This window comes from Panicum virgatum, chromosome 1N (genome assembly GCF_016808335.1).
Source record: "Panicum virgatum strain AP13 chromosome 1N, P.virgatum_v5, whole genome shotgun sequence".
NCBI classification, from domain to species: domain Eukaryota; kingdom Viridiplantae; phylum Streptophyta; class Magnoliopsida; order Poales; family Poaceae; genus Panicum; species Panicum virgatum.
In genome coordinates, this window is record NC_053145.1 from 5,630,567 (window position 1) to 5,763,712 (window position 133,146).

At 47.5% G+C, this 133,146-nt stretch overlaps 8 protein-coding genes and 1 long non-coding RNA gene across 14 annotated transcripts; 1 reads left to right on the forward strand and 8 right to left on the reverse strand.

The window, feature by feature from the left end:
• Positions 1–13,905: 13,905 nt before the first annotated feature.
• LOC120654805 (B-box zinc finger protein 32-like) lies at positions 13,906–15,202 on the reverse strand. The gene has a single exon (XM_039932468.1). The coding sequence runs from the start codon at positions 14,888–14,890 to the stop codon at positions 14,228–14,230; it is 663 nt and encodes a 220-aa protein (XP_039788402.1). The 5' UTR covers positions 14,891–15,202; the 3' UTR covers positions 13,906–14,227.
• Positions 15,203–28,340: 13,138 nt separating this feature from the next.
• On the reverse strand, positions 28,341–36,855 carry LOC120654794 (protein STRUBBELIG-RECEPTOR FAMILY 3-like). Its single transcript, XM_039932448.1, has 17 exons — positions 36,356–36,855; positions 33,998–34,127; positions 33,850–33,918; positions 33,627–33,692; positions 33,478–33,549; positions 33,312–33,383; positions 33,163–33,234; positions 33,020–33,085; positions 32,338–32,403; positions 31,529–31,944; positions 31,380–31,436; positions 30,897–31,273; positions 30,548–30,816; positions 30,296–30,434; positions 29,754–29,893; positions 29,493–29,649; positions 28,341–28,819 (listed from the first exon to the last, which is right to left on the reverse strand). Exons 1-17 carry the CDS (start codon positions 36,471–36,473, stop codon positions 28,733–28,735), a joined length of 2,373 nt encoding a protein of 790 aa, XP_039788382.1. The 5' UTR covers positions 36,474–36,855; the 3' UTR covers positions 28,341–28,732.
• A 5,466-nt stretch (positions 36,856–42,321) lies between these two features.
• Positions 42,322–45,135, reverse strand: LOC120654325 (transmembrane protein 230-like). Its single transcript, XM_039931823.1, has 2 exons — positions 44,879–45,135; positions 42,322–42,443 (listed from the first exon to the last, which is right to left on the reverse strand). The coding sequence occupies exons 1-2, from the start codon at positions 45,066–45,068 to the stop codon at positions 42,322–42,324; spliced, it is 312 nt and encodes a 103-aa protein (XP_039787757.1). The 5' UTR covers positions 45,069–45,135.
• A 4,171-nt stretch (positions 45,136–49,306) lies between these two features.
• On the reverse strand, positions 49,307–50,196 carry LOC120654813 (cyclin-dependent protein kinase inhibitor SMR1-like). Its single transcript, XM_039932473.1, has one exon. The coding sequence runs from the start codon at positions 49,883–49,885 to the stop codon at positions 49,508–49,510; it is 378 nt and encodes a 125-aa protein (XP_039788407.1). The 5' UTR covers positions 49,886–50,196; the 3' UTR covers positions 49,307–49,507.
• Positions 50,197–54,986: 4,790 nt separating this feature from the next.
• LOC120654811 (calcium-transporting ATPase 5, plasma membrane-type-like) lies at positions 54,987–78,649 on the reverse strand. Of its 2 annotated transcripts, XM_039932472.1 has the most exons (35): positions 78,239–78,642; positions 77,916–78,124; positions 76,037–76,153; positions 75,885–75,942; positions 75,579–75,670; positions 75,360–75,491; positions 75,160–75,249; positions 74,884–74,953; positions 74,148–74,218; positions 68,549–68,632; positions 68,385–68,462; positions 68,233–68,304; positions 67,450–67,533; positions 67,256–67,338; positions 66,695–66,803; positions 66,564–66,619; positions 66,445–66,487; positions 66,288–66,371; positions 66,049–66,186; positions 65,206–65,268; positions 65,013–65,111; positions 62,885–62,995; positions 62,386–62,553; positions 62,231–62,290; positions 61,653–61,814; positions 60,776–60,892; positions 60,519–60,617; positions 60,288–60,425; positions 59,620–59,720; positions 56,880–56,925; positions 56,659–56,793; positions 56,357–56,464; positions 56,173–56,264; positions 55,646–55,728; positions 54,987–55,506 (listed from the first exon to the last, which is right to left on the reverse strand). In XM_039932472.1, the coding sequence occupies exons 2-35, from the start codon at positions 78,075–78,077 to the stop codon at positions 55,463–55,465; spliced, it is 3,249 nt and encodes a 1,082-aa protein (XP_039788406.1). In that variant the 5' UTR covers positions 78,078–78,124; positions 78,239–78,642; the 3' UTR covers positions 54,987–55,462. The 2 variants fall into 2 exon arrangements, 1 of the variants encoding a protein (XP_039788406.1); XR_005667182.1 differs by lacking the exons at positions 54,987–55,506; positions 55,646–55,728; positions 56,173–56,264 and having other exon boundaries at positions 56,355–56,464; positions 56,880–57,173; positions 78,239–78,649.
• A 27,856-nt stretch (positions 78,650–106,505) lies between these two features.
• LOC120654815 (ribosomal RNA small subunit methyltransferase-like) lies at positions 106,506–108,290 on the forward strand. Its single transcript, XM_039932476.1, has 2 exons — positions 106,506–107,011; positions 107,343–108,290. Exons 1-2 carry the CDS (start codon positions 106,700–106,702, stop codon positions 108,093–108,095), a joined length of 1,065 nt encoding a protein of 354 aa, XP_039788410.1. The 5' UTR covers positions 106,506–106,699; the 3' UTR covers positions 108,096–108,290.
• A 126-nt stretch (positions 108,291–108,416) lies between these two features.
• On the reverse strand, positions 108,417–112,359 carry LOC120654814 (SUN domain-containing protein 2-like). Its single transcript, XM_039932474.1, has 3 exons — positions 111,842–112,359; positions 110,312–111,428; positions 108,417–109,184 (listed from the first exon to the last, which is right to left on the reverse strand). The coding sequence occupies exons 2-3, from the start codon at positions 111,380–111,382 to the stop codon at positions 108,888–108,890; spliced, it is 1,368 nt and encodes a 455-aa protein (XP_039788408.1). The 5' UTR covers positions 111,383–111,428; positions 111,842–112,359; the 3' UTR covers positions 108,417–108,887.
• A 511-nt stretch (positions 112,360–112,870) lies between these two features.
• On the reverse strand, positions 112,871–118,411 carry LOC120654816 (putative glucose-6-phosphate 1-epimerase). Of its 3 annotated transcripts, XM_039932477.1 has the most exons (9): positions 118,088–118,364; positions 115,222–115,296; positions 114,866–114,922; positions 114,625–114,782; positions 114,376–114,516; positions 113,881–113,983; positions 113,699–113,798; positions 113,293–113,572; positions 112,871–113,197 (listed from the first exon to the last, which is right to left on the reverse strand). In XM_039932477.1, the coding sequence occupies exons 1-8, from the start codon at positions 118,181–118,183 to the stop codon at positions 113,352–113,354; spliced, it is 951 nt and encodes a 316-aa protein (XP_039788411.1). In that variant the 5' UTR covers positions 118,184–118,364; the 3' UTR covers positions 112,871–113,197; positions 113,293–113,351. The 3 variants fall into 3 exon arrangements, with proteins under 3 accessions (XP_039788411.1, XP_039788413.1, XP_039788412.1); XM_039932479.1 differs by lacking the exon at positions 112,871–113,197 and having other exon boundaries at positions 113,554–113,572; positions 113,699–113,802; positions 118,088–118,411; XM_039932478.1 differs by lacking the exons at positions 112,871–113,197; positions 113,293–113,572 and having other exon boundaries at positions 113,666–113,802; positions 118,088–118,411.
• Positions 118,412–125,344: 6,933 nt separating this feature from the next.
• Positions 125,345–128,343, reverse strand: LOC120654817. 3 transcript variants are annotated; one of them, XR_005667185.1, is made up of 5 exons: positions 128,263–128,343; positions 127,722–127,989; positions 126,281–126,365; positions 125,776–126,175; positions 125,345–125,586 (listed from the first exon to the last, which is right to left on the reverse strand). It is a non-coding gene; the product is annotated as an uncharacterized LOC120654817 (long non-coding RNA). The 3 variants fall into 3 exon arrangements; XR_005667184.1 differs by having other exon boundaries at positions 125,503–125,903; positions 126,089–126,175; positions 128,263–128,342; XR_005667183.1 differs by having other exon boundaries at positions 125,503–126,175; positions 128,263–128,342.
• Positions 128,344–133,146: the final 4,803 nt, after the last annotated feature.

Below are 133,146 nucleotides of genomic sequence, written 5' to 3' on the forward strand. Positions count from 1 at the left end.
GTTAGTATAGGTTTTATAGTTTTGTAGTGATCGCACTATTAAGAGGGGTTAAGGCTAAGTAACTTGAGCATGGACATGATCATTTGAAAATGGATGCACACTATGGTCACTCAGGTTTCTAGAAGTTCAAATAAGTGGTTCTCAAACTATATCTCAAGAATATTTGGATTTCATTCAAGACTCAAATCAGAAAAGACAAAATCAGAAAAAGTCTATACACCGGTTTAACCGACGCTCTCAATTTTCTATACGTCGGTTAAACGAAATCAGCAGAGTCTGGACAAATTCAATACACCGGTTAAACCGACGTGTTTGAAATTAACGTCGGTGCATTGGTCCAGAGTTGGTTTTTCCAGGGTATTTCAAGTTCTATACACCGGTTAAACCGACGCTGTTTAAATCAAGACGTCGGTGCAATTGACCAGTGAGATGGTTTTTCAGAGGAATTCAAAAGTTGTACTCACCGGTTAAACCGACGATAGGTTTGAGTTAACGTCGGTGCAGTTGTCCAGAGACTTGGTTTTTCAGTGGATTAGTGGACAACTACACTCACCGGTTAAACCGATGGTACGTCGGTCAATCTGCCCAAGTTGTAACGGCTAGTTTTCAGAAGAGGCAGTTTACATTCACCGGTTAAACCGACGATGACAAATGGAGGGACGTCGGATTAACCGGCGCTACGCAGTTTTCTGGCAGCTTTTCTCCAACGGCTCTATTTGTGTGAGCTGCCTATATATACCCCTCCAATGGGTCATTTCGCCCACTCTTGACACCAGGCAACATCCAAACACTCATACCATAGTCAAGAGCCACCTTGAGCTTCATCATTCACATACTTGTGCATTCAATCAATCAAGAAGCAAGATTAAGGACTTGAGTAGAGAGAAGCTAGTGTGCATCCGTTCTTGGTGATCGGTTCTTGCTCAAGTGAAGGCCTTAGCTTGTTACTCTTGGTGATTGGCATCACCTAGGCGATCTTGGTGATCGAGGTGTTTCTCGCGGAGCTTGCCAAGGATTGTGGGAGCCCGGAGAAGAAGATTGTACGTGGCTTGATCTCCACCACGCCGGGATGGTGAACGGAGACTCTTAGTGAGCGCCCTCGTCTCGGTGACTTGGGAGGTGACAATACTCTTTGTGAGTGTCACAACGTGGATTAGGGGTGTGTGCCAACACATCGATACCACGGGAAAAAATCCGGTCGTCTCTTGTCCACTCTCTTTATTCAAGCATTTTCTTTCATGCAATTTACTCATGTGCTTGACTTAGAGATCATAACTTAGCTCTACCTTGCTAGGCTTTACTTTGTTTTATCTCTCTTAGCTTGTGTTAGTAGCTTAGTTATCCGATTGGTGAATTGGTGCCCTACTAGCATTGCATAGGTTAAGGTTGCTATACTTTGTTTTAGAAATTGAAAAAGGCCCAATTCACCCCCCCCCTCTTGGTCCATCGATCCTTACAATTGGTATCAGAGCCTCGTTGCTCATTTGGATCATTAGGCTTCACCGCCTAGAGCTATGGCCAAGATGGGTGGTTCGCTGCCCCACTTCGAGGGCAAGAACTTTGCTTATTGGAAAGTTCGCATGGCCGCATATCTTGATGCGATTGCCCCCGAAGTGTGGTTGGCCACTAAGACCGGATTCACCGGAACTCCCACCGCCGAACAATTAAAATGGAATGCCAAGGCTAGAAATGCAATTTTCGAAGCTTCATCAAGTAAGTTGGATCATATTGCCAACATTGCCAAGTCACCGGGCACCACACTAGGGAGTGCACTTTACCATCACGTCCTCTTCCTAAATTACCCAAGAATTATTCTTCAATGTTTCAAAATAACCATTTTCTCTTGAGTAAAGTGAAGGGCAAGGTGAAGGCCAAATTCATTGGCAAACTCACTAAGGAGTCAAAGAAAAAGCTCCCCAAGCAACTTTGGGTCCCAAAAGCTCTTGTCACACATGTGCAAGGCCCAAAGCTTGTTTGGGTTCCTAAAACTCAAAAGTGAATTCTCATGTGTGTAGGTGAACTAAAAAGCCGGTGGAAAACATTGGGTACTAGATAGCGGTTGCTCTCAACATATGACCGGCAATGATAGCATGTTCACCTCCCTTGAAAACCCCGGCGATCATGAACATGTCACCTATGGTGATAACTCAAGGGGAAAAGTTTTAGGTTTGGGTAGAATAGCTATCTCTAAAGATTTATCCATTTCTAATGTCTTGTTTGTAGAAGCACTTAGTTTTAATCTTATTTCTATTGCTCAATTGTGTGATCTTGGACTAACGTGTACCTTTGATAAGAATGGTGTTGTAGTAACTCTTGAAGAAGACAAGTCAATGGTATTCACGGGGTTTAGGCATGGCAACATCTATTTAGTGGATTTCTCTTCAAAGCAAACAAGTATCATGACATGCCTCTTCACCAAGTTCTCTTGGGTGGCTTTGGCATAGAAGAATTGCTCATATTGGCATGAGCAACCTCAAGAAAGCCCACAAGAGAGGGATGATCACCGGCTTGAAGGATGTCACGTTTGACAAGAACAAGCTATGTAAAGCATGTCAAGCCGGGAAGCAAGTTGCAACACATCATCCCATCAAGACGATGTTGTCTACCTCCAAGCCGCTCGAGCTACTTCACATGGATCTCTTTGGTCCAACTACATACAAGAGCATTGGTGGTAACCTCTATTGCCTAGTAATTGTTGATGATTTTTCACGTTACACTTGGGTTATGTTTCTAGGCGATAAGGGTGAAACTCCGGAAATCTTCAAGACCTTTGCAAGAAGAGCTCAAAGGGAGTACAACTCCCCAATTGTGAAGATCCGGAGTGACAACGGCACCGAGTTCAAGAACATGAAGATTGAAGAATGGTGCGATGAAGAGGGCATCAAGCATGAGTTTTCAGCCACCTACACGCCTCAACAAAATGGAGTGGTGGAAAGAAAGAACAAGACTCTCATCACCCTAGCTAGAGCAATGTTGGATGATTATGGCACGTCCGAGAAGTTTTGGGCGGAAGCAATCAACACGGCGTGTCATGCATCCAACCGAGTATATCCTCACCGACTCCTCAAGAAAACTCCATATGAGCTCATCACCGGGAAGAAACCAAATATATCATACTTTCGAGTCTTTGGTTGCAAATGCTTCATCTACAAGAAGAAAAGGCTCGGTAAGTTTGAAAGTAGATGTGATGAAGGTTTCTTTCTTGGTTATGCATCAAACTCCAAAGCATATAGAGTATTCAATCAAACCTCCGGGTTAGTTGAAGAAACATGTGATGTGGAGTTTGATGAATCTAATGGCTCCCAAGAGGAGGTTGTTGGCTATGAAAATGTAGGTGATGAGGAGATTGATGAAGCTTTGAAAAATATGTCCATTGGGGATATCAAGCCGGAAGAAGTGCATGAAGGCAATGATCAAGGGGGAGGACCTTCCTCAACTACACCAAGCACCTCCACGGCACCCCAAGTGGATGAAAATCAAGAAAAAGATGATACACAACCTCAAGAAGGTGTGCCAACGCCAACACCCCAAGTTCAAGAACAAGAAGAGCAAAGTGTTCCACCACAAGCACAAGTCACCCATGATCCACCCCAACAAGCATCAACGCAAGTACCGCTAGTGAAGCATGGTCGCATCTCCAAGGATCATCCAATTGGTCAAATCATTGGTAGTCCATCTAAGAGAGTAAGAACTCGCTCTAAACATGCTTCATTTTGCGAATATCACTCGTTTGTTTCTTGTATTGAACCCACTAGCATAGAGGAAGCGCTTGAGGACTCGGATTGGGTGATGGCCATGCAAGATGAGTTGAACAACTTCACCCGCAATGAAGTTTGGGTCCTCGAAGCTCCTCCGAAAGACAAGAACATCATCGGCACCAAGTGGGTCTTTCGAAACAAGCAAGATGAACATGGGGTGGTGATACGCAACAAAGCAAGACTTGTGGCAAAAGAGTTTTCTCAAGTCGAAGGTTTGGATTTTGGTGAAACTTTTGCTCCGGTCGCAAGACTTGAAGCTATCCGTATCCTTCTTGCTTACTCTTCACATCATAACATTAAGTTGTATCAAATGGATGTGAAAAGTGCATTCTTAAATGGCGTTATTAACGAACTTGTTTATGTTGAGCAACCTCCCGGGTTTGAAGATCCGAGGAATCCTAACCATGTTTATAGGTTGCACAAGGCACTCTATGGGCTCAAACAAGCTCCAAGGGCTTGGTATGAGAGGCTTCGTGACTTCCTAATCATGCAAGGCTTCAAGATCGGGAGGGTGGACACCACGTTGTTCACAAAAGACGTCAACGGGGATCTTTTCATTTGTCAAATTTATGTTGACGATATTATCTTTGGCTCAACTAATGATTTACTAAGCCATGAGTTTGCTACCATGATGTCTAGGGAATTCGAGATGTCCATGATTGGCGAATTGACCTTCTTCCTTGGTTTTCAAGTCAAACAAATGAAGGAAGGGACATTCATCCATCAAGAAAAGTATACTAAAGATATCTTGAAGAAGTTCAAGATGGATGAGTGCAAGCCAATCAAGACACCCATGGCAACCAATGGGCATCTCGACTTGGATGTGGACGGTAAACCGGTTGATCAATCCCTCTATCGTTCTATGATAGGGTCTTTGCTTTACCTTACCGCATCTAGGCCCGATATAATGTTTAGTGTGTGCTTGTGTGCCCGCTTTCAAGCTAACCCAAAGGAGTCACACCTTTCGGCTGTGAATAGGATCCTTCGGTATCTCAAGCACACTCCTAGCATAGGCTTGTGGTACCCCAAAGGCGCTAGTTTAGATCTCTTGGGATACTCGGATTCGGATTTTGCCGGAAGCCGTGTGGATCGCAAGAGTACCTCCGGGGGTTGCCACTTGCTTGGGCGTTCTCTAGTTTCTTGGTCGAGTAAGAAGCAAAATTCCGTGGCTTTGTCCACCGCGGAAGCGGAATATATAGCTGCCGGTGCATGTTGTGCCCAAATCCTATATATGAAGCAAACCCTTTTGGACTTTGGTGTGAAACTAGATAGGATCCCACTCCTTTGTGACAATGAAAGTGCCGTAAAAATTGCCAAGAATCCGGTTCAACACTCTCGCACAAAGCACATTGATATTCGCCATCACTTCTTGCGTGATCACGAAGCCAAAGGAGACATATCTCTTCAAGGTGTGAGATCCGAGGAGCAATTGGCGGATATCTTCACAAAACCATTAGACGAGAGTACCTTTGTTAGGCTAAGGAATGAGCTTAATGTGTTAGATGCGGCAAACGTCATGTAAGTTGCCATGTCATATAGAAAAATGCATACATATAGGACACTTGTCTAACCATGGTAAGATAGTGATGAGCAAGGGTTTAGCTAGAGGTGGTGGTCCACTTGTTTTCCTCTAGGCTTGTAGAAAGGCTCATCATGAAGAAGCTTCCCGTGGGTTCAAACTTGACAAGTAGATCTTAATTTCTTGTTATGCATTTCTTGTCATATAGATGTGCACTTCATGTTTATTTTACTTTCGCATGTGGTTGTAGCTTGCATTATCATTGCATGCGTAAGGGTCACAAAGGAGATCACTTGATGAAAATGAGACTTGTTTTCATATACAAGATCTTAATTCATGAAAAGTGAAAAGAGCAAAGTGTTAGGTGCGTTATTGCCTAGTGAGCAATGTCATGATGAGTTTGAAGCTTTCTATCTTCAATATTCCTATGACATGGCTCATACATTTCATTTGGCGCTTTGTCTCTCTTGCGGCTTTTCCTTGTGTTTGAAAAGAAATTTATTTAAGCAAGTGTGCTATCCTATTTATTTTGAGGGGCAAAGTCGCCTATGCAAGTCCATTAACTTGAGTTTATTTGAATCTTATAAGTTTATTGGACTTAGCATAGATGAGTGAGCTGAGTGTGGGGTTTTTGGCTTCACCGGTTAAACCGACGTTCAAAGGATCTATACCCATCGGATTAACCGGCGTTACTAAAGTTTGTCTCAGCTCAGTCAAGTTTCAGGCGTTCAACCGGCGTATACAAAAGTCAGAGCATCGGATCAACCGGTGATAGTAAATGCAAATCAGACCTAGCAATCAACCGGTGTTTTGATCAATCAACCGACGAGTACACTCTTGACAGCATCGGTTCAACCGGCGTTCAGTTTCAGATCTGCAGAAGCCTCGGGTGAACTGCACCGACGCAATCAACCGGCGTTCAAACCCTACGCGTCGGATCGACCGGTGTTAAAGAAAATCGCGGGTCCCACCTGTCATATATGAGTCGTGCACGAGCCGCCGCCTCTCTTTCCTCTCCGTTTCGCCCGCATCCATCTCGAGCCGCCGCCGCCTTCCCTTCGCGCCGCCGCCGTCTCTCCACACCACCGCCGTGCGCCCGCGCTGCCACCACCGTTCCACCTTGCCGCCGCCGTGCGCCGTCACTCCAAGTCGCCGCCGCGCACCCTCGCGCTCACCTAGCGCCGCCTGCGCGCGTAGCCGCCTTCACCGCCGCACTACACCTCGCCGCCGCCTGCGCCTCACGCCGCCACCACCGCTTTCCTCACAGCCCACGCAGCCTCGCCGCCGCTCCCACACGCCTTGCCGCCCACGCAGCCGCGCCTCCTCACCATTCACACCACAGCTGCAGCCGATCAGTGCACGCCAAGTGTTCGATCGTTTGTCTGATTGAGATGGGTCGCGAGAAGAGGAAGGGTAAGGAAGTTGTGGTCGAGAAGCCCGCTCGCAAGCGGACTCGTGCAGAGAAGGAGGCCGAGAGGGCCGAGATGGTGGCCAAGGCCGCCGAGGAGCAGGCATCAGGCCGTGCTCGTCCGTTCCAGATCAGGGAGGACCCCAGAGGCAGAGGCAGAGGCAGGGGCATGGGTAGAGTGAGAGGTGCCAGGGCCACCAGAGCCGCGACGGCAGCAGCAGCAGAGTCAGATCAATCAGATACAGCTGCAGATTCTGACTAAGAGGCAGCGCAGTCAGAGGGGCAGAGTTCTCCACAGCAGTCGTTTGAGAGAGGTTCCCCGGCAGCGACAGAGCGTCGCATTGGACCGAGGACTCGGGGAGGACACCAGCCACAGGAGCCCCGTAGGTCAGCAGCAGCAGCAGCAGCAGCTCGCAGAGCCGAGGCCCTAGAGGCCGAGCGCGCAGTGTTCCGTATGGACACTGTTGTGCGTCTGGAGCCAGGTGTGATGCTCCAGAACTTGACCCGAGCCAATGCGGCCAAGGTCAAGAGGCTCAGGTGGAGCGTTGACGAGGAGGTCTGGTTCCCAGTGACCCGAGACAGCAGAGTCGACAGGAGGTTCTGGACTTTGCTACAGGCCAGCTTCTACGAGACTTTCCAGCGGAGGGGTCACCGGATCTTTCAGCACAGGGTTCTTGACTGGGTCTCACTGAGGACAGCCGCAGGGGGAGCAGATGTGAGAGCACACTTTGCTCACTTCAGAGGTCTGCCCAGACTGCTAGAGATGGAGCAGAACCGTTATATCGAGGACTGGGTCAGAGTGTTCTACGCTACAGCTTGGATAGCCCCCGAGCGCAGAGCCGTGCACTTCATGTTTGGAGGGCAGGACTTTGGTTTGTCGAGGGCGACCATTGCTGGTATTCTTGGAGTTGACCTGGTCGACGTCTCGCTGCACGAGAGGGTTTACGGGGACTCAGATCCACCCCGCAGGGCAATGGTTGGCGGGATTGCTCCTTCTCACGAGGCGATCACTCAGTGCTTCCGCCAGCCGTTCCCAGCCTCTTAGGCCAGAGTGCCGAGCTTGCTGACCCCAGAGGCTTACGCTGTTCACACGGCACTCCGGAGGACTCTGTTACCGAGGAGTGGCTACCCAGAGGGGTTCACAGGTTTGCAGCAGCTCTTGCTCCTACACATCCTCACTCACGAGCCATTTGATATAGTTGACTTTATTCTGGCTGAGATCGAGGATGTGATCACTGATGGGATGGGTGTGGTGCGACAGTTTCCCTATGCGCACTGGATCAGTTACATATGCTCTATGATAGTGCTAGCAGAGTCACCCATCAGTGCCCCTTACCGTCACGACGAGGCTCCCAGGTTCCCTGTCTACCGACCCACAGCTCCACAGGACAGGAGGAGGGGCAGACACGCAGATAGAGCAGCGATGGCTCGACTGTCACCGGAGGTTCAGGCACGAGTGGCAGAGGAGGATGAGGCACTCCTAGCAGCAGAGGCACAGCTTCCCGGGGGAGATGATGAGATTCACTGGTCTGAGCTTGAGTCAGACTCCTTCGACGACGTTGAGTACTTTCCTTCAGCTGCCCCAGCCAGTCACGATCACGAGGCAGGAGGTTCAGGAGAGCCAGCTCCTCCGACTTCAGCAGCTGCTACAGTCTCTGAGTCTCAGGTGACTCAGCCGTCCGAGCTCACTTCACTACTACAGCAGCTCGTGACTCAGCAGAGAGAGGACAGGCTTGCACAGGAGGAGGCCAGGAGAGCCCATGAGGCTCAGCTTGCTGCTATACAGAGAGAGGCCGCCCGAGAGCGGGCTGCGACCGAGGAGCGTTTTGTCGGGCTTATCGACAGAGTTTCACATAGGACAGACGCTCAGTTTCAGCAGATGCAGCAGGGGATGATGGCGATGTTCGGGATGATCTCACAGCTTTACTCTCACACCGGACTCGCCCCGCAGCAGCCAGGACAGCCAGGCCTTCAGGGTGTTGGAGCACCTCAGCTTGCCGTCACACCAGCTCCTCCTCCTCCAGCCCCTACTGCAGCCCCAGCTACTACAGCAACACCGGAGACCACGTTCTCGATGTCAGCACTCTTTGGGTCTGCCGGTCGTCCGCTCTTTTCACCACTGCCGGCGACCACACTCTTTCAGGACTCACCGTCAGCGGTTCAGTCGGTCGCCCTCCCTTCCTCACTTCAGGCAGCACCTTCAGGGGGAGGAGCAGTAGAGGAGTCCCTGCTTCCACAGTCGACGCAGCCGGCAGCCTCAGCAGTCACCTCTTCAGATATTGATACTTCTTCTGCTGACCCGGTTACGACTTCTACGGATCCTCTACCAGGCAGTGCCAGCACGAGAGCCTCCACGACAGTTACTCCCCCAGTGAGCTCAGACCCAGACCAGCAGCTTCCGTCTGTTACCGAGGGTGAGAGTTCTCCGTCCGACGACGACGACCCGGACCGCTTCGTCGCCGTACCACGACAGCACGACCCGTAGCTCGCCTTTTGGTGCTTTGATGCCAAAGGGGGAGAGGTGTTAGGGGGAGCACCAGAGTTAGGGGGAGGGTAGAGCTAGAGAGAGCTCGTAGTTATCAGGACTTTGATTCTTTGTATCACATTTGGTGTTAGTTCATGGATATGTACATTTGTCACTTGAGTATGCCGTGCTTTGAGACATATCTATGAATTTCGTTTGAGCCGTTGAGCTCTTTGGTCCTGCTTTCGAGTTTGCTTGTGTTTATCCTGCTTTATCTTTCTCGCTCTCTCGTTATTTATGTTTGTGTTGTCATCAATCACCAAAAAGGGGGAGATTGTAAGCATCTAGGCCCTCAAGGTATGTTTCGGTGATTAATGACAACCATTATTGTGACTAATGAGTTTGTGCAGCTTAATAGATCATTATCGCTCATTTGGTCATATGTCAAAAGAGGCCCCTCAATTTCATTATTCAAAAAGGCGATCTCGGTATTCAACTCAATTTTATGTCAAGACTAAGGATCTTTCTAGTCCTAAGTGTCATAAGGTTGAGAAGGACACTTAGGTTAGTATAGGTTTTATAGTTTTGTAGTGATCGCACTATTAAGAGGGGTTAAGGCTAAGTAACTTGAGCATGGACATGATCATTTGAAAATGGATGCACACTATGGTCACTCAGGTTTCTAGAAGTTCAAATAAGTGGTTCTCAAACTATATCTCAAGAATATTTGGATTTCATTCAAGACTCAAATCAGAAAAGACAAAATCAGAAAAAGTCTATACACCGGTTTAACCGACGCTCTCAATTTTCTATACGTCGGTTAAACGAAATCAGCAGAGTCTGGAAAAATTCAATACACCGGTTAAACCGACGTGTTTGAAATTAACGTCGGTGCATTGGTCCAGAGTTGGTTTTTCCAGGGTATTTCAAGTTCTATACACCGGTTAAACCGACGCTGTTTAAATCAAGACGTCGGTGCAATTGACCAGTGAGATGGTTTTTCAGAGGAATTCAAAAGTTGTACTCACCGGTTAAACCGACGATAGGTTTGAGTTAACGTCGGTGCAGTTGTCCAGAGACTTGGTTTTTCAGTGGATCAGTGGACAACTACACTCACCGGTTAAACCGATGGTACGTCGGTCAATCTGCCCAAGTTGTAACGGCTAGTTTTCAGAAGAGGCAGTTTACATTCACCGGTTAAACCGACGATGACAAATGGAGGGACGTCGGATTAACCGGCGCTACGCAGTTTTCTGGCAGCTTTTCTCCAACGGCTCTATTTGTGTGAGCTGCCTATATATACCCCTCCAATGGGTCATTTCGCCCACTCTTGACACCAGGCAACATCCAAACACTCATACCAAAGTCAAGAGCCACCTTGAGCTTCATCATTCACATACTTGTGCATTCAATCAATCAAGAAGCAAGATTAAGGACTTGAGTAGAGAGAAGCTAGTGTGCATCCGTTCTTGGTGATCGGTTCTTGCTCAAGTGAAGGCCTTAGCTTGTTACTCTTGGTGATTGGCATCACCTAGGCGATCTTGGTGATCGAGGTGTTTCTCGCGGAGCTTGCCAAGGATTGTGGGAGCCCGGAGAAGAAGATTGTACGTGGCTTGATCTCCACCACGCCGGGATGGTGAACGGAGACTCTTAGTGAGCGCCCTCGTCTCGGTGACTTGGGAGGTGACAATACTCTTTGTGAGTGTCACAACGTGGATTAGGGGTGTGTGCCAACACATCGATACCACGGGAAAAAATCCGGTCGTCTCTTGTCCACTCTCTTTATTCAAGCATTTTCTTTCATGCAATTTACTCATGTGCTTGACTTAGAGATCATAACTTAGCTCTACCTTGCTAGTCTTTACTTTGTTTTATCTCTCTTAGCTTGTGTTAGTAGCTTAGTTATCCGGTTGGTGAATTGGTGCCCTACTAGCATTGCATAGGTTAAGGTTGCTATACTTTGTTTTAGAAATTGAAAAAGGCCCAATTCACCCCCCCTCTTGGTCCATCGATCCTTACAACTAGCGTTGGGTTGTCTACGATGAGGCTCCATCACCGGCGGCAGCGGCAACTCGATCTCGATCACCGGCGGCAGTGGCGAGTGCCGATCACCAGCGGCAGCGGCGAGTTCCGATCGCCGGCGGCTGCGGCAAGTTCCGACGTGAAACTATATTTTTGTTGCCACAAACCCTACATGGGATCCCTTTGTTGCACGATGTCTATCAAGCCGGGCTGAGTCGTGCCGAGCCAATGTTTCCGCGAGCCAAGCTGATACCACCCTGCCACCTCATCATCCACTGCGGACAAATACGTGACGTGGCGGGATTTGGACTGTATGCGCACCAAAGTGTCAAGTTCTTGTATTGGATTGATCAGTTTACTAGTTCTTGGACTAATTTGCACGCACTTGCATAGTTGTTGTACTACATATTGTATTTCAGGTATATCACGTCTTATTAGTTTTATTATTATTATTTTTGGTTATATCTTTTGCATCCTCCCACTACTCCAAGACTATAATCGAAAGATAAATGATAAAGATGAATAATTAGTTGATTGATACATAGAAAATAAGAAAACGTAGTTCAACGAGGGAACTTGGGAACAAGAGAAATATAAGCTGAGTTATTAGAAGACAATTTGAGAAACAATAAAAAAGGGGTGAGACGCACACACGTTAACGGCCGAAAATGAACTTGGGCCAAGTTTGAGCGGTATGTAACCATCGCGTCTTTTTTATTTTTTTATTTTTCAAAAACATTTTTTACAGAAATATATTTTTGATTTCACAAATTACAGTTTTATACCCCTACCGTCCGGCAGAGGGGCGGCAAGGACTTATATATAAATAAAAATAATTTTTATTTGCGCGGAGGCCTTGGCGGGAGCCTACCGCCCCCCTGCCGGGCGGCAGGCTCCCCCGCACTGTATAAAAGTCTTCTCTCCCCCCTCCCCCCTCATTTGGTTCCCACTGATTTCCTACTTTGAAGCCAACAATTAATTCTCAGTCCATACAGGTGATGCACACCCAGCTTATCAACCTCATGGAGGGACTCAGTTTAGTACCATGGCACCAGCTGCAGGGATGTCATTTCAACCAACACAGGCACCACCCCGACCTTTCGGTAGACATATAGTCCATATCTTAATTTCAATTAATTGTGGTATGAAGTCTAATTCCTTTTGTATTTACATATAGGATCACAACAGTTATATGATGCGGGACCTTCTTCGTATTACCCTACGGCGACAGCAGAAGGAACGCAAGGTAAATACCTCATCCGTAGCCCGAATTTATCATGTTCTTCTTATTTCTATGAATATTTTAAATAATTTGAACGGTTTATAGGATCGCACCACCAGCTTCCTGATATGGGTTCTTCTTCGTATCCACCACCAACAGGTACGTATGATGAATATGTACCCAAATATATGACTTATAAGACGATGATTAAGATATCTTAATTGCTACTGTATAGGGCCCACACAGGATACTTTTGAGGCGAACTTCGAAGATTGGAGTCGGTTATTTTCTACACCTAACCAGCAGGCCGATCCTACCTTCCAGACACCTGTGGCCACCGGATGTCCAGGTAGAGACGTAGGGCCTCCAAAGCGACACACATACTCTACAGACTACATCCACGCTCAGCGTAAAAGAGGTCGACATGGCCGGGGTGGCCGGGGTGGTTAGGAGGTGCTTCTAGCTGTTTCTGTATTTTTGTTATGCACATGTCGTCATGTTATACTTATTTCGTTCTTATGCATCACCTATTTCGTTCCCATTTGCGTATGTGTATGAATTGATAACTTATACTTTTCATATTCATGTACTTTACTAATGATTTTTATTTGTATCCAAAATATCTAAAACCACATCTAATGGCCCACTGCTGCAATTTTGCGGGGAGGGGGAGCCTGCCGCCAAGGGCCTTCGCGCAAATAAAAATTATTTTTATTTATATATAAGTCCCTGCCGCTCACCTGCCGGGCGGCAGGCCCCCTGCCGCCCCCCTACTGGGCGGTAGGAGTATAAAATTGTAAATTGTGAAATCGAAAATATATTTCTGTAAAAAATATTTTTGAAAAATATAAAAATAAAAAAGAGGCTGTAACCATCCGTGGGCTGCTGTTGTGTGGCCGGAGGACGACGACGCAGGCCGAACCGAGTCAAGCCGCCGTCTGCCGCACACGGGGCGTGACTCCGCCGGTCTGGCCACGCACGCACGCGCACGCGCGATGGCAGGTCGTCGACGCGATCCCCGCGTCCTCGGGTCGTGCGCCGCGGCGCTCCCGGCCGGCGGCCGCGGGCGCCTTGCGGCCGGGGACGCAGCCCACGCCCACCAGTGCACGGACGCCGACGCGTCCCGGCCGTCACGGCTCGGCATCTCGGGGGCGAACGAGTGGCGGGCGCGCGCCCGGCTGGCCGCTCCTGCTGCTCTGGCGTTGGGTCTCGCTGCAAGCCTGCAACCACTACCACCTCAGAACGAGCGGCAGGGGAGGGGGGGGGGGGGGGGGGGGGGTGGACGGTCGGCGAGACCTCCTGGATGGCAAACGGCAGCGACGTTTTTCTCTCTTTAAAAAACCAATGGATGAGATGAGAGCATCCCTCTGGAAGCTAGCACACACGGTCCACATGTGGTTCTTAGCCCCGGCTAACAACGCCCACGCGTGCGCATTGGTCACGCGATTAGACAAACAAAATATCCGGCCATGGCCTGGCCCCACCACAGCGTCCTTCCAGACCACATGAGAGTAACCGAATCAGCTCAAATACTCCTCCAGTTGCTCTAAAAAAAACAAATCAAATACTAGTAGCCTTTTGTTAACCAGCCTTACATAGTTACACTCCCACGGCCTCACCTTCTTAGCCCTCCTAACCACAAGATTTTGCTGGGCCCATCCTTACAAATCAAATACTAGTAGTTAATTAGGGGAGGAAAAGAACAAACGAACGTTGCCCACACGATGCTTGCTGCTACGCCCCAGCCCATCTCTGGGCGCTCGCTGGCTCAGCGCGGCAGCTCGTACAGTGCAGCACCAGCAGCAGCGGATGAGCGGTGGGGAGGCCCGGTTGGTCAGGAGCACTCGGCCCAGCCCTCCTCGTCGTCGGCCTCGGCGGGCGGCGGCGGCGGCGGCGGCGGCGCACGGTGGCTCGCCGCGCGCGCCATCCACGACGCCACGGTGAGCACCAGCCTCGCCGGCACGTGCGCCGCGGCCTCCAGCCGCCGGAGCAGCGCGGCCTCCGCTCCCTTGCACGCGGCCGGGGCGGACGTGATCTCGGCCCAGAGCGCCGCGGCCATCGCGACGCGGAGCGGGACGCGGGCGGCGGCTACGCTGCGGCCCAGCGCCCGGAGCGCGCCCGCGGCCCCGGCCGCGCGCCGGCGCGCAGGCCCCGCCGCGAAGCCCATCCGCCCGGCCCACCCTTCCAGCACCGCCTCCGCGCGCGCCCGCCGCTTCCGGGCCGGCGCGGGCGCGGCGGCCGCGGACCCCGCGGAGTCGGCCGTGGTGGACACGCAGGAGCCGCTCGACGCGGACGACGCCGAGGACGCCGAGCCGGCGGGCGCGCCCGGGCGCAGGCGGCGCCTCAGGTGCCTGGACGCCAGGAAATTGGCGCCGTGCACCTTGGCGTCGCAGCGCAGGCAGAGGAACGCCGAGTCCGCGGCGCAGTGCACCGCCGCCGCGCCCCCGCAGAGCTCGCACCGCGCGCTGCGCTTCCCCGCCGTGCCGGCGCCGCCCATTCCCTGATCTGTGTCCGTCTCTTCCTGCTGCTTCCTCTCTCCGGTCTCTTCGTCGCCGCCCAAGACCTCCGCACGCAACGGCTGTGTCGAGCACCGGATGAATGATGACGATGGATTGGTGATCACCTCACCTCCCCGGAGCGGCGGAGCGAAGGACACGCGGCTATATAGATGTCCCCGCGGGAGGGCGGCCGGGCCAGCGAGGCGGTTGGAGCTTCGGGGAAAGCGGCCGGTGCAAGTGGCGGGGGAGTTTGAGGCGATGGAGACGGGGTGGTGGAATTTGGAAACCGTGGGCGCGGTCCGCGCGCTCGGAAGGAGGCTGGAGCCGGATGGGGGTGTTTCGAAGCTCTGGGCGCGCGTATGGCCGGTATTTAAAGGGGCCCCGCCCCGGGCCGGGCCGCACACACCAGCTGCGGCTGGTGGCATTGGTGGGTCGGCGGCTCGACTCGACGGCTAGGCTAGGCTAGTCGGCGACCTGACCGCGTGCGCTGCAGGTGGAGCTCACCCAGCGGCCACCACATGTCCGAAACGGAGTCGCGGTTGGACTTTTCGTCTGTGACTCGCGCGCTCGCTTCGTTGGTGGAGAGAAGGGGGAAGACAAAATTGTCAATTTGACACCAAAAAAAATGAATCTTGCCTATTTAACACATACTCCCTCCTTCCTCGATTGTTAGGCGTCACAACGTTTTCTGCTTTTTTTTCAATATAGGGCGCACCCTCTCATGACTCCTCCGACCTCGGTACATGTCGTGAATTAAATCGTGGAAGCCGAACAGTCCAGCGGACAGGAATAAAAATGGACCTATCTCTCTTCTCCGTTCCATCTTGCTCTTTCTCTTTTCTTCCCATGGCTAGCGCTCCTGCCGCCGGCAACGATATCGTCGTCTCCGACCAAGGCGGCGAGATCGTCCGCTCCGCCGGCAACGAGGTCGTCTGCTCCGCTGATGGCGGTGAGGTCGTCCGCTCCGCCGGTAACGAGGTTGTCCACTCCGACGATGGCGGCGAGGTCGTCTGCTCCGCCGGCAACGAGGTCATCCGCTCCGCCGGCAACGAGGTCGTCCGCTTTCAGGATAATGGGGCCGCTCTTGATCCCTTCCTACTTCGGTGCCCACACAAGCGACGTACGTGAAGCTGCATTTGCACAGGATGCAATCCGCCGAGGTGCAACCATGAAAGATGATTTAGACATATTGGCAAATGACAATGTAGAAGATGCTACCTGTGTGTTAAGAATCTTAGGATTTCATGTTTAGGTTGATGAAACAATCTTAGCATCCATGTTTACAATATGCATGGAACTGTACCCCGTCCGGAAATATGCATGGTACTATTATGTCAAGGATGTGTGTGACTAATGTAAGCTTTCATGCGAGTAAGTCATAGCGGGATGCAAATGATAATTTCATTAAAATTTAGGGATTACAAAATTCACAGCTTACATAATCGATTAAGATTCAGAGATTTCAAAGTTGACTAAACAAGATCAGACAGAGGCTAGAAAATCAATTGCTTCTTGAACAATCGTTGGATCACATGACAAAAGTCTTCGGCAGCGTTCCTAATCTCTCCAACTTTGCCTTCTTCATGTGAGGCACAGGATAATGTTGCCCTCCTTTTTCTTTGAGTATCTCCTGTAAGCAACCTTGAAGAGTGAGGAATACTCTATTTGACTTGCCAACTGGAAAATTCCAATAAGCTGCTTGAACCTTATTCACAATTTCATCAATGGTTTTTGGCATGCCACTCCTATGGAACAATGCCTGTGTGGCTGCAAACAATCCAAGGTCAAGCACGTTTGTGTCTGGGGAAATTTGATCTGTTATGGCGCGAACTGTTGGGAAAGATTTTGGCAAGAGAAAAAATAGCACAGTTGTTGTTGTCGAGAATCGAAGCGACGAGGCTGCCGGGCGTATGTGGGGAACCAGCAACGAGGCTGCGACATGGCTGGTTCGACGTATATGCCTTGGTCTCTGGGCTCCCCCTCCGTGCGCCTAACAAACGAGGAAGGAGGGAGTGATATTCATTTCTTACTGATATGTCTCTAAATTCATTTTTCTTTACCTATTTGACACCACCGTGATCTTCTGTTAGCCATCACCGTTAGAATCCCGGACGGCCCACACGTCAGTCTCTCTTCTTTTCTCCTCTCTCTGTTGGCGTGGGGGGAGCCGCTGGCGTCACCGGCGAACGAGCTCTTCTACGAGGGGAAGCTGCTGCCGCTGCACTTCCCGCCGCGCATCCAGATGGTGGAGGAGCTCCTCGACGGCCGTGACGACGAGGCCCGCCGCTTCAGGGGCGCCCTCGGCGGCGGCTTCAGCACCGCGCCCGTGACGCCGTACGAGTCGTGCAATGCGTCGCCGGCCAACTCGTGCTACGTCAGCGGGGAGCTCAACATCGAGGAGTACTTCCAGGAGTACATGGCCGGCTTGGCGGAAGCCGCCGCGGCGGTGGTGGCGGCGGCCGGGGAGAGGAAGCCATGGTCCAGAAAGCTCAAGTTCATGCGGCAGCTCAACCTCGGCCTCAAGCTCAAGGCGTCCAAAGCCTATCTCCTCAAGATGATATTCTCTACCAAGGTGGGGAACCAAGATGGCAAGAGCGTTCTGGAGCGGCAAGGGGAGTCCAGGAGCAAGCCCACAGCCATGGCCACCTCAGGCCGTGGAGGAAGAACCCGTTCGGCCGGGTCAAAAGCAACAGGTGCATCGCCTCGCACGGCGCCGGCGCCGGCGGTGACAGCGGCAGCGGCCGTGCTACACCCACGGCAGAGCGGCACAGGGAGGGCAAGCACGGCGAGGCCTTGCGGAGCAGAGGGAATAGGGAAGCGAGCTCACTCTGCCGCGCCGCTGCGCGTCCGCCCCGCCGTGAGCTCGCCCCGACCCTGACGCGCATCCGCCTCGCCACAGTCCCGCCACGCAGGGCCCGGGCCGCCTCGCGTCTGCCGCGAGCTCGCCCCGTCGTGGAGGGAGCAGGGAGCAGGGGAGCAGGCCGAGGTGCTCCGGAGGCGGCGCCGCTAGAGGAGGGCCGGAGCAGGGGGGGCGTCGAGGAGGCGGCGGCGGCCAACGACCGCGGAGGCCGTGAGGAGGCACGGCGCCGGCCTCCTCTCTGTCTTCACGTGTTGCAGAAGGGCATATTGGTCATTTCGCATTGTGTGGTCCATGCGTCTAACGGTGGAATCTAACAGAAGCAAGCGGAGTGTCAAGTAGGCAACAAAATTTTCAGTTGGAGACATATAGGCAAGTTTTGAATTTTGGATGCCAAATGAGCAAACCTCATCTTTTCTGGTGTCAAATAGTCAATTTTCTCATGGGGAAACCGGGAAGGAAAGAATGATGGTGTGGTTAGTTTTGGGCGTCCGGCCGGTGAGCCGGAGGTTGAACGCTAGCTAACGCTTCTTCGTGGTCTCCGTCCGGGACCGTGCGCGTCGTGCTCACCGCCGGCCGTGGAGCGATATTTCAGCGGAAGAATCGGAATGTTTTGACTGTTTTACCATGGTATCCGCACGCAGGTGTGGGTGAAGATTTGCGACCTGACGGCACGAAAAGTACAATCTCGAGCTGCATCTCTAGCTAATCCAACTCCGTTCCAATTAACCGCTCGTTTGTGTCAAAAGAAAAAACTAACCGCCCGTTCCCTTGATCCCTCGTTCTGATCGAGAGACCATAAAAGAAACCGCCACTTGCGAGCGGCCAACAGACCGGCATTCAGTCAGGTGTTGCTTTTCCCATGGCACTTGGAGTTTGATATTCAGGGAGCGTTTAGTTCCTAAAAAAAGTTTCCGTACCCATCACGTCGAATTTTTGAATACATGCATGGAGCAATAAATGCAGTTGAAAAAAATAACTAATTACATAGTCTAACTGATTTCTACGAGATGAATCTAATGACGCTAATTAATCTATAATTAGATATTAATTATCAAATAACAACGAAATGCGCTATATTAGCCAAACCCAAACTTTTTCACCAACTAAACACACCCTCAGCCGTTTTGCGGGCTCGTTGCGCCTGAAATGACCCGTCGTCGAATAGATTAGTAGTACTGCCGAATTGATAAGCGGCCAGGGTTTAACCCAGTTGAAGGTGAGGGGCACACAGGAGCCGTTGGTTGGGGGAGGCAGGCAGCGATCGTCGATCGATCCCCGTCCACAAAACCTCGTCCAACTCCGAGGCCCCAGCAGCCAGGCAGGGCGAGAGCCGAGAGCCTCTTCTGGAAGGCCTGCCATGCCCAGCTCTCCCCACTTCCTTTCGGTTTCTTTCTAAAACCTATCCCATTTGGGAATCTCCTCCTGTATTATTGCCTCCGATCCCCCTCTACTAGCCTCCTGAATTATTGCTTAGAAAACGCTATTATTAGCCGTGAGATCATCACGCGCTCGGCTTCATCATGTGTTACATCTAGCTAATCTCGACCCTTTTTTAAGAAAAAAAAAGTGATCTCTATCTCCTTTTGATCATGCGTGGTCATGCTTCTTTCTGGATAGAGCTGATCGGGTAGCTGATGATGGTACGATGGTTTCTTAATTGGGGTAGTCGTCTCTTCCCATTTTAGGTTGGATGATGATCGATCTAGAAAACTTCCACGAGCAATTTATTACAGGGAGAATATATATGCAACAAGCAGTTCTGTCAGTTCAGCTCTGCCTCATCATTTTACTGTCACAAAGTCGTCCTGAAGAGATTGGGAGAACCAGCAGTTTGTGGTACGATCCATGTCATGCCGTAGTGATTAGTGACTTGTCCTTCCTCTAGTAGCTAACCAGTTTACGCACGCCATGCATGGTAAAGAAGAGCAAAAATAAGCCGAATTAAGGAGTTGCCTAAAAGCTAGCGCTGAACTGCACAAGAAGTTTGTTGTTTGTTTGAATTTTTTGCTTTTTTTTACTGAAAAGTTGCCTAAAAGCCCAAATAAACACAGCGTGAAGGGAAGGTAGCTGCTGCCGCTGCTAGGAAGGCATGGCGATCGACAGTGGACACCATGGAGATCGACCAGCCAATGGCGCGCCGCGAGTGTTGGGCACGGCGACCGTGTGGTCGTCGTGGTGGCCCCAGCATGACCCCCTGGCCCAACTCTCAAACCAACATGATATGTACTGGTAAAATTGTGGACAATAATCTCGAGCTAATCACCGTAATGCAACAGCCAAACCATGTGGTCGACTCGTTCAAGTCCTGGACAATGGTATGCCCCGGCCTTGTGGCGTGTCGCGTGGTCACCCACCGGGCTTTTGGAGATCGAAGCATGCATGACGTGGCTCGCTAGCCTGCACGAGGCTCCGTGCGTGCCCTGCTCTACTACCATACGCCAAAAGCAGCGGATTCTCTTTTTTTTTAAGAAAAAGACAGGAATTAGTTGATAGATTCCCGTGGTTTGATTGGGACACGCCGATCAAAAGTCAGATGGCGAAATAGTGTCTAACTGCTGATGGTTCTAACTATCTAGCTAGATGGAGCCTAGTAGAAGGTGTATCTAGGAAATAAGCTAGCCAAGTAGAAGGTGTTGCTGCCAGTTACTTGTCCAGGAGCGGCAGAACATTCTTCTCTAAAAAAAAATCAGGGAGAGGGTCGGTAAAGCTGGTAGGCTACCGGCCGAGATTGTCTTTCTTTTCACTTTTTTGAAAATCAAAACAATTTTACCTATATATTTTTACAGGGAAACTATATGCTCCCTCCACCAAACACAAGAGAAACGCAAGGGTCATTTAGATCCGGGGAGATAGAAGGGATTTAGGCATTCTGATACACCACTGAAAAATAACTTTTCTCTTCATTTCAAATTGTAGATTATTTTTTTCCTTTTATAGTTCAAACCAAAAGCTGACAACCAAATGGCACATTACACGTCGTCGTACTCCCCCCTTATCATCATCACTCCTTGGTTACCGCAATCATATCCTAAACATCAAATCTTTTGGGTACGGAGGGAGTACGTGCGCGCGCGTACCCCCCGCTACGTGGATCACGGCTTCCCCGTGCACCCGAGGCCCGAGCCATAGCCATCCACAAGCAAGTTGTCCCGCGAGCCGCCCACCAGCCCGCCCGGGTCGGGCGCAAGCGGAAGCGAACCCAGCCACCCGCGCGACCGCCCGGTGATCCCGGCGCCACCGCTCGCGCCGTTACCGTAACGTGTGGCCGCCGCGGCCCGCGCATCAGATCACGCCACCAGGCACCAGCGCAGCGCTACCCCTCGGCCCCGGCCCCCGGGGTCCCCGCGCGCCCGCGTGTGGTGATCCGGGAGTCCCGCTCGTGGCGCCGCCGCCCGCCGCCACAAATATCTCCGGCGGCGTGCCGGGCTGGTGAGGCGGCCGTCCACCACCGTGAGAGGTGAGACTTCCGAGTCAGCCGCCCACCTTTTTTTTATAGCAAGTGACCTGCATTACACCAGTGAACAAGTCCAGCACAGATACAGACACCTTCTAGAGGTGTACAGAAGGGACAGATGTCCATACCAACTTACACAAAAGACCCTAGAAAACATAAAAATTACAATGAAGCTCATGGGAACCTTTGTGCTGCCTAAGCTCGCCGTCCATCGCCATGGCGCACCTCCGCAAACGCCGAGACCTTCTGAGCCAGGGACAAACGACAAGCAAACCAGAACCGGAAGAAGCTTCATTGCCCAAAGGCTTTGACAAGAGCCGCAGAGAAAACGCACCGAGAAGCACATCGGCCGGGGACACACCCCAATCTTCTACGACGCCGACGGGTACTCGTCCGGTCAGGCCGTGGGCGCCCGCCACGTTCGTTGCTCTCGGGTCTCGGCGCAGCGGCTGGCTTGGAGACGAGCGCGTAGCCGGGCAAGTCGGTGACGGGTCCCGGTCCCGGGACGGCGCGCCGTTGGAGGCCGCGACGCGATTGGTGCTCGATCTCCTCCACCTGTTCGTCGTCTGCCCGGTACAGCGAGGTCGCCAGCGATCGCCATCCTATGGCCCCGGTTTATGCGCACGTGCACGGGGCAGCGGAAGTGTCAATTATACCCTCGCGTTTCTGCAGCTACAGTGGCGCACTACGTACAAGTACAGCCTGTCAGCAGCCTCTCTCGTGCCAGAGATCTTTTGCTTTCTTTGAAGAGAAAAGTCCATTTTACCCCCTGAAGTGGTCTACGAGTTTGAAAACCCCCCTGAATTCCAAAACCAGGAATGTTTCGTACCTGAACTTTTCAAACTGGGCAAAACACCCCCCTCAGGCCAGTTTGCAGTGGTTTTGACTCAAGTCATCGGCCACGTCACCTGTTTGGTCCACGTCAGCCCTGCCACGTCAACGAGTAATGGGCAGGCCCAAATTAAACACCCCCTTCCCCCGTTCTCTTGCTCGACGCTGCCGCCTCCCTCTGCTCCCGCACCAGCCTCCCTCTGCTCCCATTGATATGGAATGATTTCTTTGCATAACACATTCAGTTGAACACATAGGCAACATACATTCAGTTCAACACATAGGCAACATGAATTCAGTTTAACAGATAGCAACCTGACACAAGGTTCTGCTCAGAGTACACGCTAATAACAGATAGCAACATGCCATCAGTTTAACAGATGCAACAATATGCCATCAGTTTGGCTTAAGTAGACACAACAATATGCCATCAGTTTGGCTTAAACAAACACACAAAATGTCATCAGGTGAACACAGATACATGACAGTTGTTTGGTCTTCAAATTGCAGATGAAGAGGGTAGCTGTGGGATTTTTTTTGGCCTTCTTGGAGTTAGCTTTTTCCTTGGTGGTTCATGAGCACTGACTTGAGCACTAGCCGATCCAGATGTGACAGTAACATGAACCTTAGAAGAAGCCTGAGATGTTGACACATGGGCCTCCAGGTTGATTGTACCAGATCCTCCTTTCTTGGTGTGAACATTAGCTTTAGCAGTTGAGCCAACACCCATATCCTGTCACAATTTTTCACATGTTAGTCAACAAATAGTACGCATGACATGAACATGGTAGTGGACTAGTAGCTTACATGGGTCATGATGCTGTTGTCTTGAGAAGTTCTTAGCCGTGAGCTCTGACTACTTTTCTTGGTTGAAATTGAAATGGAGGTAGACTTCCTTTTTTTAGATTTTATTCCACTCTGCTGCGAATCATGAACTATAACCAAGGCATTATGTGCTGGGGGTGAAGTCGCAGCATGTTGTGCTGGAGGTGAACTTGCATCATGCCTTGCTGCATTTGGAGCTGGCTATGAATTCCTACCATGCCTTCTGTCACATGTTGTGGTATTATGACCTGTGCTTTTGCACTTACTGCACCTAATTTTTCCACCAGCCTTGGACATTTTAGTTCTCTTTGGCTTCTCCCCGTACTCTCTTTTTCATGATTTTTTGGGCCTACCAGGCATCTTGACATAGCCAGGTGGATTAGACTTGGGCAGATTAGATTGTGGCCATGCAGTCATACCCTCTAGTGGCTGCAAGCAGTGCTCATATGTTCTCTGGAAGTGTTCAATGGAGTAGCAACCAGCAACATATTCATCCAAGCAGTTAGTCTTGAAAAATATGCAAGCTATTGCATGGGGCATGGTAGGCCCGACAACTGCCAGTATCTGCAAGAACATGTTCTGTCCACCAAGTTGACAACAAATCTATTATCAAAGTACTTCACTTCATAGGCATCTCTTCCATTAGCTATGGCATGACAATTTCCAGACAGAGTGATGTAGAATTTCAATTTCTTGCTGATGTTGGGGCAAATTCTTCTAGTCCACTTTTCTGATGCATCTCTTTGTTGTTGGATCCTAACCATCACTTTGCACCTAATTGCCTCTAGCATGCTAATGATAGGGAGGAATCTAGCATCTATAATCCACTTGTTGAAAGACTCACAGATATTGTTGTCAATTGAATCACAGTTTGAGCCAAACTGAAAGTAAGCTCTGCAATAGTGTTCTGGTCCTGACTGCAATAGAGCTCTTGCACCTTCTGGAGTACTCTGGGCCAGCCTTGCTCTTGCATAATTGAACAGTGGCATGCTAGAAGACTTGGCACACATCCACCATTTTTTTGGTACTCCTTAAATTTCTTTCTCCAGTTAGCATACACATGTCTAGCACAATTTCTGTGCTATGCATTTGGCGCCCATTTTGCAACAGCATTTAGTATGCCCTTCTGCAGATCTGAAATGATGACCCATCCTAAACCATCACCAATTTTTACATCTCTAAAGAAAATATCACAAAACCAATCCCATGACTCATTTGTCTCCTTCTCTACAACTGCCCATGCAATAGGATACATTTGGTTGTTGCCATCTCTTCCCAAAGCGCACAGAAGCTCCCCATTTGTGCAGCCCTTGAAAAAACATCCATCCAGACCAATCACCTTCCTACACCCTGCCAAAAATCCTCTCTTCAGTGCATCAAGGCAAACATAGAATCTCTGGAAAACTGCACCAGGATTTTCAACCTTCACAATCACAGTGCTACCTGGGTTGCTCCTCAGCAATTCCAATTGGTAGTCATAAAGTCTGGCATATTCACCCTTTGTGCTTCTGAATATCTTTTCTAGGACTATTGCCTTGGCTCTCTTCACTTTAGACATGCTTACATCGGCAAACATCTCTTCTTGCACAGTTGCCTTAAGGTGCTGCAAACTCCATTGAGGGTTGGCTCTTAACATGTTCTCATACTTGGCAGCTATCCTTCTAGCAGTTACTAACTTGTTATCCCTTCTAGATGGACAGTTATGCTCATCTACAAAAGTGCTTATCTGCCAGCTGTCTGTTCTAGAGTGTGTTGATAACAAGCACACCCAAGGGCAGTTGCTCCAATCACATGTAACCTTCATCTTTCACAAAGTTTATGACTTTCCTTTGATCCAAAGCATGTTTTCTGATAGCCTCCTTGAAGTCTCTCTTATTTGCAAACTTCATGCCCAAACTCAAAACTGATCTTGACCCTTTGTCCTTGTAAACAGGGAGACCATCATTGTGCCTCACAACTTCACCGTCTGAATCCTCTGTGAATGAATCATCCTCCTCATCACTACTGTCTTCATATGCAGTGCCATAGCCATCCTCATCTTGTTCAATACTATGTGAATGAAAATTTCCTGAGCAAATAACATCATCTAATCTTGCTATTTCTCCAGCCTTGCACTTCCTCTTGAACTCCTTGAACTTCTTCATAATTTCTGCTGCTTCCTCATCAACTTCAGAAGCACTGTCATCACCAGGTATGTAATCACTATCATCTGAACTGTTGCCTTCAACTTGAATTGCCTGACTCATAGTGCTGGCAGAACAAACTTGGTTTGCTTGCTCTATCAAAGAAAAGTTCTTGTTACATGTTGTATTGCCCCAAGAAGAACCATCACCACTTGAACTCCCATACTTCCTGCTCCCAACTACCTCCACTTCATCATCGCTGCCTTCAACCTCTTGAGTGTCAACCTCCATTTCAACTGCCCGAATATGCTCCACATATACTTCAGCTACACCACCATCTGTGACACTATCAAACATGTACTGACAGGCCTTATCATCAACCAAAACCCGCAGTCCATTGCTCAGCTCTTTACCAGGAAACAACCGATGCAGCAATGACCCAAACTCAAGCTGACAGTGGTCTCTCACATGTCCTATTAGCTCCGGCAATGAAATCTTATCACGTTCGATGTATGATAATGCTTCTGACCCACCAACATACTGCACTTGCTTCCCATCATTGATGAATTCGCCAAGAAAATGAAATTGAACAGGAAGGTTGTCTAGTGCATCCATTCCGCGAGTGCCTACAACAAAATCAAAGCTCCTACTCAGCAAAAACTCATTCTACCGGTTCTACTCCAAGCGGATTTGCGGAACTGAATCACAGGAAGGATGCATCCCCTTATCTCAACGGATGCGTTGCCGAGATTTGAGCTCCTCAGATCTGCATGACCGACGGCGGTGGCGGGAGAGGAGGGAGGCGGCGCTGTCGGGAGAGAAGGGAGGTGGTGTCGGTGGAGGATGGCCGGCGGCGGTCAATGCCGCCGGTGTCGGGCGACGAGGGAGGCGGCAGCACTGTCCGGGGAAGGGAGCACCTGGGACGGGAGAGGACGGATGTGGCGGCGTTGGGCAGGAGAACGGGGGGAGGGGGTGTTTAATTTGGGCCGGCCCATTACTCATTGACGTGGCAGGGCTGACGTGGACCAAACAGGTGACGTGGCCGACGACTTGAGTCAAAACCACTGCAAACTGGCCTGAGGGGGGGTGTTTTGCCCGGTTTGAAAAGTTCAGGTATGAAACATTCCTGGTTTTGGAATTCAGGGGGGTTTTCAAACTCGTAGACCACTTCAGGGGGGTAAAATGGACTTTTCTCTTCTTTGAACGGTCCGTGTGGCTTACCTCTCCTTCCTTTTTTCCCCGCCTGCTCTTTCCCTCTGTTTCGCGTCTCCAAAATGATCGGAACCTTCTGCCAAAAAAATCTAGCTGATTGGGTAGACATACGACTGTACGAGGTACACACAAATTTCCCCTGCCTTTTGTTTTCTGAACTCGGAAGTCTCACGTATCTTGCTGCCTCTAAATTTTTTTTGTCATGCAATGGCACATAGTATTCTGTGGATCCAGTGCTAGTTTGAACGTCCAAGTCCTTATAATTTCTTTTAAAAAGGATCCTCAATTCCAATCCCGGTCAGCTCGACAAGTCAGGAATGTATTGGTTGGTGGTCTTGCGCCAGATACATCTTCCATAGCAACCATCCAGATAAATTCAAAAAAAAAAAAGAACACTTGCCAGGGCTTGACCTCGCGAACAGGGCCACACATAGCCTGGGAAAACCAGCCACCCAAAACCAGCCACAAGAAGGAGCCGGCAAGGAGTTTTCAGATTTCTGCATCGCCCGATTCAATGCACTGCTCGCCCCCACAGCGACAGGTTTCATGGGGGATGCATGCAGTGCAAGCATGGTGAGAACAGGAGCCCTCCACTGGTGCAGCAACGGGGGCGACAGGTCGGTCTGTGGATCAGAGATTCGCATGCCGTTCCACGTAACTTTCGGCATGGAGCTTCCTGTGCTTACCGTATCGGCAAACCATCATGAACCAAAACCGGGAGGAAGCTCCATCGACGCCACAGCTGAAACTGAAAGTGGCTCCTGCCGTCCTGCGAAATCGCACCGAAGATATGCAGGATCAGGTTCCCAATATCCGGCAACCAAGTGTGATGCACAAAGATATGTTAATGATAGCGAAAGGTGAGCTCATACAACAAGCAGATTCAGTGTTAGGAAACTGAAAACTTCGATACACAAGAATCAGGGTACCATTTGGTTTATTGCAAATTTAGTTACATTTTGGACAAGAATTGAATGTATATGATCGGATACTTTTCTGATGGGAACTGTTCAATGTATCCTAATTCATTTCGACGGCAACCACAGGATAATGTGATAGATGTGGACCAGCACACATGACACAGGAAGAGGCCGTGTCAGGCATCCTGATAAAAATATGGACCACTAGAGAAACAATATTGTACTCCAACTCTAATTTTCCTGGCTGAGGTTTAGATGGCGAGAAAGCGAGGGGATATGGCACTTGGCAGAGCTTCTGCCTGAGAACTCTCGCCAGCCTCACAAAATGGTGCGTGCATTGCACATTTACACTACTTGCCCAATTGCAACCAGCATCATGGCATGGTAAACTGCTCCCCAAAACCAGGTACAGTTCTTGACTCTTGGGCCCAAACGGCAATTAGCCTCTCCAGTGGCCAAACAGATGGGCACTTGTCACTGTCCTTGCGGAAATTTTGAATTTGCACGGTTGTGTAGTGCACAGATCAATCTAAATCGTGTTCAAAGTTCAAATAAGTCATCTTCCTAGAAAAAGTAACCTGAAAGCAACAATGCCTGGGGCTCATAACTCCTCCAAAGTGAAAAAATAAGCTTGATCACCCAGACATTTCCTGAACAATACAGGAAGAAGGGCAATGCTTTGGCAGTTTTATCATATAATTTTTTTGGTTCTTCATTCGCTCATGCATACAAAAATCAAAGCGTTATAAACTTCTGGTACTAGAATCAACTTTGCTGTTACCAGAGTAAGCTGGAAAGAGAAGAAAAGGAAAAAAAGAAGGCAATCCAAATTGTTGCATGGCCAGAAGTCCAGAACATTTAACAAAAATCGCTAAATCAACTGTAAAATGACAGTATATACTACAAGCCACCATGACAGATCAAACATAGATCTATCAATAAAGAAAAGATCAATACAAAAGTTTATGTAATGCCACTCAGCATGATTGAGCACAGACATATTTTATTTCAAGTCTTGAAGAATTAACAGGAAGGAAAGAGACATACCTAATAAAGGTACTTTTGCTTCAAGGAGGAGAAATTGCATGTCCAGGTCGGCAGAATGCAGAAGACACCATGACCATGTCTTTTTTTTTGAAAGATTCGATGTCAAGTGAGCAAGTTCAATTGCCTTTGCCTCTAAAGAATTTATCTAACAGTAGGTTTCTAAGATCAACAACCATATGGAGTTAGCAAAGCCAATTTTTTTTTCTTCCAGAGAAAGGTGAGGTTCAAGACATGCTAAAAGCATCATATTCAACATAACTAGCTATGGTGTAATAAAGTAATAAAAAATAGAATTAGTTACAAGAGATACTGCCTACAAGTGGAATTATCATGTCTTGCGGAGCACAGTAATCTGCTCGGCAACAATGCGAAACCACACCTCCTCTCTGGTTGTACCATACTACTATAACTACCAGTCTACCACCTTTCCAGAAGTGAGGCTCCAAAATGGCATGTACAGCTGATAATCTCGCCAGTACAAATTCTGATAGGGTGTGTCACACCAATGTGCTCAAGATGTATTCACTGAGCGTCTTCACTGGCTGGCCTTGCTGTTCTTCCTTGATTTATCACTCCGAACCCTCACCAGTAGCACCTACAATCCTAGTTAGGTCTTGGACGATGTCAGACATTGCCGGCCTGAACTCTGGTTCCTTCTGCAAAATGAAATTTGAGATCAGTAACATGATCCTTAAATTCATCCCTTGGGTGTGGTGCAGGCCTAGTAGATGGTCGAGTTGTGGTCTGGTCCTATGTTTCATGTTTTTATGTAATAGTTTTTTATCCTAGATCTTTACATTACTCACTCTAGTCCAAGGTGTGGGATGTTTCTTTGTATTTGGATTATTCTTTTTCTCTTAATATAAAGATACGCAGCTCTCCTGCGTGTTCAAAAAAAAAGATCCTTAAACTCATCCCAGCTTGGTGTTCTTAGAAAAAAGAGTTGAATACAACTGGAATGCAATAGCGAATAGATAAACAAATACCTCATCTGAACATGACGAAATATCGAAAAGTACAAAACAGATGCATGCAGTAGAGTTTATTATATGGACAAAGTCACGGCCTCTGCAACAAACCGATTCACGCAGCCATATATATGTAACAGACTAAATTGACACATGACTTAAAGATGCTTCTGACCTTCATAGTATGATTAATTCTAGTACGAGTAAACTGCTGCAAGTTAACCTGATTGATTATGATGGCTCTGCCCTAAATAAAAAGCTTGGAATGGAAATCTGAGAATTTAAAATCTGAAAGATGTGCTACGGAAGCAGCACATACATTATTCTGTATTAGCTTAAGAAAATAGAGGCTTAGAATTACCTGAATACATCGACTGATGATGTCTGCAAAACGTGACAACAGTATGTCGGAACACTCTTCTCGAATAGCAGGATCGACCATCTTTGATATGGACTCAATGTCATGAAGCTGAGAATCAGCCCATCTTACAAGATGTTGTTCAGCACGTGGGCGAGAACTGCATATCAAACATAAAGAAGTAGTGGAATGAGATAGTTAATTCAGACATCCTTTTGGGAGAATCGCAAAAGACTCCTGATTAAAAGATTCAGTGACTCTGACCTGTCATATGGTTTACGGCCTGTGAGAAGTTCTAGCATCACAACACCAAAACTGTAGACATCACTTCTGTTAGTAAAAGGCCCAGATTCTTGGATTTCAGGTGCTTCATAATTGAGTAGAGCTCGCATGCGACCTGATAGCTGAGATCAAAAGGAATATTATTATAAGGAATTTTGTATTCATATCAAAAGAAGTAAAGAAGCATGATCACCAAATAATCTAGACCTGTGGATACGTCAAGTATTTCTTCCAAGCTCCAACAGATCATGGCATACAGTAGTTAAAATGTGGCAAAGGTATGAAAGTTTGGAAGGAAATCACCGACTAGACATAATAGCTTTCACTGTTTTGGAGCTGCAAGCTACACATGCATCAATATTCTCCACGTTTGGATGGTATGCAAGAACGCTCATGCACCATGAAGTTGTAATATGTGGTCCATGAATTCATGTGTTTCAGTCATAATTTATAGTATGAATGTATGATAAAGACAAAGCTGATGCATTGCAATCACCAGATCTACATTAGACAGAAGAGATTACCTGTGTAACAGAACCTGACAACATCAATTCTGCCAGTCCGCATTCAGCGACACGTACTGAGCATCTATTGTCAAGGAGCACGTTTGCTGGTTCAAAATTCTGGTGCACTACTGGAGGTTCACAGGTGTCATGGAGATACCTGCAAGAAAAGTGTAATTAGTAAATATGAGGATTTTGACTGGCCATTTCTTGATGTGTGAAGTCAAACACACATAAGGTCATGAATATAATATTTAAGTTGATAAAGCTTACTCTAACGCCTTTGCTGCATGAAGAGCAACCTGGAGGCGAGCATTCCATGATAGTGCATCATCTATCTCCTCCCCTTCATGCAGTACATCATGTAGTGTTTTTCTACTGTAGTGGTTATAGACAAGTAGCCGCTGTCCATACTCAGCACAGTATCCAACAAGCTCGAGAATGTTAGGGTGTCTAATATCTGATATACGAGCAACCAGCTCTAGAAAGTCCTCTACTGGTATTCTTCCATTAGCATTGTCAATCTTCATAACTTCCAGTAACTGCATAGGACAAAAGAAGATCATCTTATATTTCAGTATAAATCAACCCCTGAGTAAAAGAAGAAATACTTGATACATACTTTGCCTCCAGGAAGTTCTGCCAGATACACTTTTCCCAACCTACTCTCCCTTATCAAATTTTGCTCTTCGAAGCTATTTGTATATTGCTGAAGTGATGCAACAGAAAAGGATGTTGCAGATGTTGAGGGATCAGTCCTTGGCGGAGTGCTAACTCTTTTTTCTGGCCTGACAATGGGATTTACGGTTACTTTTTCAACACGAGGGGGTGATGGTGGTGAAGGCATTGGCGGCAGCGGTGGCGGAGTCAGAGGCGGAGTTGGCGGAGGTGGAGGTGGAGGTGGAGGTGGTGGAGGTGCTGTAGCAAAGATCTCCGATTCTGTTCGCTCCAAATTAATTACATGCTCTTTTCTCTTTTCAGGAGGCTTCTCAAGGGCAGCTGCCAACAGTTTATAATTATTATATGCATCTATACTTTGACAGTAAAACAACATCAAGTAATAGAGAACTGATTGGTCAGATTTGCAACTTGCAAGCATATATACCTGGTACTGTTAAATTTATTTCACGAGGCTTCTTTCTATCTGGATTTTCAGCTGAACCTGTTAATGAAAATTAAAAATCATGTATCATGATATGAAAACAACAGAAGAAAACACGAAAATACATTTCAAAATCACAAATGAATTTTGACCTTTTTTGGTATCATCTCTTGATTGCACTGAAGCTTGCTTGACTTTTGGCTCCTCAACCCTCTGTCTCATCCCCCCTAATTGACTTGTGGAATAATCACGTCTCTCTTGTCTCTCTTGGTACTTGGACAAGCAAAATATTACCAGCAGCACTATAACTATGAATAGCACAATGGCAAGAAGAACATATCCAACAGTTCTCAGAGTTGAAGACTTGTGCTTCTTGGATGATGGAGAGCTGCTATCTCGTGCAGTAGATCCACTGGAGTTCGAGGCTGTATTAGATGGTGGAGGACCTGAAGGGGAAGAAGGGGATGATGATGTTTGTGTTGGTGTGGAGCTTGTAGGTGTTGAAGAGGGTGTTGAAGAGGGTGAAGTAGAGGGTGCTATGCTGGTATTAAATGGGTTCCCATCGTTTCTGTAGGAAAAAGCCGTTAATCACTTTATGATTATATGTAACTGATCCAATCATCAAAGTACCGAAAAGTATAAAGGATAGGACCTACTTGAGAGAAAGTATGGCCAGGAATTGGAATGGATTAATTGCAATGTCATACAGGGGTATACGTATATATAGGCAAGGTAACCTAGGATTGACTTGTGGAAACACCGTCAATCAAGGGATCCTTGCCTATCTCAACAATCTTATCCTATCCCCTAGGGCCGGCGCACCTACCAACACGGCAGGTGCGGCCTGGTGCCCTTGGCACACGGCCAGCCCAAGCACAGCCCATAAGGGCATACATTATCTTCTAACACTAATGTTTTATGTAGAAGAAATCTGAAATAGGTAAAGGGAAGAATTTCTTACTTGAAATTTGGTATGCTCAGCAGTTTTGGAGGAACTGGACCAGAAAACATATTATTCTCTACATTTCTGTTTCCAGGTAAATAAATTATCAGAAAGAGGTACAGATATCGGATCATGACAGAAGATTGAAAATAATGAACTATTTAGAAGGTGATTTCATCACAATTTTGATTTTGACTAAAGGTCAATTATATAGCATTTTATGATGCATTATGTGAAAAGGATGTTGGTATATGATTCATGGAACATGCTGTTGTTTGTTCGCAGAAATCTGGTAGGCAAGAAACAAACATGTGTCCTAACTGGACCCAAAAGCAGAACTGGTCAATAATATCAGCTAAGGGCCCCCTTAAGAAAAGGTGAATTAAATAACTTTGTTGGCAGTTTTTCTTTCCCGACTAGGAAAACAATGCTAAAGGTGCATTATTATTATACTACAATGACTATATGGTAAACTAAACTTCCAGAGCATGAAAGCCTTAAGGAATACCAAATTGCTATGCCAAGGAAATTCAAGGTGACACAATAGGCCTAAAGAATAGTACTGTGAAACAGTCATTTTTTATTTAAACAACAGCAAAATGACCAAATAATTGCAGGTTTCCTGTTTAATTTGTAGATTATTATGAGCTAAAGTGAGCGAACCAGTTAATTGACAACAGATAAGAGGATGTGGACGTACAAATCTTTGAGGGGGAGATCCTGCAACACATTAAGGGTTCCGGTTAGTTGATTATCTTGCATGTGCCTGTGAAATAGCAGATCACAAAAGACTAAGTACAAGGTAAGGGAGCAAAAAATAAAACAAAACAGTTGTAGAATTACAATGTAGTCAGTGATGTCAAGCTTCCCAATGAAGGTGGTAATGGACCGCTGAAGTTGTTGGATGAAATATCACTGTGATTAAAGTCTAGATGTCATCAATCAGTTTCCAGAGACATAAGTGGGTTCTAGGGGGTGGGCCGAGTTCTTACAGATTTACAAGTCCTGTTAGAGAATCAAATGCATCTGGCAATTTTCCATCTAGATGGTTACCATTCAGCGACCTGGGAATGAGACGGATCTTGAGTCAGTTCAATGATGAAAGTATAAAACACTGAGGTGAGGTTCCGTTTCGGAAGGATAAGAAAATGGAATTACATGGCTGATAGGCTCTGGAGTTTTGATAATGACATTGGGATGCTTCCAGTGAGTTGATTATCTGAGAGAAAGCTGCAGCAGAAAGGAACAAAAATCATCCATCATCTAATCACAACTTTAGAAATTTCAAGGGTAAGGTTAACACATACAAATTTTGCAGTGTGACAGGTAGATCTTCTGGTATGGTTCCACCAATATTATTGTTGCTGAGATTTCTACAATGACAAGAAAGTAAAAACCACAAAGCTCGATCAGAATACGAGTACAACATAACTTATAGCAGTATATAAAATGTTCCCTGTTCGCCTGTTGAAACAATACAATATAAGCCATCAACCATGAGCATGAAAATTGCAAAGATCATGCCCTTACATTTCAGTTATTGAAGTGAAGTTCCCCAGGCTGCCTAGCTGTCCTCCCAAATTCGCAGCATTAAAAACTCTGCAAACAATGCGTTAATAAAAGAACAAAATATAAAGGTATTGCTGGCAAAAGGTGTCATATAGAATAACTAGCGTACATTGAGGTTATACTTGAGCCGGTACATGTGACGCCCTGCCAATCCTCACCACAGGGATCTCCACCACTCGCAGACCATCCAGGCAGCTTTGGTGATCCAAGTGCAACATAAAGTCCATTTATAGCAGAAACTGCATGTAAGTAAAAGAGAAGGTATTTGTGACAGAACGAACACTAACCTAAATATGCAACCACACCAAACTATTAGATATAGCTGTAAGTGTGTTTTCCATGTATACTGTGACTCCCGACCTTGTATACAAAGCCTATTGGCTATATATACATATATATAAAATGTCACCCCACCTCATACAAAAGGAATCGCAGTATACATGGAAAGCACAATTACAGCTATTCTAATACAAAACTATACACACTCTAAGATAATCAAATGAATCTGCATTTATATAATCTGCTTTATGTGTTAAAGCGCTCTGTCAATTGAACTACTTCAGAGAATGCTGAACTGCACAAAAACTAGTATGGAGCACATTGCCATGAACTCATTTGGTCATTTACATCTAGTACTCACTCTCTACCACCATCTATTATCTTATTATTTGGCCAACAAACGGAGCCTCCACATTCGCTCTCAAGGCCTAGAAATTCCCACGTTAATAGGAGGAAAAAAGAAAAATTAAAATTACCCACCACTGCCATTACAAAAAATTAGCCTAAAATATCCATATACATGTTTATAAATTTTCCACCAGTGCCATTAAAATATATTTCTATTTATAAATATAAACATATCCATCGTTTTGCATATCAAGCTACATATCGTGCATACCTATTCTACACAAACAATTAACATATTCTACCATACATATATCTTATTATATTACCAAAATTCCAAATGCACCTTCACGATTATATTATTATTAGTCAAAATAAACAAGATAATTCTAGCCTTTGCACTATATTAGACTACCACCCTCCAAAAGTTTGTTGTCGATATTTATACAAGACACTACTGCACCTCACAATTAACACCACAAGTTCAAACAAAAAAATTAACACCACAAGCAGATCAGGAAACCAGGACAATATCGATCAGGTCATGATTGGTATAGTAAGCTCATCAGTCTTGAACATGAATATAGGTTGCTGAAATTCTGAGCGAAATCTTGTGCTCTGCACTATGGAGATTTGTTGGCTTCCAAAAATAAAAAAAACTTGGATCGACTGTTCTCCAACAGAAACTAGGCCACGGAGGCATGGTGCCATGCAACAAATGACATAATTAAGCATAGTAGCAACAGACGACCAAGAGGATCATAAAGTAGGGAAGCTAGCAAAAGAACAACTGAGTCAGTTGAACTGAGCAGTGGGCAGCATTACTGCAAGGGCTGACAGATAAGAAACATATTACTACTACTACAACGAATGGTAGTAGCTAAGATCGAGGAGATAGGCAGTCGTGACAGGATTAGAGTTGTGTGCTTGTCATGCGGCCACATCACTGACAAAGAAATATGTAGGCAAAAGGAGTCACCACTGCACTAGCAGTAGAGAAGCACTCTTGATTACTGAAACGAGTAGCATGTGATGAGAAAGATTTAAATTTATGAATAATAATTAGATAAAAAATGCAAAATATATCTAGAATATCAATACTAGCCGCACAAATGCGCGGGTCACCTCACTAGTTCCTCTGTATAAAACAAGTACTGAGCACACAGTCATCTAGCTGTTTCACATTCACCCAGGCACCCAGCCCTCTGCCACTCTGCCCTCAATCTGTGTTACGTAACACTTACAAACCACTGAGACTGTAAGGTCAACCAATATCAAAGTTCCGATGATGTACACCGAGCAACATCAAAGTCATCCGTCTATTTATCATGCACTAATTTCAACAGCCACCGAGTCTGCAGGGAGCAGCCGTGCCCCTTCCCCATTGCTATCCACGAATGCTGCTAAATTGATAAATACGAAGCTGATGGCACCAACTCCCACCAGGACCATAAACATCGCTCTCAATCCCCAGAGCGAAAAGCACATCCCAATTGCCGCATATCATCACTTCGGTTGCTTCCACAGCCTGGCAAGCACGAATTCAACGGCACCATCAACCCCTCGGGTACGAAAACCAGTACGCCGTGAATCCGCACCACAGTACCAAGATGGTTCAACCAGCCAGCGCAAACAAACCAATCCTCATTTCTCACCACCCACCCCAATCCCCAGTGCAATAGTACAGCACCAAACCAATCCCCCCGGAGTTCTCATGCCAGTACACGGATGAAATCTCATCCTCCTCCGGAACAGCAAACTCCAATCATCACCGCACGAACAGTAAGCAAGCAAAGCTCGACCGACTTGAGGGAGGCGAGCAGAGCGAAGCAGGGCACATTACCGTCGGCGGCGTCGGTGACCGCGAGCGCGCGGCGCGGCAATGCCGCGGCGGCGATCAGCAGCAGGACGAGCACCGGAGCCCCGGGCCGGAAGCGCCGGGCGCCGCCCCCCGCCCCCATCGCTCGCTCGTGGAGAGCAGCTAACAGCGCCGCGCCAGCTCCGCGGAGCAGCACGGGAGCTTCAGCCGCCCCGCCGGCGCGGACGGACGAGCAGCCGCAGCGATCGCGGAAACCGAGGCGGCTTGCGTAGATCTAGAGAGAGAAGGGGAGCGGAAGTGGATACTGAGGCTTGCTTTTCCGGAGCACGATTCTCCCCCTCTGCGCTCTGCTCCCGTCTGTTTTTGTTGGCTTCTAGAATCTAGCTGTGAGGAGTGGAGAGAGAGGAGGAAGAGAGAGAGAGTCTGGGAGTGGCGGCGAAGTGAGAGAAAGGGGGTGGAGAGAGGGGGGACTGGGGGAGGCAACGGGCGTGAAAAGGTAGTGAGAGAGAGAGAGTGGGTACTGTGTGCCAGTGCTGACTGGTGAGCAGCGGTGAAGGGGAAAGCCGGAAAGGAGAGGAAGAGAGAGAGAGAATTTCTTTCTATTTTTCTTGAGAGAGAGAGAGAAAGGGGTTGGGATTTGTGGGCAAAAAGCCCGGGGAGAAAAGGGGAATAGGCTTGTGGCTTTCCGGGACCTCGTCATTTTTATTCTCACGGCACATTGAATGGAACTGGGGGCCGGGGCAGCGGGGGTGGGGCCCTGCTGACGTGGTGCCCCGCTGGATCCGTTGGGAATTTGGCGGCGGCTGCGTGCGTATGAACGTGAGAAATTCGCTTTGCAATTCATTTTTTTACCGTTGTGTGCAGCTTTTGTAACGACTGATATCAGTACTGAACTTCTGCGAGACCTGGTTAAACCAGCGGAGATTTAGCCTAAGTGCACCGTGCTACATGTCTTTACTGCTCAGATTCACCGAAGAGCCGTTACGTGCTAATATCAAAATAACACTGTCTCTCTTCGAGCCGTTGCGCGGTAAAAAAAACATGGCCGTGTTTGGTAAACTGTCTAATCAAGTTTACACAAAAAACGAATGTCTGCATGGAGTACTAAATGGAGTCTATTTGCAAAACCTTTTCAGGGACCGGTGTAATTTTTTGAGATGAATCTAATGACGGTAATTAATTGATGATTTGCTACAGTGATGCTACAGTATCATCCTCTAATCGCGCGTCAAATGACTCATTATATTCGTCTCGCGATTTACACGGGGTTGTGGAGGTGGTTTTGTAATTAGACTTCGTTTACTACTCTAAATTAGTGGTCAAACAGCCTTTCCACTCCAACCAAACACGGCCCATGTTGATTTTTTCCCTACAAACGTCACGTCACATGGCCTTCTCCCGTTCTCCGATCCCCGCTAGCAGCCAAGCAGGCACACCTGAGACCTAGACGACACACACTGCACACCAAACGGTCACCACTGGCTGACTTGTGTGGTTTGCGAGAAGAACACCGGCCGGGATTATTCAGTCAGTAACTAACAATCAGTCGAAATTAGCTCCTGGAGTCGAGATCTACCAAAGCAGCATAATCCAATCCATCATAGCTAGACTGGCAGCTGCAGCTCTGAAAGGTGAAAGCTAAGCTTTTGCCTTGGCCGTGAAGCTCGATCGCGTACCTGCCGCTGTCAAGCTTGATGAGAAAAAAACAAACTAAAGAAACAGTGGGCGACAGAGACGCATCCATGGCGCGTCGCCATCATCCCCGACGAAAGGCCTCCCTCCCGCTGAGCACGGCTTGCATTGAGGATGAGACAGGCGATCGTCTGCGATCCTTATCTGCAAATACTAAACCAAACCAAGCGGCCGCACGGACGAAAGCGGCGCTGTGATAGGGCGACCTTGTTAGGTCACGGGGGCGACGTCGATGGAGGACGGGTGGTTAATTAGTAACTAATAACCAATCAGTGGTGGACTGGTGGTAGTATAGTAGCCGTAGTTGTCACATCGCAAACATGTTTCATGATGTGTGTGGCGACGTACGTGACGTCACGTGGGTGATTAGCACGACTACTTTTTTAAAAGAAGATTAGCACGAGTAGTAGATGATAGTTTGGAGCGGAAACAATTCCTTTTTTTTAAAAAAAAGATAGTTGGAGACATTGACCATTTGACCTGAAGTAGCAAGTGACCAAGGATTTGATGCAGCAGACGGCGGCGCATGGACGTGCAGGATTTGCTGACTGGCAAAATGGCAGTTGCATGAGGTCGCTGAGCAAAAGGTAGTGATAGAAAGTTACTACGGTGAAACTTGAAAGAAGTGACCGAGTCAAGTGCTGGAGAAGAGAACGATAGAGATTCCATCAGATGGACCCTGCTCCCAGCTTAGCTCCAAGAAGCCCCCCTCGTGGAATGGAATTGATTGAGGCGAGCACCAGTGCGCCGGTGGGCCAAGCGTAATGAGGACGGCGCCGTCCAACATATTTCACCACTCATGAATCATGACTCTGGAGGCAGGATTGATTCATCAGGAAGCGAAGCACAAGCACCTGCACCATGCCTGTATGTACTAAATCCAGCACGGCGGCCAGTGCTAAACTCATCTTTAAATTCACCGTCAGTAATTGAATTCACCGCTACAGAAGAAGAAACAGCAGAGATGCAACGGCCCACTTCAGGTTTTTCTTTTCCACATGTTGTGAAAGACGGCCTGGTTTGCAGTGTGTGTGTTTCTTCGATGACTTTTTGCACCCCGGCTGCTGATGGCGAACTGTGTTGGTTGAGAACACAAACCTGCGTGAATAATGCCGACGCCTAGCTTGAAAACGGTTTCCTTTTTTTCAAAGGATGCTTGAAAACAGTGCCTGTAGACAATTAGGGCACCGAACCGACTTTTTCAAAAGCTGGAGTAAATTGTACCTACGGCAAACGACCAAGCCGGCTGAACGAAACAATAGACACACCTAGCACCCTTTGACCCTCTGACTAACAAAAAGAAAGATTCTTGTTTTACACCAGTGCATGCACGTGGGATTACCCACTTAAGACGTCTCTCCGTCGTCTACAAACGATACAGTTGTACAAACTATGGAGTCAAAAGGTTACCTTGCATAGGGGTAGAATTTACATGTATTTATAGGGATGAGCGTGCGTGCGTTGTGAGTGTCTGATTTGTACTGTATAATCTAAAACAAGGTTATTTGATACAGTAGCACTTTCGTTGTTATTTGATACAGTTGTACAAACTATGGAGTCAAAAGGTTACCTTGCATAGGGGTAGAATTTACATGTATTTATAGGGATGAGCGTGCGTGCGTTGTGAGTGTCTGATTTGTACTGTATAATCTAAAACAAGATTACCCATGCAGTGCGTAATCCTCAGTCGATCAGGGAATCCGGGAATGGTTCAGTCAGGCCTTGTTTAGTCCGCGATTTTTTTTTGTTTTTGTAGAGTAGCACTTTCGTTGTTATTTGATAATTAATATTTAATCATGGACTAATTAGGTTTAAAATATTCATCTCATCATTTACAGTGTAATTAATTATTTTTTAACTGTATTGAGTACTGTAGTAAAATTTTTGGAACTAAACAGTCACCACCTTTCCGGCACATCAACAAGCAAACCACCTGCTGGTCAGTACTCGGTAATCATAACGGCTGCGAATACATGATTTCAGGCTTCTTAGCTTAGAAGCTACTACCTTTTGGACGTGTCAGGTTTTAACAACTAACATCTCTTCCTGTGTGTTTTGCAGTATGAACTGATTTTTTTTTGTTGAGATTTGCAGTATGAACTGATGAGTAGAACAATCCTACCGCGGGATTCCACTGCCCCCGTTTCCTTTACTGTGTGTCAAGGGCTAACACAAAATTAGCTGACTTCGTGCACATGTAGATTTTGATTTTGGACCATGGAGAATCCTATGTCAGCACTCCAGCCCAAAGTTAATTTCGGCCCATGTCAGCCCAATTAGGCCGATGGTATAAAAATTCATCCCAAACCCTAACTCTATAAGCTCTCCCACGGTTCCTCCCGGCTCCCCCATCTCTGCCACACGGCCGCCCCCGCACTCGGCCACAGCCCACAGCCGCTGCGGCCGGCGGACCCGTGCGCCTCCCCCTCCGCCTGGCTCCGCCCTGCGGCCGGCGGCCCTGAGCTCTGCCTGGCTCCGCGCCGGGGGCGGCGGACACGCGCGTCTGGCTCTCCTTCCGTCGCCCTCTCTTTCCTATCTAGTTTCTGTTATAACAGGGCTTGTTCGATTTGTTCTTCATGAAAGTTGCTTGTGTTTCTCGGTACGAAAACTTTCTGATTCTTTTTTCGCTCGCGATTTGAATGCTAGATATCGGGCTCTATATTATGAGTCAACAGCAGGCGCCGTTCGATGGCGTCCTTACTGCCGCATGGAGCCCAGATTGACGCCAGGAGAAGATTGTTTGGAGATCCATCTTCTTTTAGTTCCAAGCCACAATACCTGGCCACACTGCGACACAAAAACTCGCCCAACCCATCTTTGATTCTATTCTTCAAGAACCGCTTCTTTTCTTGCGCTTGTGAGACAGCATCTAGATTTGGATCTGGTATTTTGCTGGGCAGCAGGGTTTGTTACGGTGACGGCATGATTAGACGAACGGGTGCCGTCTTCTTTCTCCATGGACGAAACGCCCTTTGCAAGGTGCCAAAATAGATGCCGATACACGATTGGACGAGGTCACAATTTCGATTGCCTCGTCCAAATTAAATTTGGCAACAGTTCCATTGCATTGTCCGCTTTTTTGTTGACAGCCCTGTTTTGATTTCCCCCCTCTTTGTTGGCAACTCCGTTATGAGTTTTGTTCGTTGTGTTTGGCTACAGTATTATTTTTTTTATTTGAGGTGAATTCATTCTTCCTGTGTAACTGGATTGGTTAGCAGATAAAACTCAGCCTTGAGGACTGGACGGAATGCAGAACAGTGCCGTGTTTGGTTGCAGCCTGTAAATTTTTTGAAAAAATCATCTTTTTTTATTTGAAGTACTAAACATAGACTAATCACAAAAATAATTACAGAACTCGTCTGTAAATCGCGAGATGAATCTAATGAGCCTAATTAATCTGTCGTTAGAGGTTATTTACTGTAGCATTACTGTAGCAATTTAGCATCTAATTACAGCATAATTAGGTTCATTAGATTCGTTTCGCCATTTACAGACAGCAGTCGTAATGTGTTTTTTATTTCATCTAAATTTAAGTCTTCATGCAGGTGCCGGAAAATTTTTTTGGAATTTGGAATTTCGTAACTGAACACGGCCCAGATAGAACACATCCGTGAAGCCCGAAATGTGGGGTCATTTATTTTTTCCACCGCGTATTACCACCCTTACTCCACGATAACGCAAGTCTTTTACCACTCACCACGCAAGGATAGCGAATTATTCTAATGGTTTTAACATATATGATGCCAGGCAGATTACAACCATGTTGGAGATAGCTTAATTTGCTTAAATCTGAAAAACAAAGTACTACGAAATCAACCATGTCGGAGAAAGATTAAACATGCAATCTAAAAAAAGAACACTATTGAAATGTGAAAATTGGAACAGCGGAAAATACAGAGGGAAGTAATTTGACATGATCACACAACGTTCCACTGGCTGGCCACACTTTAATATGCAGCTCTATTTATCTGTACACATCCACCAGTTCTTCTGTACAAGGTTAAGAATAAATTGACACAAACATGCAACACAAGGGTGGATACACTACACTATTAGCCAAGGTTTTAAATAGTCGGCTATAGCTTCCGCTATAGACCGTTATAGCTTCTAGAATGAGCGGCTGCTATGGAATTTAGCCTGCTAAAGCCGGCTATAGCTCGCTAAATTCTGGCTATAGCCCGCTAAATGCCGTAACGGCAGTTCTGCCGCTAAACGTCTTAGCCGGTAATTTAAAACCTTGCTATCAGCGGGGCCATTGGACGAGTATTGATCTGAACTCCAGGCCAGTGACACAAGCTTCAGTTTGGCGGGATGTTTGAAAATGAGAAGCCCTTGTAACCTTTGTATGCATAGTACGCGATTCGTGTGTAGTAGAACCCAGGGATGAACATCACAATACCTAGAATCATAAAGAAAATTCCTGTTCCAAGAAAGAAAAAACAGGCAAGTTCAGGTAACCCCATTCAAGCAAAACCTATCTAGATTGATGAACTCAGCTGTTCTCTCATGAAAGCTACTGAAAGTTCACATTGTATCAATATTTTTTTTCGCGACCGTGCATGAGCACGTTTTTCATTAAGAAGAAAGCAGTTATAGACACAATCTTGAGTGGCCAAACAGAGCTTGACCAATACAAGAGCACAAAATACTACAAATAGAGAAACACTGAAAACGCATACACACAGACAAGAAAGCATAAAGACACCATGAACAACAGTAAATCAACACGGAGATGACAAATGGCACGACCCACACCACAAGCCAGAACCCTACAACCGAACCTGCAAGTAGAAACAACAACGTCCAGGGCACAAAGGTCAACGGCCTAACAAAGGTGGCAAATCATCCACCGGAACGACCAACCACGGCGGCAAAGAATCCGCCCGAGGCAAACTTCAACCAACACGACGGGGGCGGCAAAGCATCTGCCAGACCGGAACAACGGCAAAGCATCCGGTAGCGAAGAGAACCAACGAACGAGCGCGACCCGGATGATGCAGGTGAGATGAGGCGAAGGCAGGCGCAGAAGCAGAAACTCTTCGAGGAGAGTAGAAGACCGCCACCAACACAGCTTCCAAGACAACGCCTCCAGAAATGAAACGACGCCACAGGTGCTGTCGTCGTCCGACCAACAAGGTCTAGGTTTTCACCCGGAAGGAAAGCTGGATAGGGAGGAAAAGGGCGGAAGGATGAGGCCTTCAAGAAGGTAAATGGCGCCCGCGGGCGTTGTCGTCATCGGTCCGCAAGCGGAACCGAGGCTTTCGCCACAACCCTTTTCCAACCCAGAGCCGACGGCCGGCGGCGGCAGCGAGCCCCGGGGGTTCCGGGCACGGCGAAGAGGAGGGCACCCCGTACCCAACCCAGAGCCAATGGCAGCAATGCGACCACCCCAAGAAAGAAGGTCGGCGGCCGGCAACCATCCCCGACGGGGGCGGCACAAGAAGAGGCCCGCCCAGGGCGAGCGGCGGTGTGGCCACAGCCCCCAGGCCACACGAGGCGGCGGCACGGCCAGGAACCCGGCCACCCGAGGCAGCCGAGCAAGGAGGCCAGCCTAGGGAGAGCGGCACCGCGGCCAGACGAAGCGGCGGCGACACAACCAGGAGCTCCTGGCCGCCCAAGGCGGCGGCGCCGTGGCCAGGAGCCCCCGGCCAACCGACGCGACAGCAACGGCGTGGCAAGGGCCCGCGGCCCCCCTAGGTGGCGGAGGCGCGGCCAAGGGCCCCCCGCCACCCGAGGGGGAGCGGGCAAGGGCCCAGAGGTAGCGGCCCCCCACCCGAACCGCCGGCGGTGGCGCCGCAGCAGCACAGGAGCTGGCGGCAGCGGCCAACACCCCCACAATGGCCAGGGAGGCGCGCAGACGACGCCGGGAGGCAGCAGCACAAGGCCACGGCCTCGGGCCAACCAGGCGGCGGAAGGGGTGGCCTCGGCGGCCAGCGACGAGGAATGGGCTTCCGCGCCAGGGAAAAGTAGATCCGGGCCCAGGGGAGGTGGATCTACCCGACGGCAGGCGGCAGGCGATCGGCGGCGAAGGAACTCGGCGGCCGACAGCTAGGGATTGCGGAGTGGGAGTGGAGAAGGAAAGAAGAGAGAATGGAAGGGAGAACGCGCGACGCGGGGGCCGGCTTCGGCGCCGCCGTTGGCCGCCGCCGCCGCCTCGCCGCAGGAGTCGGGCGGGCGGGGTTGGAGAGGGGGGGTGGCGCGGCGCCCCCGAGTCTCCCAGGAGGAGCGACGCGGGGGAAGGGAAGGAAATGTCACTGCATCCACATTGCATCAGTACTTTAGCAACAAATTCTCAAGTTTCCACACATATACATCGCAATTTACAAATAGTTCCAATTATGGAAGTATGGTGCATCAGATTCTAGGATGAACCCAAAATCAACATCGGAATGTCTGTTGCTCTCAATTATTATTGTCTATAAATCTCAGACCATACCACTAAATCTTTGTTGCTTCCACAATTTCTTTTGTGGAGCATTCGGCTACAGATTCAAAAGCACTTGATCCTAATATGGCTTGTTATATGTACTCTAAACCTCATGTGGCTTCTGATACAACGAATTTCAGAACCTGGCAGTTAGATAAGCACCTGCATTTCCTACCGTGGACACGGTCACACTAGTGGCGAGCAACCCGATTGTACTCCCGCTAAGGCAATTCCTGGAACCCTAGGCACTTAAATCAAACCCTCAAGCTAAATCCCCCCAGAATCATGCGAATTCCAGGCACACCAAGCACCACACGGGTGCACAGTGGAAGGAACCTAAGCTGCTCCTGCTCACATCAAGACGAGAGAGAAGGGGGTAGCCGAAGAGCAGGGAGAGGAGGGGGGTGGCGCCTCCGCCCGAGACTCACCGTGCGCGCGGTCCCCTCCGACCTGATTGGCGGCCATGAACAGGCCCCCGACGACGCCGAGCTCCCCGAAGGCGAGGAGCGCGGCGGCGAAGGCGACCTCCTTGACGGGCGCACCGCACGGGCCCCCGACTGCGCCGCCGACGAGATCGTCCTCGTCGGAGATGGAGAAGGCGTGGTCCACGTACGCCATGCCCCCCGGCCGGCGCCAGAAACCCTAGCTAGGCTGGGCGGCGAGGGAAGGTTCTGGTGCTCTGTTGTTTAGGTTGGGGGCGGTGGATGAGTCCAACTGCGGAAATGAACGCGGTGGCGTTGTATCGAGCGAGCACGGGAAGGAAAGGTCAGCCTCTCGAGCCTCGGGTGGGTCGCTTTACGCGACGCAATTCCCTGCTCGCGGATTTGGATGGATCCGGTCAAACCTCGGTTGCATCGACCACGGGCGAGATTTTTATATTATTTATTTTTCGATTTTTCAAAAATATATACCACAAAAAATATTTTGAGATCTGACCTCCTGTCGCCAGTTCAACTGGTGGTAAGGGCGTACTGCCGGATGACCTCCTCGTCGGAGATTTTTCATTCGAAGCCATCTTGGTGCTCAAATAATTGTCCCAAGCTTCAGATCCAAAAATAAAATTTAGATCTGGAACATTTATCGATTATTTGAGTATCAAGATGGCTCCAAATGAAAAAAAATAAACTATAAAATTGTAGATCTCGTCGAGATCTATAAATTTTATATAAAGTTTATCTCCATCCAAGTTCATATAAATTAGTTATGATTTTTTGAAAGTGAGCTGTCCAAGTCAAAAGACATTTCGCCGGCGCCGGTTCATCCGGCGGTATGCCCTTACCGCCAGTTGAACTGGCGACTGAAGGCTAGATTTGCAAAAAAAAATTTACGGTATATATTTTTGAAAAATCAAAAAATAAATAATATAAAAATAAAAAAAAACTCACGACGGCCCGAGTGGATGCATCGACGACGGCCTTGTGCTGAGCAGGTTGGGCCGACTGATGATGGGCTTATGGTGGCTCAAGGTAGCAGGCCTGTTGTTGGGCCGGGTGACCTGTGGCGGCGGCAGGTGGTTCATTCGTTTCTGGGCTCACTCAGTTGCGTAGCCCACTCGCGCACTGATGGAGCTTAGGAATTGGGCCGAATTGGCTAGGCGTGTTTCTAGCCCACAAGAAATCAGGTCGTTACTTTTGGTGAGGTCATGCCGTCATGCTAATGAAACGCTTATAGCCATTGCATTTGTGATTTTTCATAGTACACACATTATTGGTAAGCTTCTCAAAGAGGGGCACACGCATGGCAAGCCTCTTCAGTTAGGTGGTTAGGCCCTTCATTTGCGCCATGATGCGCAGCCATTGTTGACTCCCACCACGCTCAAGTGCACTCCCCAAGGTGCCAAAGTGCATCCTACTAGGCTAGTACAATGCTAACAGCTCACCGTGTTCGGCTGGTGCACCAGCCTTCAGCCCTACAGTATTTCTCTCTCACATCGTTCCAGTACTAACCTCCAGCCACCGGCCAGATAACAGTGTTTTTCTTTCACACCACTCCAGTTTCAGCCTCCAGCTTCAGCCTGCCGAACGCAGTGAGAGGGCATAGGGGGTTCCAAACAACTCACTTTTCAGCTTCCATGCCTCACAAGCCGCTGGGTGGGTTTTGACACCTCCTTTGTGTGTGAAGGGAGGAAAAGGAAATGCGAGCGTCATTATTGGTGTTATGAGGTGGGGAAGGACATATAATGAGAAAGCGAGGCCTCTCTTTGGTGGGCGAGCAAAAGAGGTTAGAAAGAGCCGGTAAGAAAAGGGGCCCAGGCCCAAAAGAGAATTGCCTTTTACTTATTACCCAAAGGCGTAAATGTTTCGCGATATAAATGCGTTATTACGCATGCAAGCAATGGTGGGGGACATACGTGCATGCATACACAAGTTGCTGTCCAATATTATCAGTGTCTCCTTGTTGCTGGTCCTGGAAAAAAATATTTAGTGTATGTGTGTGTGTGTATATATATATATATACGTGTGCGTCCACTTAGGTAGTACGTGTACGGTGTACCCCACCACTAAGCAATGTGTAGAGGGAGAAAGTACAGGGCAGCCTCGAGGTGAAGGGAGAAACATCATTTATCACGTAGCTGCACTGGCCATTATGCCTGTCGTCGATCCATGGAGATCGAGCGATCTCATCCATGGCCATGGACAGTCACTTTCACCTGCAGGGAGCCATCGGGACTGTCACTCTGACAGCTCAGGAAATGGTATCAGTACCCACTTTGTGCTGCTGATAAAGGGGTGTGCAGTGAAACTTCACTGCAAGAAGTAAGCCCGGGGCGCCGAGTACTCAGGAAATGGTATGAGTACCATTTTGTAAAAAAAAGTTTCCTCTTAAAACTTTAGTAAAAAAGGGTTATCGCAAATACTTTATTATTACCCGTTTTTTCGAAAAGAAAGAATCCTACGCCTTCGAACACTGGTGCTGCGTATTGGAACAACATTTGTATGCATCTAGGTCCAAATTTTCTTTCGAGAATGTCCTTCGGTATTTTGGAAACACTTGTGCTCGCATACAAAATATTTTTGTCTCTATATGCATGAGTTGCTTATTGTGTGAGTACTGAGTACGTAGTCAGCTGTCCATCTAGCATATTGCAGGGGAAAAAAATATTTTTGCTAGTTATTGTTAGCAACCAGAAATGCCACAATTGAACAGTCATGTAGAGGGTGGAATTTTGTATGGCTTGTACTCTACTTCAGTTTAACTTCTCCAGGTATTTTGGAGGGTGATGCAATGATACACCTACAACTTCCCATCCGTAAATTTTTAGTTATCACAAGCATTTTTAGATTTTACAAAATGAATCCATACATATGAATATGATGGACTTTCACTACACCAACCAAGCTGAACTTTCTGCCAGATGCTTTTCCGGAAAATGCAGCAGCAGCACTAGCATTAGAACAGGTACAACAACGGTCGAAACGCCCGCCACATCAGCTGCACGTCTGAGGTGGAAGAGAGAGAACCATGTGCTTGGCGCTCCTGCCGTCGCCGAGCTGACCATGGAACCCAAAATATCTTTGCATGCATTGAACCTTGCCACCCTCTATCTCTCTCTTATTTGAGCGTTCTCTCTCTTCACCTGAATACATTAAAAAATATTGTTGAAACATGGGCAGAGATCAGTTATTGTACACATCGGGCTATAAGCTGATATCGAGGTGAGTTGGCTTGGCTTATAGCCAAGGATTATTGCCCTTGCTCTTAGAGCACAGACAAAATCATTGAATCTCCTGCAGCAGTGGGCCCACGGGATTCAGATCTGAGTGGTATTAACCACCTTTTCCCTGCAGATCTATTCTCTTGCCCCCTGTGTGAATTTCCCTGCCCCTGCTCAGGCATGCATCCCTTTTTAGGTATCAAAAGGACCATGGCAAGAGGACACCCTTTGGAAGCTCCGCCAGGCCCCTTTCCTCTCCAGCCATTACCTGCAAATTCTTCCTGGCTCCCTCCTCTCTCTCTCTCTCACTCTCTCTCATCTATAAACTAAACTATGCATTATCATTAAACTTTTTTTCGAGCATTATGCTTAAACTGACATTGACCAATCAGTCTTAGAACTTAGAAGAGAAAAAAATGAATCAAATAATTAATTTGTCAACACAAAACATAAGAGAATTAGGCAGGTTTATCTCAAAATGGTCTTGACTTGTTTTGAAAAAGGAAATTACCGGGCCTCTTCCAACAAGTTCAGGGCTGATAAACCATGCATATCACATAATTTAACACATCAAAGCACAATATGAATTCAGCTAATCACAGACTGCTGACTAGAAGAATATGAGTTCAGCTAATCACAGCAAAATCATATGTTTCTAATAAGTCTATTCTCTTATATCATTATGCCTAGAGAATGACATTGACCAATCACCCTTGGAACTTAGAAGATAAACGAACACAGTAGTCAAGTAATTTGACAACACATTAATTACATAAGACAAATCAGTTGGTTGGCTTCAAGTGGACTTGCCTTGTTGAGAAAATGAAATTACCAGGCCTTGCAACAAAGCTCATCAGATCAAGGCCCAAGTACCATGTCATGGAATTATAATCTCAGAACATGAATTCAGCTAATCACACAACGATGATTAGGAGAGTTGATACACTCCAAAATCATTTGTTCCTAAGTCCATTCTCTTATCTCATATAATCATCATGAACTTGCTGAACTACTAGCTTTGAAGGAGCCAGAGTTGGGTCAGCAATAATGCATATACAATTGTGGTCATTCAAACCCCAACTTAAACTAGACACTGAACTACCGAAGTAATAATCTAGCTAATAAGCTAGAGTAGCTGCATGCTAAACTAAACTAGACATGCCGTGGTCATCGCTTCAGCTCTCTCTCTCTCTCTCTCTCTCTCTCTCTCTCTCTCTCTCTCTCTCTCTCTCTCTCTCTCTCTCTCTCTCTCTCTCTCTCTCTCTCCTGGCGAGCCAAGAACTGCATGCATGGGCGGCTAGCCAGGGCGCCATGGACGACCTCAATGCATCTGCATACACCTATAGTAGTATAGTACTCGAAGAATGCAGCTGCGATCAAGCAGGAAGCTCTCCTGCGTCCGTCATCCCACGACGTGCACGCGGATCTTCTTGCTTGCTGGCTGCGACGTCGTCGGGCACGGCGCCGACGCGGCGGGCCGAGCGACGAACACCGCGGCAAGGACCTCCTGGGGCACGGCAATAATCCACCGGACAGGCTCGGGTCGCAGTGCTGCCGGTCCGTAGCGGTGACCACGGCGCTGCAGCTTCCTTATCTTGGCGGCCGGCGGCCTCGGCTTCTTCGGCGCCGGTGGGCACACCAACGGCGCCGGCAGAACGCTATCCGCCAGCGTCGGCGTGGAGCACCCATCGATCACGGCAATGTCGCCGCCGCCGCCGCCCAGACTCGCCGTCCGTATCGGCGGGAGCTTGCTGGACAGCAGCTCCAGCTCGAGGCCCATCAATTAATTGGCCGAGGCAAAAAAAAAATGTTGAATGATCGAGATAGACGGCAATGGCAGTGTGGTGGTGGCGCGCGTGGAGAGGATGGCAAGCAAGAAAGGAAGCACGGAAGGGTTGCGCAAGTGGCACTTAAGTAGACGAGAAGCGAAGAGAGAGGGAGCAGGCGTGGAGAGGAGGAAGGATGGCGGTGATGATGGCGGCGATCGAGGAGTGAGAAGCGGCAGTAAAGGACTAAAGGGGGAGAGGAATTATATTTCGCGAGGGCAGCCTGCTCCCTGCGAGGCGAAAGGCGCTTGATGGTAGAGAGAGAGAGAGAGAGGTGCGAATGATTGCGAGGAATGAAAGCGGTGGTCGATGCATATGAACTGAAGCAAGCTCAAATTTTACCCTCTTTCGAGGAGATCGCGGATTCAGTACTCTGAATTGGCGGCGTGGCGCGGTAGAAAAGAAAAAAAAAATTATCGGGCCTGTTTGGATTCAGAGGCTAAAAATTAGCTCCTTCCGTTTTAGCTTATTTTAATCCTAAAGGATCTAAACAGGTGGAACTATTTGGAGCTAAAATGAATTAGCACCACTTAAAAAATTAGCTCCTCTAAGAGACGCTTATTGGGGTTATTTCTACATGAGCCTCACCAAAAAGTTACTTTTCTTACTCCTCATGTATAGAAAGTAGAGCCAATGATTGGAATGTATGCTTTAATTCTAAAATTAGCTCATGGATCCAAACAACTCTAAGAGCTAAATTTTAGAGGGCTAATTCAATAAATAGGGAACGTATCTGGTGCAAACTAAGGATCTTGTGCAAACCCGTGCAAACCTACTAAAAAAAGTTTCAAAAAATTCTGAAAAAAATCATGAATGTGCTTCTCAGCGTACCTCATCTATATACAAAATTTATATTCAAATTCACCTTACTCTAAAAGTTACAAAAAAGACAAATTTTCTGACAACAATAATGGTTCAAATGCATCTCAAATTTGTCTTTTTTGTAACTTCTAGAGTAAGACGAATTTGACCATGAAATTTTATATATAGATGATGTAATCTGAGAAGCACATTCATGATTTTTTTCAGAATTTTTTGAAACTTTGTTTAGTAGGTTTGCATAGGTTTGCACAAGGTCTTTGGTTTGCACTAGATACGTTGCCCAATAACTAAGCTTTACTCCTCAAATTAGATCAAAGGCTAAAGATCTAAACAGGACCGTGATCCATCGATTTGCCAATTGGCGTGCAGTTCTTCACTGACCAGATTACCAAGTATAGCATGCTCTCCTGCAGGCATGTACGTCAGATTAGCTCAAGTGCTTATCACCATTACCGGCAACCGCCAGGTAAGATCAGATCATACGATTGACTTTCAAGCTCCGTCACAACAGACATTGATGCTAATTAGAAGTATTAAATATAAATTAATGATAAAATGAATTTCGCAATCCCTAGGCTAACTCGAGAGATGAATCTATTAAGCTTAATTAATCTAAAGTTAGCACATGTTTAGACTAATTATGAGCTAATTAGACTTAAGATTCATCTCGTGGATAAAATTCTATACTTGTGTAGTTAGTTTTATCATTGGTCTATATTTAGTTTTTCTAATTGACATCGAAATATTTGGTGTGACAAGGTTTATTTTAAGATTCAGGAATCGAAACACCCGCTAGTCAATGGTCACGTTCTGGCAATTGCGAACGAGCGTTAGCTCAGCTAGTGGGAGTACCGAGCGAAAACCACCAGGTCTGGAGTTCAACTCCGTGTTCGCACACACAAAAAAAAAATCTCTTGCTTGTCCCATATTCAAAGCATAGTTGGGGTCCGACTCTTTTTATAGGTAACAGATCACTATGTACGGGTGGAGTGGAGATTCGAAAAATTTCTAGATCTGCGTGAGAAAGTTTTCTTCTTAGTACAATGCCGTGGGGTGGTCTTCCCCTACACGTCTAGTTTCTTTTATATATATATTTCTGACAATTTGTCTCTGTCAACAACAACAACAACGGGCGATAGGCCGGTTGGTCACGTACTCACGTCGCAGTGAACCCCGCATGGTTCTTCTCAGAGTTGCACCCGGCCGGATTTTCACTAGAAGGCAACGAAACTTTTATCCGTTTTGTATTATTGTATCCAAGCCTGTAAATTAATTAAAGATCTATTTGAATGGGCTAAAATTGAGTAGTAAACTTATAATACCACTTATGCACACGCTAAAATTTGAAGTCTTGGCTAAAATTTGAATGAGTTAGTGCTAAAGTTTAGCACTTTCGTCTATTAACATTTGGATCTAAAGGAGACCTGAAAGGAAGGACTAAAAGTCAACGAACATTTTATTCTTTTTGCATCTTACCTAGTGTGTGATACTATATTAGCAGCAGGTACGTAGCTGTTATTTCAGCTCTCAAAAATAAAAATACCAGCAGCTATCATTTATCGTTCAAACATTGGATTCTATGGTGTCTGCAGTTCAATTTTTGGATTTAAAATACTGCAGGCTGCTACTGAATGGCATCTGGCCGCGCGCTAGGCTGCTACTAGCTGCCAACACCGTGCATGCATGTCCGGTAGGGAGCAGTACGTGCACACACAAGAGCACGTGTAACATCCCACATTTACCATCGATCGAGCAGTGCCAAGAATGTGGGTGACGAGACGAGTGCACGCACAGGCGGCGCACGGCAGCATCGGGCCGTACACAGGGGCGATCCTGATCGAATTCCTGGCGGCGGGGTCGCCTGGCTAGCTCGTGCGCGCGCGCGTCGCCAAGCACCAAGCTAGACGCCAGCCACCCCGCCAGGTGCGCGTCGGTAGCGGCGGAGCCAGGGGGTGCTTGGGGTGCTCCAGCCCCCCTACTCCCATGAACTCATGGAGCCCCACAAAGCCCCCTAACATTTTTCAAACATGAGTGAATAAGAGGAAGAAGAAGGGAGGAGGAAGAAGAAAAAAGGAGGAAGGAAGAAATAAGGAAAATAAGTCCCCCTTAATTTGAATCTCAGCTCCGCCACTGCGTGTCGGCACCCTGCACGCATGCAGCATCCGATGGCCGGGCGCCGCGCGGCGCGTGTCGTCGTCTACCTACCTGAGACTCTGAATCGATGCGACATATTGGGCTTGTCCTGTACCGTGCCGTGCCCGTGCGTGCGCTGGCTTCGAATGCATGCCCCCCCCCCCCCCCCCCCCCCCGAGTTTCGGCCGTGGCGGCGCGGCGTGTCCGATCGATGCGCGGCGGCGGCTAGCGCGCGAGCAAAAGGTTACTAGCTGCGATGCGTGCGTGCATGGGTGGCGGTACGTTGTCTCGGTCCATGGATGCGTCTAACGTCCCTCATAAATTCCCTCTTTGTCCGGGCGTGGAGTGCATACGGCAGCGTGCATTCACTGCGAGGAGCAGACGAATATCCACTGTGAACCGAGCAGGATCGAAGTGACTAGCAGTGAGGAACTACTGCGGCAAGGTTTGCTCCTGCAACCAGTCCTTAAGGGCGAGGGACACGATCACAGGACCAACACAAACGTAACACTTACTTAAATTAATTTACACGACCTTCCGGAGATAAAACTAAAAGAAACCATTTTTCTCAAAAAAAATTAAAATGATCCTACAGTAATTCTCGTCTGAAACCCCGTCAAAAAAAAATTTGTTCACGTTTCATTTTTGCGTATCAGTTCATCTTAGACTCGATGAATGATATATTTTACGTTCAGAAATAATGAGCTATTTTCCTATTATACTGCTGTTGCAGAGTAGGGACGGTCCGTTCTGACTCCGCTCCTCTGGCAGCTGCTCCAACAGCCTGATGCATCCTACATTGGTTCCCTCCTCCCTCTGGTTCCTTCACCTGCAGGCTCAGCAGCTCCATGACGATTCATGGCAGCAAGCCGGCATGCATGCTCAGAGCAAGTATCATAGAGCCACGTTGGCGGGCTGAATGCATGTACAGGTCACAAAATTTCTTGCTGGCGGTGAGAGAAACGAAGAGAGAGAAGAGAGCGGGCGATCTGTGAAACGCCCGGCTGAATGCTGCTCCCGAGAAGAAAACGTCCGCTCCCAGCCAAGCGCAGGCGGTAAAAGCTGGCTGTTGCACTGTTCTGCACCTCCTCCACAAATTCTATTGGCTCTAGGCTTCGGCTGATAAGAGAAGCATTAAATGCTGGATGGAGTGAATGAATAGAAAAGGATGGTAAGATAAATTTTTTTTACTATGAAGAGCTGAACTGGCGTTTCTTACCCCGCCGGCCACAGGCGCAACCATAAAACTTGCTCTCAGAGTTCCTCAGAGCTCTTTCGTCAGGTACAAACATGTCCGTACTCAGGTAGACACGCCACAGCCCACAAGCAGCATCCGGAGTGACGCGAGATCCAAGGCCCATGGATCTTGTTAATTACTCGTCGTTCCCATTAGCTCCCCACTACGCGAGTAGTAGTAATTAGTACTACAGCGCTATCACTACTCCGTTTCAGTGAGCTAACCAAAGGCTAGATGCAATAGGAATATAGGATCTCCTCCTAATCTCCCTCGTCGTTCCCATTAGCTCCCCGCTGCTCCCCGTAATGAAAGGCGACCGGGCATCTCGTCCAGGGAAGGGAAAAGCAAGCATCATGATTTCTGTGGTGGGGGGAAGCATGGCCACTCTGCCCATGTGCCCTACTTATTGGCTCCGCGACATGCTTAGGCACGCACCCCCGTAAACAAATCGAGAGTTAATTTGCACGCAATGCATGCCTTGCCTTGTTGCTTTTGACAAAGGCTTGGTTTTCATATTTTGACGACTCGATCAAGTACTGTGAGGATACATATCAAGGACTTGTAAGGACAGCATGAAAACTCTTGGATGCATAAAACTGGCAAAGGAGACATGCAGGAAAACAGATCTTGCTAAAGGAGCTCTTAACCCACGACACCAGAAAAGGGCTTGGAAATTTGGATGGCCGTACCTTGTGCTTACGGCTAATCATAATACGTGCAAAAATTTGGGTGCCCTGTGTTCTGAATGATGCCCGACAATAGGATTTGTTGACCTCACAACACCATTTGTGCTTTCCATAAAAAGGAACCGCTAAAAGAATCGCAGCCAGAACAGAGACACTGGAACCATCATAAAATAAAAGTTTGTGCAGGCAATAGCAAATCAGCCAATGTGCATTACGGAAGTCAAATCCTTCAACCCAATCCAAGCATTCAGAAATCAGACTTTACACCGAACACCAGTATCCAGTTAGATAAAATGTTCTACTACTTGGCAACTAAAACCAAAAGAAAATAGGGAACTGAGCTACACTCCGCTGTTTATAGCGACTTACCCAGATCAAAACATTCTAAGACTTCTGGCACAACTTGCACCATTAACTACAGGAGGTACTGAACTTTGTTAGGCTAACACATACTTTGTTTGCATTAACTTCAACTCTAGATCATGAGCCAGCGACGATGTAGCATTTCCTTGATTGCTGACCACAGCCTCAGAATTTATAGCCAGGGATCAAGGTAGTATGGTTAGAAGAAATCAGCACACAAAATTAATCAACACCATCTATGTGCACCAACACTATATTTCAGCACTATCTGAACACTTGCCCGAGCAGCTTCACACCTGTGATTCTGCTCTTCTCTCATCCTGTCCCTCATCACCTGCACATGAAGAGACCCAAACCCAACACAAAATAACTTCATTCCGATAAACAAGCAACATAAAGAAGCCATCTGGTGCAGATGAACCATATTTGCAATATCTCACAAAAAAAAGATAAAGAGAAGGTGAGATCCTTACGTTTGGGCCAACACCCTAGAATGAGATCCTTCAATTGAGTCTTTGGAACTGGAATGAACTTTCCAACAAAAGCCAAGGGCCAACTGCATGACCGGGCAATAGTTAATTACAAGCAAGCTACAGTCAATCTTCTATGACACCCATCAAAAATAAATTCCCACCATTTTCAACAAACTGCTTGGAGATAAACAACTCTAAAATAGATGTTGATAGAAAATTAAGAAACTAAAATGCCTAGTCACTGGAGGCTGTGGATCAGGACAATAGTGCCATTTGTGTGAGAATAAGAATGAGAAAAATCTGGAGGAGTCCCGACATGCCCCTTCGAGTCATAGCTACAGACTAACCAGATCATAACAATTCACAAGACGGGCAAGGGCATCAGATCACACATCAACATAGGAAAACCCATCAGAAGTTTAGGAGGTTATCTAGACTTTCGTCCAAAAAAATTATTCAGGAAGCATAACACATACCTACAACACAATGATGGTCTTAAAGTGGAAAAGTATCCAAAAGTATCTTACCTTACAAAAGCAATAACTACAGAAACAAGCCAAAGCTCCCAATCCAGTCTCACAGTCGATGTAAATTTCCCAAGGAACTCAATAATTATCACCTGACATAAAAAAAGGATATTCCACTCAAATGCTATATCCTTAACCTAAAATTCTAAATTTACTGATACATTTACATAAAATCCTTTCTTACCTGCATCACAACGGTTATGGTCACTACTCCCAAGAAAAGATGATTTCTTGAAACTCCACTAAAGATATTCAGCTCTTCTGGTTTACGAGAATTGAACTCATTAAACACCTATTGGAAAATGTGAAAAGTCAATGTTTTGGCAATTCCCAAAATGGCTTACACAAATGCTGACAATTACTAACATTTTCTATTCCTTGCTTCAAATGGAGAGGGAAAAAGTTGCATTCATAATGTAACTTCAAGGTTATAAATATGCCTCCAAATTTATTGAATTGAATAAAAAAGAAGGCAAAATTAGTTACCTGACATAAGACAAATGTATTGAATATAACTGTATTTTTCACTTTACTGGAGTGTTCTAATGTGTCTTGAGTCAAATGCAAAAGATTCCGGCCCCTAAAGTTGAGGGTAAGAAGGACAGCAACTTGAAAGACAGCCTGTGGTTACATAAATGTCAGTGTCTAATAAAAAAGTAGCTCAATAACAGTTCAAAGTTAGTCAACATCTGGTAGGACCTTAATACCTGAATAAACAAGTTTCTCCACATGATATTAGTCACAAGAGGTTCTCTGCATCAAATTCCCATGAATTTTAGCCATTTAAGCATGTACAACAATTCTGTCAACAAGCAATTATGAAAAGAATGCAATGGCCAATGGATCCTTTTGTTTAACTTATTTTGGACTGCAAATGATCCAAAGACACACTATTTCTTGCTGCTGCTTTCACCAGGAAATTACATTTTCAATGCCAGCACAATGTTGCCTTAAGACATGTCAAGCTGAATGGTGAAGCTCAGGGAAAGGTTACACAGCCCCTGATAAACCAGTAACAAGTAATCAACTAAGAAATAAGTGCGCAAATATGTACCAACAGTAAACACAGAATACTTACTACTTCCATTACAGAAATACATAACATAAAAAAAAACTCGATCAACCTTGGAAGAACTAAGTGGTATTGTAAAAATACGAGGTCCATTTTACAATCCTGGAAGAAAATTTAGATTGAATTCACTCAACCAAGCTATTTCAATCAGTCCAATTTACAACCTAATTAAATATGTCCCCATTTTCCCCTGAGTACAAGGCAGATTTTAAATTCAAATTTTGTGAGGTGATTCTCTGATAGAGGACATGATAGTCTATGTTAGAAAATACTTCAAGAATTTTCCATCACTCCCTGCAACTTTGTATCTATTGAGTAGCATGCACCAACCAATTCAATCCAAAAGATTAAGGTAATAGGGAAAGGTGGTCAATTCATCTATACTTCAACCCCCCCCCCCCCCCCCTCCTCCCTCTCACATGCAGGCTCCCTCAAGCCTCAAATGTGGAAATTAGGAGTTGGGTGCAATTATTTTATGAGGCAATTCCCTTGAAACCATTATAAAAGTTCACAATTCCCTACATACCACCAAAAAAATTGTAGCTCCTACCCACCCATCAACCTAACTTTATCTGAACTCCGGTGCCCCTACCGTCTATATTTGGCTTAACGGGAGCAAATGGATAGGAGAAATGATTGTTTGGCCCATTAGTTCAGTTGTACTTGTAAGTCCTACTCCCCCATGGCAGCCCCTTTCTTCCCGTCGACAGGCCAGTCCAAGGCGTCGTGTTGGGTGGAGGTTGTCCCCTCCGATGATGAGGACGACTCCTTGTTCGAAATCTACTCGGCCTCGGAGTCCCCCTCGGCTAGTCCTACGGTGGTAACTTCTCCCTTCCCGACCCTAGGTAGACCTGCGACGGCCCCCTCTCCCTCCTACCACGACGTCATCTGCCGACCTGTGCCTTCCCCATCTAGTTTCGTCCCCGACCCCGTCGTCCAGCCTCCCTCCGCCCCGTTGTGGAGCTGCGCCTCCTGCGATCGTGGTGGTGCGGGATGGGTGAGGTCTGCCTTGCTTAGCCTTGGCGGCAGCGTCATCCACGGGCTTACACACCAAAGACGCGGCAACCGGCCAGTGCCACACCACTGAGATGTCACATGTGTGCCAGCGCATCTCGTCTGGGGCCTCGCCTGCCTCGTCACAGCCACACGTCGCCGCCCAACGCGGAGGAATGGCAAGATGTGCTTCCCCGGCCACCCTGTGGACGTGCGTGTGGGCCGAGCAGGTCCTGTACCGCTCCAGGTTGGCGTTGACGGCGTGCTTCTTCTAGTCCAGCTCGTGGCGTGGCCGCCAGCATCGTGTTGCTCTGCTAGAGCAAGAGGAGCAGAGGGGGAATGGGTGGCGCTCTCATCGTTGGCTTGGAGCGGAAAAAGGATGCAGCGATGGTGCTAGCTTCTTGCGTGAATAGCAGAACGGAGAAAAGGCAGAGGAGATGGCTGGTACGGCTGCCTGATTACAGAAAGGATGGGGATCGCTGGTCCTTGTCTTGCGGTGGAAGAAGCAGGGAGAGGAGTGGAGCACAGTGCAGAGGAGAGAGGGAGTGGCTTGCTGTTGGAGAAGAAGAGGAGCACAGGACACACAGGGGTAAAATGGGCACCTCATCCTCTTAATGTTAACATTCAGTCCAACAGAGAGTCAACGTGACGGATATAGACTGCAGGGGCACTGGAGTCCAGATAAAATTGGGTTGATGGCTGGATAGGAGCCACAATTTTTTCAGTGGTACATAGGGAATTGAGAACTTTTATAATGGCTCCAAGGGAATTGCCTCTTATTTTATTTAATCGCGCCCACCGGGATTCGAACTTGAGACCTCTGGCCCTGATACCATATTGAGTTGCATGCACCAACCAATTCAACCCTAAGCTGATAGGGAAAGGTGGGCAATTCACTTATACTTCAACAGTATCTATAGGGTTAATTTACTGGATGATCCTAACCTGTAAAAAGATAATCATGAAAAATTCTTAACGAAGTGTTACTCCTTTTTACAGTTTGGTAGAAAACTAGAAACTTTGGTAGGCCAACAATTTTCTTACTGTCTTCTGAATCATTCAGTACCTTTTTGGGTAAAGGTGGGTGACAAAACCTAATGTTGGACCAAAAATACAAAGCAATAATCTTTCCTTTTTGACCCGAAAAGCAATAATCTTGAACATGTGCAGACGCACACCTTACAAACTGATTCAAGTATCAAACAACCTTTATTAGCATAAGAAAGCTATGAGATCCACAATTATGTCACTGTAGGTTGATTATTGAAAATTTTTAGGCATAAAAGTTGACTGCTAAGTGCTAACCAAATAAAAGACGATATTTAGAAAACGTAGAGATACAGATTTTGTAACAGATAATGTTTCAAGAACAAATGACCTACCTCCGTCCAACAGGTGGCCGCCTCATAAGTTGATCGGTCGGTGGTTCAGTAGCCAATGCAAGTGCACCAAGTGTGTCCATGATGAGATTAACCCAGAGAAGCTGTACACAAAACAGAAGGAAGCTAATATTTGTTGATGTCCAACTCAAATAAAAGCATAATATTTTAACTACACTTCTGTTCATTAACAATTTGATTTGGCCCATAACAAGTTGGCCATATTATTTTGCAGTGGTCATCCTTGACATTTCCTTGTACACAATTATAGACTTTGCATGGCATTACTCAAAAAAAAAAATGTTATAATATTTATTACACCATATTTGGATTATGTTCCTCTAACAAATTCTTGTTTACACATATAGCTCTTATTTCACCAAGTCAGAACACCACAATAAATTAGCAGGATTTGGTTCGCAATAGAGGCACAAAATGCAGAGCAACTAGATTAGACTAAGTGTACAATGCTAGCAATTACATACTTAAGTACAATCCACTGGTTCAGGAAACTGGAAAGTGGGGAATGTGGGCAAGGCAAGACTAAGTCAACTAATCTCTAAGTATTCAAACTTGGGTACCATTCAAAATATCAATATGAATGGCAATAAATATCTTATTTGGTACAACAGAAATGATAGGAAAAGCATACTGCAGATGTTCATACAAACCTGAACAGCATTTAGAGGAACATTTCCTGACGAAACGGCAGCAACAACATTTATGACAAGAGCTGCAACATTTACAGTGAGCTGGAACTGAATAAACTTTTGGATATTTGCATAAACGGAGCGACCCCATCGGACTACCTAGAATATAAAACATGAAGAACATTTAAGTCAATCATTGTATTAGGTGCAGATTATTTAGGAAGATAGTAAGATTCTACAAACTTTCCTAACCTTCACAACAGAAGAAAAATTATCATCTAGAATAATTATGTCTGAGCTCTCTTTAGCTACTTCTGTTCCTTGGATGCCCATAGCAAGACCAATATCTGCCTGAAAAACAGGAACAATGATAGGTTGAAGGGGTGAAAATGAAGAAAGAAACCTCATCACGTTATAGTAGTACCAACTACCAAATAGTAAAGAATACCATCACATGCATGGCTCATTCTTTTATTCATTCAAAATATGAATTCCCAATTTGTATGTACCTCATGCAATGCAGGAGCATCATTTGTTCCATCACCAGTAACAGCAACAACATGGCCTCTTTTCTTAAGAGCCTTTACTAGGAGAAGTTTGTCGTTAGGAGAAGATCGAGCCATCACCTGCAGTGCATTGAAATATGGTCAGTCCCAGTAGAACGTTCAAGACAACAGTAAGAGCACATATTGAATAACATAAAGCATGTACTCCAAGGACCAAACAGGAATACATGTCCTACTTACATGGTGAAATAAAGAGTCAGAAATGCCTTCACAAATTCAGATAGCAAGTTAGAGGATAACCAAAAGAGGTCAAAGTTTTGTATCACTTGTTTCAAATTTTCAGATTTATAACTACCATTAACAGTTGTGCATGAGACATTGTAACAGAATTATAGAACAAACGACATCTACCTATGTATGCATCAGAAGTTAGGAATAGGGACATTAGCAGTTAAACTAGAGAAACAATGGCAACCACAAGAAGCAAGATTTGCAATGAGACAAACACCACACTCAAATATCCTTGAATCTGATCTCGAAGTTTAGAAAGTTGTGGACGAGTCGACAAGATAACAGTAATAAACCATATTAGTAATATACAGAACTATGATTCTATGAATGACAAGGCAAATGGGTTGAATTAAACTATGCAACATGATATCAAATGGGAAAAAGTCTAAATTACTCCCAAATAGGAAAAATAAAATAACCATAGGCCCAGTCCTTTTTCTTCAACCAAAACAGACAATAAGGTAAGGAAAGACAACATGCACAATGAATCAACCGAAAACACTAAAACATGTCCTTGCATTGATAAACTAGGGACATGTCCCTAATCCATATATATATGTTTAAGAACATATGATGGATGTGGTCTTACAGAAATCCTTTCGGCAACGTCCTCCCTTTCAGAATCATTGTAAGCACGGAAAACACTTCCCTCTATTATATCTTGTGCAGATGCATCAGAAGCCTCAAGTATTCCACACTCAAGTGCTATTGCTCTAGCTGTCTTCAGATTATCTCCAGTTACCATCCGTACCTATTTATTTAGAAACCGCATAAGTCATGCTAGAGTCAATGAGCAGGCACTCCAGTACGCAGACAAAATTTTAGGAAAAGTTAATGGGGGCCAAAATTTATGTACTTTCAACAACCACTAAAAACAAATAAACAGCTTGAGTTTTTTTTTTTTTGGAAGATTCACTTTATCATTTTGAGCTGCCCAGTAAAAAGAAAACAAATTCATGGAAAATTTAATAAAATCTTATGTTAATGATGCTTAAATAAATCTAAAGTTTTGTTTATTTGATATGCGTATTATATCATTAATAATATTTAATAATGAAACATTTTACAAGAAATCACAGTACACTTATTTTCTGAGACAAATACGGCTTGTATTCTTTCTAACAATCGCCATGCCCCTATAGGCATGAATGCAACACACATGCACACCTTTACACCAGCCTTTTTGCACAATTCAACAGCTTCTCTTACTTCAGGGCGGCAAGGATCCTGCAAATAGAAGGGGTAACTCAGCAACAAGGAGGGAACTACTAGAGCTAGAATATGCAACATAATTTACCATTTGCAAATTCTTGAACATATACCTTCATCCCTGCAATTCCAATAAGAGTCAGGTCATTATCTGGCAGTTGCCAGTTGATTCTTTGTTCCTCACTTGGAACATCCTCCAGACCAAGATTTCTATAAGCAAAAGCAATGCATCTAAGACTTTTCTCAGCCATATCTTCTATAAATTTCTTGAGTTGATTAACCTGAAAGGTCAAAGTGGAGATGAGAACTTTGAAAATACATCTTCTGTTCTTGAAAACTGACACTCTAGTTCTTATGTCGCTTCTGGGATATTTTCCTTACGTATCCCCAACCCCTCCCCTTCATTGTCCATGGCTTTTTCCAAGACCATTTACTATAATGGAGCAGCTTAAAAATCATCCCTAGTGCAATAAGTAACCTGACAAAGGCTTTGCATGAAGGTACTACAGTATTCTATAGGTGCGCATTGGTTGTTGTACTTGTTCAAGATCCAAGAATGACATCTATTTCGGGATGGAGGAGGAAGATTTGAAAAGGGGCCAGTGTTTCTACCTTATCAGGTGTCATTTCATGAATCGAGCCATCCACACCAATCCAACTTGTGCATAATGCAAGAACAATTTCAGCAGCTCCTTTCCAGTGTACATGAACATCCGAATCACTCTGAAAATGGTATATGAACAAGTTTACTGCAACCTTCAGTACAAATTAAGTACCTCTGAGAATGCTTCAAGTCAAGATAGTTCAGATTTGGCCAACAATCTATTGAGTACTAGATCTTCAATATGAAAAATTATACAAGTACATTTGTCTCAAGAATACTTCCACGTGACATATTATTAAGCTTTACAAATTATTACAACATAAATTGGCCACCAAATTTTTCCCCTCCCCCAAACAACGCTTGTGCTCAAAGGGCACAAACATAGCATTAAACAACACTTTAAGATTATGTAAAGTAATGGCATTCTAGCTAACAAAATTAGAAGCCAAGATAGTTGGAGGTTCACAGCATCTGGAAAATTCTCAAGTAAATCAGCCTATAAACCATTTTTCATTGGATCAATATGGTTTGCTCCCTGGAAAAAGGAACTGGAAGTCACAGGCACCTCTTTGCTGCAAGTTCTTCATTTGGTTAGCAGTTCTTAATCGATGTTGGACAGCGGATACGTTGGCCAAGAGAGACCTTGCTCACCCGGCAGCAGGTCCTCTTTCTGACCAGGCAAACCATCTATCTAGCATCTCTTCATCCTTGGTATCTTGTGTGTTTGCTTGTCAGGTCTGGTATGAATTATTTGAAAAAAAAAATGGTCCTCAGGGTATAGCTCCTCAGCCATACACTAATGCTTTTTTTCTTCTAATTGGTGGTATCATTACCGAAAAATGGTCAATAAGCAACTAAGTGCAGGATCAAATCTCTCATAATTCTTGTTGCTTGGGAAATTTGGAAGAAAAACTATGGTTCAGAGCCAGTTCAAACCATTACAAAAATACAAAGGAAGTGCCATATACTAATTAGAGATAGGACCAGCATAACCCAGCCAAGCAAACAGCCTAAGCCCGGATGCTCTGGCTGAACACCACAAAGAAGCATCCTTGTTACCTCCCTAAGAATAGAACTGACACAAGCTCTCCTGAGTACTTGAGAAAAAAAAATGATTTTTGAGCCTGAAATGTAGTCTAAGTTTGTTAAACGGACTTTTTTTCATGCAGGCCAGTTAATTTAGAGCGCACAGACCTATTCAAACAAAAATACACAATAAAATTCATGTTGTGGACCGATTCTTCGGTCACAAGTTCCAGCGATGTAACAAGAAGGCGGCTTCTACTAGTGGCTAGGCACATTTATGTTTTATTTGCTGTAATTCATATTATTCAGAATTGTTAGTTTGGTTTGTTAGGGTCGGCTCTATATGAAGGGGGAGCCGGCGCATGAAACAATTAAGCAGATAATAAACCTCAAAGAGTTCAGAGCCTCCAAGGGAGGGCGAACTAGGGTTTGTTACCCTGCTACCGTGCTATCCATCCATCTATATGCGCCAACATTCAACAGAAATTCTTTAATAAATAAACAAACCTCTAGCCATGTTTGTTAAAGTTTCAACATTACTTTCTGTAAAGCACAACTATCTAGTAAATATATTTTCAAGGTTATGCGTAGGTGTCAGAAAAATGTCAGTGCTCCAGATATTAATACACAATTAAGTAATGGAGGATGGTTGAGAAAATACAAACAATCTCAACATGTAAGATGCATCAATTTAGCCTAAAGTGACATTCTGAACTCAATAAACATATAGAAACAGAGAGAAAAAGAAGGTAAATTTCGGCATGACATATATCTAAATAAAATAGGGTTAGTTGGATCCATGCCACTACAATTTCTTGAAATTGGATTTCATGTTGAAATCCATGCCATTGAGTGGCATGATTTTGAACATGAAACCCAATTTCACGGAGTTGTGGTGGCATGAATCGAATTTTCCCAATAAAATATGTAATGGTTTAAGTTTATGGAGCCTTGTATTCTTAGCAAAGTCTCTCTATCAAAATACTTTGGCAACACAGAAAGTTGGTATCGATCACTTTCAAGAAATAGGATGACATGAGTAATCTAATAATAAACTGGAGCTCTAGCAAATAACATAAGACACAGTGAAGAAAATGAGGATAAAATTACCACAGCCACTGCAACCCCAGCGCGCTTTTTTTCAGAGTTGAAGGGAGAGACATGAATTATAGCAGATTGTGATCTCTCCTCCGTAAATTTCATCCGAAGCTATAGGCACCAATAGGTTAAAAAAAATGGATATCAGAATGAAAGAGAATTTTTAACAATATCACCAGAAATAGTAGCAGCTAAGGAACTTTACTTCAAGACCCCAAGCAAGGATAGCCTTTTCCGTTGGTGAGCCGGTTATCTCGATGCTACCATCCTGATAAGTCAAAATTTATGATGTTATAGTAGGGGGTGCAAATATGGAAATATGAGATTTTATATTAAAAAAATATGCCACTGTAACTAGCATAAATGATACAGAAGCAGTAAAAGAAATCGAAGATGAAAATTTGCTAACATTTTAGATATGCCAAAAGTAGAAGACACGAAACATCTCAGAAGAAACAGCTCAACAGCTTCAACAATCACCAGCAATCAAAACTGAAAATTTGAATATATCCTAGCAGGCCAAATTGGAAATGGAAAATTTTTCTACCGTATTGATTATACTCATAACCTTCTTGAAGTATTATGGATTTATAGTATGCTGAGGTAGATAAGGGCAGATCCCCTCACGTCATCAGGCTTCTTCTGTCAACTAGAGGCTCTGATTAAACCAATTTGGTGCGCAAAGCCTTTGCTGTATTATTGTTCAATTCCCTATAGGGGGGCTATGTGGTGGGTCTCTCTTTTACAGAGATGACTATACTCCTAAGTCCTAAGTCCTAAGTCCCACGTGACATATCTTTACTTCCCTAACAAGCCATAAATCTATTACTTCCTAAATCCTAACTAATAGATATGATCCCAATGAACTGGTCTCTATTCTAGAAACTATGCAATTAGATATAAAGTACTTGTGTATACTGTTCATGTGCATGTGCCGGCTACAGTAGTAGCCACAACGTAAGTCCGTGTTAAAAAACAAATTGCAATTTACTTACAAATTATTTCATAACAGTAATTCAAGTTCACATATGAAAGCATGCGACATTACCTGTGCCTCAAACACACTTCCTGAAGTATTCTGTGCAATTCCTTCAAGTAGAAGTGAGACTACACTAGGTGACAGGTTATCAATATTAGCAGGAGCTTGCTGCTTCACTTCGCCAACAATTGATTGCACAACGGTCATCTTGAACAGCAAAAAGTTCCAGAGCGTCAAGTAATCACAAAATCTGAGGCATTTATTACCTATTAAGCACAAGGCCCTTTGCAATCCTAAAAAAAGCTAACCTGATTTAATGTTAATGTACCAGTCTTGTCACTACAAATAGTAGTAGCTGAACCCATTGTTTCACAGGCAGAAAGCCTCCGCACCTGAAATTGACATGTTTAGCAACATGTGATAACCAAAAGGGTAAAGCATAAACTAATCTGGAGAAGTACGTACCAGTGCTTTGTCAGCCATCATTTTCCTCATGGAATAAGCCAGACTGATGAAAGGGGAAAAAAGACCTTGAGAAACTAAAATAAAATGGAATATCAAAAAGTCACAATATATTAACTCACGTTAGTGTGACAGCCAGTGGTAGGCCCTCAGGTACAGCAACAACAACAATGGTCACCTAGATAATTCAGCGCAGTATGAGATTTAATAAAAATTAGGTGCTTCAGATACACTAAAAATACCCACTACATACTGCAACAGTCAGTATCTTTATTGATCCAAATATTGCAGATTTCACACTTGTGCGCCCCTTGACAAACTGAACAGAGCCATCTGAATTTGTGGTATGTCCTGAAAAATACCTAGAACAAGAAAAAGATTCTAATTACACAAACAAGCAGTGGATATATATGTGGCAGAAAAACATTTGTAGTATGTCTTTGCTTTGAATCCTTGTACAGGAAACATGTTCATTACATTCAAGATCTACATATAATTTGTTAAGTCTAACCTAGTCAAACTACAAGGATCATAGCAGCAATATTAATAGATAAGTAACATTATGTTGTCAGTGGTGTATGCAAGGGCTCTAATCTTATACAAAATATATAAGGATCAAGTTGAATTGTGAAGATACTACTAGGGCCATGATCCGTTACCACCCCTAATTGTAGCGCTTTAGCATTTCCAGAATACTAAGAGAACATAAGTTTAGTGTTGTGAATTGGTGTGAAAGCCTGCATTTCAACTGTTTGGTTAGTTACCTGACCTATTCAAATTTAATCATCGAAAGACTTACAGACATTGTTATTACCTTGCAAAGAGGACTACAAGGACCATAGCAGCAACAGAAAGCCCTACGATACCTATGAATGTTGCTACTCCATTCAACCGTACCTTAAAGAGAAAAGATAAAGCCATGAGTAAACCATGAAATGCAGCTAAGATTCCACAGTTTTATATCACAATTCCTGGTCAAATCATCAGTAAAAGATAAAATGGTGAAACCTGCAAAGGAGTTTCTTCGTTGTTATCTTCTGAAATGCTGGCCATTAATAAACCCCACTCAGTGTTAAGGCCAACTGCAGTTACCTGCAAAGGACTGAAAAAGGTCAAATACACAAAAAACCCAGGGCCTGATTGCAAAGCCTGTTAAGCACATCTCTTAGGGTGGCAGGACCTAACATGCATTAATTGAAAACCCATAGACACAAATGAACAAGGAATATGGAATAGGTCCATTTAAATTCTAATCCCCCCCCCCCCACCCCCAAAAAAAAGCAAAAGAAAAAGGGAAAAGGTGTAGCCTTAGACATTCCAAAACAGGAATATCTGCACCCTTATATGGCTTTAGGTGGCGATTTTGCACCATGAATCCAATTCAGGGCTATTTTGTCCACATCAGTGATGATGTCTATTAGCACCTAATCATCAAGAAGGACACCAGGATAGAGACTGAAGGAGGCCTACTTGCAGATGACCAGCACAGCTAAATTGATAAAGCAGTCACAGAGCTGCTGGAGCCATACAACAGTATTTCACAATCAGTAGCAACTGGCATACTAGAGGAAGAGAATTGCATGGCAAGAGCTGTGAGAAGAAGAAAAGAAATAAACTGGATACCCTTTTGTAGTTGCAAGTGAACCATTCAAAAGGTTCTCGGAACAGGGTAAAGGTAGACTTAAATGATCTAATTAAACAGATGGCATGCCTTTAACAGCCTCTTTTTCTTTAGGAACATGTAGGTTTCAGAACATATCAGAAGCAAGGGGGCAAGATATGATGACTCACCAACATGGTACCATAACCATCAGCAACTTTGCATCCAGCCATTAAAAAAGGTGTCTTCTGATCCTTCATAACCTAACAGAAGAACCGTTGTTTAGCGTTAACCATGGGAAAACTGATTCTAGTTAGACTTTACACTGCAGCATGTCACTTACAATCTTGCTTTCCCCAGTCATACTGGACTCATCAATGGCAAGAGAATGACTGCTGATTACAACACCATCAGCTGGGACCTAAAAGTTCATTTGGGTCCAAATATAAGGTCAGAAATGCAAACACTGTAATCATAAATCAAAGCAAAATATGTTTGCTTGCTTACCTGATCACCGATTTTTAAAGCCACTACATCACCAACTACAATATCAAATATTGACACTTGAATCCTTCTGCCACCCCTAATAACCTGAATACAACATAACAATGAAACTAAATGTAGAAGAGAGGATAGGAGAGAATATTGGCTTGTATTCCTCCAAACCCTAGAAGGGTGGGATATATAGTTCCTAAACATGGGCCTCTAGATGGGCTCAATATACTCCAACACCCCCCCGCAGTCTGAACTACCGGCGCAGCGGTGTTCAAGACTGGACAATAAGAAAGCTAACACCCCCCGCAGTCTGAACTACCGACGCAGCGGTGTTCAAGACTGGACAAGAAGAGAGAACAAATATAGTACAAAAGGGCAAATACCCCCCGCAGCCACAACTAGCCACCGGCTACGTTGAAGCTGGATCGAAACTCCGAGAAGGTCGAGGAGGGCAGCCCCTTGGTGAAGATGTCAGCAAACTAGGAGGTAGTCGGGACATGGAGTACCCGAACATCGCCGATGGCGACTCTGTCGCGCACGAAGTGTAGGTCGATCTCCACGTGCTTCGTCCGCTGATGCTGGACGGGGTTGGTGGAGAGGTACACAGCGCTGACGTTGTCGCAGTAGATGAGCGTGCTCTTGGCGAGCGGGCTGTGAAGCTCCGCCAAGAGCTGTCGTAGCCAAGACGCCTCCGCCACGCCGTTGGCGACAGCCCGATACTCCGCCTCGGCACTGGAGCGGGAGACAACCGGCTGCCGCTTGGACGACCAGGAGACCAGGTTGCCGCCCAGAAAGACGGCGTAGCCGGAGGTGGAGCGACGAGTGTCCGGGCAGCCAGCCCAGTCAGCGTCGGTGTAGACCACCAGCTCAGCAGAGGACGAGCGGTGAAGTACCAGGCCGAGGTCCACAGTGCCACGGACGTACCGGAGGAGACGCTTCAGCGCAGCAAGGTGTGACTCCCGGGGATCATGCATATAGAGACAGACCTGCTGAACAGCGTAGGTGAGGTCCGGCCTGGTGAAGGTGAGGTACTGCAAAGCGCCGGCCAGACTCCGGTAGGCAGTAGGATCAGCCACCGGATCACCCAGATCAGCAGACAGCTTGGCCTGAGTGTCGACTGGAGTGGAGCAGGGCTTGCACTCAGTCATCCCAGCCCGCTCCAGAATATCGAGGGCGTACTGCCGCTAGTGAAGGAGAAGACCAGACGGGCGAGGCTCAACAGTGACGCCCAAGAAGTGGTGGAGCTGACCGAGATCTTTCATAGCGAACTCCTGCTGCAGAGAGGAGATGACACTCTGAAGCAACTGCTGACTGGAAGCTGTTAGCACAATATCGTCGACATATAGCAGCAGATAGGCAGTCTCATCCCCACGGCGGTAGATGAAGAGAGACGTGTCAGACTTGGCCTCGGTGAATCCCAGTGTCATCAAGAACGTGGCGAACCGAGAGTACCAAGCCCGAGGAGCCTGCTTCAGACCATAGAGAGACTTGTTGAGCCGACAGACCATATCCGGACGACTCGAGTCCACAAATCCCGCTGGCTGAGAGCAGTAGACAGTCTCTGACAAGGTGTCGTGAAGAAACGCATTCTTCACGTCCAGCTGGTGCACAGGCCAAGCACGCGAGAGCGCAAGCGAGAGGACCGTGCGCACCGTAGCGGGCTTCACGACCGGGCTGAAGGTCTCATCATAGTCCACACCAGGTCGCTGAGTGAACCCCCGGAGGACCCAGCGAGCCTTGTAGCGCTCCAGTGTGCCGTCAGCCCGACGCTTGTGCGTCCAGATCCACTTGCCAGTCACCACATTGCAACCAGACGGACGCAGCATGAGGTCCCACGTCTGGTTGGCAAGAAGAGCCGCGTACTCCTCTTCCATCGCGCGACGCCAGTGAGGATCCGCCAAGGCGTCGCGGACAGAGGAGGGTACCGGAGAGACCCGCGGCTCTCCCTCGGTGGCGGAGAGAGTCGCGGCCTGGGACGCCATCCGCCGAGTCACCATGGGATGGATATGCCGAGGATCCCGATGGATGACCGGCGGGTGGTACACCTCCGGTTCGGCTCGAGAGGGAGCCGGAGGTGGCGGCGGCGGCGGCGGTGTCGGCGTCGCAGGTGCCTCTGGAGCAGGAGGCGGCGCCGGTGTCGGCGCCGAACGACGCCGGTACACCTGCACCGGCTCAGTGTACCGCTGCGGTGTCGGGGTCGGCGCCGAGCGGCGCCGGTACACCTGCACCGGCTGAGCGTACCGCGCAGGTGCAGGGGAAGGCACCAGGGCCGCGCGTGGCGCAGCGGGTGACACTGGGTCCGCGCGCGGCACGACCGGAGGTCCGGGGACGGCGCGTGGCGCGACCGCGGGCACCGGGGCCGCGCTCGGCGCAGCAGGGGTCACCGGAAACGGTGCCGGCGTGCCGGGAAAACCTGCAGGAAAAGGACAGACAGGTATCGGTGGATGAACCACCGGGTCAGTCGGAAACAGAGACTCCAGCTCGGGGTCAGGAGAAGATGTAGAGGAGGTGGAATAGGGGAAATCCGACTCGTCGAAGACGACGTGTCGGGAGATCAAGACGTGGCGAGTGGTGAGGTCAAAGCATCGGTACCCCTTGTGGTCAGGGGAGTAACCGAGGAACACACAACGAGTCGAGCGGGGAGCCAGCTTGTGGGGAGCGGTGGCGGAGGTGTTAGGGTAACACGCACACTCGAAGACCCGAAGGTGGTCGTAGCGAGGAGGGGTACCTAAGAGAGCGTGGTGTGGAGTGGGAGCAGGAGAAGCTGTGGACGGAAGGCGGTTGAGCAGGTAGGTGGCGGTGTGAAGGCTCTCAGCCCAGAAGCGCGGGGGCAGGGAAGCCTGGATCAGAAGGGTGCGCACGACGTCGTTCGTCGTGCGAATCATCCGCTCAGCCTTGCCGTTCTGAGGAGAGGTATACGGACAAGACATACGCAGCTGAACACCCCGAGACAGGAAGAAGGAACGGGAGGTGGAGTTGTCAAACTCCCGCCCGTTGTCACACTGGACGGCCTTAACGGTGAGGCCGAACTGAGTGGACACCCAGGCAAAGAAGTGGAGGAGGGTGGGGAAGGTCTCAGACTTGGCGCGCAAAGGAAACGTCCAAGAGTAGTGCGAGAAGTCGTCGACCACCACCAGATAGTACTTATAACCAGAAAGGCTAAGTACAGGAGAGGTCCACAGGTCACAGTGAACAAGATCGAATGCACGCGTCGCATGCGAAGAAGAAGAGGAAAAAGGGAGCCGAACATGACGACCGAGCTGGCACGCATGGCAGAGGGGCTGAGCAGGAGCCCTAGTACCAGAAACATCGGTACTACGACCGAGCTGTGCCAGAACGTCGCGGCCAGGGTGACCAAGACGACGGTGACAAGTGGTGGAAGACGGCGTCGCGGCAAAAGCGGCAGACCAAGACGGCCAGGGTGAAGAAGAAGACGAGAGTGGTGCAGCGGAAGAAGGAAGGCGAAGGGTGTAAAGGGGTCCCGTGCTGTCACACCGGAGTAGCGGACGCCGGGAGGCCGAATCCTTTACAGTGAGGCCAGAAGAATCAAACTCGATGGAACAGGAATTGTCAGCTGTGAACTGACGAATGGAAAGAAGGTTATGAACCATCTGAGGAGCAACAAGAACATTGGGAAGGAGAAAAGAACTAGGAGCAGAACCCACGGCGGTGACAGGAAGACAAGACCCGTCACCAACCATGATGGAAGAAGGACAAGAGGGGTGTGGGGGTCGGACAGAAGAGAGGATACCGACATCTGGGGTGGTGTGGAAGGAGGCACCCGAGTCGGCGATCCACTCGGTGCTGACCGTCGTCGTCCGCCCCATGGCGCTGAAGGACTGCGCCAGTGCGGCCTGGCCCCACCCCCCAGGCCAGGTCGGCTGCTGGCTGGGTGGAGCGGGCGGTGTCCAGAGCGGCGCGAACAGGGGAGCAGCAGCGGCGAGCATGGCCGCCGGCTGGGGCCGAGGACGAGGGCCCGCGACGGCGTGGACCGGCGCGGCGTGCGCGGCGTGCGCGACAGCCTGCGCAGCGGCGAGAGTGGCAGCGGCCCGCGCGGGGTCCCCGGGCGCGACGACCTGGGCGGTGCGCGCGGCGGGCGCGACGACCTGCGCGGCGTGCGCGGCGGCGAGGGAGGCGGCGGCCCGCGCAGCCTGCGCGGCGTGCGCGGCTGGCGCGACGGCGGCCACAAAGGCGGCGGCGGCGGCCAGGTTGGCGGGCGCGACGACCGGAGCCTGCAAAGCAGGGGCTGGCGGTGGCTTGGCCTGGGCTGGAGCAGCGGCAGGCGCGGTGGTGGTGCCTTGGTGCTGCCACGCGCAGCCAGGGAGGGCCGCCGCGGCGACGGTCGATGCCAGCTGAGACGGTGGAGCAGAGGCAAAGGGTCCCTGAGATGGCGGCGCGCAGGTGAAAGGGCCCTGAGGCGGTGGTGCGGAGGTGTTTTGGGGGTTTGTGGGACGCGGCCGCTCTCGCAGGTGACCCCCGTCCACGAGCAGGCGCCCGTGGGGTCCGACGCGTTCCACGCCAGGCGCGGACCCACGGCGTCGCGGAACGCCAACAGCGCCCGCCCGTCGCTCGCCAGGTCGTCCACCCCCGCCCGCGCCGCCAGCGCCGCGGCGACGAGCAGGAGCAGAGGGAGCGCGGAATGGAGGCGCCGCGGCGGCGGCGGGGCCGGCGTCGCCCGCATCGCGGCGGCGGGTGAGGAGGAAGGAAGGAGCCGGTCCGGGGGGGGCGGGGAGGTGGCGAGGAGGCTGGAGCAGGACCCCAGTGGCCCGCGCCCGACCACGCGCCCAGAGCAGGGGCGCCGGCTGCACTGCCCAGAACAGGGGCGGCGGCTGCAGAGGAGGAAGGAAGGGGAGGGAAGGCGCACGGGGCAGCAGGAGCAGAGGAGATGCCGGGGTAGGAGGAAAGAGGAGCGCCGCACGCGCCTGCTGCGCCCGCCCCGCCCGCGGCTGCGCCCGTGGCGGCGAGCGCAACGGCGGCATACGGCAGCTGAGCAGCAGAGGAGCCGGCGCTCGGGATCCAGGCGCATGGGGGAGCGGCAGAGCCGGCAGCGCCGACGGGCTGCAGAGCAGGGGAGGAGGAGAGGTAGGGGAAGGAGGAGAGGGGAGGGAAGGGCGGCGGCGCCGGCTGCCGGCCGGCCATGGCGGCGGCGGCGGCTACAGTAGCCAGAAAACCCTAACTGATACCATGTTAGAACGCCCCACCTAGCCAACCCGACCATAAAACCCAGGTGTTATAGTGGGAGGGGTGGGGGCTTTTATCCTCAGTCCAACATTCCTCCTACTGCGTGCGAGCCGGGCGAGCCGCGGGGCTGTGCCACCTGTCCGGTCTCAGCACTTCGGTCTCAGCGAACGCAGCCAGGGAAATCGCGCAGCGGAAATGCGTGGCCGGGAGGGATCGAACCCAGGACCTCGGCTCTGGTACCAAGTTAGAAGAGAGGATAGGAGAGAATATTGGCTTGTATTCCTCCAAACCCTAGAAGGGTGGGATATATAGTTCCTAAACATGGGCCTCTAGATGGGCCTCTATACATGGGCTCAATATACTCCAACACTAAATTAGAGTGCTAAAATCTATAGACCACAATTTTGCTTGGTTATTCCATATCACAAACCTCCACTTGTATGTTTTGCTTCTCCTCATTGAGGTGTTGGAACTGCAGGGACTGCTTGTAGTCACTGACAGCTATCGCAATAAGAGAAGAAAATAGTTAGGGACGGCATTTTTATTCTCAATGGATTATCAATCAACAACAGCCAAAAAAATGAAGAGTACAAGAAAAAACTATACAGCAATCTGGCAGCAAAGATCTACTATGTAGCACCCAAAAACCAATGCAAAAGGCAAACTGCAAACATATTACAGTTATGCTAGAATTAGGACGTCCGACGCGCAGAAAAAATCGGACGCTCCGACCCATGTTGCACGAGTTAAGTACTGCTGTTGCAATTACTATTTCTTTATGTTGCGTAGTGGATGTTGTATGAAACATTATGTCAATGTTGCAGTGGGAATTTTCCATCTGCGAATCGGATATCAGAATCATTTGTATACATATTTTCTTGATGTTGCAAGCGCTGATTTCTGATGTTCAATTGTTATTTATCAATGTTGTGACGGACCGTTTGATGAAAAAAATTTGATCAGGGCGCTAGTAGTGCCGAACAAATAAAGGTGAAGGGTAAAAACAAATCTGGATTGTATCTCCCAAAACTACAGAATTTACTCAGAGAGCTCAATAACCATGAGTAAAGCCATGATTTGCATCATCCTATTAATATCCCAACCATTTCATTGCTAATACAAAATCAATAAGTACAAGCATAAGGTGTGAAAAACAAGCACCATACCAGTAACGAGTATCACAAGAAATACAGCAAATGCAATACTTGTGCCATCATACCATCCTTCTTTGATACCCTGGTGAAAATTTAGAGTTAGAAATAAATAAAAATATGTGACTAAAAGTGTATCTGCATAGATAAATTGCTCAGCTTAAACATTGTTTATGAAAGCTTATAAAATAGATTTCCAATACACAAGGGGATAAGCATAAATAACAAACAATTGACAAAACATAACAAAAAAGGAATAAGGAAAACATAGAACAGAATAAAGGAATCGACCTCTGTTGCAATGCCCAAAACTAGAGAAATTACTGCAGCTACGATAAGGATAACTAGCGTCAAATCCTGGCAGGCCTCCCAAAGAAAAACCTGGAGTCTCAAAATGAATCCCAACCAAAAGAACAAAAAATAAAGTAAGCCATTGAAATAGCAATAACCTAAGTAGCGTAATCACAGTTAAATTGGGAAAAGAAGCTTGCCCAAAAGCTCCTTCCTTTCTTGCGAGGATATCTGTTAGCCCCAAAAGCATTTGCCCTGCATGACAAATCTGCCTCATCGCCATGAATTCCCTTCTCTAAGTTGGTTTTCAGTAGATTTGCAAGCCCTTTAACCTAATTTTCAAAGAAAACAGGCATGCATTAATTGGATGTCCATAAATTGCAGACTTAAATTTACTTTCAAAGATGAATGATACATGCCCCTCCATATTCTTGCAGAGCAGAATAATTATGATCCCTAGTCATCACTGTCAGCTGCTCCTCTCCGATTCCGAATCCCCGTGGTAGAATTTCTGCAGACAAAGAAAATAATAAAGTACTACAAAAGTAGTATTGTCGCTTTTGCACAGCTACATATCAAGATGCAGCTAGATCCTTAACTTAATAGCAACAAATCCTTGACAAAGATGTTGATCATGGGATAAGTGTCGTTCAAAATTACAACTACGATACTAACGCTCTGTTGTCTCTGAAACCTAAAAGGCATCCATTCTCCAAAGCAGTTACCTGGTAATTCCCTGTCACCATTCTGCTTTTCCCCAGCCTCTTTGAAGAGTAATGCAGCCTGATTGTATTCAAAATTAAATTTAACAATCAAGAAAAGTGTAGCATTATACAAAAACACATTTCAGAAATAACATAGAAATTAGAAAGCATACCCGTATGACTTGAGCATGAGCCCTAATCTTCCTCCTTATTTGTTCCTTCTCCTCCTCCTTTTTTAGGTCAAGCGTATATCTGAATCGTCGAGAAGCATTGAGGACAAGTGCAGCTTGCTGCGAAAAGGAAAAAAAACATAATAATAACGTGTAAAAAATAGTGCACAGATTACAACAGTTATGACTGCATGTGCAGTAGCATTAGTTGAAGCAAATATTTGGAATAAGCATATCTAAAGCATTGGAAACCATGCATGAACTCATGTCTCATGGATTTCATTTCCCTCGATTGCTGTCTGTTAAAATAAGAAGGTATCTTAAAAGATAGGGTGCTTCCCTGCGATCTTTGTTATTAGAATCTGTGCACTCCAGCTATTTGGCAATCAATCTAGGCCATATGCCTATTTGCAAACTACATCATTTGATGTTAACATATTTTTTGCAATATTACAATTTTACCAAGTTTACTAACATATAGATATTACAGTAGCTGTCAAACTTATATTATTGAGAGCATGAAAAGTCAGTAACATCAAAAAGGAAAATGAACACTAACTGTTAGCCAACCACATTACCACATTCACATTGGTTGAATTATGCAACAATATAGCAGATTCGAAGCACTAGAATTGAGGCCCACATTTGACACTACGCCAAAGAAATCAACATTTCTTCAAAACGAATGTTAATATCAGTTTGGCAAGCCCTCATGTATGGGTGGACAGTGGACTTCTATCTAAATCACAAAGCATAACAGACGCTAAAAAAATCAACTAGCTAACCTGTAGGTTGCTTCAACTTTAATGGTACCATTTTTTTCAAGAAATTGCAGTTAATTGTATTTTTCTTTCAAAGGAGAGACGGATATATTAGAGATGGAAAATGAACAGTAAGAATTATTTTGAAAGAATACATTGCTCATAAAACAGCGGACCTTCGAAAAACGAAATGGATGCTCTAAATTTAGTTACAGAGCAGATAACCCACTGACAACCAACAGGGCCAATAAGAGGATAAATGGTCCTTAGGTTGGATTTTGTCGTGTCAACCGTCAAGTCCACAGGTTTTTTATTGTGTCCATCCTAATGATGTTAGATGGTTTTGTAGTGCAAAATCATACAGTTCATCTACCCCAGATTTTATTCATTCTAAACCTTCATTCTTCTAACTTATTAACAAGCAGCAACATGGTATTTGCTTCAGGTGTTAAGTCTACCCAATAGACTATTCCGATCAGCAAACCAAATTCTGACTTAGCAGTCCCTGTTGTTGGCTCTACACAACACATGCTACCAAAGGGCTGAGGTGTTGGGATGCTAGGATGACTGACAGAATATTGAGGAAACTAAACATTTCAGGATTTGTGGGGGTAGCGGTGAAACACTTCAAATATCATCTTCACCTAGTCTTTTTTTCTTTTTCTGGTTGAGCAAATCCAGAGTATCTCTTTATGAAGCAAAAGCAAGAATGCACCATCCGGCTGTACCCAAAGAGAGCCGACTATTAGACTTAGCAGTTCTAGTTCATCTCACTGAATTGTGGGTTGGGTGTGAAGTGAATTGGGACGGTTAAGGTTTACAACATTCAGAACTACAAATAGTTTACTTACTAAACCAAACGCCACGACAATATATATGCTTCACTAAATCAGACATCAGCACATATATACTAATAATAGCCAAAATCCCGTATGAGACCAGTGCATATATAATTATTAATGTGGACAAAATTGAACCGCATTGCATAGAGTTATACAAAACGACTACAAAAATGCAAGCATTGAACTCAGCGTCCTCGAACTACAGCAGTGGCAGAGAGCACAGCACAGCGAGTTCAAATTGTGGCCGGGAAATGGGGGGTCAGGTACTCAGGTACTCACCCTCCAGCGCCGCAGCCGCTCGACTGGGGCGCGCTTGGCGGGGATGTCGAAGGGGTCGGCGTCCGGACCCCGCACGTCGATGCCGAGCACGTCGGCGCAGTCGTCGTCGCGGCGGCGCTGGTACCGCCCGGGCGACGCCTCGGGCTGCTGCCCCCCAGCCATCGCCGCGCCGCTTCCTCAGGAGAGATGACACCGCACCCCTCCCCGATCTGCAGCCACATTCCACAGTCAAGCAGCGCATGAGCAACCCAACCCATGAATTCCAAAAAAAAACGAGCGGAGCATCCCCCCGCACGGCGGGTGGAGTGCAGTACGGCAGCCACCTCGGGGCGGGTGGGCGCGCGCGGCGAGAGCTACAGGGCTCCGGCGACGCAGTGGCTGGGGAAGGGGGAGGAGTGGCGATGTGGGGTCAGGGGGCGGGTGGGGGGTGGGGGGTACGACGACGGAGGAGGCGTGCGGCGGAGGAAACGAAGCGAATCGGGCGCTTGTCTCGCTCGCTTTCGGGGTTTCCGCGTTGCTTCCCCGCTGGCCTGCCTTTTCCTTCCCGCTTCACGCCTCGGAAGCCCTCGCCCGCTCCTCCTCTTTTGCTTTTGCCCGCCGCGCCTTTACCCCCGCGCTCGAGCTCGCGCCGCGGGGGGTTCCAGTGACGGATCGGCTCCCTTTCGGCGGACGAAGCAGGCCGAGACGAGAAAGAAGGCCGGCGAGCGGCGAGGGAAACGGAGCCCGGGGACGACGACGCCGCTGGGCTGGACGGGACGGCGTGTTCCGTCGCGGTCGTGGGTGACCCTCACGACGCGCAACTCGCAACCGAAACCACTACGTGTTGACTCGCGAACAACGTGTTGACTCGCCTCGCACTCGCGCGCCTGGTGCGGCGCGGCATTGGCGTGGGAATGGGATGGACGCGGCGCGGCTGTCGCGGGCGGCGTGTGGGAGACCAGACCGAGGGGGACTGGGCGGTTTGGAACTCTTTGGATTTTTTTTTGAGATGTGAACTCTTTGGATTTTGCCAGTGGAGTCGCGCTCGCACGTCACGCCTGCTGCATGGGTTTCGCTTGATGGAGATATAAAGGGGGTGCGCTGCGTGTGTTTGTCTTATGCAAGGAGTCCGATTTTTTTAACAAATCCCCGCCTTTTTCTTGTCGTCTGAGTGTCTGATGGCGTCAAGTAGACAGCCAGAGTCTAGTGGCGTCATGTAGCTGTAGGTGACAACTTGAAAAGCATGGTTTGGTTGCCAAACCAAGCTTTCAAGTTGTTGTTATGATGTTTGTAATTTGTGCTAGTGTAGTTCTTGATGCTTTTTAAGTTCAGCGCCCAATAGAATTTCCTTCTTCTGCATTTAAAACGCCCAGTGATGTAATGTTTACTCACACGGGTCATGTTGATTTTTATTTTAAATTTGTACTGAAATCCTGAATAAAGTAAGCGTCCCCTTTCAAAGTGCTGCCTAGCAATAGTAGTATTCTTAGGTTCTTTCAACAAAAAAAAGTACTAGTATGCTTAGTAGAAGTAACTACTATGATTGTTTGGATCTAAGGGATAAACTTTAGACCATATCACCTCAAAGAGAATCATATTAAAAAATTAACAGCAGAACCTCGGAACTAAACTGCGAGACGAATCTAATAAATATATTAACTCATAATTAGCGGATGGTTACTGTAGCATTAATGTAGCACATTATAGATTAATTTGGCTCATTAGATTCGTCTTACAAATTAGCACTCATCTATGCAAAAAAATTTATAAGAAAATTTTATTCAATATTTCTAAATGGTAAAATTTATTTTGATCTGAAAAACTAAAAGAAGTCCCTAAAAACAAACAGGGGCCAGAAGTCCCAACTAAATAAACGCTCCAGATTGTTTTTCAGACTCCAAACCCAACCAGGCCCAAAGCGCGTAGGATGCACGTGACCCTGTATGTTTTAAAAGTAGAATATTTGAGTTTGCGATGAGTCATAACGAGAGAGCTCCAACTCCAAGTAACATGGAACCGGAGCAAGGCATCTTACAGGCTGAATAATATATAGTCCAGTCTGACCAGCATAATAACATGCACTCGCCCTGCAAACCATCTGGGAATCAAATCAACCATGCCAGATCAGCAATACAGCATCTAGCCATGCTTCATCGAGGAGACGCAGCAACCGGGCAGCGAGAGACTGACCGAAGTGAAAGGACTCGGCAGGGGAGAGACCGAACCTCGACTGCCAGACGAGCTCCTTCTGAAACACTCCTATTTTTTAGGAAATCTTTCTACAAAAGGTTTCTAAAATTACGGGTTGAGTACTTATAAAATGTTTTGATTATTTATATGGTAGAGAGAAGTCAACATGGGTCCAACATTTTACTCACTGGTGGAAGAGTAAAAATGGTACGCTGTACTAGTTCGTGGCAGTGGGCTTTTATTGGATATCGATCAAGTTGAACCTGCTACCTCAGATGGGACAGGTTAAAGTTTTGGCCCAATCCTTGCCAGAGTCAAGCCCACCCCACTCAAAACCATTTTGTACCGCTCTTTTCAACTATAGCCAAAATAAAAAGGGAAAACGCGAGTAAAAATAAAAATAAAAATAAAAATAAAAAGGAAAAGGAAAAGGAAAAAATCTAAATTAATTCCATCAACTATATTCAAAATTCAGATAATTCCCTAAACTATCGTTTGTCTCATTTTTTCCCGAAGTTATGCTCGTTGGTTCAAATTACCCCCTAATATAATTAATTTCATCATTTCTCTATGCATAGGTGGAGTTTTAAGTTGAATTTTTACAAGATGATTAGTGCACATATTAATACATGTTATAAAAAGTACATAATAATTTATTATTATTATTTTGATATGTTAGGATATTTAATAATATATTAATCATTGAAGATCAAAATTATATGAAAAATAAGATGAAAAAATTATAACATTTTTTAATATGCATTGTAATGTCCACTACTACCCTGCAAAATTTGAAATTAAATTCAACTTATGTATGGAGAAATAAAAAAACAAATTGTATTATAGGGTAAAATGAACTTAATAGCATAGTTTAGGAGGTAAATTGAATCAAGTTATAATTTAGAGAGTTATTTAGGCTTTTCACTGTACTTGAAGGGAGTAAATTGAACTTTTTTTAATAAAAATAAACAACGGAAGAGGTCTGTGTATTTTTCGGGCATGTATTTTTGTGTGCCTAGTAGTGGACTTGTTTGTAGGAGTAAATCGTAGACGGCTATAACTCACCCAGGGCGGATCACTCTGATTGGATCTGCTCGCGCCCAGAACGAACCTCTCAACGATCGATGCTAGCTTGCCCCTAGGATCAAGCAAGATCCTAGATTCGTAAAGCAAATCACAAAGCAAAAGGCCAAAAGAGCAAAACGGGAAAGCGAAGGAAGGAACAGTAGCCGGCCGGGTCACCACCGCCGGTGCTGGCCAGGCCGGGGAACACCTACGTACCTCGGCTAAGCTAGCTGATGCTCGATCGGCCGCGGCGGCGCCGGCCGCCGGAGAAGAAATGGCCACAGCGCACGCCTGTTGCAGGACTTGCGCTCGATTAGGAGCTCGTAAGCGCACGCCTGCTGCAGGACTTGGCGCGTACGGGGCGACACAGCTTTATATAGGGTTGTGTTGTGTGTCAGGGACTCAGGGCAGCTAGCAGCTTCGTTTAGCCAGAAGCCTCGGCTTAGCCCGTGTTTAGATCCAAAAGACAAAGTGTAAAATTTTTGTAAATCACTTGCATGGTATACTAAATATAGTTAAAAAATAAATCACATTACACAAATGGACTGTAAATCGCGAGACGAATCTAATGAATCTAATTAGGACGTGATTAGACACTAAATTACTATGTTAATGCTATAGTAAATATGCTCTAATGATGGATTAATTAGGCTCATTAGATTTGTCTCGTAGTTTACAGACGATATCTGTAATTAGTTTTGTAATTAATCTACATTTAATATTTCAAATGTTGAAAATTCTCTTTCAAAAACGCAAAAATACAAAATACAAAATGATCTAAACACACTCTTATTTCTTTGATTCTGTGAGCGCTGCAGCGACTGGCCCTGCTGAGGAGGAAGCTTGCTGGGGCAGGTGAGCAAAAAGCAGCGGCGCCATGGATGCGCCACCGTCGTCCCAGCTGGCGTCGCCGCCTTTGTTTGGCTTTGTTTGGCTCTAGGACTCTTTTCAAAAGTCCCTATCATATCAAAAGGAATTTTACTATTTTATATTATTAAATAAAATCTGTTTATAAATGTTTTTTTGACAGCTGAGTGCTTTTTCGCGAGACGAATCTAATGAGCCTAATTAATTTATAATTTGCTACAGTGATGCTACAGTAACCATTCGCTAATCATAGATTAAGATACCTCATTAGATTCGTCTCGCAGTTTAGCCCTAGAGTTCTGCAGTTAGTTTTATAATTAATATTTATTTAATACTTCTAAATACTAAAAAGTTCCAGAGACTTAAAAAAAGTCCCTGAAACCAAACAACCCCTAGTTGCTAGCTACTCTTCTTGCTAGCAGCTGTAGCTTTTGGAATTTCGCGTCGCTGGCCGGTGGCGTTCCCTTTTTATAGACGACCACTCCTACCTTCGGCAATCTTAAAAAAAACTACTACCTTCGGCGAGATGCGGCAGTAAACTGGCTGCGTTTAGTTTGCAAAACGTTTGAGGAAGTTTGAGTTTTTGTACTCTACACATTTCGTTTTTATTTGATAATTAATATTTAATTATAGACTAATTAGATTTAAAAAATTCATCTCATATGAAATAGTTAAACTGAGTAATTAGTTATTTTTTTCAACTACATTTAATGCTCTATGTATGTGTCCAAAAATTTGATGTGTTCGTATAGTGGCGGGATGTTCTACGTGAATCCACGTTGGAAGGGCATGTAAGAAATGTTTTGGGTAGCCGCTGGTGTATGCTGGTGTTTCCGAGAATTTAGTTTTAAGTACTCGATTTTTTAATGATAAGATTTATTATGTATTTATACGGCATGTATGCACGGTGCTAGTGCTGTCTTCACTCCACATCGGTGTTCGTTTGTTGCTAATTTTCAATGCGCGGCTGAAAGGAATCTGTTAGTTGTATGGTTGAAGAGGCGGAAGCAAGGAGGAACCTTAAACCTTGTACGGTATTGGATTTAGGATACATGCATCTTGTCTACCACATGCCAACTCGATCGTTACACATTTGAAATTCTGGATGGACCATGTATGTGTCGTAACAAGCGCCAAACCCGCCGAATGACTGCGACGATGATGATGCAGGCGTGCAGCTAACCCTGCAAATGGGTTGGAACCAAACTATCTCCATATCAATCCATTCTCATGAGAAAAATTAATATTAATCACTTAACTTCAAACCACCACTACCACCACACACCAATTCAGCCCAGATATTTTAATTAATAATATAATAAACTATTGGTCAAACTATGGTTACAATCCAATAAGAATCCGTTTCCAAAAAAATTATAGTGTAGATCTTATCACACTATTTTACACAGAATAGCTGCTAGTTATACTGAATCATCTTAAAAAAATTTCAGTCAATATCCATAAAATTTTATAGCGTGAACGTGAAGTTTTATTTCTAGAGTCCGGCTCTTATGTGTGGTCCATGTGTAGATCTATCCATACTACTTTGCACAGAGTAACTGCTAACCATACAGAGTCATATTCAACAAAATTTAGTCAATTTCGATAAAAATTTATAGTGTGAACGTGAGATTTATTTTCAGGGTGCTCTTGATGTGGGTCTCAGATGTAATTCTAGTCACACTGCTTTGCGCAGAATAGCTGCTAGTTATACTGAGTCATCTCCAACAAATTTCAGTTAATTTTGATAAAAAAATTTATAGTGTGAACGCGAGATTTTATTTCTAGGGTCCGGCTCTTGATGTGGGACCCACGTGTAATTCTAGTCACACTACTTTGCACAGAGTAGCTGCTAGTCATACTAAATCATATTTAATAAATTTCAGTCAATTTCGATAAAAAATTATAGTGTTAACGCGAGGTTTTATTTACAGAATCCGGCTCTTAATGCCACATTTATATATAACCATACTATTTTACACAAAATATCTATTTCAGCACACCCCAACTCGCATTTACATATAACCTAATTCACTCCAGTCTATTACCTAATACAATCCATTTTAACACACCCCAACACCCTCAATATCAAAACCCAACTCATCGAAACCATTTCTTTTTTTTTTGAAGCAATCGAAACCATTTCAACCCAATGCATTTGCAGGGCTACCTGCAGCACTGGCGCCTGCAATGATGTCACTTCTTCGCGGCCCTTGGATTCCAATTCGATGGAAGATTCAAGCCAATTACCCGTTGTAACTGACGAAGCTTAGGCTGCATATGATCTCTGCATTTCTGCAATGCATACTGAGGTTGTGTTTAGATGATGAAAATTTTTAGATTCGGGTACTGTAGCACTTTCGTTGTTATTTGGCAATTAATATTCAATTATGAACTAATTAGATTTAAAAGATTCATCTCGTCATTTACAGTTGAACTGTGCAATTAGTTAGTTTTTTAAACTGTATTTAATACTCCATATATATATCCGAAGATTCGATGTGATAGATACTATAGCAAATTTTTTTGCCAACATGATTCGTCCAGCTCCCCATGCGACCACACAGTCACAGGCTCACAGCAAGGCAGGGTGGCAGACTGAACCGTAGCCTTGGACGGAACGGACCCCTACGGGAGTCATTGAAGGACAGGGCGCAGCCGGACGAGTAGCAATTTCGTGTATGGTCACCTCTGTCGGTATGGAAGATGCATGCGGTTGCTTGAGCAAACATAGGGGTGTTTAGTTGTCGAAAAAGTTTGGATTTGACTACCGTAGCATATTTTATTATTATTTAATAATTAATGTCTAATTATGAATTAATTATTATTATTATATTCATATTGTAGGAATCAATTAGACTATATAATTAGTTATTTTTTTAATTGTATTTAATATCCATACATATGTTCGAAAATTAGATGTTAACAATCATGCATTGCCACCCAAACACTGACCAACACAGGCTACAGAATGGCAAATGTTTATCCTATCCATCCTTTGTGGCTGGCTGGCAGCCCGGCCTCTTGGCCTCTTGGACACCGTGATGAAGACTGAACCGTACAGGAGGCAGTCTGAATCTTACTGTACGTGCTAAGTCATCTGCGAAGACCTCGAGAAACTTTCGAGTAATTTTGCTGCTGATCTAGTCGGCGCCCTTTTCTTTTAGACCATTCTTGTCGGTACCCCAGGACTGGGGTACCCCCTCTTGCTGTGACTAGGCAAGAGCCTTAGTAGTCATCCTTGACTACAACCAAACAGCCGGACCCCTGCAGTCCGAAGTCCTGTCCTCCCGACAAAGGTCCGGACCTGTTCCGCGGCCGGGGAAGGTCTGGGAACGCCACGTGTCCCAGGAAAAACAGGCGCTCAAGCGCAAGCAGCCAGGGCTCCGGACCTCCCAAGGAATCCAGACCCCCGCGGGGTCCCGGACCCCTCATAGGGTCCTGGATAGCAACCGGACCCCTCTCGAAGGGAAAGTTTGGACGCCCCGCCTCAGGGCGGTCCGGGGCCGACACGTGTATGAAGTCCTTGGTCTCCATATTGAGGTCCACCTACCTTCGCATTCATTGCAGTAGGTGGGCATCCACTTTGATATAGTGGAAGCCGAGGCGTTTGACTGACCAGGGGGCACTATTGATCGCGTATTACCAAGGCAGTGGAGCCGATGGCGCCGCCCATGCCGCGTCTGCCAGTCTGCCGTAACAGTCGGATACGACGGCTCGGCTTCACCCATTATGACGCTACATAATAGCCTCAGCAGGCCACGCCGCAAGCTACGCTACTCCAACGGGCACCTAGCTGACGGAACAAGAGAAGACCCCTGTGACAGGAGAGCAGCAGTACGCATATCGAAGGAAAGATTCGCTACCACTGTAGCCGCATTCACGTTGGGCCCACCTGTCGGGGCATCGACGTCCTATGTATCCGCTCCCCCTTGATCTATAAAAGGAGGGAGCGCCGCTAGAAAACCTCAGGCTGGGCAAGAGCCAAGGCCAGCAGAGGATAGGTTCATTCACACAACCGAGACAATACATCTCCCAGTGGACGTAGGGTATTACGCTCCGGCGGCCCGAACCACTCTAAATCGAGTGTTCTTGAGTCCTTGTCTCAGCGAAGATCCAGCCCCATCGCCTAGTACTTCCCCGAGTACTCCCTCACTGGGAATAGGCGGGTGCGCTCCGCCACCCGGCTGTGGGTACCCCTAAAAATCCCCACGACATTGTGGCGCTGTCCGTGGGGAGGACAGGCGTTGGCTGGATCCTCAGGCCTCTAGGCTGTGTTCTCCCTCTGCAACGGCGAACTTGAAGATGAAGGAAGGCACACTCACTCCGCATGCTATGGCACCGGCACTCCGACGCCCTCGGTGCGGCGGCGCACGGCAGCGGCGCCTGCTGTGTGTCGCCACCGCGACACCTCAGAGCCGGCGTAGCAACGCACAGCGGAGGCGCCGCTGCGCGCCGCTGCTCCTACGTCGACTCAAGGTTTTCTCTCAAGCAACGGCCACGCCTCCTCAGCGGTGGCATGGTGTCGGCTCAAGGCTTTCTCTCAACATGGAGCCTGGAGCCGACGGCCATCCCGGAGGAAGTTGACCGTGTCGTCCCGCCGTCTCCAGCGCCGGAGATCCACCTCAGCGTTGCTCGGTGCTGCTGCAGACAGGACCCCGCCACCTCGTGCGGGGGCCCCTGGCGCTAGCACCAAGGACAAGCCGGCGAACGACCGCACTTCTCCACGCGTCGCACCGGTCCATCTGCTGCGCAAGGGCTCTGGTTTCCATCGGCAACGGCGACAGCAGGGGGAGGGGGCCTCTTCCATTCAAAGCCAAAGAATTTGTCTCATGCCATGTAAGCATGTGACAGCTCTTAGGCAAGGAGGGGTCCCCCGAGCTCCCGAGGTGATGCTGGATGATGCGGTTCAGGCACGTTCAGGGCGCCTTCACCTCCGAAGAAGAACACGCTGTATAGCATGCAGCCGTAGGTTACTCCTAAGAAAGGAATGAGAGATTTTCTCCTTTGTAATAGCGTGGTGTCTACGTGTGTGTCCAGAGCGGTCAAGGTCCGACCTTGTAAACCCGACCTCTGGCCCTATCACACAAACAGGCAAAAGCGGTCCGGAGCGGTGGAGGTCCGTCCTCGTAATCCCGACCTCCGATGTATACCGTGACAACCACAATAATAAAGGAGATTTTCCTCCTCAGTTTTGCCTAGGCTCCACCCTGATTACATTTATTCGCCTTGGTTTAACTATTCTTTTCTCTTGACCGGAGTTTCCCTTATTGCTAACAATCCAAGTTAAGTTGCTGGCTTGTGGTCAGGTAAAGACACCCCTTCTAGCTGGAAGGCGGTCCGGACCCCTAAGGACCTGCTCTGGAGAAGTGGTATTTGTATCCTGGGGTAGAGAAGCTCCGCGTGGCTTAGCCTGGTAATGTACCCTAAGTTTACGTACTTCACTACCCTGTTACAAGTACTCTAGTATCCAGGACTGCTGACTTTAGAGGTCCCGGGCTCTCTTCTAGTATAAGGCTTGGTTTCTTTGCACCTTACTATGAGGTCCGGTAACATGCTTCATCGGATTGTCAGCCACGGTCGCTCCAAGTCCACTCCGGTGGCCCGCTCCGGCGGAGACCGCTCGCCACGGTCGCTCCAAGTCCACTCCGGTGGCCCGCTCCGGCGGAGACCGCTCGCCACGGTCGCTCCAAGTCCACTCCGGTGGCCCGCTCCGGCGGAGACCGCTCGCCACGGTCGCTCCAAGTCCACTCCGGTGGCCCGCTCCGGCGGAGACCGCTCGCCACGGTCGCTCCAAGTCCACTCCGGTGGCCCGCTCCGGCGGAGACCGCTCGCCACGGTCGCTCCAAGTCCACTCCGGTGGCCCGCTCCGGCGGAGACCGCTCGCCACGGTCGTTCCAAGTCCACTCCGGTGGCCCGCTCCGGCGGAGACCGCTCGCCCCGGTCGCTCCAAGTCCACTCCGGTGGCCCGCTCCGGCGGAGACGGTCGACAAAAGCCGGGTCCGGGAAGTAGTGCTACCCCCTGAGCGATCCGAAGTCCGTGTAGCCGCTTAGCTTGGTTCTGTACCCTAAGCCTACACCTTCGTCGCCCCGTGGAGAGCACTCTAGTACCTAAACCAGGCAACAATCATACCGGCCTCAGGGGTCCGGGATGCCCACTCTCTCCAAGAGCACACCAACGCAGTCAAGTTGCGTCGGAACACATCACGGTGGTGGCCCCACCCGCGGGTTCATACCTCTCCCGAGGTGGGCCCGGGGGCCACTGTCGGTACCCCAGGACTGGGGTACCCCCTCTTGCTGTGACTAGGCAAGAGCCTTAGTAGTCATCCTTGACTACAACCAAACAGCCGGACCCCTGCAGTCCGAAGTCCTGTCCTCCCGACAAAGGTCCGGACCTGTTCCGCGGCCGGGGAAGGTCTGGGAACGCCACGTGTCCCAGGAAAAACAGGCGCTCAAGCGCAAGCAGCCAGGGCTCCGGACCTCCCAAGGAATCCAGACCCCCGCGGGGTCCCGGACCCCTCATAGGGTCCTGGATAGCAACCGGACCCCTCTCGAAGGGAAAGTTTGGACGCCCCGCCTCAGGGCGGTCCGGGGCCGACACGTGTATGAAGTCCTTGGTCTCCATATTGAGGTCCACCTACCTTCGCATTCATTGCAGTAGGTGGGCATCCACTTTGATATAGTGGAAGCCGAGGCGTTTGACTGACCAGGGGGCACTATTGATCGCGTATTACCAAGGCAGTGGAGCCGATGGCGCCGCCCATGCCGCGTCTGCCAGTCTGCCGTAACAGTCGGATACGACGGCTCGGCTTCACCCATTATGACGCTACATAATAGCCTCAGCAGGCCACGCCGCAAGCTACGCTACTCCAACGGGCACCTAGCTGACGGAACAAGAGAAGACCCCTGTGACAGGAGAGCAGCAGTACGCATATCGAAGGAAAGATTCGCTACCACTGTAGCCGCATTCACGTTGGGCCCACCTGTCGGGGCATCGACGTCCTATGTATCCGCTCCCCCTTGATCTATAAAAGGAGGGAGCGCCGCTAGAAAACCTCAGGCTGGGCAAGAGCCAAGGCCAGCAGAGGATAGGTTCATTCACACAACCGAGACAATACATCTCCCAGTGGACGTAGGGTATTACGCTCCGGCGGCCCGAACCACTCTAAATCGAGTGTTCTTGAGTCCTTGTCTCAGCGAAGATCCAGCCCCATCGCCTAGTACTTCCCCGAGTACTCCCTCACTGGGAATAGGCGGGTGCGCTCCGCCACCCGGCTGTGGGTACCCCTAAAAATCCAGCCGGGCCCAGAGCAGCTCCGGTGCGTCGTCAGGGGACGTAGGCCGGCGGAGGCTACTCCGGGGCGACGGGACCCTGGTGTCGGAGCCCGCCGCGAAGCGCCAGAGGTCTTCCGAGGGCGCAGGCCAGGGTAGCTCCCGGGCTGCTGGCCCCCACGGGTCCTCTGGCGTAACTGGACCACCACCATCGCCGCCGAAGAATTCATCGTGCCGGCAGCAAGAGCGGCCGCAGCAGGAGCAGCCGCAGGAGCAGCGGCAGCAGGTACGCGGACGGGAGCAGCAGCAACAGGAGCGACCCCGGGCTGCTCCCATGCCGCAGTCGCAGGTACAGCAGCAACGGGCGCAGGCCCGGGTTACGCCTGTATCGCAGCTGCAGGGGCAACAACAGCAACAGCAACAGCAGCAGCCGCAAGAGAAGAGGCCCGGGCTCCGGGGACGCTGGGTCCCCGGTTCTGCTGGGTTAGTGTCATCTTGCTCTCCTCCCTTGCGCCGGTGTTCTGTTTTTTTTTGTGTTGACGGCTTTTCTGCTTTGCTACCAGGGCTTCCCGCCCCAGCGGTTCTTCTACCACCGTTGGCACATCAGCAGGTGCCCGGGCGGCAGCGACCTCGGCATCGACAGCGACGGTGGCAGTAGGTGCGGGACCCTCAGGTACGGCGTCCTGTTGCTAACTCCGTGACACATGATGCGATGCTGACTGTCATGCCATTTCCAGACTCTGCAGGGCTCAGTGCAGCAGCGGCAGCGGCGGTGGCGCCGGTGCTGGGTGCAGCCGCTCCTGACGTATTGGTGGCGGGGGCACTCGATGCGGCCGCGTCTGCCACGGCAGCAGCGGGAGCACCGAAGTTAGGCCCGGCCGCGGCCGACTTGTCGGCAGCGGGGGCACCAGAGCTGGGTCCGGCCGCGCCCGACTCGGCGGCAGCGGAGGTGCCGGAGCTGGGCCCGACGGCGCCCGACTCGGCGGCAGCGGAGGCGCCGGAGCTGGGTCCGATGGCGCCCGACTCGGCGGCAGCGGAGGCGCCGGAGCTGGGCCCGGACGCGCCCGACTCGGCGGCAGCGGAGGCGCCGGAGCTGGGCCCGGTCGCGCCCGACTCAGCGGCAGCGGAAGCGCCGGAGCTGGGCCCGGACGCGCCCGACTCGGCGGCAGCGGAGGCGCCGGAGACAAGTGCTGCAGCGGAAGCCCCTACCTCCAGCTCCGGTCCTGTTGCGGAGGAAGAGTTGGAGGTGGTGTTTGGCAGGCGGCTCCTGCAGCTCCAATCCCCGGAGGAGGATACGACTCCGCTTCCTCAGGTGCTGTTGCGAGTTCGGCGTTCGATTGAGGAGGCAACCTCCTCCGCCGAGGTGGCCTTCCGGCGGGAGTGGTCTGCGCTGGAGAGCGAGCGTCAGCGCCTCTCCGACTGGCACACCCGCCTGGAGGCGCACACGAAGGCTGAAGCCTCCCACGCCGCGGAAACTCGGTCAAAGCTCAAGGCGGACCAAGCGGCCTACCGAGTCAACCTTAAGAAGGTGTTTGACCGAGAGCTTGCAGTGTCAAGCCGAGAGAAATCCTTGGCGCAGCGGGAGCAGGACTTCACCCTGGAGGTTGTTGGGTTCGCTGCTCAGCGGTCCGACCTCGAGGCTCACCTCGCAGCCCAGCAATCAGAGCTGGAGACTCGCAGCGAGGACCTCGAGGTCCGGAGGCAGGAGCTCGACGTCTTCTCTGCGACTCTGCAGGGATGGCGTGAACAACTGCAGGAGAGAGCCCGCCAGCTGACTGCCGACGAGGCGGACTTGGAGGAGGACCGGAAGTCTCTTGCCAAACGGGAAGCTCACGCCACCGCCATAGAGAAGGAGCTTGAGCGCCAGCGAGAGTCGCTCAAGAAGCGGAAGGTATACGCGGAGCAGAAGGAGACCAAGCTGGAGGAGCGGTCCCGCGGACTCGAGGAGAGGTCCCGCGAGCTCGAGGAGAGGTCCCGCGAGGTGGAGGTGGCCAAGGCGGCCTTGGACACCCGGGTGCAGGAGGCTGTCCGGGAGGCGGTCCAGAAGCACCAGGAAGACCAGCGCGCTGGAGCCCAGCGGATCGCTGACTGGGCGGCCGAAGCGAGCCTCGCACTGGTGCCATTTGGAATGAGCCCAATCCAGGTGGCGCAGCCGCCAGCTTCGATAGCTGACGCCCTCCCAGTGTTGAGCTCCGCTTCGGATAGGCTCCAGCGCCTGGGGCCGGTCCTTACTGGACAGCTTGAAACCGAGGGCCGCGAGCTGATCCGGATGGTGGCGGAGCACATCCTGACCTGCCTCCGGAGCCACGACCCGGCCATCTCGCTGGCGCCCGTGGTCGATGGCCCTGTAGCAGAGACGGAGGCCGCCGCTCGGGACAGCGTGCGGGAGGTCGTTGACTTCGTCGCCGCCTACTTCAAGCGAGAGCCTGCGGACCCTTAGGCTGGGGATTGTATCTTTTTTCTTTTGCATTATGTAACAAACATTGTATTAGTTGAAAGTTTTTGAAATAGAAGAAACTTCAACTTAGCTGTTTGGCGGTTGTTGATTTGCGGTATGCGGCACCCCGGCGCCCTGGCCCCCTGGCGGATAGGTTCAGTTGTCTGGACCTGTCTGCCATCTTGGGCATAGGTGTCACATAGCCTGCAAGGCGAGCAAGCGCCTTGTTCCCTGCGTGGTATACAGGAGTACAGAGAGAAGAATCAAATTTGCTTATATGGTAGCAATGATACTGCAACTTAGCTATTTGACGCATGCAGAATCCATCCATGATGTGTGGGACAAAGCGGATGCCTGGGCCCCCTGGGAGAGAGACTCAGCTGCTGTGAGTCTGTCTACCACCGAGATTGGCTCTTATCCTGCATGAAAGCTTTGAAGCAGATACTCGGCCCCCCTGGTAGATAGGCTCAATGGTTTGAGACTGTCTACCACCGGCCAGGTTTGAACCTGTGTATCACCTCAAAGTTATAGCTTAGAGCAGACCCGCGGGCTCATTCCTGACTAATCCCAGGCTTGGTACCAGGTCTAGGACTCTAGATGCGCAGGTCCAGGTAGCTCTGTACTTGTTACAGAGTGGGGGAGTGCGTAGGCTTAGGGTCGGAACCAGGCTAAGGCGCTACGCAGGGCTCCGGACCACTCCAGGAAACAGTACGATCTTTCCGGACCCGGCTTCTTCGTCCTAGACCCTTCGCAGCAGTGGGTGAGGTCACTTTGCTGTGCTCGATCCTTTGAGATATAGTGCTGGACACGCCGTGTTGGACTTAGGAAGCCAGCTCTTGAGCTGGGTCGAGGTCCGGGCCCCCAATTACCTGGCTTCAGGTACTAGAGTACTCGTTACAGGGTGGTGGAGAGTGCAGGCTTTTGGGTACGGAACCAGCTAAGCGGCTACACTGTACTCCGAACCACCCCAGGAAACAAGTACCCGCTCCCCAGAGTAGGTCCCTAGGGGTCCGGACCCCTCTCCTGCAGCAAGAGGGTCCGGACCTGTACGGTAGTCCAGCAGCTCAATGCAGATCTTAGTTGCAGCAACAAGAGTAGAGGTCCCGCGGGGGTTAGAAAAAAGCGAAAATTACGAGAATCGAAATGCGTAATTTAACTTTGACACAAAGACAGAATTAGGAAAAAATCTTTCCTTTGCAATCTCGATGTACATGGCTTGCGCGATGGATGTCAGAGGCCGGGTTTATGAGGTCGGACCTCTACCGCTCTGAGCCGCGCGTTAGCCGCTAGTGCGATGGATGCCAGAGGTCGGGTTTACGAGGGTAGCCCTCAACCGCTCCGGGCCGCACGCTAACTCTATCTTATTACAAAGGAAAGGTTATTTCCCTGCTCTGCCTAGGTGTAAAACTTACGCAGATGCTCTATGTTCCACGGGTTGGGCAGCGGTACTCCGTCTTCTGTGGCGAGGCGAACACATCCGGGCCGGCATACCTCTGTAACCTTGAAAGGCCCCTCCCAGCTGGGGGAGAGTTTGTGGAGCCCCGCTCGGTTCAGGATCCGTCTGAGGACGAGGTCGCCAGCCCGGAGCTCCCTACTGTGCACGAACCGTTGACGGTAGCGCCGGAGCGCCTGGTTGTAGCGTGCATTTCGGATCGCTGCTCGCCACCTTCGCTCGTCAACGAAGTCCACGTCGTCGCACCGCAGCTGCTCCTGCATGGATTCGTCAAAGGCCTGGACCCGTGGTGAGCCCAGGTGAATTTCTGGGGGAAGGCATGCTTCAGCCCCGTAGACCAGGAAGAACGGAGTCTCCCCGGTGGCTCGGCTGGGTGTGGTCCGGTTGCCCCATAGTACACATGGAAGCTCGTCAACCCATTTGGCACCATGCTTTTTCAAGCAGTTGTAGGTGCGGGTCTTGAGTCCCCTGAGGATCTCTGCATTCGCTCTCTCAACCTGTCCATTGCTGCGGGGATGTGCCACGGACGCAAAGCATAGCTGGATGCCAATGTCCTCACAGTACTCTTGGAAAAGTCTGCTTTTGAATTGGGTCCCGTTGTCCGCGATGATGCGGTTTGGGACGCCAAATCTGCACACAATGGACCTGAGGAATGCGACTGCTGATTTCTTAGTAATGTTCACCACAGGAGTAACCTCCGGCCACTTAGTGAACTTGTCGATGGCAACATAGAGGAACCGGTACCCGCCGACAGCCCGGGGGAAAGGCCCCAGGATATCCACACCCCACACAGCAAATGGCCATGAGGGCGGGATCATCTGTAGAGCTTGAGCTGGGGTGTGTATTTGTTTTGCATGGAACTGGCATGCTTTGCAGGACCTTACCAGCTCAGCCGCATCCTGGAGTGCTGTTGGCCAGTAGAAGCCGTGCCGAAAGGCCTTGCCAACAAGCGTGCGAGAGGAGGAATGACTTCCGCACTCGCCTCCATGGATCTCCGCAAGCAGTTCGCGGCCCTCTCCCTGGGAAATGCATCGCATGAGGACTCCGTTGGCGCCACGGCGGTAGAGATCCCCTTCTACCACCGCGTAGCGTTTAGCCAATCGGACTATGCGCTCAGCGGACACATCGTCATCAGGGAGGATGTTATCCTTCAGGTAGTCCCGGATCTCGGAGATCCATGCATCGGGAGCTCCCAAAGCAGATAGGGGTGGTTCTGTGAGGTCAACAGGCTCCTCAACAGAACACACAGCCCTAGTTGGGCACCATAGGTGGAATACTGCCGGGACCGCTAGCTTCGAGGTGCCAGCTTGATCCCCGTCACCCGGCTCGGCAGGCTGGGCGGTAGGTTTCAGCAGCCGTCTTTCAAAGACACCCTCAGGCACAGAAGCCCAGGTAGATGCTCTCGCAGAGAGATCATCTGCTGCTGAGTTGTGCTCGCGGGGAACGTGTTGTAGTTCCAAGGCGTCGAAATCCTTCTCGAGCTTCCTCACGTGTATGAGGTATGCCGCGAGCTGGGGATTATTGCAGTTGCAATCCCCTCGGACCTGCTTAATGATTAGCTGGGAGTCCCCCTTCACCAGAAGCTGCCGGACCCCCAATGAGAGGGCTTGGGTCAGGCCGAAGATCAGAGCCTCGTATTCCGCCATGTTGTTGGTGGCCTTGAACTCAAGGTGCACCATGTACTTCAGCTGATCTTCGTTTGGGTCGATGAGGACCACACCAGCTCCGGCCCACTTCTCGCGGGCGGACCCATCAAAGAAGAGTGTCCAGTGAGGCTCGGTGAAGACTGGTGTCCTGATTTCCGGCTCCGGGGGTCCAACATTTATGGCCGGACCTCCAGGGTTGCTTGGGGAAGGAGTCCACTCCGCTATGAAATCAGCCAGGATCTGGCTTTTGACCGCATGGCGTGGCTGGAATTCCAGTTGGAACTCCGCCAGCTCTGCTGCCCACTTGGCGATATTGCCTGTGGCGTTGGAATTGTGTAGAATCGCTCTTAATGGGTAAGAGGTCACTACAACAACTCGGTGTGCTTGAAAGTAGTGGCGCAGTTTCCTGGACGCAATAAGTATTGCATAGATAAGCTTATGCGTCTCAAGATACCTGGCCTTTGCCTCGTGGAGGACTTCACTGACGTAGTAGACTGGCTTTTGGACGGTCCGGACCCTAGTTCCTGGGTCCAGTTCGTCCTTGTCCACCGCATCTGTCCCTTGGGCCCCCAGTGGTTCTGGGCTCCCAATGGGATGAGGCTCCTCCGGACCTGCCTGTGCGGGGCCCGGACCTTCAAGCTGGGGTGAGGCTGACGGGCCCCCGTGTCCGGGGTCCGGCTCACCATCCTCGGCCAAGAGGACCTTGGTGCTCCCCTGGCGGGTTTGCTCCATCCTTTCGGCGACCAGCACCATGCTGACCGCCTCCGCAGATGCAGCAAGATACAGAAACAACGGCTCACCGGGTTCTGGTGCCACCAATACTGGCAGCGAGGTGAGGTGCTGCTTCAGCTCCTGGAAGGCCTGTTCAGCCTCTTCGGTCCATGAAAATGGACCGGACCTCCTTAACAGCTTGAAGAAGGGAAGGGCCCTCTCAGCCAGCCTCGATATGAAGCGGCTAAGAGCAGCGAGAGATCCAGTAAGCTTCTGGACGTCCTTGATGCGGCCAGGAGGCCTCATTGCCTCGATCGCCTTGATCTTGGCTGGGTTTGCCTCGATGCCTCGATGCGAGACCAGGAAACCCAGCAGCTTCCCTGCTGAGACGCCGAAGATGCACTTCTCTGGGTTCAGCTTCGTGCGGGTGGCGCGAAGACGGTCGAAGACGAGGGACAGGTCCTCCACTAGTGTTGATCCTACCCTAGTCTTGACCACAATGTCATCGACATAAACCTCAACAATATCTCTAATTAGATTACAGAAGGTTTTGCTCATAGCTCGCACAAACGTGGGTAAGGCATTCCTTAGACCATACGGCATGACAATGTAGCAATAAAGCCCATCTACTGTTACAAAGGCAGTATGCTTCCTATCCTCTCTAGACATCTGAATCTGGTGGAAACCAGAGTATGCATCTAGGAAAGACAAAAGATCACACCCGGAGGTGGAGTCCACGATCTGATCGATACGCGGAAGAGGGTAGGGGTCTCTTGGACATGCCTTGTTGAGGCTGGTGTAGTCGATGCACATCCGGAGCTTCCCGTTGGCTTTTGGGACGACGACCGGATTGGCCAACCACTCGGGATGGTGGACCTCCTCGATGAAGCCAGCGTGTAGGAGCTTGTGGACTTCTTCGCGGATGAAGTTCTGCCGCTCCACAGACTGCTTCCGAGGTTTTTGGCGCACCGGCGTGGCGTCGGGGTAGATCCTCAGATTGTGCTCGATCACTTCCCTGGGGATCCCGGGCATCTGCGACGGTTCCCAGGCGAACACGTCGACATTTGCCCGGAGGAAAGCGATGAGCGCGTCTTCCTATTTCTCCTCCAGGTTCCCCGCGATGCGGGTGGTCCTGGTGGAGTCCGCCCCAATCTGTACCGACTTCACGGGAACTTGGTCCGGATCAGATGGTTGGACCTTGGGAGCCTTTGCAGGCGCCCTGGGTTGCGAGGTGGACGGATCCTCCTCGGAGCGTGCAGCCTCTGCCGCCAGAGTGTGCAGTCTCTCAACTGCAGCAACGGCAGCGGTGCGGTCGCCCTGCACGGTGATGACTCCGGCAGGGGAAGGCATCTTCAAGACCAAATACCCATAGTGGGCAATGGCCATGAAGCGGTAGAGTGCCGGTCGGCCAATGATAGCGTTGAACGGGAGGTTCACCTCCGCAACATCAAACATGACGCTTTCTGTGCGGAAGTTTTCCTCGGTCCCGAACGTAACCGGCAATGTGATGCTCCCCAGGGGGAACACCGGATGTGGGCCCACTCCGGAGAATGGGCGAGAGGGAGTCAGCTTGGACTCTGGGATCTGCAGCTGCTTAAATGCTGCATAACTGATGACGTTGAGGCCAGCCCCACCGTCAATCAGCACGTGGTAGAGCCTCACGTTGGATATGACAGGAGCCGTGACTAAAGGTAGCACACCAGCTCCAGCCATATTCTCCGGGCAGTCGGATGGCCCGAAAGAGATGGTGGTGTTCATCCACCTCTGGTGCGGCGCCGCCCTCGGGACCCCCGGCTTCGCCGAAAGGACCTCCCGGCGAAGGGTCTTCACGTCCCGCCGGGAGACAAGCTCCCAGCTCCCGCCATACATCACGTACAGCTTCTTGCGGCGGTCGCCGTTGTCGGAATCGGAGTCGTCGTTGTGATAGACGCCCTTCAGCTCTCGAGCGGGGGATTGGTACCCCAGCTCCTTCTCCCCGGCTGCGGCCCTGCTGTCAGAGGCCTTCTCCTTGCCGGCCCGCTGGCGAGGAGGGGGTGAGTCATCCTTAGAGGACTGCTCCCGCCGCCCACTGACCCGTTTCGCGAGCTTTTGGATCTCGCGGCAGTCAGCAGCGCTGTGGCGAGCGGTGGGATGCACTGGGCATGAACCTCCGCTCCCACCTTGCGGGCGAGGGCGTTTGCCGTGTGTATTCTGGCCCCCAGCCGCTGCCGCCGCAGCCGGCGCCGCTGGTGGCGCTGCTGCTGCAACGACTGGTCCGCCAGAATGCGGCTCCCCACGACCCCGGTTCTTCTTCTTCTTCTTGCCACCGCCCTGAGCGGTAGCGCTGGAGCCACCAGCCTTGGTGTCTCCGTCTTGGGGGGCTGAGTGCCATGCACGGCCCTCGGCGGCCCTGGCACACTTGTCTGCCAGGGAGAAAAGCGTAGTGACGCTTTCCACCTCGTGCGTCGCCAGCTTCTCGAGCATCTTCTCATCACGTACCCCCTGACGGAAAGCAGTAATAATAGATGCATCTGAGATACGAGGAATGGTACCCCGTACCTTAGTGAAGCGCGAGATGAAAGCCCGAAGCGTTTCCCCGGGTTTTTGCCTCACGGCGTGAAGGTGTGCCTCCACACCATGCTGCTGGTAGGCGCTGGCGAAGTTCGCTGTGAACCTTGCACAGAGCTCTTCCCAGGACTGGATCGTCCCAGGTGTGAGGTTCATGAGCCAGGTCCGGGCTGGCCCGGACAAGGCTACATGAAAGTAGCTTGCCATGACGGCGCCGTTGCCACCAGCTGCTGTGATGGCAGTAACGTACACCTGCAGGAATTCCGACGGGTTAGTAGTACCGTCGTACTTTTCCGGCAAGTGGGGGCGGAACTTGGGTGGCCACGCCACGGCGCGGAGGTGCTCCGCAAGCGCAGCACAGCCCACCCCGGCCACCGGTGCCCCTGGCTGAATCCGGGCGTTCACCGGAGGCCTGGGTGCCGCCGCGTCCAGATCGACATTGAGGTTGCGTCCCTCAATGTTGAGACGGCGCTCTCGCGCCCTCTCGACAGCGATGCGGGCATCCTCCCCCGCGCGCCGGCGGTTGAGCTCCGCCCGCAAGTCTTCTGTTCGTGCACCCCTCACGGTGGGGGAGCGCACAGACGCCGACGCACCGCCCTGACGCTGGTGGTAAGGTACCACCGCGTTGCCAGGCGGAGGTCGTTGCCCAGTCTTTGCAGAACTGGGGGAGGCCTGAGCCAGGTGGAGGAGACGGTCGACGTCGTCTCGCCACTGCCTCAGGGCGTCTGGCGAGGCTGCCTCAGCCGGAGGGTTGCGAAGCAACTCCCTAGCCGCGGCTAGAGCTCCGCCGCTCGCAGTCTGTGAGGGGGCCCTTGATGGGCGCCCTGACTCTTGCCGGCGGGCGGCTCGCGCCTCCGCCAACGGTGGCTGCTCCACAGGCACGGTTGCCCCTGGAGCAGGAACGCGAGGGGCGTGCGGCGTGGAGGACGCCACCCCCTCCGTCATCTCCACGTCGTCCACACGAACCATGGGGACGAAGAGGATGATGAAAATGCGACGAGCTAGCTCCCCTACCTGGCGCGCCAAATGTCGTGGTGCTGCAAACCACGGCCGGGTGGCGGAAGGCACCCGCCCTAGCCCAGAGGGTGTGTACTCAGGGGGTAGCTAGTCTTAGATCGATCTCCCTTCAGAACACAAGAAACACAGCAGGATTTAGAGTGGTTCGGGCCGCCGGAGCGTAATACCCTACATCCACTGTGTGTTGTATTGCCTTCCCACAAGCGTGAGGAGGTGCGAGAGCTTGAGTCTGTATGGATCTTTCTGTGCACAGCGAGCGCCTCCCTTTTATATCTCAAGGGGGCGCGTACACAGTCGTTGGATCCCCGACAGGTGGGTCCAACGATGTAGTATAACCTAACGCACTGTTCATGCATTATGGCGTCGCAGGCAAAGGAGATCTTTCTCTTGGATTCCCTCGCCTGCTCCCGGAGCCCTTCGTCCATCATGTCCTAGCGTCGTCTTGTCAGGTCAGGCCCGTCGCAGCTAGTGACACCGCCCGTCACATTGCTTAAGCGGGCGGTGTAGCTTGCGGCGTAGGCGGCATGATGGAAAAGTGCCGTGCTGTCGTATCCGTTTAATGCTACAGGCGGGCTCTGCGCGGGCGCGGCTCAGGCGGCTGCACTGTGCTCCTTGGTAATACGCGGCGCGCAGCGGGGCCTGACAAAAGGCTGTCTTGTGTACCACGGCGGCAGAGCACGCCTTGTCTATCGCATTAAATGCGGTAGGTGGGCGAGTCTTCCTCCGGAAGGCTCGCGCACGATCCCACGCCTCCGGGACACGTGGCGGCTTCGGACCCCTACACGGTGAGGGGAGTCCGGACGGGCGTAGGAGGTCCCGGACCCCTCTGGGGGTCCGAGGCTTCGGCGGTCAGCTTGGAGCTTCCCTTCCATGGGGACACGTGGCGCCACCGGACCCATCCTCAGGTGGGGAACGGTCCGGGGCCGTTGGCCTGGTGAGGGAAAAGCCTGGCCTGTGGGGCCTGGCTACTCCGTCTCTCCCGCGCAGCTACGGATAACTACGCGGGTCCTGCTTTGCTGCAGTAAGAGTGGGTATCCCTGTTGCAGGGTACCGACAATTCTGCACACCGCACAGTTTATACAGCTTAGGAGAAGAGGAATCACAGCGTCGTCCAAACTAAGCTTTGGCGAAAGTGAGAACACCGAGAAAACTGGCAATGCCTTGGATGGTCGGAGGATCAAACTTGACAACACTGAGACATCGCATCTGTTGATCGACGACTTTTATTTGTCCATCTCAAGACCCATCATCTACCGGTCATTAACAGACATTATATGTAGTACTAGCTGACAGTATATTTACACTACTGAATTGAAGCACGTAGGGTTTTGTAGTATACTGCGTGTAAAAAGGTTTGTAAATTAAACCGATACGCACGCAAGGGCTCAACTTGCTGCGTCGCGCACATAAATATATGCACCCCCGAAAGTTCGCAGAAGCTTCCGCGTCCATGGCTGCTCTGCACTGCAGCTGCCATCAGGACAACAGAATAAAGGCGCTTGACTTGCGATCGTTGACGTAGGAGATGAGAGCATCCACCTCTGGTGGTGCGTGCCTGGTGCAGTCTGCTTGTACTGTAGCTTTGCAGGTTGAAGAGTACGTAGAGAGCCTCGCACTCCAAGCTAGTGTGTCCCGTGTTGTTTAATTTGGCGACTGCTGCAACCGGTCCAGTTTTTTTAGGTTTATCGTTGGCAATTCTCATAAACTAGTAGATACTTGTTAATTAGTTTTTGTGGATTTATCGTGTTACAAGTACAGAGCATGAGGTCGTCCATCACATGGCCTGGAGAAGATATGAGAAGAGGAGGAGCCGAGGAGGGCACCGTGGTTGAGGACGTGGGCGTCGAGTTGGTGCCGGGAACTGGTAACAAGGCTCATGCAGTGGTGGTGGGGGAGCCGCCGGGATCACGAGCTCCCAATAATTTGCTTGCTTGGTCGAGGTCTATGTTAATTAAGAGCATTTTCAGTAGTACCCCATTTTTCTAATAAATTATTATTGTTGGAAAAAAATTGTACTCCAACATTTACCCAATACATCTTCGTTCCCCAATAAGGGCTTGTTTAGTTCGCAAATTTTTTTTGGGTTTTGGTACTATAACACTTTCGTTGTTATTTGTCAATTAATATCTAATTATGGACTAATTAGGCTTAAAAGATTCATTTTGTCATTTACAATTAAATTGTGTAATTATTTATTTTTTAATTATAATTAATGCTTCATGCATGTGTCCAAAGATTTGATGTGATGGGTACTGTAGGAAAATTTTTGGGAACTGAACATGACCTAATTATTAGTTTGTCTCAATATTTTACCCAAACTCCCTAGAAATAAAGGAGAGTTCCTACTCTCCCGATACTATGAAAGCATCTCTTCCAATAATCAATGAAAATGGTATTGGAATATTCCAATAACACCTTATTGGGATGTTTATTGAGGAATTACTAGAGATCATCTACACAACCATTTTAAGAGTTTGTAGTAAATTGACATTTTCATTTATGCTAATTAATGATAAATAAGCTGTATTATGAATGATTATCGTTAACCACCTTATATGTGGTATGAGTCCTTCAATAATCTTCTCTTGGAGCATATATTTAATTCACTATGGTTACGTTCAAAAGGAACTATTCTACGTACGATTGTACCACACATTGTACACACTAAACACTAGTTGAAGTGTTGCCATTCCGCACATCCAAAAAAAATGGTAAGTTCCAAAATTTGAAAGGATAATAAGCAATAAAAAAATTGAAGATGAAACGACCAAATATTTAGTGTATAATTCGTCTTAATTCTAAGTTTAGCATTATTTTCATATGTTTCCAATTTAACCATCATTTTATTGTTAAATCTAACCTTTTTGTTAAGGATTTGATTTAGTCATTGATCAATATGTTTAAGAACAAGTCGAAAGGAATCATTTGGAATAAGATTACATATACAATCATTTGAGTACAACTCAAGAGTCAAGCAGATCCAACGTTTAGAGATTTTTTTGTGGTCATGTCTCATGTCTGGCTGGTGGAGACGTGGAGTAGGCTAGTTGTCAATTTCATAATAGTTTTGTTCTGTTTTTAAAGTTTTTTCTGGACTTAAAGTAACATTTCTAAAAACTAATGCTTGATGGATTGTTATAAAATCTGTGACAGATGGTGATATTTATCAGTGGCAGGGAATTAATTTACCCTACTGCTGGATCGGAATGCCTATCACGATTGCAAATTCGTGGCAAAATCAGATCCACTTGTTACAAGTGATGCATCAACACATCAGCCTCAACGGCAACTTCCGAGCAGTTTCCAAGAAAGATTAGATGAGCTCATCACGATCGTCTGCATCAGAGCCAACAAAGTGCATATATATATACTCCCCCTAAGATTTATTTTTAGAGCCGGTTTGAAATATGGTGATTTGAAAATTTATATAGAAAATAGACTAGCATGCATATGCATGCATGTTTAGGGTCTATTTGGTTAGGCTGTAGCTGTGAAAAAAGCTATTGCGACCAGTGAGCTACGAGAAAGCTGGAAGTTGTTTGGCTGGAACAACTGTGAAAATGTAGGTTTGCTGGAAAATATCTGTAATGCCTCTGAAGTGTCGAGGGACTGTTGATATTCAAATTGATTGTAAATCATTGCTCTTTTTCACTAATTTGTATGTAAATTACCAGTTTAGGAAGGGAATCTTAAATACAATGATAGCAAGTCTACAAAATGACATATGGTTCATGCAACTCTGGTCTCTTGCAGTGATGCAGCACCAGTCCTTTTGCAGGGCTATAGTGTGAGAGCTAATGAACTGGATGGGAGCAATGGCGATATAGTCGATTTGCTATGTGCTCTATGGAAGCAAATTAAAAGGGGTCAGTGGACCGCTGTTACTGCAACATTACCTGATGCGAGTTCATCCTCAAATAAAGTCACAGCCACAGGCTCTCACGCGGTTTCTGCTTGACGATGACGACCTGCAAACTAAAGGATATGAAGGAGCGAGGTTATAGACGACGGAGCGAAAGGTGAAGCCAGCTAGCTAGCTAGGGCCATGCACGCAGCTGCACCGCAAAAAATGCGCGTCCACTTGGCAACTTTTCCCAAAGAAAAAGGCTGTGGAGAATGAACGGGCTAACGGTTTAAGTTCCCTTTGGTATCTCAGACTCGTTCCCATCTTGGGCTTGTTTAAGGAAAAGCATATATATCCTCTCAAAGGTACACATGCATATCGGAAGAAATTAACATGAAAAATAGTTGGGTTTCAACGCCAATCCAAAAAATCCATTGGATGGCAAAACTATTAAAAAGCCCTCATATTTTCTGGGAAAAAAAACGTTCCGCGTGACCATGCAAAATATCCTAAAGTACTACCTTGATATGTGTACATGCATGCTTCTAGCTGTGATCTATCCATGGAGCTCCCTGAATTACTGTTTTTTTAGTCTTACTTCATTATCCGTGAAACAACTGCTCCTCCTGCTGTCGTCAACATTGTTAGGTTACGAGTACTAAAGTACTTGTTTTTTTCCCAAAAAGTCACTGGAGGTCGGTGTAAACAAAGCCCAAGCTCCCAACCTGCCTTATCCGATCACACACGCACTGTGTCGTGTGGCAGATTGGCTTGCCGGTGGAGAGAACGCAAGAACGCCCTGCATCTGCATCGCCCGTGCTGGCTTTATTCTTCTTTGGGAAAGCTGGCCGAACCTAACCTGCTGCAGCGGAGCGGAGCGGAGCTCCGGCCGGTGCTGTGCCCGATCGCGTTTGGGTGGGGGCAAAGGCGCAAAGCTCGCCGCGGAATGATGCCAAGGTGCTCCTCGCCGCCGTCACGACTCGACTCGAGATCAGTGATGCGGAACAGAGAGATCGCGTGATGATATTGCTCCGGGCTGCCGGTCAAGCGGGCCGGGCCGCCGTCGCAACCAAGGCCCGGCGCACCTTGCAACCAACGTCCGGGCCTCCGTCGCCATCGCCCACGACCGGCCCCAACCGCCACCCCTGGGCCCCCAAATCAATCGATCCCCACGGGCCGCGGGATATGCGCGCACGTAAACAGCACAGCGAATCGCGGGCAGTCGCGATCCGCCCCGCACATGCGCGGCCGATCGACCGTACGCGCGCCGGCCTGGCGGGGATCGCGAGCGAACGAGCCGTACCGAACGGAACGCGACGGGGCCCTTGACGCGGCGGCATAGATTATAGCGGGGGCCGTGCGGGTTTAAACGCCCCGCGCGCTACGGCCTACGGGGGGTGGTTCTTCCAGCGCTAAGAGCGTCGCAGCAAAGCCGGACGCCGGCGGCCGGCGTGGAGCGCAGGGCGGCGAGTCCTTAGGAGGCGCGGGCGTGCGGCACGGCGCGCGCCTGGTCTGGGAGCGGAGCCACGGCGAGGCTGGGAGGCCGTGCCCGGCGGCCGGCGGCGCCGAGGGTCGCCGGCCGGGGCCGCGCCGCGGCGTGGTGGCGCGCGCGGGTGATCGCGCCGGCGCGCCGCGCGTGGCTCGCCGTCGTCGCGGGCCGCCGCGACAACGGCCGCGCCGGTAAGCGCAGCTAACTTTACTTGTTCACCCACCGAAACCTTACTTTATTATTTGTTAATCTGCGCTTTCCTGGACGCGCATTCCCCGATCGATCCGGAAGCAAGAGCACCGCACCAACTGGGCGCGCCATAGTTTCTACACTTGAACTCCGTGACGATTTATTTGTTCGAAAAGTTTGCCGTTCCATTTTCGATGCAGGTGTTTTGCAGAAACTGCAGAGATACGACGTTACTTCGTAGTACGATCTAGCTAAGTTCATCAGCATTTTGATCGTCACAAGAATCTGATGAACATCAAACTGTGCCAACAAAAAAAAATAGTCATTCACAGGAAGCGACAAACAGCGGACATTACTACACTAGCACACGCATCTCTGGAGACTGCTAGCAATTCCGACGCCCCATTGCTTTCAACGGCTTTGTTTGGCCATACGTGCGCAGCTTCTGCCTCGGAGCCAATTAAACTTGTAGATCTCTATGGTTCTCCACTTAACAATCTTTTCAGATTCATAGCGGGGGTCTCCCTCGCTATGTACTGTTCAAGAAAACAATCTTTTTAGCTTTGACGACACTCTTTACTAGCATAAAGAAGCCATTTGGCATTGCCTCTGTTCTGCCGCCCCTACTAGGACCCATTCCTTTCTCCAGAGATGGCACACAACACAAAACTCCCCCTTGACCTTGTCACACAGTGAATCTAAGGATACATCTTCTGTTTCTGATGAAATGAATGGTCACTAGTATATGAACGGTGACACGCTATGAAAGTGTTTGCAAGCGCTATGTCATCCAGCAGTGTCTCAGTCCACACTAACACTTTTCCTTTTCTTTGCACGTTGCCGGCGGCAACGCAGAGAGCGCTGGGATCGTGGACCTCCACAGGGACGTGCAGACCTGCGGGTACCACGACGTCCAGGTGATGTGGGGGCATGCTGGGCCTGGAGACCGCCGGGGCGCCCACCGCGCCGGAGCGCCGCCGGAAGCGGGCGCCGCCGTTCTGGACGCCGTCGTTCTGGCACTTGCTGCTGTCGCGTCGCGCGCGCGAGGCGGCGCGGTGAGCTGCGCGCGCGCCGGCGTGGCACTGTTCGGCTTCGGCACATGACTAGGCGCTGACGCCTCTCTGTATGTATTGCGCCTACTCCCTCCTGACTCCTGTGAGTCTGCTGCGACCATGGCGAACATGTAAAGGCATGGGGGCTGTGGTGGGGGGAGATCATAGTTGGACTAGGAAATGGTGTGCTGTGTATGTGCAGCTCTACCGCGCTTTGTAGAGAAAAAAAACCTACATGAAAATAAAATCTTATTTGATTTCCCTATTTCTTCCTTTGGCACCAGAAGTGTGTACTGTTTAGCTTTGTTCTGTGCTCCTGTGATTGACTAGTCGCGGCATCAACACATCAGCAATGTAGCATTTTTTCGGAGTTAGACCTTACTACAAAGGCTTGATGTGAGGCAAAACTCTGTGCCAACAGAATCCCCCTGATTGAGCCTTTCAGCAACAGTTGCGTGATGCATGTCTGGCAGCAGCTACATGATCCATTTTCTCAAGGCAACACAGAGTGGATTTGGCCCTTGTGATACAATGCAACCATATGGTATAAGATTGACTACTGGAGTACTGGTGATACACTGATACCTATGATCCCAAATGAGGGTGAAAATTCCCCCATTTTTTTTAATCAGATGGTACTTGCAACTCCAATGCTGCTTGAGAGAAACAGAAGAGTGCGAGTCAATGTTTGTTTTTTTTTGAGAAAAAGGGTTGGATTTTATTAAATATAGATTGATATTACATCCAGCCCCTTGCAAAGTAGCCCCACGAGTCAATGTGAAAAACCATTGAACAAAACTGGGCCGTGCAAGTCCATATTTGTGTTGGTAGTCCAGTGGAGCCCCAGCTCGAACAGTCGATGAACGGCTTGAGTTTAGGAACCCCAAAGCCCTAGCTCTCTGTCTCTGTCTCTCTCTCTCCCTCTCCCTCTCTCCCAGCGGCGGCGCGCGCTTCAACCCGTCGCTCCTCGCAACCAACCCTATTCCTTCAGCGGCGGCGCGCCGGGCGGAACCCGAAACGACCACCATGGCGGGGGGCAAGATCCAGAAGAAGCGCCACGGCGCGGCGGGGGGCGCCCGACTGCAGGGCGGGATCCCGTTCGAGAAGTCCAAGGGGCAGCACATACTGCGGAACCCCGCGCTGGTGGACTCCATCGTCGCCAAGGCCGGGCTCAAGCCCACCGACACCGTCGTCGAGATTGGGCCGGGCACAGGGAACCTCACCAAGCGCCTGCTTGAGGCGGGGGTCAAGGCCGTCGTCGCCGTCGAGCTCGACCCGCGCATGGTGCTCGAGCTCAACCGTCGGTTCCAGGGGCACCCGCTCTCCTCGCGCCTCAAGGTACCATTCTTTTTTTCCCCCAGCTGCTAATTCCTGGATATTGAATAAACTGAAGGTTAATTTTACCTGTTTCGATTTTGGCAATTTCATGTCTCCTTGACTGCAAATGGAGAGGATTTGTATTGAGTTGTACTGCAGTTTCCTTCAGCCTGAATTTGTGTTAAGGCCAACTGGATTGTGAGCGCAAATTGAACAACAATAAGTTGTTGGACTTAAACCCAATTCCCTACCTGAGTTTCTTATCTTGTTTGGCATTATCGTGTAGTTTCCGTATGAACATAGAATTCCGAAGTCCTGATACAAGATGTTGTCATGTTGATTCATTATGCAGGTTATCCAAGGAGATGTCCTCAAATGTGATCTCCCATACTTTGACATATGCGTGGCAAACATCCCGTACCAGATCTCATCACCCCTTACGTTCAAGCTTCTGTCACACCGTCCAATCTTTAGGTGTGCTGTGATCATGTTTCAACGGGAATTCGCCATGAGACTTGTGGCACAGCCTGGAGATAGTCTCTACTGTCGTCTCTCTGTGAATGTGCAGCTCTTGTCTCGGGTGTCGCATCTCCTGAAGGTTGGGAGGAACAACTTCAGGCCTCCGCCCAAGGTTGATTCATCAGTTGTGCGTATCGAGCCCAGGAAGCCCCTCCCTCCTGTCAGCTTCAAGGAGTGGGATGGACTTGTCAGGATCTGTTTCAATCGCAAGAACAAGACCTTGGGCTCCATCTTCAAGCAGAAACGCGTCCTTGAGTTGCTAGAGAAGAACTACAAGACTATGCAGTCTCTCCAGCTTACTCAAGATGCAGAAATGGGTGAGGAGAAGATGTCTGCAGATGATGTTGCATTGCTAGCTAATATGGTTGAAGATCTGAGCATGGAGACTGGTGATGAGAAGGAAGATGATGAGATGGAAATGGATGACGCAGACATGGCGGGAGAAGGTGCTGCAAGCTTCAAAGAAAAGATTATGGGTATTTTGCAGCAGGGTGATTTTGCAGAAAAGAGAGGTTCTAAGCTGAGCCAAGTTGATTTCTTATACTTGCTCTCTCTCTTCAACAAAGACGGTATACATTTCTCATGATGGATTCGCTAATGGGTTACCTACTATGCCTACTATGATATTTACAAATTTTGCCTGTTTCTTTTTCTTATGCAAGTTGTATAAGTTACATAAGACCTTTAAGCTTGTGCTTATAGAAATTTTTGGATAGGTTTCTCCGAGTTGGGTTGTCCTTGACTGTTGCGATTTTTTGAATTCAAAGTGTTGCCTGTGGTACATGTTTGACTCATGTTCCGATTTGCCACACAATTGTCATCAATTCAAACCAGCGTGAACACCAGAGACTGCTCTGCTCTACTCGAGACCTGCTCTCATTTCATGAATGCACATGCTCTCCATATCTAGAAAAATCCAACGAACAGTAGTCACTAGTTCAAGCAAAAACTGACGACCATGCAGATGTATCTAACGATCCCCTTAACCCTACCTACATCAGTCTTGCAAACTGTAACAATGCAATCGTGGCATGCTGCAACCGGTGTTGCAAACAAGCAAATTGGAAACCAAAGTAGGAAAGTGCAGCAATCAAGTCGTACAAGAATAAGAAGTCTAGCTAGGTACAAAACGTCAGGACCTATTCGTGAATAATGTGCAGACTACTGAAATCAACCTTAGCAAGATAGACGTGGGGACAGTCAATTGTAACAAGCTCAATTTTCCCTTGAGCTTCTGCTCTGGCATTCACTCCTGCACCTGTCCTAGAACTGTCTGATAGGACCCGGAGTGCAGACGAAGTGCTAAACCGAGCTCAGATTGGCAAATGAGATCCAATAATCTTCTAAAGCTCTGGTGTGCAGCTCACAGATCAGGGCATCAAGCTGCATTGCTGAGGGAGCCAGGCTCTGTACCATGCACCCTGAAGCGATAGATGCATGTAAGTTCCAAATTCCCATGGTTCGAGGAGAAGTCAAACCGAACCATGTTGACAGCTTGTGGGTTGGCGGTTCTCTCCAGTTGGAAGGTCTGGGCGTTGCTGCCGTCGAGGCTATAAGAGAACTCTCCTAAGGTAGCCATCACATTTGAATCCTTGTCTGAATCATCATGTGTTCCTTGGTACCAACCACGGATCTGGAAATCCTTTGGAGCACTAGATCTATCGTAGGCCACACTCTGCACACACAAGTCATGATATTTATGAGTTAGTAAGACGGATCCGGAGAGTGGAGAGAGTGACTGAATTAAGAAAATGGCATCCACCTGACCCAAGTAATGATATATACTATTCAATAATTTATTTTATGATACCTCACTCAACCAAACTACCAAAGAAATGCAGTACCAAGTTGAGTTAGACTTGGCAGCTTAAAATTGGATCACATGTGGTGGTATGGATATGTATGTGATAGTACATCAGGACGGTGGCAACTCTAATTACCAAATCCAGGTTTAGTAATAATAAATAAGATTTCCCTCACAAAAAATAATAAAATAGTGATTGAACAATCAATAACATTGTACTATCTCCAGTCAATTAACGCATGCGTTTCAGACAAGATTGTGTATTTTCATGTAGGTCAAATTAGTAGTCTCTATTTTTTTAATCTGGAAGATCATAAACTGTATTATTCATGAACCAGTAATTAAGTTGCCATTCATGACTCTATTTTACATGTCCTGTGATCATAATAGCACAATTGGGTACAAGGGAACAGAGAGTTATTGAAGTTAGCCAAGCCTAGTCATGTGAGATAGCATAAGCAGCACACTTGATGTTGACAATCAGTATGCTCTTACAATCTAATAACAAATTCAAAATTTCATATGTCAGTTCCATCTCACATACTCAGATAAACCCCACCAAAGAAAAGAAATAGTAGAACATCCAATCTGAAACAAAATATGTTCATGCTGGAAACTGTATCTATGCTTCTAGTCTAGCGTTGTGGATTGGATTAGGAGAGAGAGCAGACAGAGTGAGATCATTGCAGTGGAAGCCAAGGAAGGATTGCTGATCAGCGACCATTTAATGGTATATCCGCCAGGTAAAAAAGAGTGGTCAAGTGGTGCAACTACACCGAGACTGCACACAATTCTGATAACTGTTTCAAAAGTGACTAATTAACATAAGAAATTAAATTAGCTTGACTGATAATATAGCGCAGATGCCTTGTGGCTGAGTAGATACCAACTATGTTGCCATAGGAACCTTAGCACGCAATTTACATAAATTAACTAGCTATGACAGTGTGAAATATACTCAATTCAGATAACATGAATGTTTGGCACAATAACCTTACCTTGTCAACATGCTCTATAGTGACTGCCTCAGGAATTATTCCTGTTCTTAGCTTCACGTCCACAAACCCACTACTTCCCTTCAGCGCAAAACACTCTCCTGGCTGCCCAAAGCTTGGCTCAAGCATCTTTTGGGCTGTTGCATGCACACTGCTGCGACCAGGCATATAGTTCTTGCCATTCATGAAAGGCTTTGAATGACTTACTACTTTGGCACCGCCAGATCCCAGGGCATAATCCACCATACCAAGGCCATCAGCGGAATGCCTTGCTATCTCGATCTCAACAATATCTTTGGCAAATAGCCGTATATCGTCCAAGGTTATGTCATTGTCTGTACCACCCAATCCCTTTTTTCCCTTCAACTGACTCAAAATCTCCTCGAATTCTTTCTTAGAAAGAAATCCCATGTCCCTAAGCTCAGATATTGACTTATCCAACTTGCCAGTTTTGTCTTCCAATGTCTTCACCTTTTTCTCTAACTCATTACCCTTGGCCTCAAATTGCTTAGTGATATCCTTTTTTGCTTTGTCAATCTCATTTCCTAGCTTCTTATCCAAAATGTCCAGCTGTACCTGAAGCATCTTAGTTGTCTTCTTGAAGCCTTCCACCTTGGATAGCCTGCTCTCCATATCCAGTGTTGTAAATGATAATTCACCATTTTGCCATCTCCAGACCAACTGCCCCATCCAAATGATAGCTGAAATAAGAAGGCATACTTTCACCAGCACACTTAAGGCAGTTACCCACTTGGCCTTTTCTTGTTTACTAGAGCTTTTCTTTCGACGTTCAGCAGCAGCTGAAGCAACTGCATCTTTCCTTGCCTCTGATGAATACTTTGGCTTGTCAAGAACTGATTCTCCACGGATAGTATGGCTAAGATCCTTCTTGCTTGTAATCTTATCTTCTGATATCCCATTGACTCCACCTGCAGCGAGAAGCTCAGGTGAGGCTTTCTTCTTTGCAACAACAACGGTTCGCCGCCTAACATCTTGGCTAGAATGTGAGTCCAAACTTAATGCATGGTTCCCATTTGTGCTTGCGGTTGGAATTGCAGCAGTGGAGGCTGACATTGTTGCCCACTATAAAGCAGATAGTATTCTGGAAATAATGATGCTCCTGTAATTTAAGGTAGCAGAAATTTAGTAAAGTCCAACATAGAAAATAGTAGATAATCTCTGCAGAAAAACATGAAAAGTACAAAGAAAAAATTGACCTTACTATCATGCATTCATACATGCCAAGTAAAGTTCTCAATTTTGTTTAAGAGAATCGCACTAGTATCAATAACTGAAGCTATCTGCAGCTAAGTGTTCACATAGCTAGCTTAAAACAAAAGGCAGTATCTGCACCCACAAGATGTGATGCAAACATTCATGAACTAGTTTAAAAGGTACAAACCACTTCATAGTTTCATACCCTTCACGGCTGGGAGCAGAGCAAATGAAGATAAGGAATCTGGTGGTCTATCTGTAATCGGCAAAAAAGAAACACGGTGCTAGAATCGAGGAGGAAAAGTAAAGGGTACATGCCTGCAGGGGTGTGGGCGGTCGCCCGGCAGCCGGCGAGATGGAAAATGGGCACAGAGCTCGAGCCCGCAGGATGCGCCGCCTGCTTCTCCCCCCGACGGGCGCCGGCGGTTCGATTTGGACAGCAGGAGCCCGTTCGCTCGTCCAGATCCAGCTAGGGCGCAGGAGGAGAACGCGTCGGGACGAGCGCAGGGATGCGGAGGGCCGCCAGGTGCCTTGCTGCTTCCGGATCTCGGCCGGAGGTAGACGGGCTTCACGCCTCCACCGGATTCGAAGAAGAAGATGGGGAGACCAGAGAGAGACGAGTGAGGTTTGATAGGAGGTTCCCTTTCAAAAAAAAAGGGGATTGCGAGAACTGACGAAGTGCAAACGGCGAGGATGATTAGTTTTTTGCCCTTGGCTCGACGTGATTAGTTTTTTTTTTTGAAAGGAAGTGATTAGCTTTCCTCTCTTTGCCAAAGGCCTTTCGCGAGATTCCAAAGGTCTGCAAGGGGTTTTGCAAGATTCCAAACGTCTTTTCCTTTTTGCGAATGATTCCAAATGTCTGATGCCCATAAATCAACAGTAACTTCATGTAGTATTATCTTGTGATTTGGAAACGCATTACTGCCTACCGTTATCGTTGAACAAAAACGGCTACTACACCCTCCCTTGTCATAAGCATCAGATATTTAAGAACGAAATACATATCATGTTGATCGTATTCCAACCGTACAAACAGAGATGGATGGGAGAAACGTACAACCAACAGCATTCAGATTTCATTTCTTCTTCTCTCTCAACATCATTTTGCTTTGTTCCGTGACGTGACACTGACATGTCACGATGTAGCATTTCTGAATTATATTATTGGACTTTTCATTTGCGAGAAAGAATTTTTGGACCTGAATACAGAGAATACGCTGGGCCAAATAGAATCCTCAATCCCTGATCGAGCCTTTCGGCAACAGCAACGTGATAAATGATGAACAGCAGCAGTTCCAGGACCCATTTGCAGATTAGCACCAGGTAACACAGAATGAACACGTACGCTTACAACATACCATACAGCCTCAAAATTAATATCATAATAGTTTAGTTTGCCACAAGCCCACAACCAGTACAATCTTGCGCACTCCCTCCCTTTGCAATACAATACAACGAGATTTCAGGGGCAAAAAAAAAAACCCGTACGGTATAAGCTTTATATGGAATATGGATGAAAAAATCTCCATATTTTCTGATTAACATGGTGGTAATTCCAATCCCAATGCTGCTCCAGAAAAACTACAGGCTACTTTGGAATTGGACAGGAAAACAGAAACTTGAAGTCCACGGACGAAATTTCAAGATTACCAGATTAGAGGCACGGGAGTCTTCCTGCAGTAAAATGTTGTAACTTAGAAAATGGAGGAAAAATACACAGCTAGCAGAGATCATTTGAAACAAGAACTATTTTGAAGAAATCCACATACTTTTAGCTCTAGGGATGTGAAGTCCAGAATACTCGCATAGGAAACAATCATTGGGAAACTTAAATTGTGTGCATCCGACGAATGACTTCAGGATCCAATTGTCCGCTGCTGTAACTGGATGGTACAGCGGAAATTTCCTGCTTTCGTAGCCATTCTTCACCAGACTTTAAAGTAATTGGCTTCTCAATAGCTGCAGCCCCTACGCATAGCATGTTCTTGTACTCATCATCCCCAAAATCTGGCATTGCTTTTGCCTTCTTGTCCCAAGGGTTCCAAACGACTGCAAAATGAGAAGTGATAACAACAATACGATGGGAATGAAAGAGACCAAAAGCAATGGCTGGACATTGGAGACAGAATTTCACAGATCAAAATTGTAATGTGAGAAAGAATTGGCCTAACGCACCAACATCTGGAAGTCCCTCTTTCCTTAAAACAAACGTTCTTTTCTTCTCATGGTCAATGATCACAATCTTCTGTGGAGCACTCAAATATACCTTGTCCACCTTACTTAACATGAACATAATTAGAGTTTTATTGGCACTTATATGGCGTCAAATCATGAAATTTAGTAGAACACAAGCTTACTTCAGACTCAAATACAACTGCATCTCCTTGTTCAGTACAACGAGTCCTTGATTGCAACTTGTCAAGATAGTCCAAGGTCTCTAAACCTTCTACCCGCACTTCACTGGAATGTGAAAGCATGTTTCAGGGCATGGAAACAGGAAGTAGCCAATGGTACATGTAAATCTATCTGGTGATCTGCACGATCTATTTGCAGAAACGATATGGCCTATTGATAAGCAGAAGCTAAGGTTATAATGGCTGAGGCTTTGTATTCAAAGATAAGAAGTTCATCATGTACAATCTCTTTGTTTTCCAAAAGAAAAGGACTTGGATTTCCTCACAAAATAATAATGAACTCGGAGCCTGAATCGGAAGGTGATTAATTCAACATCACTCATGTTCAATGTCAATCAGTATTGAAGCAAATTTCTATCAGCTATCACAGGGACATAAGAGATGCTGAAAATAGCTTGGTGGAAACATAGGTCAAACAAATGTCATCTTGCAACGTACCTGATATCAGATACCGAAAAGTAAGTATGATAAGCAAATGTAAATTGGAATGGCTTGCCATCTGAGCTGATATTCTTAATTCGAGATGTGAGAATAAGATCTCCCCTTGGACTAAGCGCAACTCTCAGACGAAATTCATAGCTGCAAATCATGAACAATGGACATGATTAGTTCAGTGGGGTGGCCAGATGAATATAGTGATACTTTTTATCTGACATAGCAATTAGACAATTCAAAGTAGATGCTGACCTATGTGGCCAGACCTTCAAATCCTCTTGAGACGACTTGAGTATCAAGTCAATATGACAGTTGGAAGTAGCAACTGGAAAAGGAGGTGGACTTTCATCAACACTCCAGAATCGGTTCCTTGCAAATCCATGCTGTTCAAGAACTCCATGGCTACCTAACTGCAAGATGAAATTGTTCATCTGGGTTTTAGTAGACAACCGCTTCCAAAGGAAACATGACTAAAACAGCTTGATGACCATACTTGAGGGAAGCAAATTTGGATGCCACCACGAATTGCTTTTGGCGGTTTAAAAGTAGCCTGTAAAGAAGTATTGAAATTTATAATTATTAGGATAGATGGCATGATATTATGAAAGCTTGCACACTTTGAATAAAATTGTAGGAGCTGTGGTTCATGAGACATTGGTATTGACATAACATAATGATGAAGGCTAAAAAGTTAAAAAATGGTAGCCTGCTCCTAACATTGTCCAATGCCAACATGATAGCAAAATGAAGAATAGCACCTGATCTAATAAAATAAGAATAAACATAAAGCACTCTAAAGAGCTATTGGCATACACAAATGTTGTTACTGAAACTAAAAGGTCTGAATACCTTGTTACTGACAAAAAGCAGTTGGTGACCGAAGTTATTTTTCCAAAATGTCACCTGACCTCCATATAAATATACCTGCAAATAGTTAAAAATAAAAACTGAGATGATGCCAGATGGAAGATGCTTGTTTGGGATTAATATATCTCTTATAAGAATAGCATAAAAAGTAAGCAGGCAATGGCCACGGCATTAGGTACGGAATTCAGTGCTAGCAGTAATGTTGTTCTTTTCACTCTCACATTGATTTTTCAAAAGCTGGCCATGATCAAGATAAACTTGTATCTCAGGCCCCGGTTGAATTATAATTGTTGGAAAGATCAGAAATAAGCTGTCAATTAGACATCTAGTTCTTGCATACAATTGTTGGAGCTGGACAGGCTAACACACTTGTTACTTGTAAGAACATACTTTGTGTTAAAATTACATAAATAAAAATAATCTAGCCCAGAAGAGCAAATTAAGGTTTGGAAATAAATTTGAGAAAATGGCCCATATTACTAGCCATCGAGTCTTCCTTAAAGATTGTATAGAATCAAATTTCCAGGCGAGCAGCGTGTGTATCTTTATGTCTGATTGAGGAGAAATACTGACAATTCAGGAGTATTAAAATTTCTGGTTACTCTACACTATCAATGGCGTGCACTTCGAAATATAAAGAAAAGGATGCTGATGATTTCGATACAAGGAGAAATCCAGTTATCCGCACCAATGTGACATGCCACGAGTGTCAGGTCAATGTCCAATAGGATATAAAACCCATATAAGTTATCCAGCTGTCTCCAGAACCTTAACATAAAACAGAGGCAGATAAACCAAGAGACATGACATGGCCATTCTTTTTTTCCAGAATATGCCAGGCCCAACCCTTCTTCATATTCAGAATCTAGAATTCTGCATATACATCAAAATATTTTTTGGACAATGCCCAATCATGACCAAGTAGCTATGACTGGAAACAAAAATTGACTAACAAATAAAAGAATGCAAAATACTATCACCAGTGGCGGACCTAGGATTAGAACTTAGGGTATGCCATGTCAAAACTTCAACATATAATTCGGTATTCGGTATAATCTAAAAAAATCGATACACAACAAAAAATTCCACGAGCAATTCGGTATATAAGCATTTAGATTCAATACTTACATATATTACAATATAAGTAGTAGAAGCACACTAAGTCCTAGAAAAACATAAAATAAGCTTACAAACCTATAATAGTTCAAAGAGATTATCTAATTTCTTCTTATCAGGCTTACGCTTCTTAACTATTAAGTTGTATGCATCAATCAATTCAACCCAAAAGCTAAAATTGATGGGAAGAGGTGGGCAATTCATTTATACTTTAACACTCTCCCTCGCGTGTAGGCTCTGCTATGCCTCAAACGTGAAAATAAGAGTCGGTTGCAATTATTTTATTTAATCGCACCTGTTGAGGTTCGAACTCGAGGCTGTCAGACACAGGGCAGCGGGACTGCTCACAGATGTGGAATATTCTAGAGTAATGAATATCACATGGATACACCTTACCTCTCTTGTAACTACTCGTACGGCAGTAGGACTAGTTGATGTACATGGAAACTACTCGACTTGTTGTAGTAGGACTCTAGTAGTACTCGGCTAGTACTTTCCATATAACTCTGTCCTCCCAGACTATATAAGAGCGGGCAGGGATCCTTCCAAAACATCTCAACACCTAAGGCAATACAAACGACCACACAGAACGTATGGTATGACGGTCTGAACCTATCTAAATCTTTGTGTTCCTTGCACCATCGCGTTTTGATCTCGACGAGTCCGTGCCTACAAACAATCTTCTTGAAATATACCTCGGAGAGCTTGGCAGTAAAACACCGACAGAGATCTCTGGCCCTAATACCATATTGAGTTGCATGTACCAACCAATTCAACCCAAAACCTTAAACTGATGGGAAGAGGTGGACAATTCATTTATGATTCAACATTAAAGTTCATGAAGTATTAATTATATCATCTTCATCCACTCGAAGAAGATATCTCGCTTGATGAATGTGTGTAGACAATCATCCAAAAGACTATCTCCCATCTTATTTCTTAGCTTAATTTTTGCTAAAATCAATGACCAATTTTAAAAGATTATAAACCATATCATAAATCTTATTTCTCTCAGTTTGAACTAGGTTAACTGAGAGATAACCATGATTGGTTAGACATTTGAAGTTGTTCCCATGTCTACTATCACCAATATAATTGTTAAGTTGCAATTTGAATTTGATCAAATCTAAGTTAAAGAAGTCATTAGGGTAAAAGAGGGCTGGCTTAGGGTATGCCGTGGCATACCCTGGCCACCCTTTAGGTCCACCAGTGACTATCACAAAAACCAAATATTAACTAGTCCAGGCGAAACCGCAGCTGAGCCGAAGCATCACGGCAGCCGCCCACCGACGGCCAACCATGCTGTATCCACATTGCTGAACGATCAATTCAACCGATAATAATTTATGGAGCGCGAAAATGCTCCATCTATAAGCGAAGGGTCAAGCACTAGGTTGGGGTTGCCTCTGAAGTCTGACCAACCTACCTCCCACCACTACATGGTCACAACTTGCAACACGTACTGCTCCTTGACCACCCTACGACCACCACCATTCCTCTAATCGCTCTCAATTACCGGAAATCACAATCCTTCCGAAATTCTAATCGCCCAATTAACCCTACCGCAATCGAGCCTAGCACAGTTCTCTGATAAACGAAGCGGAATCAACTTTGTGGGGGCGGCGAAACTAACGAGGATGAAGCGCAGATAACTTTTCTGATGAACAAATCGAGCAATACAGATTCCGATAATAAAGGCGACGGTACAGTACGGCGGAAAGGGTGAGCTGACCTCGACGGAGCTGCCCCGGGCCTCGCGGAGGACGAACTTGTCGAGGCCGGTGGCGCGGTCCCTCACGCGCTCCACGGACGCCGCCGTCCCGGCCATTCCTCGGTCCCCGACTGGCGGCGAGGCAGCGCCGGATCGCACACCTTCGGCTCCGACGACGGCGAGGAGATGAAGCGGAGAAGGAATTTTCAGCGCTCATGGGAGGGCTCATTTATAGGCGGCGGGCGGCGGCAAAGCGGCCGTCCAGTAGTCCACCAGCAAGGCGTGAGCGCGGAGGAAACGGGCAACGAAGCACGTATCACATCTCGTGAAGCGTATTTTATAAGTACGTTTTCCAGCTACAGCGAAAGAAAAATCTAGGAGCATTTTCGCAGGCCCGCCTCGCTAAACATCGAGTGAGTTTCCGGGCCAGAAGGAGGAGTTCCATTTGCAGCTTCTTGAAGGCCCATCTCTCTGGATACCACCAGCACCACCCTGGCCCAAACGCGATCGGACCGGCCCAACTAGGTTTCGAGCCCATCCATCGGCTGCTTTAGCAGGCGCCGCTGACAGAGAAGCGAATGCTATGGTACAGTGTTCCAGCAACGGCTCTGCACGAACGAGCAGGCTAGCAGAAAGGACCCAGGGCCATCGATTTTTTTTCCGGTCCAGTGGCTGGGTAAACGATGCGAACAACTGTAGCACGGTGGTTTTTTTCGTGCTAGCACACAGAATGGAGACCAGCCTGACCAGGACATATATATACATACATTAATACATAACAGTTGTCAGCAATGTCACGACATGAATATTTTGATTGTATTCGGCTGTCTTATCAGCCAATCAGTCAGTAATGTTTTTCTCTCATCAAATTAAACCAGCCACCAACTAGAAAATAATAATTTTTTCTCACAATAAATCAGCACCATCTACCAGCCAATGTCAGATGATCAGAGTCAGCTCAGAGAAAAGGTAAAAAGGTAAAATCCCGACTCTGTAAAAGGGTAATACTACGTTTAGTGTGCTCATCAGTCTGGCATTGAATTTCCTGGCGAGACCGGCTTGATCCCGAGATCGTAGCAAAAGCTGGGCACGGATTGGAGGGAGAAAAAGATGGATGCGTTTGAGATCCCATCTCCAATCTGACCACATCTAGGTTACTGTAGTTCGTCAGCTAGCTGCGCTGAGAGAGCACAGGAGGTGACAAAGCCCGAATGCCCGACCAGTCTGCTGCTGCTGTTGCTGCTGCCAATCAGCACCGGCCCACCGATCGACTCTGCTCCACTAGCCAGCCGGTTGCGAATGGCTTCGCGTTCAACTCCGATCCGTGCGCAATCGGAAAACCAGAAAATATTTCCAGGGGCATGCAGGCAGGCCGGTAGCATCAGACACAGAGACACCTGCCTGCCCGTACTCACGCTCTCTTCTTGGAGCTTTGGTCACTACCAGTTCTCTTCTTCCTCACCTCGATCGAGCTCGTGCTCTCTCCAGGGGCCCCAGGCATGGCTGGCCCCTACGCATACGCGCACATTAATGAGCCAGCCAACCGGCCGGGCACTAAACTGCGGAGATCGCACGCTTGAATTGAAGGATCATATCGAAGCTCTGCACGCATGCGGTCCGGGATCGATCTTCGGTGTGGAGCCCGGCCCGCCGGCGACGAGGGTCCGTCGTCAGTAGGGGCCCGCCGCCGCGCCAATCATCGCCGGCCGGCGCCACGAACTCCGATCCCCCAGCTAGCTACCTGCCGCCGGTTCTGATCGCGCGCGGCGTGCTGCTAGCAGCTAGCTGCTAGCTGCCGCCGCTGCCAGCAGCGTCGACGTTTCTAGCCACTAGCCAGTGTACCCCGCCGGCACGTAGTAGCTCTGAGCCTCTGAACTCTGAAGACTCTATGCCAATGGCTCGCGCACTAGCTAGCTAGCCACCCTTGCACCGGTGAGCAACTAGTGCCGCATGCATAGTATGCATGACGCAGCTGATGCACGCATAGCCCTGCACGCAGCTGGTCCAATCTCTCGATCTAGCATTGCATTCTAGCTAGTTATTTGTCGCATAGATATGATCCAGTATACTAGATAGTAATTATGCATGTCAGAAGAATCACGTGTATATAGATAGATGGCACTATACACACATACATACACACCGGGACCGACGGATGCAGATCCTCTGGTGTGTGTATGGATATATGTATTTATGTGGCGCATGTAGGATTGAGCTTCAAGAGGCTCTCCTCTTCTTTTTCCTTCTCCCGTCTCCTCTTACCTCTTTCTTCCTCCTCAAATTTATAGAGGGACTTATGGGGTTTCCAATGGAGTTCCTAAGGGTAGAGAGCTGGAGCCCCCTGCACCCACACTGGCTCCGCTCCTGATTGCATCATTTTATTTCCAGCTGATGCTGGCATTGTTGAGCGCATCATTCTTTTTTTTCCTGGTGCTTGCACATATGTTCCCAGCCAATTAAATTGAGCTTGTTTGACAAGATACGTCAGCTGTAACACCCAAGAAAAACCGCGGACGGTCCGCTAGGGATCGGCGGACGGTCCACCAGAGTAACACCCAGATATTTAGCTGGATGTGAGCCCGGTCGTCATCTCCTCCTTCCTCATTCCCACTTCGACCAGAGACGAGCGGAGCTCGTCTGCTCGCACCGCCGTCGCCTCCTTCCGTCGATCTCCCTCCTCCGGCCACCATACTTCGATTCCTCGCGCGAGCACCTTCCTCAGCACCTCCTCCACCTTCCCCAACCCCAGCACAGCTTCTCCTGGCCGGAATCGCCCCCGCCACCGCCGGTCAACATTGGAGCCGCTTGAAGCTTTGCTCCACCGTCAATCCGCTTCTCCGGTTATCCTCCACTTGAACCGACCACGGGAATGGAATCGTGGTGAGTCACTTTGCCCCCCTGGCCTTTTTCCCCCTCCCATTGTGCGCCGCCGGCGCCGGTGAACCGCCACCGCTGTTCTTACTGCCGCCTGTCGGGTGGTCTGCAAAAGTGAATCGCGGACGGTCCGCCTAGGAGGGCCGGACAGTCCGCAGGTCAAGTTAGAAGTTGTCTAGAGAGGATGTTGTCTCTGGTGTTTTCGTAGGATTGAACTGCGGGCGGTCCGCTATTGGAGAGCGGACAGTCCGTTGTAGAGTTCGAACTTCGTCCAGAGACGTCGTTGTCTCTGGTGGATTGGCGTAGGTGTGTTGCGGACAGTCTGGTACTGAGGCGCGGACAGTCCGCCAACCAGTCTAGAAATTCATCCAGAGACGTTGTAGGTTCTGGCGAGTTGGCAGAGGTGTACTGCTGACAGTCCGCTACTGGATCGCGGACCGTCCGCCGTATAGTTGTAAGTTTATCCAGAGACGGGGGTAGGTCTGGTTGGTCGGCAAGTTTGAGTTGAGGACAGTCCGCTGCCTTATAGCGGACAGTCCGCCAACTAGTTCATTTTTGAGTATGGTTCTTTTGTAAGTAGGGAATTTTAGCTGCACTAATTTGTGTCATATGCATGTGCATTAATTGGCATTTCATATATATTCATACATATGCATTATTGCACCTCATTTAGGTGCGCTAGAGGTACACGTGTAGACGTGAAGCACGCGGTGTTGGAGTCGACCCACAAAATGGTGTTCAACGGATATCGCCAGAAGATGGAAGGACCCGCTGAAGCAACCAAAGACCCGGCCCAAGGTCGGAAGGGCCCAAAGCCTTAATAGCATTAACACTGACTTAGTGTTTCCCCAGGCAAGCCCCGGTGCATGTCCTATTATTTCAAATTATGACACCTATATATATCTCTATTACTTGTGCATTAGGTTTAGGAATTGTTTGGAACCCTAGTTGCATGATCCCTAGGTTTCCTTGAGTTTATACTAGTATGTATAGGACGATAGAAATGCTATGCTTAATAATTCTCGGTAGAAGCCGAGTGATTTCTTGTCACTCGCGAGATATAGGATATTTCGAAGTCGAGTAATTTCCGGTTACTCGCGAGAATTAGGATATATTTATATTCCAGTACATGAGATATTGAAGTTGATATGGAAATTGAAGACTGGACGGGAATGGTGATGATATATAGGTATGGCAGCAGGACAGGGTTCCTGGTTGTCTTAGTCCTGTCTGTGTCGATTAAGGACCGGCCGTTGTCGGCAGTGCTGATCGGGGATTGAATTGTACTAATCGCATGCCGGGAGTAGGAGGTAGTCGAAACCGATAAGCCTAGTACTGCCTTACTTCGAAAGTTCGTGACTCCATCTCACCTCCTGGGGTAGTCGAGTAGTTGCAGAGAAATGGGGGTGCATGTATTACTTTTAGTGGTCTCATGTTGAGCTCGGCTGACCATATGATGGTGGGGCGGTCCTGTAGTTCGAGGCGGGGAGGGGAAGGGTTGGTGCGTGTGATCCGGCGGGGCTTATACGTGCCATGTTGGTTAGGTCCACCTTGTAAGGTTAAATCGAATCAATTCGCCGTGTCTCGCAGTTATGAGGTACCTTCTGCACTCGCCTTCGTGCGAGACTTCTGGTGTGTTTCGGTCGGCCTGTGGGTTAGAAACAGACTGTCAAGTTACACTTAATTAAGCTAATGCGCCAAATGATGGCGGTTATGCTTAATTAAGCATTTTAACTTGGCGGGTCTGTCACATCAGCGAGGTCGCAGTGGCATTCAGTGCTCCTTGGAGCAACGCACCAAAGCTTATCTCGGTGGTTACACATCAATTCCATTTCTGCTAGTATAAGATTAGAGTCCGATTTTTTATGGTCCAGACCTTAGATTATCTAGGATAAAATTTGAGACACTTTAAACATGATGGTTATTGGTGACCGGAGGAGAGCTAGCAGTGCATAGGCATGTCATAATGGGATCGATATATACACCATCTTGGGCGGATTGGGGGAGGGGGGGGGGGCGCCCTAGGGGCTTAAGCCCCCTACCTCTTCAAGATCCATGGATACCCCTTTAAGCCCCCCCCTCCCCCACCACATTTTTGAGATGAAACAATGAAGAGAAAGAGAGGAGGAAGAAGAAGAGAAGGGGAGGAAGAAGAAAAGAGTGGACATAAACACCCTCTACATATTCAGGCTAGATTCGCCACTGTACACCATCGATATATGATTTCGTCGGCTTAACGATTTGTTAAGAGTACATATTCAGGCTAGATTCGCCCCTGTACACCATCGTGTACATCGATATATGATTTCGTCGGCTTAACGATTTGTTAAGAGTGTACTGTACTCCTTCCATCCTGAAATGTAAGATACTGGAGGGTTTAAAATTAGTACTCAAATGTAAAACATTTTAGGGTTCTTTGGATAAAAAGATATGCCAGTCTCTTTAGTTTTGATGCTAGTTTTGTAAAAAAATCAATTGCGGCGGGTCGGGAGAGTAAAAAAGAGATGTTAATCTTCTTAGTTTGGTGCAGTCATTGAAAATTAAACAATTAATTGAACGATGCACTGATGAGGAGGTACATGTGTTTTTTTTCTACCTCTATAATATGCAGTTAGTAGAATGTGCTATATTTCTGGATGGAGGGAGTATATAAGATGACCACGCACCGCCTTTATCCCAGAGGAATTAATCGACGACCAATCGATGCAGCGCCTGCATTGGCCCGAATGTGCTCGATCGACTGCAGCCGCAGGCCGCAGCTGATCATCTGACGGTGCATGCAGTGAATGGCCGGAGCAAAGAAATAAAGCTGCGCGCGGCAGCTCCAAACAAGCTGCTACCGGTCAAGATGCATGCGACGGGATCGAACAGGGGTAGCTATATATCTAGCGCTGACGGCGGCTGATCGATCAAATCTCATCGGCAGGGCCAGCGAATGAAGAACTCGATCTGCATGCGCGCTCAGAGCTTCTTCAATGCTAGCTTGAATTAATAATTGATCAGTTTGGCCGGCCGGGTCTGTTATTAACAATGATGCAATATATAGCTACCTATACCTATTTCTAACCGATGCATGTTTATTTATTACATATACTAGGTAATTTTATCGATGCGTTGCTACGAACAAAGTTGGTATAAGTATTAGATACGTATTAGGTGCTCACACGTTAATTTGTAGGGTCTACGTAATCGAGTCGTGGATGGAGAGGGTTAGTCTGACTCGCATACGGGATGGACTAATGCCCACTTGTTAATAATACGAGATGGACCAAACCAAACTAAACTAAATGTAGATAGAAACTTTACTCGCTTTAGAGATATACTAGCATAGTACTCGTGCGTTGCTACGGGTAATATAATAAGTCTATGTAATATTTACAAAGTAATATCATTAATTTTGTGCTTGTTCACTTCATGTACAGACCGTGTTATGATCATGTGAGGCATTGATTGTCTAGGATCTGATTGGGATTCTGATTGATTTATCCGGGTTCCGATTATGATTCCGATTGATTTGTCTGGATTCCAATTAATTAGGATTCCGATAATTGAAAGGCTAGTCCGACTCGCATATAGAATGGACTAAGACCCACCTGATAATGACACAAGTGGGACCAAACAAAAAATTTATGTGGAAACCTTACTTGCTTTAGAAATAGACTAGCATAGTGCCTGTGCGTTGCTACGGATAATATAATAAATCTATATAATATTACCAGCAAAATAATATCACCAACTTTGTACTCGTTCTCCGTGTGCAAGCCATGTCATGATCATGCGAGACATTGATTGTCTGGGATTCGATTGGGATTTGGATTGATTTCTCCGAGTTCCGATTGTGATTCTGATTGATTTGTTCAGGTTGCAATTAGGATTCAGATTGACGAAAGACTAGTCCAACTCGTATATGGGATGGATTAAGACCCACATGTCAATGATACAAGACGGACCAAACCAAAATTTAGGTGAAAACCTTACCCGCTTTAGTAATAGGTATAGATATAGATAGATAGGTATAGATATATTATATATCTGCTGTTGGGCTGCATGTGCGGGCCAGCATCACACATCTATATCTATATCTATACCTATACTTATTTCTAAAGTGAGTAAGATTTTCATCTAATTTTTAATTTGGTCCATTTGGTTTGATCCGTCTCGTATTATTGGCGGGCGGGCCTTAGTCAATTCTGTATACGAGTCGGACTAACTCCCTCCATCCACAACTCAATCACGTAGATCCCTACAAACTATAAAGATTCCTACAAACTATAAAGGTCCACAACTTTGCCCCGGCGAGGACTTTTTGTAGTTCATGAGGACTTTAGTTGCATACAATAATTTTTACTACCATGACACTATCATTTAAGTGGTATATTATTTGGATATCAAAATAGCTTTATGATATTTTTCTATATTTATTACTAAGTTCATGCCTGTGCGTTGCTACGGGAACTCAAGAAAATTCAACACAATAAGAGCGTGCATAGGGTATTGCTCTTGAGTAATTTCACATGCTTAGTGTTTTGAGACTACTAATTAAATATCCTTCTTCAGACTACTAAATTAACCGGAGTTGTATCACTCTTGGTATATAAATCAGCTTTGTTCGGTCAAGCACAGAGAAAATACTCCTATGTGTCCACCTGCACATTTAGCAACAGGATCCAAAATGGTATGCACAACGAATAGTTAGCATGGTGCATTCTGTTTCTGGACAAAGGTTCAAAGAATTCAGGCAGAAGTGTAATGTAATTTCCACGATGGATATGTTGGGCACTCTGAATTTGCACTGCATAAAGATGTGCAAACGATCAATGGCTTCTGTTCCATACCTGACAAACCCCATATGGCCATCAGCTCCTTGGCTCCCATCCTACCCTGCATGCGCCCATCCATGGGTGTCACTGCACTCTTCGCTACTATTCCATGCCATTAATTTGCAACTCAACAACAATCATATCTGATGAAGAAATTAGAACAGAATCAAAGATTATTAAACTCAGATGTAACAGAGGTAAAAAAATGTAGACAAAAGAAAGACTGAGATATTATGAGACAAACATAACATACTTCTGTTGTGGATCAAATATTATTGAAAAAAAATTCAGATCTCAACTAATAATTGAACTTTGTAGTCATTTTTACCAAAATTGTAACAGATTGATAATAGTCCATAGGTAGGTGAATCTGGCAATGCATCATCATTAAAGAAGAGAGGATAACCAGCTTTGCCTGAAATTCACATCATATTAACAAATCCATATTAGTAAACAGCCAAGAACATCATCTCATAGTGAGTGTGCGGCAATATGAACAAATAACCTATTTCTTTGACACCTTAAGTTGACTGGCTAAACCGATCGGAGTGCAGCCACACTCCTCGTAGCCAACACTTCGACGCCTGAGACTCGGTCATAGCAACCTGAGAATTGCAAATACAGTCATCGCTGTAGTAAAAACTTGGTAAAGAAATTATAGTCAATTCTGTAATAAAAACCTGAGAACTGAAGATATGGCATATCACCGGCTTAGTGAAAAACTATAACAACTGTTCTGTCAGCAACATTCAGAAAAGCTTGGCAGTTTTAACAGTTTTTTTTATTAGAAAGACTTGTTTCACATCTTCGAATTATTACTGCTTCAGTTCACATCCAAACTTGCTAAGCTCATCTTCCTACTTGAGATCACATCCCAATTTTCCTTTTAATAATGCTCCATTGACCAGGACAGAGGACTGGATTACTGACATTCAGATTCAGGCATACAAAGTGATTAAAACCTATCAATATTATAGAATGTCATTCCCAAGAATTAAAAAGTACAGCTAAGATATATCCTTAGGGCTTAGCTTAAGGATCCAACAACACTGAAGGCATTTATTTTTGTGCTACAACTTGTACACGTAGACCTAATGTTAACTTTTAGAAGAAACAGACATATTGATTAGCAAGCATCAGGTCTCAAAAACTCAGAGAAGCTGACAGCAATCAATACGGCAAAACAAAGATGCAGAGAGGACATTTGTCTCACTTATTGAGCTCAGTGGTTCTTCAACTTTCTAAAGGTCTGTCAAAAGAAATTGGAAGCAGTTACATCTCAAATTACAGGTCATGATCATAAACATCCTTTTATCCATGATTGGTGACTCGCTAGTTATGACCCAGCAGCAGACTCCTTGGAATGAATTTAGCCCACTATTCAGATAACCAAATTGTCTGAGTGGTTATTTTTTTTGGATTACAGTTTCCTATTGTTACTTAAGGATGTATGTTTATTCCCTTTTGATGCGACTGACCAGTTCAATAATGGAATTAGCTTTATCTTTTTTCTCTTGATTATCATCCAGATGAACACATGAACAATGAATGATGCACATGTATACAGATAACCAAATTAGATGTCTGAATAGCCAAATGACACCTCCTAGTTCAATAATAGAATTAGCTTTATTTTTCCTTCTCTTCATTAACATCCAGATTAGCGCATGAACAGTGAATGGACATGCAAACAATAATCCCAAAATTCTGAATCTAAGGCATTTTTCATGAACTGACAGCCATTTTTCGCGAACATGAACAATTTCACCGTTGTGGTAGTAGGTAGTTAGCAAGACCATCACACGTCAGAGCCAAATTAAACCAAAAGATGTGAAACATGTGAGCTCATCAGCAACAAATAAAAGTGGCTTCCTCTACCAAATCTAACTGACAACTATTAACCGATTTTCATCAGGCAAAGAACCTGACAACTATTAACCAATTTTCATTAGCCGGAATACCTGAACCTGACATCGTCGGAGACCTTGATCCTCTCGGACTTGAAGAAGCGGGAGAGGAGCACGGCTTGGGTAGCCGCTTCATCGCTGCGCTCGGCGGCGAGGCCGGTCGCGTGGATGAGTTGGCACAACTCGTCCCAGTCGCCTCGTCACGGAACCTGCAGTGCTCCACATGGCCGTTGCTCTTAGCAGCTTGTAGTCATGGTGGCCACAGCTGAACCTGGAAGCCTCTGAAGGGGCCCATCAATTAGATAATAAAATGTACTGAAACCTGAAATAGTAGAACAAAAAATATACAAATTAGACAAATTCGTAGATAGTGCTAGATCAGCAAAATCGATAAGACCAAATTTACTGCCAGCATGGTGGCTAGGAAACTCTAAACCCTACCAGACAAATATGCACATACATTTAAAAAATGTACTATATATTTTTTGCGACAGAAATATGCTCCATGCAACAAACATATACTTTCAATAAAATACTCCAATTTATTTGAGTCATTAGTGTTCAAACCAGATAACTTAAATGACTGTATGGATACCTGACTGCAGTGATACCCCTTTCAAAACTACGGGCTTCTCTTTTTCCCCTTGTTTCTTCTCTGCAGTACAAAATAACAATAATCAAACTCGAGAAAAAGAACCAGGAAGAACAAAAAAAAATCATAATTGACATCTATTGAAAAAAGAATCAAAACCAGGAAATAGGTAGCATCCTTCCGCATCCTTGAAAATTACTGAATTAATGTCACTTCGGTTAAAAATCATGCCAAAATTTTAACAATCCTAAACCAACGAGTGACATCCAAGATCTAAAGCGCAACGTCTAACATCAGATCCTAGTATTTGAACTCATGATCATTTAATTGAATTAATGCGGCGTACTTGTGCTATATTGTATATAGTGCATGCATTAGCTAGGGTTGTACAAGGGTGTAGGGTTTACGGTGCCTCCAACAGTGTATCTCACTAAGTCCTTGTTAGTTGTTTTGTTTTATAAGCTGGGGCTAGAGTAGTTTTTATATATATTGTACTCCTCTCGTCCAAAATTATTAGTTATCTTGATTTTTTAGATCCATAGTTTTCGCTATGTATCTAGATATATATATCATGTCAAGATAATTAGCAAATTCGATATATATATATGTACTACTACTACTACTAATAATAATTTGGGACATCGGAGTATTATAATAATCTGACATCGCCTTGTTTGCCGAGTGCCACCTACACACGGCAACCAAAGACTCAGCAAAGCCGAGTTTGACGAGTATTTTTATCGAGCACTCGGTAAAGACTTTGTCGAGTGTGATGATGGCTCTCGGTAAAAAGAAAAGTAAAGGACACGGTCACATAACGGTGACAACCCATTTGCCGAGTGCCGTAACGGGAAGTTTTTTTAAAATTTGCCGAGTGCGTCTAAAGACACTCGACAAATACTAACATGCACTCAGCAAACTCTAACGGCCAACACGGCGTCAGCACGACCGTGCACGTGCCCTTCTTTGCCGAGTGCTGCTTAGTAGGCATTCGGCAAAGAATTAGTTTACCGAGTGCCCTAGCTCCAGCGCTCAGTTTGCCTTTATCTTGCCGAGTGCTTTCTACATGGCACTTGGTACATAGGAGATTTGCCGAGTGCCCGGTATATTGCACTCGGCATATAAGCCGTTTCCGGTAGTGCATATACGGATTGTTACCTCATAATCAAGCTATAATCCTCTGATGCTACTATATATGTTCCAACTTGCGTGCACGCATTATTTGATGAGTTTAGATATCTATTTGCACGTGTTGCAAATTATGGGACTAAAGTGATATATATATATATATATATATATATATATATATATATATATATATATATATATATATATATATATATATATATATATATGACCATACAGTACGGTGGATACAATTTACTTTATCCTTTTTTACATGTGACATTATATATATATGTAAACTACTGGTATGTTCGTTTGGCTTTTTTGAACTAAAACATGATGTAGTTGGAGTATTCGAGAGGTTATCTTGTGCTCTCTCTCTTGTTGGCATGAACCATGTTACACTAGCACGTTAGCTTTACTGTTGAGAGCGTTCTTGTACGTAGCTTCGAAACCCTGGTTAATTCTGCCGGTACCAGCTGCCGCACGTACTAACAGTACACGCCATTAATCCCGTTGCATCAATGGCGCCGAAATTAATTTGCATATCCTTGCGTGATCTATGCCACGTTAAGGCCAGTCTCAATGTATAGTTTCATCACACGGTTATCTAGACAAAAAACTAGGTAAGCAAGCCGGATGGGTTTCATGGGAACGATGAAACTCCTCTCACATCCCATGAAACTCTCCCTTCTTTTTCCTCATAAATATCATGCCAAATCAGCAAAATTAAATACCATGAAACTCTTATGAAACTCCATTGAGACTGACCTAATGCCACTAGCTACTCCGCTGCTGGTGTATATATGGCGCCAACGATGTGGCCTCTAGATAAAGCAAGATCCCATATGGTAATGAGTGTGCATCCTCTATCATTAAGTGGCCTGTCTCTCTCATTTTGAAAATCAGGAACATGCATTAAAGGGGTGATGTGCTCGATCAATGCTTGGTTTGTTCCATGTGGAGTTATTTTGCTTCATACAAAATCTTAAGTGCAAGTTTTAGCAAGCCAGAGAGTGAGCAATCCTGGTAGCGGGGATGTAAACTCACCAGCTGAGACGAAGGCTGAGATAGCGAGACACTTGAGATTACCTCACATTGCATGGTTTTATATGACCTTTTAAACATCAACACCGTCCTTCAAAACAACTTTAAATATTACTACCTCTGTTTCAAATTCATTTTAGCTTTTCTAGATACATATATTTTACATACGTAGCAAAAAGCTGAAATTATGTATGTCTCGAAAATGAGACGGAGGAGGTATATATATTGTTTGTGTATATGTTGAAGTATAAGTGAATTGCCCACCTGTTTTCATCAGCTTAAACTTTCAGGTTGAAATGTTTGGTACATGCAATTCAATATATATGGTAACAGAGCTAGAGGTCGCAAGTTCAAATTCTAGCAGACATAATTAAATAGAATAATTGCAGCCAACTACTAATTTTCACGTTTGAGGCCAGAGGAAACCTAAACCTGAGGGGAGGGGGGGGTGTTAATAAGAGGTACTTTTACAGTTATTGAACCAACGATGAGGTTAAATTTTTGTAGCCTACAGGTGACATGCTGCATTTATATCCTTGTATGTAATTGTAGTTACTAAGTTTGATGGTTCCCCTGGCCCTTTAACAACAAATAGATATTCCATTGAAAAATAGATCCACTCAGTTAGATCAATATATCCATCTAATTTTAGCTCTAATACCAAGCCCAGCGCTAACTACTAGTATCTAGCTAACGTTGTCCCACTCAGATAACTGCTCTATTTGATCTAATAAATTGGGCCTCAGTTGTGTTACACCACTTTATCTCGTTATTACTTCTCTTTCGAGGTGATAAATTTGTTTAGGGCATGTACAACGGTTATATAGTAGCCGTTTATATAAGTCCACGTAAGCAAAATGAACTGATGTGACCATTATTAAATGAAGAAAGAGTGTGTTGCCGTCTATTATCTCGTCTACTGCAGCATTGGCTCGTGCTCCCATGCAAAACAACATCAATTGGAGTACATATTAAATATTACATAGACAGCTAAATAGACAACAACTGTCTAAACTATTGCAAAGCTGTCTATTTTTTTAGACAAAGGAATATTGTATAAATATCCCGGCCTCTACATCATGGAGATATATCCGGCCTTTATTACAAATGAAGAGAGCTAAACAGTAGCTATCTATTTAGCTGTTGCAAAACTGTCTATTTAATTGTCTGTGTATATCATATACTATAGAGCAGCAGTCTAGGAGACATCCCATTCATTACCCAAACAAGTTTTTCCCTGTGTTTAGATTAATATAGACTATTTAATTACCTCCTACTCCGAGTACACTACTACACCTAGCTAAGTACTAGACTATTGAATACCCCCTTAGCTTGTCGTGAGACGTGAAATCCTCTCCCGGTCCCTTTGGCTCTGGATTTCACCGAGTTCTTGCCCTCGCTGATCCACTGATGATGCATGTGCGAGTACGCTACACTACATGCATGTGTTATATATACCTAGTAGTATATAGCACAGGGAAATCAATGCACAGTTTTCGAGGGCAATGCAACTAGGCGCAGGCTACACTAGTAGAAAACACGCCAAAGGTCCACCCCAAAAGTACCAAAATGAAGATGAACCGGTACCAATGCTAGTATTGGTACCGGTTCATCTTGGTACTGGTACTTTTGGGGTGGATGGGACCTATGGATGAGCCTTAGGTACCGATTGGTAACACTAACCGGTACCCAAGGCTCTCCATAGGTACCGGGTGATAACTTTTACATTAGTACCGGGTGTTACCACCAACCGGTGCCTATGGATCAACCTTAGGTACCGGTTGATAACACCAACCGGTATCTTAAGAGCCTTAGCTACCGGTTGGTGTTACCAACCGATACCTTAGGCTCGTCCATGAGTTACTTCAAAAGAAAAATATCTATCTTCCTATCAGATGTGATGTGTAGGCGAGATGGTCAGAAAGGCACACGCGAGGCAAGTGATCTTGAGTTCGAATCCCGACTAACTATTTTTACCAAAAAATATAGCTTTAGGCACCGGTTCTTTTACCCGGTGCTGATGAACGCGACTATTGGTCTCGGTTACCGGGTACCGGTTCAAAAACCGGTACCTAAGGCCCATACTAACCGGTGCCTATAAGCTTTTTTCCAGTAGTGCTATATACGTACTCCAGTCGGTGTCGTAATTAAAGTCTGGCACGTACACGTACGTACGTGCGAGGGTATGTGTGTACGGCCCAACGGGCGCGATCATTCCCCTGCAACCAAGCTGGCTTCGGTGTGCAGGGCAAGCGTACAAGCATATGGCTGCTGCACGTCTCTATTATCTATAAGAGGATATATGTTTGGATCCAAATGGCTAATTAAATTTTAGTCCACTTATTTACATAGTACCAAATATAGTAGAACTAAACATAGAGTTATTTACATAGTTAATTGGATGTTAATCCTATTACCTCTGATTAGCCTGGGCTTAACCCTATTAGCCCATCTAGACCTAAACTTTAGCATCCATAAAGCACATCCAAGCAAACACCCTCTCATTATTGGAAGTACGGCCTCACTCCCACTTGAAAAGAATATATTACTAACCATTTGATGGGGGAATTTACATCACGACATATTGAGAACTAACCGGCTTACGAGATTACATATATGTAATTCCTTAATCAAAAGGTTTGGAAAAACCCCGCGCACACACAAATTGATGAAATATTTGCCCGCTCGCTAGAAACAACAAAACTTTAGCCTCAG

Coding starts and splice junctions, on each gene's coding strand:
- LOC120654805 (XM_039932468.1), bottom strand. CDS start 14,890: ATGGGCGGCGCCGGCACGGCGGGGAAGCGCAGCGCGCGGTGCGAGCTC.
- LOC120654794 (XM_039932448.1), bottom strand. CDS start 36,473: ATGGGGGCGGGGGGCGGCGCCCGGCGCTTCCGGCCCGGGGCTCCGGTG. Junction 33,550..33,626: donor CCTGTCACACTGCAAAATTT/GTATGTGTTAAC, acceptor TTTCTGCTGCAG/CTTTCTCTCAGATAATCAAC. Junction 28,820..29,492: donor TCATCAGTCGATGTATTCAG/GTAATTCTAAGC, acceptor TTCATTTTGCAG/AAGGAACCAGAGTTCAGGCC.
- LOC120654325 (XM_039931823.1), bottom strand. CDS start 45,068: ATGGCGTACGTGGACCACGCCTTCTCCATCTCCGACGAGGACGATCTC. Junction 42,444..44,878: donor CGGAGGGGACCGCGCGCACG/GTGAGTCTCGGG, acceptor TTCTTGGAACAG/GAATTTTCTTTATGATTCTA.
- LOC120654813 (XM_039932473.1), bottom strand. CDS start 49,885: ATGGGCCTCGAGCTGGAGCTGCTGTCCAGCAAGCTCCCGCCGATACGG.
- LOC120654811 (XM_039932472.1), bottom strand. CDS start 78,077: ATGGCTGGGGGGCAGCAGCCCGAGGCGTCGCCCGGGCGGTACCAGCGC. Junction 74,219..74,883: donor TCTTGTGATACTCGTTACTG/GTATGGTGCTTG, acceptor TTATTGCGATAG/CTGTCAGTGACTACAAGCAG. Junction 67,534..68,232: donor ATGGTTATGGTACCATGTTG/GTGAGTCATCAT, acceptor AGTCCTTTGCAG/GTAACTGCAGTTGGCCTTAA.
- LOC120654815 (XM_039932476.1), top strand. CDS start 106,700: ATGGCGGGGGGCAAGATCCAGAAGAAGCGCCACGGCGCGGCGGGGGGC. Junction 107,012..107,342: donor CGCTCTCCTCGCGCCTCAAG/GTACCATTCTTT, acceptor TTCATTATGCAG/GTTATCCAAGGAGATGTCCT.
- LOC120654814 (XM_039932474.1), bottom strand. CDS start 111,382: ATGTCAGCCTCCACTGCTGCAATTCCAACCGCAAGCACAAATGGGAAC. Junction 109,185..110,311: donor CTATAGAGCATGTTGACAAG/GTAAGGTTATTG, acceptor TTGTGTGTGCAG/AGTGTGGCCTACGATAGATC.
- LOC120654816 (XM_039932477.1), bottom strand. CDS start 118,183: ATGGCCGGGACGGCGGCGTCCGTGGAGCGCGTGAGGGACCGCGCCACC. Junction 114,517..114,624: donor TTGAAGGTCTGGCCACATAG/GTCAGCATCTAC, acceptor CATGATTTGCAG/CTATGAATTTCGTCTGAGAG. Junction 113,799..113,880: donor CAGTTGTATTTGAGTCTGAA/GTAAGCTTGTGT, acceptor ATGTTAAGTAAG/GTGGACAAGGTATATTTGAG.